General features: G+C 34.4%; 15 protein-coding genes, 3 long non-coding RNA genes and 1 pseudogene across 32 annotated transcripts; 9 read left to right on the top strand and 10 right to left on the bottom strand.

Moving 5' to 3' along the window:
* Positions 1–10,082: 10,082 nt before the first annotated feature.
* LOC105770167 (uncharacterized) lies at positions 10,083–12,805 on the bottom strand. Its single transcript, XR_001126166.2, has 3 exons — positions 12,745–12,805; positions 10,471–10,548; positions 10,083–10,297 (listed from the first exon to the last, which is right to left on the bottom strand). It is a non-coding gene; the product is annotated as an uncharacterized LOC105770167 (long non-coding RNA).
* A 4,564-nt stretch (positions 12,806–17,369) lies between these two features.
* LOC105787418 (gamma-glutamylcyclotransferase 2-1) lies at positions 17,370–19,627 on the bottom strand. Its single transcript, XM_012614189.2, has 9 exons — positions 19,459–19,627; positions 19,047–19,170; positions 18,863–18,939; positions 18,584–18,640; positions 18,401–18,457; positions 18,263–18,303; positions 18,072–18,143; positions 17,909–17,988; positions 17,370–17,826 (listed from the first exon to the last, which is right to left on the bottom strand). The coding sequence occupies exons 2-9, from the start codon at positions 19,153–19,155 to the stop codon at positions 17,633–17,635; spliced, it is 687 nt and encodes a 228-aa protein (XP_012469643.1). The 5' UTR covers positions 19,156–19,170; positions 19,459–19,627; the 3' UTR covers positions 17,370–17,632.
* Positions 19,628–21,448: 1,821 nt separating this feature from the next.
* LOC105788149 (cell division control protein 2 homolog A) lies at positions 21,449–29,797 on the bottom strand. Its single transcript, XM_012615256.2, has 9 exons — positions 29,591–29,797; positions 29,345–29,396; positions 29,075–29,259; positions 28,428–28,548; positions 26,738–26,911; positions 26,064–26,227; positions 22,489–22,576; positions 22,334–22,387; positions 21,449–21,771 (listed from the first exon to the last, which is right to left on the bottom strand). The coding sequence occupies exons 2-9, from the start codon at positions 29,351–29,353 to the stop codon at positions 21,682–21,684; spliced, it is 885 nt and encodes a 294-aa protein (XP_012470710.1). The 5' UTR covers positions 29,354–29,396; positions 29,591–29,797; the 3' UTR covers positions 21,449–21,681.
* A 2,421-nt stretch (positions 29,798–32,218) lies between these two features.
* LOC105789377 (uncharacterized) lies at positions 32,219–37,307 on the bottom strand. 2 transcript variants are annotated; one of them, XR_008197586.1, is made up of 4 exons: positions 37,190–37,307; positions 36,654–36,720; positions 34,662–34,729; positions 32,219–32,514 (listed from the first exon to the last, which is right to left on the bottom strand). It is a non-coding gene; the product is annotated as an uncharacterized LOC105789377 (long non-coding RNA). The 2 variants fall into 2 exon arrangements; XR_001132289.2 differs by lacking the exon at positions 32,219–32,514 and having other exon boundaries at positions 34,478–34,729; positions 37,190–37,306.
* A 9,419-nt stretch (positions 37,308–46,726) lies between these two features.
* LOC105803096 (uncharacterized) lies at positions 46,727–47,995 on the top strand. The gene has a single exon (XM_012635095.1). The coding sequence runs from the start codon at positions 46,727–46,729 to the stop codon at positions 47,993–47,995; it is 1,269 nt and encodes a 422-aa protein (XP_012490549.1).
* A 12,035-nt stretch (positions 47,996–60,030) lies between these two features.
* Positions 60,031–62,030, top strand: LOC105790590 (uncharacterized). Its single transcript, XM_012618638.2, has 4 exons — positions 60,031–60,628; positions 60,750–61,058; positions 61,137–61,329; positions 61,414–62,030. The coding sequence occupies exons 1-4, from the start codon at positions 60,200–60,202 to the stop codon at positions 61,800–61,802; spliced, it is 1,320 nt and encodes a 439-aa protein (XP_012474092.1). The 5' UTR covers positions 60,031–60,199; the 3' UTR covers positions 61,803–62,030.
* Positions 62,031–62,539: 509 nt separating this feature from the next.
* Positions 62,540–71,395, bottom strand: LOC105789848 (protein arginine N-methyltransferase 1.5). The gene is made up of 23 exons (XM_012617510.2): positions 71,062–71,395; positions 70,844–70,961; positions 70,444–70,553; positions 69,436–69,525; positions 69,273–69,338; positions 68,899–68,978; positions 68,729–68,804; positions 68,488–68,574; positions 68,272–68,356; positions 68,087–68,178; positions 67,966–68,001; positions 67,656–67,724; positions 67,433–67,501; positions 67,245–67,298; positions 67,080–67,154; positions 66,087–66,179; positions 65,880–65,983; positions 64,921–64,969; positions 64,745–64,831; positions 64,561–64,666; positions 63,839–63,926; positions 63,148–63,241; positions 62,540–63,002 (listed from the first exon to the last, which is right to left on the bottom strand). The coding sequence occupies exons 1-23, from the start codon at positions 71,200–71,202 to the stop codon at positions 62,919–62,921; spliced, it is 1,953 nt and encodes a 650-aa protein (XP_012472964.1). The 5' UTR covers positions 71,203–71,395; the 3' UTR covers positions 62,540–62,918.
* Positions 71,396–73,537: 2,142 nt separating this feature from the next.
* LOC128042291 (uncharacterized) lies at positions 73,538–74,303 on the top strand. The gene is made up of 2 exons (XR_008197448.1): positions 73,538–73,925; positions 74,006–74,303. It is a non-coding gene; the product is annotated as an uncharacterized LOC128042291 (long non-coding RNA).
* Positions 74,304–77,652: 3,349 nt separating this feature from the next.
* On the top strand, positions 77,653–83,691 carry LOC105791301 (serine/threonine-protein kinase STY13). Of its 2 annotated transcripts, none has more exons than XM_012619652.2 (4): positions 77,653–77,813; positions 78,219–78,394; positions 78,702–79,715; positions 83,009–83,691. In XM_012619652.2, the coding sequence occupies exons 3-4, from the start codon at positions 78,808–78,810 to the stop codon at positions 83,346–83,348; spliced, it is 1,248 nt and encodes a 415-aa protein (XP_012475106.1). In that variant the 5' UTR covers positions 77,653–77,813; positions 78,219–78,394; positions 78,702–78,807; the 3' UTR covers positions 83,349–83,691. The 2 variants fall into 2 exon arrangements, with proteins under 2 accessions (XP_012475106.1, XP_012475866.1); XM_012620412.2 differs by having other exon boundaries at positions 77,733–77,874.
* Positions 83,692–87,348: 3,657 nt separating this feature from the next.
* On the bottom strand, positions 87,349–91,360 carry LOC105792546 (aspartate--tRNA ligase 2, cytoplasmic). Its single transcript, XM_012621576.2, has 9 exons — positions 90,558–91,360; positions 90,335–90,448; positions 89,730–90,020; positions 89,540–89,650; positions 89,291–89,344; positions 88,902–88,981; positions 88,682–88,797; positions 87,899–88,013; positions 87,349–87,718 (listed from the first exon to the last, which is right to left on the bottom strand). The coding sequence occupies exons 1-9, from the start codon at positions 91,179–91,181 to the stop codon at positions 87,592–87,594; spliced, it is 1,632 nt and encodes a 543-aa protein (XP_012477030.1). The 5' UTR covers positions 91,182–91,360; the 3' UTR covers positions 87,349–87,591.
* Positions 91,361–91,457: 97 nt separating this feature from the next.
* LOC105793988 (uncharacterized) lies at positions 91,458–94,120 on the top strand. Of its 3 annotated transcripts, XM_012624716.2 has the most exons (5): positions 91,471–91,625; positions 91,800–91,858; positions 92,227–93,284; positions 93,661–93,697; positions 93,894–94,120. In XM_012624716.2, exons 3-4 carry the CDS (start codon positions 92,389–92,391, stop codon positions 93,695–93,697), a joined length of 933 nt encoding a protein of 310 aa, XP_012480170.1. In that variant the 5' UTR covers positions 91,471–91,625; positions 91,800–91,858; positions 92,227–92,388; the 3' UTR covers positions 93,894–94,120. The 3 variants fall into 3 exon arrangements, with proteins under 3 accessions (XP_012480823.1, XP_012478713.1, XP_012480170.1); XM_012623259.2 differs by lacking the exon at positions 91,800–91,858 and having other exon boundaries at positions 91,459–91,625; XM_012625369.2 differs by lacking the exons at positions 91,800–91,858; positions 93,661–93,697 and having other exon boundaries at positions 91,458–91,625.
* Positions 94,121–94,332: 212 nt separating this feature from the next.
* On the bottom strand, positions 94,333–96,563 carry LOC105793233 (cytoplasmic 60S subunit biogenesis factor REI1 homolog 1). The gene is made up of 5 exons (XM_012622350.2): positions 96,324–96,563; positions 95,372–95,899; positions 95,100–95,269; positions 94,806–95,021; positions 94,333–94,678 (listed from the first exon to the last, which is right to left on the bottom strand). The coding sequence occupies exons 1-5, from the start codon at positions 96,426–96,428 to the stop codon at positions 94,519–94,521; spliced, it is 1,179 nt and encodes a 392-aa protein (XP_012477804.1). The 5' UTR covers positions 96,429–96,563; the 3' UTR covers positions 94,333–94,518.
* A 1,094-nt stretch (positions 96,564–97,657) lies between these two features.
* LOC105796150 (protein KAKU4) lies at positions 97,658–103,880 on the top strand. 2 transcript variants are annotated; one of them, XM_012626821.2, is made up of 13 exons: positions 97,658–98,074; positions 98,685–98,749; positions 98,943–99,022; positions 99,259–99,374; positions 99,463–99,599; positions 100,312–100,494; positions 101,169–101,418; positions 101,559–101,635; positions 101,834–101,870; positions 102,513–102,576; positions 102,737–102,810; positions 103,031–103,124; positions 103,207–103,880. In XM_012626821.2, exons 1-13 carry the CDS (start codon positions 97,798–97,800, stop codon positions 103,526–103,528), a joined length of 1,776 nt encoding a protein of 591 aa, XP_012482275.1. In that variant the 5' UTR covers positions 97,658–97,797; the 3' UTR covers positions 103,529–103,880. The 2 variants fall into 2 exon arrangements, with proteins under 2 accessions (XP_012482275.1, XP_012481563.1); XM_012626109.2 differs by having other exon boundaries at positions 97,660–98,074; positions 103,028–103,124.
* A 288-nt stretch (positions 103,881–104,168) lies between these two features.
* On the top strand, positions 104,169–109,424 carry LOC105801623 (COP9 signalosome complex subunit 5a-like; annotated as a pseudogene).
* Positions 109,277–110,994, bottom strand: LOC105800866 (peroxidase 45). Its single transcript, XM_012632433.2, has 4 exons — positions 110,662–110,994; positions 110,370–110,570; positions 110,111–110,276; positions 109,277–110,036 (listed from the first exon to the last, which is right to left on the bottom strand). Exons 1-4 carry the CDS (start codon positions 110,872–110,874, stop codon positions 109,621–109,623), a joined length of 996 nt encoding a protein of 331 aa, XP_012487887.1. The 5' UTR covers positions 110,875–110,994; the 3' UTR covers positions 109,277–109,620.
* Positions 110,995–112,019: 1,025 nt separating this feature from the next.
* LOC105799654 (uncharacterized) lies at positions 112,020–115,419 on the top strand. Of its 4 annotated transcripts, none has more exons than XR_008198100.1 (3): positions 112,020–112,544; positions 113,063–114,689; positions 115,151–115,419. XR_008198100.1 is itself a non-coding variant. In XM_052634043.1 (2 exons), the coding sequence occupies exon 2, from the start codon at positions 113,082–113,084 to the stop codon at positions 114,330–114,332; it is 1,251 nt and encodes a 416-aa protein (XP_052490003.1). In that variant the 5' UTR covers positions 112,022–112,544; positions 112,941–113,081; the 3' UTR covers positions 114,333–114,793. The 4 variants fall into 4 exon arrangements, 1 of the variants encoding a protein (XP_052490003.1); XR_008198098.1 differs by having other exon boundaries at positions 112,022–112,544; positions 112,941–114,689; XR_008198099.1 differs by having other exon boundaries at positions 112,022–112,544; positions 112,880–114,689.
* On the bottom strand, positions 115,330–119,229 carry LOC105797441 (E3 ubiquitin-protein ligase MBR2). Of its 3 annotated transcripts, XM_012629561.2 has the most exons (7): positions 118,868–119,229; positions 117,381–117,653; positions 116,445–117,278; positions 116,294–116,344; positions 116,125–116,223; positions 115,840–116,007; positions 115,330–115,728 (listed from the first exon to the last, which is right to left on the bottom strand). In XM_012629561.2, the coding sequence occupies exons 2-7, from the start codon at positions 117,627–117,629 to the stop codon at positions 115,573–115,575; spliced, it is 1,557 nt and encodes a 518-aa protein (XP_012485015.1). In that variant the 5' UTR covers positions 117,630–117,653; positions 118,868–119,229; the 3' UTR covers positions 115,330–115,572. The 3 variants fall into 3 exon arrangements, with proteins under 3 accessions (XP_012485015.1, XP_012483626.1, XP_012483040.1); XM_012628172.2 differs by having other exon boundaries at positions 116,445–117,653; positions 118,876–119,227; XM_012627586.2 differs by having other exon boundaries at positions 116,445–117,653; positions 118,868–119,226.
* Positions 119,230–126,335: 7,106 nt separating this feature from the next.
* Positions 126,336–128,896, top strand: LOC105802392 (uncharacterized). 5 transcript variants are annotated; one of them, XM_052633330.1, is made up of 3 exons: positions 126,336–126,543; positions 127,000–128,280; positions 128,581–128,896. In XM_052633330.1, exons 2-3 carry the CDS (start codon positions 127,003–127,005, stop codon positions 128,752–128,754), a joined length of 1,452 nt encoding a protein of 483 aa, XP_052489290.1. In that variant the 5' UTR covers positions 126,336–126,543; positions 127,000–127,002; the 3' UTR covers positions 128,755–128,896. The 5 variants fall into 5 exon arrangements, with proteins under 5 accessions (XP_052489290.1, XP_052489289.1, XP_052489288.1 ...); XM_052633329.1 differs by having other exon boundaries at positions 127,000–128,430; XM_052633328.1 differs by having other exon boundaries at positions 127,000–128,505.
* Positions 128,897–133,424: 4,528 nt separating this feature from the next.
* Positions 133,425–134,937, bottom strand: LOC105762221 (probable WRKY transcription factor 17). The gene is made up of 3 exons (XM_012580302.2): positions 134,114–134,937; positions 133,871–133,996; positions 133,425–133,786 (listed from the first exon to the last, which is right to left on the bottom strand). The coding sequence occupies exons 1-3, from the start codon at positions 134,815–134,817 to the stop codon at positions 133,609–133,611; spliced, it is 1,008 nt and encodes a 335-aa protein (XP_012435756.1). The 5' UTR covers positions 134,818–134,937; the 3' UTR covers positions 133,425–133,608.
* Between the last annotated feature and the right edge of the window lie 6,265 nt (positions 134,938–141,202).

The following is a 141,202-nucleotide window of genomic DNA, read 5'->3' as shown; positions in this document are numbered from 1 at the left end:
ACATCTCCCTTGGCTGAATGGAGCTTTAAAGTGCCTTGAAAACTTAAATAGTGATCTTGGAAAATACATGGACAGGCCTGAAACGTCCCATGGTATGTTCTTCAATAAATTCGGTCCATTAATGTGCAAATGCATGAACTTTCAGCAGCCCCCTCTTGCATGAACGTCCCAAGTACTTGTGCTCCCTTAAATGCCTCCCATTGAACCTCATTTGTGCATGCACACTCCCATACATTGCACCAAGCTATTCATGCACTTGGACTTTAATGCTCATTCATGTATTCGTCCATCCTACAAGAAAACATGAACTAAATTAGGTTCAAATGTATGTTCGGCTGAACTAAATGGCATCAAGACAAATTAAACACTAATTATCATACTAACTAAATTGAGACAAATTAATTATAGTCCAGCCACCTAATTAAATTCGGCTAACACAACATAATTAAAATATGTAATAAGCTGACAAGTAATTAAGAGCTGTAACTAAATTAACTAATTAACTTAAATATTTAATTTATTCCAGCAATTAAAATTAATTGAGCTAAAGAGCTAATAACGAGCTCAATGAACTGAATTGAGCTCGAATGAGCTGACTTGAGCTCAAGTGAGCTGAACCAAGGACATTTCCGGGGCGTGGCCGTATCAATAAATACGTTGATTCTAGCAAAAAAGATAAAAAGAAAAAAAGTTCAAAAATCAATTAATCTTAATTCTAAATCACGGCCGGATGAGAAGTGAGAAGCAGGTAAGCTTAAAGGAAATATACATAGATGATACATTATAGGATAGGATAGCATTGCTGTCAGCCTCTGGTACTGTGAAATAATTGATAAGATATACATATATATATTAGAGCTGTATATGAAGAGTGATTGAACAGTAAAGCATAAATTAGCAAAGCGTAAGCAGAGTAAGAGAGTGATCGATCTGTAGATTCATCCATCATAAGCATATGTGTGTATGTGTGGAGAAGAGAAAGAGAGTAACCTGATAATGATGATGATGATCTTTGGAGTGGAAAGAATTAGAATAAGTGGGATCAACAATAGTAATATCGGGCAAGGGTAAGGCTTTAGCGGCGTCGGAGAAGAAGGATAAGGAGAACGTGCTCGTACTCATAGTCTTCCTCATGAACTCAAGAGCCAATTCCGAGGCGCTCCGCTTCATGGCCTCTATCTTATCAATTAAAATTACCTTTATTTAACTATATATATATATATATATATATATTTGAAAATGAAATACCCACATCACATGGCACCCTCGACTCTCCTCTCCTGCCACTGCTCTAATTAATTAGTAGTGGAAGTGGGAGTGGACCAAACTAGTAGAAAGAAATGATATGGACTGCCACCGATCTCACGATTGAAAGATCAATGCTTTAGCTTTAGCTTTACCTTTTAGATTGGGTGATGTGTAATACCTAACTTTCTATCGCCATTGAGGTTCACGAGAAAAGCACCACTTCCGCTTCCACTTTTACATTCCAGTGTATTTCATAGATGTTCGTTCAATAAAGATTAATTGTTAGATGATTCTACAATTAATTTATACATTTATTTACATATACATGAAAAGATTGGTGGTCTTAGGCATCCACGGTCACTATAACCGACTTATTGATTGAAGGAGAAAACTTGTTATCAAAAATCAATTCGAAATCAAAATCGAGCCTGAAGCTAGAGCATCATCACATCCGTTTATTTAGTTTTAATTTCATTTTAATTTATTTTATTGCAATTTCAATTTTTATTTTTTTTATTTTTTCTATTTTAATCAGATTTAATCCCATTTTTATTTTCACACAGGTCGACACGATGTGGGCACGACTAACCACACAACCTAATTAAATCAAACAAAAATTTTAGATATCCTAATCTCTGTCGAATCAACCCTACTCCCGACACTACTATTTATATATTGTTTAAACATAAAAACTTATTTTTGGTGGATTCAGCACCCATCACTTTCCATTAGGTGACATCTTTCTTAGTAAAACTACTAATAAATCGCCATTTGTTTGGAAAGGATTTATGCCTACGTTTGACTCTTTACGTGCAAGTTTTTTTGGCTTATTAGTAATGGAAGTAAGGCTCGAATTTTGGTTGGATAAATGGAGGGAGAAAAGTCTTGATGGAAAGGACCTTCCGCCTAGTGACTTCCTTTCCCATGATGTCACAGTTTCTCTTTTGTTAAGGAATGATGAATCCACTTGGAATGAGCACCTTGTTTGATCTTTGTGGGAGAGTGCTTATGTGGATCCCCTTTTAGATGTTCCTAATTGTGGGGCTGATTGTGATGATATTTTGGTTTAGGGCTACACTCCAAATGTTGTGTATTTTGGAAAGAAGTGTGGAAACTAATGCCCCTACCTAAGATTAAATTATTTGGTGTTGGAGGGTGGGTGATGATATTCTTCCCACTTCAATGAAGTGGATCCCTATTTCATAGGCTAATGACCCTTTGAGCAAGAAATGTGATGCTCTAACAAAGGATCTTATGCACACTATTCATGATTGTCTTCTTTCTAAAGAGGTTTTAATTTTAAGTGGTATTGATAATGATTTATTATGTGTTTCCTTTGTAGGGTAATTGATTGGTTAGAGCATGAAATGAGGAAGCTAGACAATGAGACTTGGACTAGCCTTTTTATGGTTTGTGGCAACTTTACGAGGCGAGGAATTTAGAGATCATTCAAGGAAGAGTTCTGAGCCCCCCCTCCCCCCAAGATGTGTTGATTCATGCTAGGACTCTCCACAATCACTTTAGGATTCATAAGCTCTTTTATGCACCCTTTCTTCCTACGAGGCTGAGAGTTGATAGATGGGAGCCTCTATGTGACAAGCAGTTGAAGATAAACTTTAATACAACTTAGAGGTCCTGTCAACAAGTGGCATCTTTCGATGCGATTGTTCAAGATTCCTAGGGGGTGGTGGGGTAGGCTATGCCCAGAAACTTATAGGCGCTTTTGATGCTACTTCTGTCGAGGCCTTATAGCCATTGTTGACATGCACAAGTTGGCTTACAAGTTGGGTTTTAGTCATCTTAAAATTGAGTCAAATTGTTTAGTTGTTATTAATAATCTCAATAGTGGTAGTATATGCTTTTCTGTTTATGGAAGTATTGTTGAGGAAACTCTTTCTTTGTGTGCTTCTTTTAACTTGATTTATTTTCTTTATGTCCAGTGTTTAGCCAATGGGGTTTCACACTGCTTGGCTTATTGATCTTTAGATGAAAACTTTGAAACTCAGTTTGACTCCAATTATCCTAACATCATTCACGGATTAGTGTTGGATGATGTTATTGGTTGTTTAAAAAAAATTGGAATCGATGAATGGCATTTCATGCTGTAAGCGCTGCACCAAGAAGGATGCACAGTAGGATTGATGTGAGCGTGTGGTGTTCCAAAGCGTTTGGACGGCCAGGGTGTTCTTTTTGTCCTTGCCCTGCATATATGTCTCTATCATCCATATTTATTTATACATCCATGTCATTCTTTATGATCAAAACAATTAGTATCTACTACCATGTTATATAGTATTGAAAATTTTACTGCAACACAAAGGATATAGATATCGTAGGTATTTTATAACAAGTGTTAATCTTGTGTATTTAGAGTTTATTGGAGAACCAACCAATGCTCATTTAAAAATATATATATATAGGAGTAACTCCACAAAACCGATGCACTTGTAGTAATATTAAACTACTCTTAAAACTCCACAAAATCTTTATTTATAGGAGTAACTCGCAATACTCAAGAATTTTGAATAAAATATAATATATTATATAATAAGTTGTTAAGAAAAATATAGTGTTGTTTGTGCTTCTTTTTGAGTTTTTTTAAAATACCAAATATAAAATCTGTTTAGCTATTAGTAGAATGGATCCATAAATAATTATTTATGTATGCTCGTGAGTTTATCCCCATCATTGACTAACATCAAAATATATATGAGAGGATTCACTTATATTAATATAAAATTAAAATAATTTTATACCTTTTAAACAATAAAATAATAAAAATATGGAGAGAAAAGATCCTCATCATTATATATATACAAAATAAAAACCTTTAGATCAATAAAATTTAAGCAACCAAGTTTTTCATCTTGAAATTATTTGAACTTCAGTTTTTATATTTGTAACTGTAAAAAGATAAGCTCTTGAAAAAAAATTCCTTTAGATGAAAAATATTTCAGAAGTAACCAAGTTTTCCCATCTTAAATGATTTGAACTTCAACTCTTTGTATCTCTAAGAAGGTAAACTCTTAATAGAAATGAACTCCTTCCTTTGGTGGTAAGGCCTTTAATCTTTAGCTGTTGATTTTGGATCAGATTAAGATGCCTAATTGAAAAAATGCCCCACAATTATACAGTTTCCAATTAAAAGCAATTAAATTGGACAGGTTTCTAGTACCATCTAAATTACATGTGATTTTATACGTTGAAGTTTTTTAATTTATTAAGTAATATGATTTTACTTTATTTAGTTTGTGTAAAAGAAAAATATTATTCAAAATAATAATTAATAATAATTTTAATTAATTAATTATTCTGATAATTCAAATATTACAATAAAATAATTATTAATCATTATTAAAGCATTTATACCAAACAAAAATTTGACATAGTGTAAATTAATGCTCTCCACTCTTTAATTTTCATTTTTTATTTTTCTTAATAATCAATAAATCAGCCATAATAATTTGTAAATAATATATAATTAACATAACTACAATATGTTATATTGAGTTTTATAAATGAACTATTTATAAAAAAATTATATGAAATATAAAGTTATTGTATAAATAATTAAAATTTGATATTTCAAATTTAAAACAATATTTTATACAATATTAGGCATGAGGATGGAGTTATATATACAATTTGAATATGAGTATCCGACTAAAATTTTAACTTTCACTTTATACAAATCAAGATAAAATAATATATTTTTTTCTATTTTATTTTTCGAGTCTATTAAAAAGAACTAAGAATTCTAATATAAAATAATAGGATATAAATTTTAACATTTCATGTGTCATCTTATAAACTATTTAATAAAGGTTGTAACATTCCTTTAAAAAGATAAAGGTTGTTTACAACTTAGAAGGCAGAGATCGGTAACCAAATGCATGCCTCTGGAATCCCTTACCAGCAACGCCTACAACTTAAGGTTCCGTGAATCGCTGCAAGTCTACCTGATCTTCATCAATAGACTTCGCAATCCGATCTGCTACACCATTCTCCTCCCACGGTATGCATCGCATCACGACCTCCCAAGGCCTCCTGATACCAACTTGAATGAACCGCACCCTGTGCAGTACCATCGGTAACAAGCTTGACCCCCTCGCTGCAGACACTCTCAATGATAATTTTGTTATACTCGTCACGCCTTTTCCATATACTTAGAGTTCACACAGTAATACCGAAGTTCGCCCAATCCGCCTGTTAAATCAAATCAGCCACCGGCCTTGTGAGTCCCGAATAATACCACCTAGTACCGCAACACTACTCTGTCCACACTCAACTTCGTATTTTTTGTGAGCTCGCAGGTTTTTTGAGTTTACACTGTGTGGAGAGCTCGCATCTTTGGGTGAGCTCGCAGATATACGAACTGTGTTCGCCATCGTATGGATAGCCACTTCTCAATTCTCCTCTTCGGCTATAATGCTGCAAACTTATATTTTGTTTATTGTGCAGCTTCTTCAAAATTTGCAGGCTCCAACACTACTAAGTCACATCTATGATAAGCTTCAACAATAGACCTAATATCTTTAACAGAAAGGTCATCGAAATCTTCATCTTTAGCTTCATCTTCAACTTTAGTCATATTCTCAACCAAATTTATCTGACTATTATGTGATTTATCCACTGAATTAGTATAGGCTCTCGAGGTCATAAAGTTTCAACCCAATATAAAAATTATATTATTTATTGAGACTTTCACAACTTCTTCTCCCAATGAATCAAAAATAGTGTAACATCTTTCTTTAAAAACAATAGTTTATTTCTTCTCAAGCAACTAACTAATACTAAAGAGATTATAATCTAACTCAAGAACTAAAAACATATCTATAATTACTTTAGTACTTTTCAAGATGCTGATTAGCACATCACCTTTTCCCTTAGCCTTAATAATCTAGCCATTTCCAATTTTGACTTTTGAAATGCAACTTCTGCCAATCCGCTTGAAAATGCTTTGATCTGAAGTCATGTGATTTGTGTAGTCACTGTCAATCAACCAACTTTCGTTGACTTTGTTGCTAGAAATAAAATAAGAGGCAGTAAACAGATACTCCTCTCGAGATTGCTTTTCATCTGCAATTTGAGCTTAAATATGGTTCTGTTGTTGTTGCTTCTGCTATTGGTTTTTGCGCACTTTCTACAGATGACCAAAATTTTTACAACTTCTACACTAAATATCTGGCCTAGACCAACAATACCTCTCTTAGTGATTGGCCTTTTTATAGTGAGAACATGGTGGATTTTTCTTGCCACCATCTCTCTAACTATCTTCTTTCTTCTCTGTCTAGCCTTATTTTCTTTATTGCTGGAGAAGCTTGAGCCTTCTTTGTTTCTGGCTTGAAAGGCTCCATCAGCGTGCCTCTCTTCTGTACTTGCCCTTCTTTATTCTTAAGTATACAAAGCGTTGATTAGTTCTAAGAGTTAGATGGTTGACAAATCCCTTAAACCTTGCAGTGAAGATATATTTGATTCATATCTCTCAAGAAGCGTGGTAATCACCTTCTCAACTACTCGACAGTCAGTGAACTGGTCTCCTAACAGTGCTATCTGGTTCACCACTGCCATGGTTCTATCTAAATATTGCTTTATAGTCTTAGCTTCCTTCATCTTGAGGTTTTTGAAATCTCGTCTAAGATTGAAAAATTGTTATTGCCTTGTCTTTTACGAACCTTGGAACTCCTCCTTGAGCTTATCCCAAGCTTGTTTAGGAGTGTCACAAGCCATAATTCTTGTAAAGATTACATTTTAAACGTTGTAGGCAAGACATTGCCTTATGTTTTTTTTGCAAATTCCTTGAAAGTTTTCAAGAGAGCATTTAATAAAACTGTTCTATCTTTTATTAACTAAACAACTGAATTTAAATAGGGAAAAGAGTCATAAGCTAATTGGGAAAATAATTCCCTTATTCTAATAAACTACTAAAAGATAAGAAAAATAATTCCCTTTATTCTATAAACTACTAAAAGATAAAATAAACTATTCCTAGAATATCTCAAATGATTTATTCTAATATTTATCTACCTAAATAAGATTTATCTACCTAAATAACTTTAAAATATATCCCAAAATATATGGGTTTCACATATTTCAACACCCTCCCTCAAGTTGGTGCATATATATCAATCATGCCCAACTTGTTTACAATAAAATCAAAGCTTGTCTTAGAGAGCCCTTTGGTGAGTGTGTCAGCAATCTGTTGTTTTGAAGGAACAAACGGCATGCACACTTGGCATTCTTCAATCTTCTCCTTGATAAAGTGTCTATCAATCTCAACATGTTTAGTTCTATCATGTTAGACTTGGTTATGAGCAATACTAATGGCAGCTTTGCTATCACAATACAACTTCATTGACGAAGTTATAGGTTTCCTCAGCTCTTTCATAATTATTTTTAACACATTATTTCACAAATTCCTTGAGCCATTGATTTAAACTCAGCCTCTGCACTACTTCTTACTACAACATTTTGTTTTTTACTTCGCCAAGTCACAATGTTTCCCAAACAAATGTATAGTATCCTGATGTAGATCTTCTATCTGTTATTGAGCCTGCCCAGTCTGCATCTGTATAAGCTTCAATTCCTCTTTGTTTAGATTTCTTGAAGAATAAACCCTTTCCAGGTGAACTCTTCAAGTATCTTAGAATCCGAAACATTGCTTTTTCATGTTCCTCCATTGGGGAGTGCATAAATTGACTCACTAAGCTCACTGCAAAAGCTATGTTTGGCCTTGTATGTGATAAGTAAATTAACTTACCGACTAATCTTTGGTACTGCCCTTTATCAACTAATCGACCTTCTTTACTTACGAATTTTACATTTGGATCAATTGGTGTGTCAGTTGGGCGGCAACCACTCATCCCAGCCTCTTTTAAAAGATCAATCATATATTTTTTCTAAGAGACTACAATACCCTTCTTTGATCGAGCAACTTCCATTCCAAGAAAGTATTTCAAAGGACCCAAGTCTTTGATCTCAAGCTCCAATGCTAGATTCTCCTTGAGATGTCTTATTTCATCCACGTCATCTCTTGTAAGAATGATATCATCGACATAAACTATAATAATTGTTATTCTAACTCTTTGTGAGTGTCGATAGAACATTGTGTGATCAACTTGCCCTTGTAAGTAACATTGTTTTTTGACAACTTGAGTGAACCGTTCAAACCAAGCTCAGGGAGACTGCTTTAGACCATACAAAGATTTCCTGAGCTTACATACTTGAGTTCCAAATTTTTTTCAAAACCTGGAGGAGGATCCATGTAAACTTTTTCTTCAAGTTTCCCATTTAGAAAAGTATTCTTCACATCTAGCTGCTGTAAGGACCAATCAAGATTAACAGCAATTGATAAAAGAACTCTAACAGAACTTAATTTGGCTATTGGAGCAAATGTTTCAAGATAATTTATCCCATATGTTTGAGTGTACCCTTTAGCCACCAGTTGGGCTCTATATCTATCTAAATATCCATCCGGTTTGAATTTGGTTGTGAACACCCATTTACAGCCCACAATTTTTTTCCTATAGGTAATTCCATTGTTTCCCATGTACCTGCTTTTTCAAAAGCATGCATCTCCTCTAAAATAACATCCTTCCACTCAGAAACTTATAAAGCATCTTTCACACTTTTGGGTATTTTCACAGTATCGAGACAAGAAACAAAGGTTGAGAATGTCAAAGACAAGGGTTTATAGGACACAAAGTTAGACATGGGATATTTGACAACATTTCTAACGCCTTTTCTTTTAGAAATTAGAATATCTAAATCAGAAAATTCATTAGCTGGATTATGAGCTTTACTTGGACTTTTGACAAGATCTTGCAGGTCAGATTCTTGGTGATGAATCTGGTGGATTCCACTTTCTTGATTTCGATTTCTTGTTAAGTAAACAATTAACTCCTTTGTTTGTTCTTTATTCTCATTATCAGACTCTACAACTTCATACTCCTTTTCATTAACAATATTAGCATCATTAATTTCTGTGTTAATCATAAATTCACCTTCCCCATTATTAGAATCCTTATGTTGTATATTCCTAGTGTTTTCTTGATCAATTATAGAACCTTCCTTATTATAATTTCCGTAACATTTGTAACCCTTTTTATTAGAAGCATAGCTAACAAAGGCGCACTTTTTTGCTCTAGGATCTAGTTTACCTTGGTTGTGAAGATGAACAAAAACATTACACCCAAAAACTTGGAGGGATAAATCTATGATCAATTTAGAATTAGGAAAGTTATCTTTAAAGAGACGAAAATGAGTTTTATAGTTTAGAGTTTTACTAGGCTCTAGTTACTTCCAAAAGATGTTAGTTTTTTCTTTCTACAACCCCATTTTCTTGTGGTGTATTTGTATAAGAGCTTTGGTGGACTATACCATGTTTGGTTAAGAAAACACCTAATTGGTCATTAAAAAATTCCTCACTATTGTCACTTCGAAGTACTTCTATTCTCACACCAAATTGTGTTTTCACCATAGCATAAAAAGACTGAAACACATTTTTAACTTCAGACTTATCTTTTAATAAAAACACCCAACAAATGTGAGTATGATCATCAATAAATGTGACAAATCAACGTTTTCCTGAAAAAGTTAAGACTCTCAAAGGTCCCCAAACATCACTATGAGTTAATGAAAAAGGTTTGGAAGCTTTATATTTTTGAGGTGAGAACAATGACCGATGATGTTTAGCTAATTCACAAAATTCACAGTGATATGAATGACTTTTATTGTAACACCCCTAACCCGTATCCATCGTCGGACTAGGGTAAAGAGGCATTACTGAACAATTCACATCATTATACAAACATTTCATATACATTGATCATGTATCATCATATCACATTCATTCATAATCACATTGTCCCTTAAATAGGTCGATCTAAAACATGATTTTAAGAAGGTTCGAGACTAAACTGGTTTCACATAAAAATTTCTGAAACTTTAAGAACTTTCTAAGTAACAGAAGTCTCACGTTCGTGTAAACAGCCATGTGGACGAATATAGACCATTTGCAAGGCCAATTTGCCAACCATAAGGGCCAACCCTACACAAGCACATTCCAATTATAAGGCCATCTACATATCAAACCTCACATTATAAACAAGCCAAATCTCATGGCTCAATACATTTCAAACATATAGGCACCAATTGCCAAAATCACTTATACACTTAACAAACCAACTAGCCTATACATGCCACATAACCAAAATTACAAACCTTTAAAGTATCGAAACCATAGTTGGATAGTGTGAAGGGATCTCCGACGATTTCCAACCCAAGTGAGCCTTCGGAACACTATAAACATAGAAAAATAACACAAAGTAAGCTATAAAGCTTAGTAAGTTGATATGTAAATAATAAGCAATCTGTTAACCTGCTTTTACCAATCCTCACAACATGTTCTCAAGATAATACAATCAAAACCGCACATAGTTCCACTATTTACTCATGTTCACATCAAGCTGTCTACTTGTGTCATAGTTACTAAATTATTTATATCTTGTACTACGGAACTCCAAATTAAGATCCGCTTGATTTTTCCAAAACTAGACTCACATATCTTCTTACCATAAAATTTTTAGAATTTTTTATTTAGCCAATAAGTACATTTAATTCTTAAAATTTGTCCCTATTATGCTGTCTGACAGTTCTGACCCTTCTTCTCTAAAAATTAATTATCTCTTAATATGGGATTCGGATGATATTTCTGTTTGTTTCTCTTGAAATAGACTCATTAAAAATTTTAATCATATAAATTACAACCCATAATTCTTTTTATACAAATTTTAATGATTTTTAAATTCGAATAGAGGATTCCAAAATCATTCGACCTTATCTTGCAAAAACTCAAATATCTCATAATACAATATTTTTTGCTTACACTGCTTCTTCTATGTGAAACTAGACTCAATAAGCTTTACTTTCATGTCTTATTCAACCTCTAATGTGATTCCCACAATTTTAGTGATTTTTCAAAATTATACAATTGTTTCATCCAAAACTATTTTATTGCAAATTATACTCTTTCATGATTTCTTTCATACATTTCATAAAATTTCGTTTCCAGTTCCATACGTCCTCATAACACATATCAGATTTCATCTATACACTTCACATAGATCATATTTCATTTCATTTTCAATCATATAATCATTTACATAGCTAACCTTAGCTTTCACAAATTTAATCAATTTAATTCTCATATAACACTCAATTCATACTTCCATATAGCCAAATGAGCACATTTTGGTATACAACATATTTAAACACATACCTTTCTCATTTCATATACATGATACGGTATGAACTCACCAATTCAGTTTCATTCGATTATCACATAGGTTCTGTACGTACATGTCTTGCTTAACTCGATCGTACTTTCATTCTCAACTTTCACTTACTTGTTGATTTCTGTCACGAATACCTTGCTTTCGTTGTACCATCACTTATAATCATGTTTCATCCACTTTTCCCTTTGAACCATTTGCAATACTAAAGGATACTCGGGGATCTCGTACACATAGTACCGTTACAATATCATATCCTAGATATGGTCTTACATGTAATCTCTTATCAATGCCAAAAGCCCAACCATAGTCTTACACAAAATCACATATCGATACCAATGTCCTAGATATGGTCTTACACGAATTCTCATATCGATGCCATTGTCCTAGAGATGGTCTTACACGAATTCTATTATCGATGTCATATCCCAGATATGGTCTTATACGTAATCTCGGTAACCCTAATGTCATGACATTTGTATCCTATCTATTCCTAAGGTTCAACCGGGACTTTTACTTTGTCGAATCTCCGTCAAACATTTCCAAATCATTGTAATCACAATTAAATTCAATATTTAAGCATTCATCATAATTATCTCAATTAAGCATTTAAACATGTATAATTTAATGCTTATTAAATATACGAACTTACCTTATTCGCTAAAACGACAAATTAGGTCGACTAATCCGATACTCTGTTTTCCCCCATTCTAGATCCAAATCTCGTTTATCTCAATCAATATAATATCAGATATACTTATTTAATCATCATTTCATTTCATTTAGCACAATTTACACATTTTGGAAAATTACATTTTTGCCCCTATTATTTCACATTTTTGCAATTTAGTTCTTATCACATAAAATCACAATTTCATGAAATTAAACACAAACCCAAGCTAGCCAAAATTTCCATATCTTACTATCAGCCCATATTTTCAATTTATTTCACATTTTAACCACTAAATTTCCATATTTCACAATTTAGTCCAAAATTGACATTTTTCTCAAAAATCACTTTATAAAAGATGAAAATCTAACATCAAATATTCATAATATATCATAACTCATCAACTTACTCCAGCATTAAATAATGGAAACATGTTAAATCTTTAACATTTTTGAATTCAGAGGCACGAGCTAGATTACAAAGCAACAATCTCAAAAACGTAAATATCATTAAAAACGGGTTAAGAATTCATACCTAATTAAAGGGATTAGGGTTGCCGAATGTTGAACATAAAAATGGCTGCTTCCTCTTTAAGTTTCGGCTGAAAATGATGAAAAGATGATGATGCTTTGTTTTTATTTTATTTAACTTATCATTAATTACTTATTTACACTTTTACCCTTTAAAAACATTAATAATAACATCAATTGTCACTCCACTATCATCCACTATCTCATAAATGGGATATTTACTACATAAAGACCTTCACTTTTAAGTTCTATAGCTATTTGATACCTTTAGGTTATAGAACACAACTTTTACGCTTTACGCGATTTAGTCCTTTTTACCAAATTAAACACTTAAACGGTAAAATTTCTTTACGAAAAGTTCATACAATAATTTTATCATACTTTAAACCATAATAAAATAATAAAATAAATATTTTGACTTCGTATTTGTGGTCCCGAAATCACTATTCTGATTTAGCTAAAACCGGGCTGTTACATTTATTTTTAAATAGATCAGGTAACAAATATCTTAAATAGTAAAAATTAGGATGTCCAAGCCTATAATGCCAAATCATAACGTTATCAAAACTAGAAGCAGGATTTAAACATAAAGTAGTTGTTGGTTGACTTAGAAGGTCGTCGTCAAGAAAGTAAATTCCACCAGATTTTTTAGCATTGCCAATCATCCTCCCCGAGACTATGTCCTGAAATTTACACATAGAGGAGTCAAATATAACATGACAATTCAAGGACTGGGATAATTTACTGACCGATTTGATATTACAAGCTAGATTTGGCACATGTAAAACATCGTGTAAAACCAAGGAAGGTGAAATTTTAACAGTGCCTTTCTCAGCTATTACCGAGAACGACCCATCTGCTACTTTGATTTTTTTGTTTCCTGCACAAGGTTTGTAAGTTGAAAAAAGAAAATGACTACTAGTCATGTGATCACTAGCTCCAGAATCAGCGATGCACATGTTTGTTTAACAAGGCTTGGCACTGAAAAAAATAGAAAAATCAATACCAGATTGGGCAAAGGAGGAAGAAGAACTATTGGATGAGTTAGGAACATAAGAATTCATCTGAAATTGTGGTGATTGAAAAAACTTGTGTAGATGCTCTAGTTGTTCCTTAGTGAATGGAGACCCTTCTAGAGAACTTTGGCCCTCATAATTTTCATTAGTTGTTTCAACGGTAAATCTTTCTTCCTCTGTTTGATTGTTGAATCTCTTATATCCTGTGAAGGTTGTTTTAACCATGATGCTACTAGAGATAACCCAGCTCAGATACCATGAAAGTTTTCAAGAGAGCATTTAATAAAACTGTTCTATCTTTTATCAACTAAACAACTGAATTTAAATAGAGAAAAGAGTCATAAGCTAATTGGGAAAATAATTCCTTTATTCTAATAAACTACTAAATTCTCTTATTCTAATAAACTACTAAAAGATAAAATAAAATATTCTTAGAATATCTCAAATGATTTATTCTAAGATTCATCTACCTAAATAACTTTAAAATATATCTCAAAATATATGGGTTTCACATATTTTAACATTTCTCACTCTATTTTAGCATTTACAACCTCCTAAAGATAAAAGATTTGAAGATAAATTTTATTTTACTACCCAAATATTGTATTTTTCATCTATAAAACAGGATGAAGGTGGTGAAAATTTTGTTCAAGAATTTTCATAGAAACAAAAGTTATTTTTTTTCAACAAAAACAAAGGTCCTTAAAGATAATTGGTTTCAATTGTTTCAATTGTTGAATATTTGATTAAAATTTGGTTTGAGACTGAAAGTAAAAACATATCAAAAATGAAGCAATGAAGTTATGATTTTCTATTCCATTGCTTCTCTTAGTTTACAAATACAACAATGCTTAAATAAGCTAAAAATAAATAATTACAACTTGACAAGTCATAGAACTTGTACAGTACAATTTGTTTCTCTATTGGTTTATTTTAGTTTATTCAACAACAAAACAATATTGTTAAAAAATTTTATTGTTTGAGAACAAGTTGGCAAGTTAGCAACTTGTAGAGAAATGTCTTGCATGTATAAGCTAGCTTAACACAGCTTGCACCTATGGTGGCTTCGTATTTTTTGTGAGCTCGCACATTTGATGAGTCAATATTTGTGAACTCGCAGATTTGTTGAGATCGCACTATGTGGAAAACTCACAAGTGAGTTGAGCTCATAACTTTGGATGAATTCGCATCTTTAAGTGAACTCATGGGTGTATGATTTGTATTCGTCATTGCATATATGACCACTACGCAACAACATCATCAATAATCCAAAAAATAAATAAACTTTGAAACATGCTAAACCAGGAAAAAAATCAAATCCTTGAACAGCATAACAAATCAAAAAGACCTGCAGATAAACCCCAATCCCATAGCAAATCAAAACCCTCCAACAAAGACCGGATAAAAACATCGTCACAAGTCATCCAGCGTGGAATCCATGAACTGCTCTCTTCTCATTAATTTTTTGTTTCTAGTATTCACTGTGAATATCCAACTACAACCCGATTTCCTTACTAATCACTTCAAAAATCCACGCACCAAATTAAGAATCTCCACATCAAACAAGTCACAAGTGGCAGGTACATTTCATTTTTTGTTTTAGTGTGACAACTTATTTACACCGTCTTGTACATGCTTTGCAGGATTGAGCATCAGTCTAAGAGAGGTTGCCCTGCTCTGCCAAAAGGTATGCTAAACCCTGCAATCCTCCAACTGATATTTTCATTTCTTACATTCAAGACAATATGTTTCGATCATATATGCTGCTTTACCTTTTTCTTTTTGAGTTGTTTATTAGGTGGAGAATCACATTGTAGTAGCCTGCCCCGTGTGGTGATATGGATCAAATAACTTGAGCATGTGGTGAAGCAAATAAATCACTTGCAATCGTTTGTGCTGCAGAATCAATGGCTGTGGTATGCAGCCTGCTGAGATGAATGGACTTTGTAGCAATTCCCTGTCGTATCCAATTTTGGGGAATTGATCCTGGAATACGGCACAAGTACTGGGTGTATTAATTCTGTATCTTTTGTTAATATGTCAAGCTGACCGCTTGCACTTGCAGTGTTTGGATTGTAGAATTATAAATTTTTACTCTAATACAAGTCGGTTTTTATGCCAAACTACTTCCTGAATCAATGCTTGGTGTGACATTTTTAGAGAAACACAGTGATCATGATGATACAGTTACCGTAATTGTTGAGAAACGAACATATGGAGTGACAGCTGCTGGCTGCTGCCAAGCATCATCTGTACGAAAATTTCAGGGTTTGGATACGTACAAATTAAAGATTGCAAGTATCTAGGTTTCATTTTCACTTTGAATTTTAATTTAAGTAAAGAATATCACTGTCTTATTAGCTGATGTTATTGAATTTTCCCTTTGTCCAAATTACCAGACATAATTTACCCTTGGTAACTTTCGCCAGTAACTTTATGTGTAGACCTTTAAGGCACTGCTGGCATCTGCACCTTCAGATGAGCAACTTACGGCACTTGGAGAGCTGTTGTATCAGGTATATACATGTACAGGCTTTGTTAACAGGGGTGTTATGCGTTTCCATGCAACGCAACTGAAGAGTTTTTTTAGTAGTGTTAAAAAAAAAAAATTTACTCCAAAAGTACTTTTAGAAAAAAAATTGTACTAAATAAGTTGTTTTTTGTTTTGAAATTTTTACTTTTTAAAAGTACTTTTAAAAGTATTTCTAAAGGAGAAATTAAAATTTTAATTTTTCCTCTCCCAAAAATATTTTTATATTTAATTATTTTTTACCCTTTAAATAATATAGTATTTCTTTTTTTTGTTGATACTTAATTATAAATATGTTAAAATCATTAATTAAAATAAAAATTATTTTTAAAATAATACAAATGTGTTAATATCTAATTATAAATATTTAATAGTTATATTTAAATATTTAAAATATAGTTTATATATTCTAATTAAATTTTATAAATAATTAATATTTATTACTTAAAATATTTAAAATTTATTTTTATATATTAAAATATTAACAAGTTATAATAATTTTTATATTCTTATTAAAATATAATAATATTAATTAATTTAAATAATTAATATTATTTAAATACATGTTTGTTACATAATAATATGTCTAAAATAAAAATAGATTTTATTTCTTAAAATCACTTTTTGACAACAATACTAAACACTCAAATTTTACACTAAAAATTTTCAAAAACACTTTTCCACATCACCTTTCACAGCTTTTAGTCACTTTTCAAAGCCTTTAGATAACGCTAGCAAGTGATAACTTTGAGAGGACTGTGTTGCAAGGAATACCCATATAGAGAAAATATTTAATTTGTTTGGACGAAGAGTTGAATTGAATGGACTAATCATAATGCCTTTAAATCTTCAATAGAAGATCAGAATTTAGGTATCAACACCATCATAACTTCTCTGTTATCTTATCACTTGCTTTCCTGCGACTCCCATTTGATGACCTCTAGGAGCGAATTTAAAATGCGTCTTGCCAAAATAGATGGTTGTTGGTGACAATATTAGTACAATCAATTAGTTTTTCACCAACAAAATGAGTAAAGCATATGGTTGCTGCAGCCTGCTTGCTGCTAATGTTCAAATGGGATCTTAAAAAAAAGCAATTGAAGAGCAATTTTCATTTCTTTCATCAGAAACCAAGATCACAATCAGGCTATAAATCAGTATTAGTAATACTGGTGAGACCCTAAAGATGCCGCTCTGGATATATACTTGGACAAAAAAATCTTCTCTACTTGAAGAACTAGATTTAGACTGAAGGAATAGGTTAGAAACAGAAACTTAATGGTTGGCCCTTCTCGTTAAGTTACTGGCCTTATCTTTTGTTAGAGACTAGAGAGTTCGTGGAAAAGCTAGGAGTCCATTGCAACAGCTTTGGGAAGCAGAAGCAATTGACTTGTAGGGATGTAGGACTGGGTTTGGGATTTTAGTGGCATCTTCAGAGGAGATCCTACTAACTGCTTCTCCTTGGAAACCCCATTCCCCAATGTTGCAAGCACCTTCCTTACTTCATTTGCAAGCTCTATAACCATGTCCTCCTCATGACCTATTTACAGAAACACAATGCAACCTTCAACGTAATGTTTTTAATTTGATGAAGAAAATAGAAAAATGTCAGAAAGACTAACCTATGTCAAACAAGGCCTTCTCCAGCAGGAAAAGATAATCTCTATTGTTTCCACAGGGTCCAACAGCAGTTGCAATTTGCCTGAAAAGCTAACATCCATGAGTAACATAAAATTTTCATCAAAAGGTTGAAAAAGGTCAAAAAGAAAGGAACAGAATATTTACATAGCCATTTCCTCCAATGGAGCAGGCCCCAAATAATACTTGTTTGAAACTTTGTCTGGAGTAGATGTGAAACTGCACGGTTTAACAATTTTATTAAGAAAATTATGCACCAAGAAACTGCTTTCTGCAGATATCTATCAAACTTGGGAATAAGATACGATGGGAACATAGAAGCATGGGTGGTGACTTACACAATAACTCCGGTTAGAAAAGGCTGCAGGGGATCTGCTTCCTGATAGAAAGCAATCACATATAAACATAAGTACTGAAACAAACAAACAAACATAGACAGATAAGCAAGACAAGAAATTGAAAACACCATCTTGTACCTTGTAAAACTCCACTAGATTCTTTTGATCATATTCACATTCTCTCCGCTCCAAGTACTACAAAATGTGGGTAAAAAGATCACTTTCCAAGCAATATGAAAACTCATCGAGACAAATAATACCTGAAATAATGAGGATGCTTAAATGAAAGAAACAAAGCAATGTAAATGTGATGCAAAATACCTCCATTGCTGCTCTTTCCCTTTCAGGACTGCCCCGAACACAATAAGCAGCACCCCACTGGAAAAAGTACTTCACAGTTAGCAAACAAAGAAAACAAGCAGTTCTAAACAAGACTACTAATAATTAGCAATAATTATCAACACACAAATCATGGTATCCAGATTTTTTTTTTTAATCAGCACAATATGGAAGTAAACCAGGAGAGAAAAATGAAGGCACAGACTTGATAACTAGTGTATGCCATTTGAAATGAAAGAGTTACTGTCAACTGCCACTTACGCATACGGCTCCTTCAATGTGTTCCAAGGTGCAAGTCCTTGCAGGATTTTCTGGTGTACCTCTATGATCAATGCATGCTGCGATATGAAATAATCAGAATGAATTAAAAAATAAAAGAAAAATTCCAGCAAAAAAAAAAAACCGACAACTAATCAATGTTGTTCTATATTGATAAAATACTTACCAAGGTCAAATCCACGCTTGTAATCCTTGATGAAGCCTATGACTTTCTCATCATACTCAAACCCCGGGTTCCAGACCAGTGAACCGTAACCAAAAACCCATAAAACCATAGTTGTAAAAAAATTCTGAGAAAAGGAAGTGGATTATGTTAATTCTTCATCATAGACAATGAGATGAAAAAAAGGACCAGCAATGACAAACAACCATTTATTATGAAATGGTTATTGTACTAGATGTGGCAAGGAAATGAGTTTGGGTAAGCTCAATTTAATAGCAAAGATGTATAAGTTTCTTTTCCACGGGCTTGGGTATCCTCAAACTGCAATTACAGTGTAAGCACCAGGTCCTCATGAAAGATGTAAACCTTATGAGAAATGATAACGAACAAGTATGCAAAAGAGGAGAGGACTTACAGTAAGAAATGAAAGAGAGAAAGCTGAGGACGGTAGAGGCAGGAAAAGTGAGTACAGAGAGACGAATCACCTCTTTCTCTCTTTCTTCTCCGATTCCGGCTCTTAGTGCATTTGGAATTTGTTTTTGGAGAATAAAAGAGGGAAACAGAGTATTTATAGCTCCCCACCCCCCAAAAAAAAATTCTCAATTACGTTGTTTTCCAACTAATGCCTGCCTGCCTTCCACTTGCCCACCAGTGTTTTACTTTTATTATAGGGATGTGCGTCGCAACGCGTGGAAAAGTATATGAAAACTAGATTCATTGAATCTGGACAGAACGGGAAAGAGGCAGGCAGTCTCGTTTTCCGCCAACAAATCTGATTAAAATTTAATTGACATGTCATTCATAACTCCAGGTTTTAAGGTTTGAAACTAAGGCAACCTACTCTGGACTTCAAATTCAATGAACCTGGACAAATATATCACATTAGCAGTTAAGATCAGGAAACGAACCGAAAAAGATAGCAGTTGGGCCATTGACCAATTCTATTTTCCATCCAAATCCAAAGGAAATAATACCCTACAAACCCAAACTTGGAAGGGTAAACTACAATTATTGTCATTTTTATTTATCTCATGTTATATTTTAGTCATTTATGTTTAAAATGTTATGTTTTAGTCACTTATATTATCGTGTTACAATATTTTAGTCACTAAACCGTTAGTTGTTGTTAACAATATAATGGTAAATTGACGTAGTACCTTAAATTATCATTTCAAATAAAAAATTGTGTTAAATTATACAATCGGTCTCTAAATTTTTTCGTTTTAAACACTTTAAATTTTCCTTTTGTTTTCTTTATTTCTCATTCTCTTCTATTTCTCTCCTTGTTTTCCTACATTCTCCATTTCTTTTAACATATAAAGAAATTGAATTGACAGTGAAAAAGAAGGAAGTCGAAAGCCATCGTTGTCTATAACCAAAATTCATAAACTCATACGTTACTTCTTTCTTCGCTGCCAATTCGACTCTGAAATGGAGAATGTAGGAAAACAGAGAGAGAAACAAAAGAAAATGGAAAAAAAGAAAAAGTTAAAAGAACATAAAAAAATTTTAAATTGCTCAAAATGAAAAAATATTACAATACAATAATGTAAGTGACTAAAACATAACATTTTAAATATAAATAACTAAAATATAATATAAGGTAAACAATTTTATAGGCGTAGTTTACCCAAATTTGGAATTAGAATTTGGATTTTCAAACTTCTAAGTTCGAACAATACATATGGGCGCATCGTCTTTCTTATGTTCATTACGATCAAATTCAAAGGCCTAAGTCGCCTATTCAATTAAATTATTCAACCCCGACAAAATTTTCAAATTCAATACTAATAAAAAAAAATTCTGTCGGTGAAAAACAATAAATTTTAAAATAATAAATATTATTTATTTATATTTTGAGAAAAAAAGCACTCACATTAAAAAGACATCCTTATAAATCATTCGCTGACTAATTATAATCAAATTTTAACATTTTTTGTAATTTCAATGCTAGGTTAGCATCATTGAGTCAAATAACATTAAACTCGCCCGCAATATCAGAGAGAAATTCAGTCACAATCTTTATAATTGTATATAAGCATACATCTCTCATGAGTTTTTCATTGTGATTTTGCTGCTACTAATATTCCAAACCTAACTTAATTTGGTAGCCATCGCCAGCCGGCCTCTGAAATTAAATGAAATGAAAGTATAGCTGGATTATGGCTGTTTGTTTCAGCGGTCAAACCAAAAGCCATGGAAAAAAAACAACCCAAAGGATTGTATTGTATTGTATAATATTTGTACTTGCAGAGTATCACCATCGCAGTAACTAGGCCAGGTTATAAATAAAAAGTGTTTTTTACCAACAACAAAACAATGGTCCAACACCAAAACAATAACCCAATTACTCATTAGGTAAAGAAACATGCGACAGGCATTGCTTTACTAGACGAGTTCCAAGGTAACTGCAAAAAAGCCAGTTCCATTTAATAAAAGTATATAAAATCTATCTGCTCCGTCCATGGGAAATTGAACACAGCGAAACAAAACAAAACAAAGAAAAATATAATAGACTAGACCACACACCATTTAATTTCTCACAATTAAAATCCCACAAATTGCTACACAATACATTTAACTAATATAGACACTTTCTCAGGAAGATAGTTGGGGGAAAGCGGTTCAAAAGGTATCCTCAGGGTACAAACCCTATATCCTTCAAGTATTCATGCTCAAGAGCACTTCTTGCTGTAATTCTTTTGCTGGGATCCATGCACAGCATTTTCTGGATGATTTATAGACAGAATGTATCATCAGTTAAAATTGCAGAGATGCCATATATGGTTCTTAATTTCTGTGTATGAAGTTATTCCAAAACCATCATCCTGAATAGTAATAATATGTTAAAGACCTCAAAAACTGTTCCATATCAGAAATATGGTAGCCTTTAGATAAGAAAAGTTCAAAAGAAATGCCACTTTTTTAAAATTTATTAAGATCAGCCACTTTGAAGATGGAATGAGATTGTACTAAAATTTATCAAGTCCAGGGGCTTGGTCTCTTTTGCTTAATGATGTACTGAGTGTTAGGTACATGAACCTTTGTAATAACTAGGCTCAAGTCTGAAGCCTACTCTTTCATTTCGGGAAAAAAAACAGAGCCGAGATAATAGTCCAAAGCTTTCAATTAAATTTTCTCAAATTAGCATAAGAAAAAATTTGGCATGTCGCTTTAGCTCACAACTCTCAAGAACTATGAAAGATATTTCATATTAAATCAATCTGACTTATACTTTGTAATTCACACTTGGGTGAAGCAAAAAATAAAGACACCAAATAAATACTTACAGAAAGAAGGTCAATGCCAGTAGATTCAAGATTTGGAACAACAGTTGCCAAATCCTGCAAGCAAAAGGTGTATTGATTAGTTCAAACAAACTTGTCTCTCTGATAGGTTCACAACAGAACATACAACCTCTAGATGCCATAAACACAAATGTTACCTTAGCCGGCCACTTTGGAAAAGAAGACTTAAAATCAGGCAATGAAGTCACTCCAGGCCATGTATCCTCATTTGGAGTACCCAAGATTCTTCATAAAAAAAGACAGATGTTATGATACTAGATCAGTCTAAAAAGAACACACAAGTTTTAGGGGGCAAATTTGCACCAATATTTTCCTACAATCTACACCTAGAAGACAATTCTTTTATATTCAATGACTTAAAACTAAAAGTGCTCCATTTTCTTTGAACATAAATGTACAAAGGTATCCATGGTTATATACACCTCTTAAATACCGGTAAAGAGCCGTAATAGGCCATTCCTGAGGAGGAAATTAAAAATAATAATACGAAATAAATCCAGTTGTCAATGTAAAAATTTCTGACGTCATTCATATCTTCTAATGCCAAATGACTCTTCTTTTAGCCTCTAGTCAGTATAGCTGCAAGTTGCAGCCTAGCAAAATTCAAAACACGTGCGGAGGGTTTTTTGGTAAGGTGAGGAGACACTACAATCTAGTAAAACGAGATGTCGTGAAGAGATGGTCGAGAGAAAGATTGGAGCAGACTCTGGAAAACAAGTGCGGTGGCAGATAGTGGTGATGAAGGCAATAAGTGGCTAAGAAAAATGAGTTACGTTGAAGGTTGTGATGAGCTTCCATGCGATACTTTCCAGGACTTCCTAAAAGTGGAACAACCCAAGAATCCTGCCAACCTTCCAAGGTTGTTCTCGACAAGGTGCCCATGCAAAGAACGATATTTCCCCGAAACAACTATTGATAGAACAATTAATAACCAAAAACAAGTATCTACAAGTATCCATGGTTATGACTTATCACAACGCATTGTCTTCTACATGTCAAGAATAAAGTATGAAATGTCAGAAGAGCAAAATTGTGAGACTCAAAAAAAGGTTACTACAAAATTTGACCCTGAATTATACCACCTTTCAAGATTTGGAAGGTAAATAATTATCCAAGATTAGGCACCCAACTTACATTCTATCAAGCATTTTGCGCCACTGACGAACAATATTAGTCAAAATGCTGATGTGGCAATATTCACAAATAAAAATGTTTGAAGTGGTATTTATTTTTAATTTTTAACAAAAAATAAAAAATGAAAAAACTAGAATAAAAAATCACTTCATTTTAAAAATCAAAAAAGAAAGTTCCAAAAGAAGAAGATAAAGGAATGTCAAGAAGGAAGAGAAGAGAGAGAGAAGTGGGTAGGAGGGGGAGGGCAATGGATGACCATCGCAAGGACAGTTCGAGCAAACTATAATTGCCATTGATTAGCCCTCGCCTTCTCCCTTGACCTCTCTGTTGGTGTAAAAGCCCTACAAATCACTCATCATTTGCTTCTACTATTACAAACATGTAATATCATGTATACATACATTATATTTTATTTAACATATATGGTGTATATTGTTATTACTTATTAGCAATAACTTATGCAAATAAGCCAATGAAACAGTAATGGCCTTGCAAAGGAATTGTAAATAAGTTATGATCATAAGATCCTTATGCATTAAAGTCGTGCTGCTACAAACGTTCCTAGTCGTTGCATTGTCCAGATTAGGCACCAGCAATGCTTAAAGACTAGCATATGCTAAACTTCCATGCATGTAATGAACGCAACCAATCTCATAAGTTGAAGTATAAAAGTACTGCGGATAACATATGGCCACTAGTTTGTTGAACAAGTACAATGAATATGGGTGTGTTTAGCATTGCTTTTGGTTGGCTAGACTCTAGATCACATGACAGTAAAAGCAACACTAAAAAGGGGCTTTTGCCATCCAAAAGACCCTTAAAAGTGCTTTTGGAACCAAACCAAGAAGCCGGCCACTATATGCTAAACTAACCCAAAAACTTGTTATGAAAGTTCCATTCAGTAATTTACACTAGTGTGACACTACTTCAATGTGGATTGTGATGCTTGACTTTATCATGAATCAATCTCAAGGGATGACCAAAGACTCATCAACCTAAGTGATATACGGGAATCCAGCTTGCTAATGGCCGGTATTAACCTAAAGTCCTTAGCCAAGGCATCACTTAAAAGATTAATATATAAGCTGCTCAAGTAATAAGGAAAAGGTTTAAGAGTAAATTCTACACCATGCTCTTACCATCTCCAAGATATTTGATAAAGGGATCAAATTACACTAAGATACTCTTCACCGAAAGACTTGTCAAACCATATTGACTTTCCTAGCATTTCGGTGGCCTTGATGCATTGCTAGAGTTCACAGTCTATAGATAATTCTAAACCAAATTGATTTAATTCATTGACATGTTGGGACACACATAAAGGTGACTTGAAGAATTAAAATGAAATAGGACTCAGATTAAAGAAATAATGACTTCTCAAGCACATAATAGAATGGTTCAATTAAGTATAAGGGTCACACTGCAACTAAACCTAGCTATAAAAGCTTTGCTTTGGTTCTCCCTTAATGTGTATGTGAAACATAGTTTGCTTTCATGCTCTCTTGCTAGGTGCACCTTTCCTTGAGAAAAAATAAAAATTTGTTTTTCTAAGTTCACGACATAGACAACTGATAAAAGGCTAACGAAAGTTTTACAAAGCCTAAGCTACTGGTATAATTCTTGGCTAGGCAAAATCCTAATACCTTTTCAAAAGGTTTCTTGAGTCACCTGTGTGGATAACTATTAAAGGCTGGACTCTTAGACAGGTTTGGCATAGGACAATGAGGTTAGGTGTGCAAGAAAAGAAGAAACCAGATGAGAGAAACGGATTTCAGCAGTTTTATGAGGTATGATATTTCAGTTTCATGCATCTATTAGAAGTAGATTGATTAAAATGAACAAGTTGATTTGATGGGAAGGATTTGGCTTCTCTATGGCAGGCTTTCTTTCCATTGCATTGTTCTACATTTCACGTTTAATCGGATAAAAACTCATCATTCAAGCATGCTCCTAATTCCAAGACTCGCTTTACCGGCTATCTTTTTTTTTTTAACTTCAAATGTTTTTTGAGGAAAACAACACACTAATGTAGCTAACCATGTCAACACATTATTAACAAAGAGTACCTAGGGCGAAATGCAGGACGAAATGGAAGTTAAAGCACCTCATCAAGATATTTTTTTCTATAGGCACCAAATGTTAAAAGTGTAACAGCTTAGGGCCAGAAACCATATTGACCCTATCAATTTAGAACATAATCAAGACGACCAATTTATAATTTAAAAAAGAGTTCTACCAAAGAAAAACTAAAAGAGTTTGTCTAGCTAAGTTAATTTTTTTTCTTGTTTACAAGGCAAGTAACATTTAAGAGACAGCTTAGCTCTTAATATCCAAATTCAACCCAAATTTAGCTGAAATGCAAATTTAAGAACAGCCATGTTCACTACAAACCCATGACTAAATAATATCCTAAATCATTTTTGAAAACATATTCCAAGATTATCAGAGCAAAGACTTTTAATGAATGCAGTAGCAAAAAAGAAAGATAAAAGAACACGAGAATCAGAAATAAGAACTTTACCACTTAAACAGTTGAAACTAAAATAAAATGGAGGCTACAATAAGGAGAGTACAACACCTGAAGATCTTGAACAGCTCATCGATCTCAGAATCCCCAGGAAATAATGGCCGTTGATTCACCATCTCAGCAAATATGCAGCCCACTGACCACACATCAACAGGAGTAGAGTAATGGCGAGATCCAAGCAGTATTTCAGGTGCTCTGTACCACAAAGTAACAACCTAGACATAACGACAACTTTAGAAGCCGGGCCAATATTGGTATGCTTATGACTGAAATATTGAGCATGCAGATAATAGCCAAGCACTTCTCTACTAGAACATTAGGACATATCCAACTAAAAACTAATTTACTGATGCTCTAAAGGGGCCTAAAGTTGCATTAGAGACCCCCAGTAACAACAATCCTAAATTGATGTAAAGGAAACTATTTGATGCTACTAACAAATTGCAGTTCGTCAGACTATCTGTTCCTATTTTAAGCCTTAGAATTTCTTGTCAGAATTAGAAACAAAATACTTTTGTCCTACAAACATGCAGCAAAGTCCGGGCATTTTGCCAGAAAATTGAAGTTTCTTTGTTCCAACTTGTAATAGTTATTATTTGTATAGAAAGAAGATGAAACATTACTTTTGAGAGATAATCGACAATAAATGTCTAGCAAAACACAGCAACATAAACCATATGACATTGCACAGCCCAAAAAACCACAAACTTGGTGATTCTTAGTACCTCATGTGTAAATGTTCTGACAGGAATACCAAATGCTCGGGCCAGACCAAAATCAGCAAGCTTTAGTGCATTGGTACGGCGATCTATCAGCAAATTTTGAGGTTTTAGATCTCGATGAAGAACCCTATGAGAATGACAATAAGCAACGCCACGGAGAATTTGATAAAGGAATGTCTGCAAGACGATCAAATAATAAAAGTACCATTATGAGTAATATTTATCATCAGCCAAATCCATTAGATAACCAAGGTCAACCAATGACAGATAATAGCTAGGTATTTATGCATTTGGAACAAGATGCTAACCTGGAATAGTTTAATTAATATATGATAAAGAGAAGGGTTCTGCAATTAGACATTTCTTGAACAGCAGTTCAAACAGCACCATATTTCTACTTAGTTTTGTCCAACACATAAAAGGTGTAAGATCAAAGATGACATACTCTATGGCTTCTAATAGACACTTCAATGAAAAGATTACCAATGAAAGAGCCACAATTCGTCACACTTCAAAAAATATTTGTAAATCATCTCTACTAAACAGCAGAAAACCAACAGTAACCACTATATTAAGTCTTCCCAAATATAATTTCTATTCTTTTTTTCCCTTCCTATTTTTTTTTATTTCCTTTTATTTTACTAGAGTAAATAACAAAAACGCTGGATTCTGCAGAACCCATTTTTATGTTATAACTAAGTCCCTTTGTTGAATACTATCTATCAAAACTCCTATAACACAGTCTTCTGACAAAATGCAGCAATGCTTTAATTTTCAGGATTTTTTATGCTCCTATCTTGTAATCCTATCTTGATTACACTCGATTCCCCTGTTCAACAAAGGGTCCTTTTATATACAATAATTGCATTGTAGCGACTATACTTTAGTCATAAAACTGTGATTCATTCTACTAATCCCCTTAAGAGTTAAGGGTCCCTTGGTTTGATTCATACTCCAAACAAAAAATCTGTTTCTTAAAAGGATTTAATCCTTTACAATTACCTCTCAACTAAAGATTTGAGGGAGTATATACAGTCTCATGATCTGGATCCAAGGGCCAATTAAATTATATATAATTATATAATTATATTATATATTAAAATTAAAATTTGGATTATGAAATTACAAAACAAACAATTTTTTTTCACATTAGATCAATACTTTCAATAGAATGAGGAAATGATCCATGTATAAAGAGGTAGAAAGGTGTATTTCTAATCATAACTAAATCTTCCCCTTTTTTTTTTGATGGGATAGAAGCAAAATAGCTATTAAACAATAACGTTGGTTTACTAGAGACATTTACATCTTGTTTTAGCTCGGTGGAAACAAAATGCTTTTCCTAAGGATTTTGTCAAATAGAAATAGAGAGCAAAGTAACTAGAAAATTGTATTATTCTAATCCCACTCTTCCAAAAGGATCATGTAGAATGCATTCAGACAAAAAAGCTAACATAGATTTTATGGGCCGAATTCTTATTTCATTTCGTTCCTGACTTATCTTATAAATATTATAATTTTCTTTTTTCTTTTTCTTTTTCTTTTTCTTTTTTTGAATTTATCCATCTTCCATAAAGGAGCCAAATGAAACCAAAATTTCATGTGATGCAGTGTGAAATTTTAAAACTGTTAAACTCCAAAGAGGTAAACCTTGAGCTTATAAACTTTCAAACAGAAGAATAATCTGACTCACTTTTATCATTCGTGGATCTTTCCCAAATTCTGGACATGAATCCATGTGCTTCTTTAAATCCAAGTCCAGATATTCAAATACCAAATATAAACGCTTCTCACTGTGCACTACATCCTGCAACCTGTCACCCAAGGTGCAATCAGAGAAGCTGAGGGAAAAACGATTACAGACATTATACAAGAGAAGGATTTTGCTCATATTCTGAAATATGACCAGAATATATCATGGTTTCAAAACTTTGATATAAAAAAAAAAGACAATTCATGGGCTTAACGAACAAGCCTATGTTGACTTACTTCTTAAAGAAAGTAGAGCAATACCATATGCTTCTTTCCGCTTCCAGAAAAGTGTGGTATTGTCTTTTTGTTTTTTGGTTGCCTTAACTTTTTAATAACTGATTCACACTTCATGTTATGTTAAAGTAGGAGGAGCAAAATTTAAATAATGAAAAAAAAAGAAACTTAAAATCCTTTGGCAGGCAAGACAAAATGAAGAACTAGCAATAGCACGAGTTCTGTAGTCTGATAAAAATGTATATGCCGACGTTAAAGAGTAGCACAAGCAGGAGAAAAATCAGTGTAAACCAATGAGTGGTGAAACAGCAATGTGATTATAGGATGAGTTGTGCAGTGAAGTGCATTGCATACCTGACGATATTACCATGTTGCATTTCCTTCAAGAGAGAGATTTCTCTAATTGCAGTGCTAGGTACACCCTCGTCTTCCTGCTCTAAGCGAATCTTCTTCAAAGCAATTGTTTCATTGGTGACACGATCACGAGCCTTATAAACAACGCCATAGGTTCCCTCACCAATCTTCTCTACTTTCTCGTACTGGAAATTTCAGAAAAAAAGCGTAAGGGAGCAAAACTAGAGGTGAATAGAAACAGAATGGAATGACAAGGGTTGAGTCACTTACCTGGTCCATGTGCAGCTCCACCAGACGAGAAGAATCAAAATGTACAAATAAGCTAAAACAAAGAGGGAAAAAAACAATTAACTCATCTCAAATATGAATCTAGGAAATATGAACTGATTGTAATCCTTGAAAAGCCCAACTATAGAAATGAAACAGGGAAGCAAGCAAATGAATAAGAATGCATCCAATTCAAACAAGAGAAAATAAAATCAATAGAAGTAAAATGCAATGTGAGAAGAGAAGTACCTCAAGTGACAGTCGGATTTGATTTCAAGCGAGAGAGTGAGTAAGTTGAGGAGAGGAGAGGAGAGTAGAGACGAGATGTATGTATCTCTTATTTCTATTTAAGTACTTAGAGTAAGAAATGATGCTCTCAAGCATCAACCCTAAAAGTAAAACCGAGAGACTCGTTGTGACCCATTTTGAGTTGACTTCTCTCTCGCTCTCCCTTCCGATATTTTCTTTTCTGCCCAAATAATATTTTTATGGTATTTTTTATCTTAGACAATAATATTAACTGGATAAAATTCAAAATTAAATTGTACCAAAAAATAAAAAATAAATATTAGTATTTATGTCATCCATTAATACATCGTTTCTCGAAACTATGATCTTTACAACAAAGTCTATAATTTTAGGCGAAATAAAAATACTGAAAATTTTGGCACCATCTTCTTTATTAATAATAGTTTTAAATTTATAGAACGCAATCATAAACGTGACCAACTTGAATTTCAATTGTTAAAATAAAATGTTATCATCATTACCAACAAGAATGAGGAAGCAAAATAAAATGAAATTTCTCGTGAGTAATTTTAAATGGTTACATCAATTTGTGTATAAAATAAGCTATCACAATAAGTGACATATGCATAGCTAAAACAGTCACAGTTAATATTGAAAGTACTACCACAACATAACCAGCCATTTCTCTCTTTTTAACAAAATATTTCATTTGCGCCATACGAATGGTGTATAATGACCGCATGGTAGTGTATGAACACTACGTAAAGAATTAGCAGGAAATATAAAGAATTAAAAGTAACTTTTACTACAAGTGTTTCAAGTCAATTATAATATTTATAAGTGTAATAATGGAACACTCAGAATAAGCTCAAAGAATTGTCAATTTGGTAAATGTGTTTATCGAGTTAATTATAAGCTAAGCAATTACTAATCTAATCAAGTTGGAAATTATTAGTGCAAACCAGATATGGAAGTACATTGAGACTAATTCTAAATTATCAATTAAACTACTTAACTAAATTTTCTTCCTATTGCCTTCGACTATGCAAATTATAAAACGATGGTTGATTAATTTGTTTATCGTTAACTAAGTTGATAAACTTATACTAATTATATTGTTTATCACTCTTAGCTAGGAATATCCTATCGGTTTCATCCTAAACTAAAAGATAACATTTAAGTGTTGGAAAAATTCGATTTAGAAAACAGATTTCTATCACAACGAAAAATTAAAAAATTTTGAAAATTAAGCTGATTTGTAATATGTATAGTAATAATTTTTTTCTCGAAAAATACTTGTGTTTTGTGTGAGATAGATCCTAGATGTTCTCGGCTTTCAACCAAACTACCTTCTTCATTTTTCTCCTACCACGAATTGCTTTGAATGTAAGCTCGAACAATCATGAACCAAAAACAAAACCAGAAATGATTTATTACTTTTAGTAGGAAAGTAAATCTCTCTTAATAAAAACTGGTAAAATTGTAATTTTCAGAAATATAATTTATTTTTAGAATATAAATTATCACTACTTCCCGACAAAATAACAACACATCAAACTTAAGTATAACTTAAGTGTAAATAATTCTACCAAATTTATCTATTTATAAAGAGAGATAGTAGAATCATGATTAAACTAGTAAAATACAAATAATATTTATTTAATAGAAAGCAATATTTCTCTCTAAGTAGAATAGAGTGGGTGTCACACCCTAATAAATAATACTAGGAATGTCTATAACACCCCTAACCCGTATTCAATGCCGGAACAGGGTTACGGAGCATTACCGGACTTATAACTCAAACAATCATACTTTTTATATTCATTTCTCATTCTAAACAAAAGTCATTCAAATTCATTCATATAGCCCCTAATACGAACCCTCGAGGCCCTAAATAGTCATTAAAAGTGGTTTGGGACTAAACTGAGTACTCAAGAAATTTTTTAGGAAAATATGAAAAATTTTCAAAGTGCAGGGGACACACGTCCGTGTGGCCAGGCCATGTGTCTCACACGGCCAAGTGATATGCTCGTGTCTCAGGCCGTGTGGGCATTCGAAATGGGGACACACGGCTATGTCCCAGCTCGTGTCCTACCCCGTGTAACTCACTGACTTGGGTCACACGGCCAGACCACAAGCGCATGTGTCAGGCCGTGTACCCTTCGAAATGGCCTCACACGTCCGTGTGTTAGTCCGTGTGAAAACTGGAGGGTATACTGACATGTGCCACACGGTCAAGCCACAAGCTCGTGTGCCAAGCCACGTGAAGCTACTAACTTGATTTCTATAATAGTATCAGGGGACAGACGGCCATGTTACCTGGCCGTATGTCACACATGGCTGAGACACACGCCCGTGTGGATAAAAATAGGTCATTTTCCAAGCCATATTTCTCACCCAAAATTGGTACCAACCTACACACATCAATATGCATATAAAAATGACATAAATAGGCATTCAAAACTAACCAATGTCAAGTTAATAACATGTAATAATATCACATACTATCATGATACATATAGGCACCTCCAATGGCCACTCATAATCATGCCAACTATGTCTCCAGATATACCTAATTGGTCAAACACTTATATGCAAACTTTGTGCCTCAAAACATAACATGTATGCTACTTATAAATCTCAACCATTTGGTACCCAATTACCAATTCACAACCAAGTAATTCACATAGCAGTCATACATCATATACTATAAGGCCATTTATACATATATACATATTAAAATACATGACCACCTTACAAGCCAATTCAAATGGCCAAAACTCAACGAGTCATAGAGGCCACATTAGCCAAAATACCTATACATGCCATTTAACCAAAATATAAAGTCCAAAGTACCAAAATAAGAGTTTGATATTATGACGCAAATCTCCGATGACTTCCAAATTGAGCGAGCTTCCGAAGCACTATAAAGCACGGAAAAATAAACAGAGTAAGCAATTAAGCTTAGTAAGTTCATAAAACATAGAATAAAACTTACCGTATAACCATAAATTTAGGTAAATAACTCAAATCATAACTCAATTCAATTTTGGCCAAAGCCTATCACATAACCATTCACCAAGTTAGCCATGTATACACATAAAGCCAAAAATTATGTATGAATTCAGCAATTATTAATTCCATGCACATGTAACATCTCTACCGTATATCCGTATATCATATATATAAAAACCACCTCTATGTAAATACATGTACTAGTTCGTATCGAACTTATATAATCTCGTAATAACATTATACCCGTTGAACTACTTAGAATCTCATTAGATACACGGGTAGTACACACGAGGTGTACTAAACTAGAGGTGATAACCCAGCCTAGCCCAAAAAAAATTTTAGCCCGTGTCCTAGGCCCAGGCCCGGCTCGGCCCAAAATATGGGCCTAAAATTTTGTCCAGACCCGGTCCGTGAAAAAAATTCTATAGCCCGAGCCCAGCCCGACCCAGTCTTTTTTTTAGTAAACACCAAAATTGTATAAAAACCTGCAAAGTATAATCAATCAACCAGAATATACATACATTAACCAATCAACAAATTTAATTTTATAACAAAATATAAATTGTAAGCTAAATTAAATTTTCAACAATTATAAAGGAAGTATCCTAAAAAGCAACCGAAGAAACATCATCCTCATCGTCCTCATCGTCTTTTTTGCAACCAATTTATTATATTCGGAAATGAATTTTAAAAATAAAAAAATAAAAAAAAGTATTTTAAAAATACTTTAAAATAAAAAATAAAAAATATATTTATTACATAAATACTAAATGTCTAATGGGAAATGGGGAAATGGGAAATGTATTTTAAAAATAAAAATATATATTTATTATATATTCGAGCCGGGCTGGGCCAAGCCCGGGCCAAAAAGGTTTTGCCCGAGGCCAGGCCCGTTTCCTAAACGGGCATCGTTTTTTGCCCAAACCCATATTTCAGGCCTATATTTTTACCAGAACCCTCCAATATTTCGGGCAGGCCATTGGGCCGGGCCGCCCAACCCATGATCACCTCTATACTAAACTGTAATCTGTCAATTCCTGTACATGTAGGCTTATACGAGCGATAAAAGGTAAGCTCCTCTGAGCTGAATATCGGTAAACTCCTACGAGCTACAAATTGGTAAGCTCATACGAGCTGTGGTGAGTCCGCAACACATGCAGAACCTCAACCAAAACGGTAACACTAATGACATGTCATTCGTATCCTACGAATTTTTAAGGTTTAAACGGGGCTTGACATTCTTTGTACTATATCGGTTATGAGTTCAATAATTATACACCGTAATTACTCAATCCAAATACATATATTTCAATTAAAGTATATAAATACACAATGTAAATACACGAACTTATTTTGAATTAGTACGGAGTAAGTCAACCGATCAATCCACTACTTTTTTTTTCCCTCGATTTAATTCCGAACGTGGCTTTTCTTGATCTATATAATTAAATTTAACAAATTTAATCTTTATTCTTATTCAATTTAATCCAAAATTCATTATATGGAAAAATTACTATTTTGCCCCTATACTTTTGACTTCTTTACAATTTAGTCCATAGGCTCGTAAAATGAAATTTATGCAATTTCATCCTTAACCAAGCCCAATAGATTTCTATACATGCTCATACCAACCCAAAAATTTCATAATTTCACATATTTACCACAAAAATTTTACATTTCTTAATTTAGCCCCTAATTGACCTATAACACCCCTTACCCGTATCCAATGCCGGAACAGGGTACGAGGTGTTACCGGACTTAAAATTTCTTAAACATATAAAACTGGGTCATAAAATTTCATCAACATGTATCACACTATAATTGGACATCCGAATATCCAATTTTACATTCACATTCCCATACACATCGTCATTCATGAAATCATTTGTAAACCACCTCCACAACATTCAATTATGCAATTACCACATACATGAATAATCATATCATAGGCGTATAACAACCGTCAATATTGGCCATAAGAAATATGACATATATGACAAAACGACCAAACCTACTATACATGCCATAACCCAAAAATTTATGTATCTAGATATACCAAGTGTTCTAATTGATAGTGTGAGCGAATCTCCGACGTCCACCGATCCCCGAGCTAACTTGGCGATACTATAAGGTAAAGGAAAAGAGAGAGGAAGTAAGCATAAATGCTTAATAAGTTCATATGAAAATAATGAGAAATTATTAAACTTGTGTGGACAAATCCTCGCAATAATTTCTTATGATGATATAGTCATTATATCACATGCTTACAATTTATTACTAATATTCACATTAATCTGTCTACTTGAGTCACTGTCACTAAATTATTTATTTCTCGAGCTACAAAAATCCAAATGAAAAACCGTAAATTTTCCCTGAAACTAGACTCACATAATTTCTTACCATAGAAATTTTAGAATTTTTGGTCTAGCCAATTAATACAGTTTATTCATTAAATATTCCCCTATTTCACTGTTCGACAACTCTGACTCCTCTTCACTAAAAATTAATTATCTCATTGCACAAAATTCAAATGATGTCCCCGCTTGCTTCTCCTGAAAGTAGACTCATTTATAAATTTAATCATGTAAATTACAAACTATAATTATTTTTGTACAATTTTTAGTAATTTTCCAAAGTTGGAACACGGGATTTCGAATTCATTCTATCCCTGTCTCGCTAGAATTCAAATATCTCAAAATATATATCCCTTTTGCTTACTCTATTTCCTTTATATGAAAATAGGCTAATTCAGCTTTAATTTCATATCTCATACAACCTCTAATTCAATTTCCACCATTTTTGGTGATTTTTCAAAGTCACACAATTGTTTCTGTCCTAAACTGTTTTGTTGTTAAATTTACTCATTCTTAATTTCAATGCCTCATTTCATCATGCCAAAGGGTTGATTAAAGATCGAACACATTGTTCGTAACATATGTTTTCACTTAATTAGTTTCCCAATAAACACTTTGAAATAATCTCGGTTACACGGTGGATCAGACACAAGACCACCCTTATAATCAATAGTACTCAGTGAAATCAAGACATAGCAACTACCTTTATACTCAATGGTACAGGGTGAATTCAGCACATAGCAATCACTTATATAACCATTGGTATCCAGTGAAATCAGCACATAGCAATCACCTTTATTTTCATTAATATCCGGTGCAATCAGCAAATAGCATTCACCTATATTTCCAATGATATCCGATCCATTCCGAAGGTTTAACCACAAATTCTCATATATATATATATATATATATATATATATATTTAAACCTTTTTCCAACTCTTCCATATTCAACCGTAATTCATTATTCACCTCAAGTAATTATTCCATATTCAATCATATCTCATAAAAAATGTTAAAACGTAAGTAAAAACAAGGAATTAATCACATACAAACTTACTCGTTTGCATCCTTATTAATAATGCATCATAATCTGAGCACATTATTTATGAGTCTCATATACATACCTGTGCCTAGTCATAATACTCACATATCCTACTCTTACTTATCTTGAGCATACTCCTTAAATTTCCCGTTGAACTACTTGTAATATTAGGGATGTTCGGGATATTTCGTACACCTAGTAGGACGCCAATGCCATATCCCAGATATGGTCTTACATGGGATCACATATCGATGCCGATGCCATGTCCCAGACATGGTCTTACTCTGGCCCTCATCTCGAGCCGATGCCATGTCCCAGACATGGTCTTACACTGGCTCTCCTATGTCCGTGCCGATGCCATGTTCCAGACATGGTCTTACACTAGCACTCCTCGGTCTGTGCCGATGCCATGTCCCAGACATGGTCTTACACTGGCACACTCACTGCCATGGTCCAACCATGGTCTTTTCCATCAATTCATCATGAGTTGTAGTACGAATGTACTTGACCCTGCATTTCTCACGATTGATCCTTCAATCTAATCTTGTACTTGCATAAAGTCATGATTAAATAACAAATATATATAAAATAAAACATCATCTCAATTCAAATTTAATAATTGATCACTTAGACTAACCATATGAACTTACCTCAACGCGAATCGATCATTTTGATTTATATTTCCCCGTACTTAGTCCAAATCTCGATTTCTTCGATCTAAAATGTCACATTTCACTTAATTATCACTCACATTACTCATTTTAATACAAAAATCATACTACGGAAAATTTACAATTTTGCCCCTAAACTTTCTCATAATTACAATTTTGCCCCTAGGCTCGTAATATGATTTTTATTCAATTTCCATAACATTCAAGGTCAGCCAAACCTTTTTCTCTTCTAAAGCAACCTCAAATTCTTATTATTTACAACTTTTAGGAGCATTTACAACTTTTACTAATTAACCCGTTTTAACCATTTTCAACGAAAATCACTTAGCAAAAATCATTCTCCTAACCTCGTGCACCCTTATTCTATCATTAAACATCAAAATGCACAAATATCTAGCATGGGTCAATTTTTAAACTTCATTTTTCGTGCAAATAAATAGTAAAAATAGAAAGGATAAGCTTCTAGGATCTCAAAAATACGAATAACATTAAAAACGGGGCTCAAATGCACTTACAATTGAACTTTGAAAAAGCTTGAAACCCTAGCCATGGCTTTCTGAAAGTTTCGGCAGTATGGAGAAGAGAATGAGCAGATTTTTGGGTTTCAATTTTGTCTTTTATGCCTTAAAACACCCAAATGACAAAAATGCCCTTTTTACTATACCTTCAATTTTTACCCTTCCATGACTAGTTTTGTCCATAACAAAATATGATGGTCTATTTGTCATTTAAAGACCTCTAATTTAAACCCCCATTTAAAACAAGTACTTATGTTCTAGAACTCATATTTTGCAATTAATACAATTGAATCCCAATAATAAAATTGGCCACTTTGTCGATAAAATTTCTTAACAAAATTTGCACACCATCACTCAAACATATCATAGACTCTAAAATAATTATAAATTAAATATTTCTACTTCGAGTTTTTTTTTTGGTCTTGAAACTACTGTTCCGACTAGGCCCTATTTTGGGCTGTTACATGACCATTTCATTAAAAAACTCTTTACAAAAGTTGTTTAACTAACAGCAAAAATTCATTTTCTTCCATTACAATTAAAAAACAACTAACATTCTCACGTGGAAAAACCCTAAAATTTTAACCATATTGCAATTTAATCCTCTCTTTAGCTAGATTAAGCTACAACGATCCTGAAAACATAAAAATCAACAAAAACAGGACAAATGATCACTTACATGCAAGGGAATTAAGTGGCTTAGATTTTAAGCTTCAAAACGCCTATTTTCCTTGTGTATTTCAGTGGAGAAGATGAAACAAATGGGTTGATATTTTTTTATTTAATTTATCCATTTATTTCTTATTTACCATTTTAACCTTACCTAACTTTCAAAATAACAAAAATTGCCAAGCCATGCTCATCCACTATCACTTTTAATGGTCTAATTACCATATAAGGACCTCCACTTTAAATTTCTATAGCTATTTAACATATTTATCTAATAGAACACAACTTTCACACTTTATGCGATTTAGTCCTTTTTCACAAATTAAGCATACAAACGGTAAAATTTCTTAACGAATTTTTTATACTATCATATTATCATGCTGTAGATACTAAAATAATATTAAAATGAATTTTAGTACATTAGATTTTTGGTCTCAAAACCAGTGTTCCGGTTTCACTAAAAACGGGCCGTTACAACTTTCCCCCTTAGGACTTTTTGTCCTCGAAAATCTTACCAAAAAATAGGTTAGGGTATTACTTTTTCATGGTCTCCTCGGGTTCTCAAATAGCCTACTCAATCCCGTGTCGTTTCCAAATAACTTTCACTAAGGTTATTCTTTTGTTTCTCGTGCCATAATTCTGATCGGCTCTTCGTTATACGACATATCAGGCTGAATCTCAACTTCTGATGGAGAAATTATATGCAAAGGGTCTGACTGGTACCGTCGTAACATGGATACATGAAACACATTATGAATCTTTTCCAACTCTGAAGGTAATTCAAGTTGGTATGCTACTAGTCCAATTCTCTTGACAATCTCGTATGGTCCGATAAATCGCAGACTTAACTTTCCTTTGCGACCAAATCGAAGAATTCTTTTCCAAGGCGATGCTTTCAAAAATACTTGATCGCCGATCTGAAATTCAATATCTTTACACTTCAAATCCGAGAACGATTTCTGTCGATCTGAAGCGGTTTTTAGACTGTCACGAATCACTTTCACCTTTTTTCGGTTTCTCAGATCAAATCAACCCTGTGTATCTTTTTCTCACTAAGTTTGGTCCAGTACAACGAAGTTCAGCATTTATGACTATATAAAGCTTCGTACGGTGCCTTCTTAATGCTTAACTAAAAACTATTGTTATACGTGAATTCAATCAATGGTAAATATTTTTCCCAATTGACTTCAAACTCTAATACACAACAACGAAGCATATCTTCGAGAATTTAAATCACTCTCTCAGACTGACCATCGGTTTGAGGATGAAATACGGTGCTAAAATGCAACTGCGTACCCAAAGCTTCTTGTAATTTATTCCAAAATCGGGATGTAAACCGCAGATCTCTATCCGAAATAATAGAGACTGGCATTCCGTGCAATCTAACAATCTAAGAAATATACAACTCAGCTAGTCTATCAAGAGAGAAGTCTGTACACACCGAAATAAAATATGCAGACTTCGTCAAACGATCAACAACAACCCTGATAACATCTTTCTTTTGCATAGATTGGGATAATCCTGATACGAAATCCATCATAACTCTATCTCATTTCCACTCCAGTATCATCATTAGCTGTAACAGTCCTGAAGGCACTTAATGTTCGGTCTTGACTTGTTGACCAATCAAGCATCTCGACACAAAATCAGAAATGTCACGTTTCATACTCGGCCACCAATACATTTGTCTCAAATCAATGTACATCTTAGTACTCCCCAGATGAACAGGCAAGCTACCACTGTGTGCTTCGTGCAAAATTTTCTGTATAAGCTCAGGATTCTTCAACACACAAACTCTACCTTGGAACAATAGGCAACCATCGGGTCCGTCTTGAAATTTAAAATCAGAAGTTGACTCACACTGTACTCGTTTAGTTTGTAAATCATTATCACATTTTTGTGATTCGCAAATTTGCTGAAGGAACACCGGTTTAGCTTTTAAATCAGCTAAAATCGAACCATCATCAAAAAAAGTTAATCGCGTATTTAACACTCTCAGAGCAAACAAAGATTTTCTACTCAAAGCATCCGCGACTACATTTGCTTTTCCCGGGTGATAACCAATCACTAACTCATAATATTTCAATAGTTCAAGCCATCTTCGCTGTCTCAAATTCAAATCTTTCTATGACATCAAATACTTTAAGCTCTTGTGATCGGTAAATTTGTGGCACTTTTCACTGAACAAATGATGTTGCCAAATTTTTAATGCAAACACGATCGCAACTAACTCCAAGTCATGTGTCGGATAATTCTTCTCATGCGTCTTTAATCATCTGGAAGCATACACTATCATTTTGCCTTATTCCATTAAAACACAACCCAAACCGTTGAGTGATGCATCACTAAAAATCACAAATTCTTTACCCGACTCAGGTAGAACTAAAACTGGTGCTTTGGTTAACAGTGCTTTCAACTGATTAAAACTCTGTTGGCATTTCTCAGACCACTCAAACTTTGTATCTTTTTGCAATAACCGAGTCACCGGTGTAGCTATCGTTGAGAACCCTTTTACAAATCTACGATAATAGCCTTCTAATCCCAGAAAGCTTCTAACCTCAGATATGTTTCTCGGTGGTTTCCAATCAACAACTGCTGAAATCTTATTCGGATCAACTCTGATGCCTTCCGTCGAAACAATGTGTCCCCAAAATCAAACTTCTCGGAGCCAAAACTCGCACTTGCTAAATTTAGCAAATAATTGTTTATCTCGCAAAGTCTGTAACACAGTTCTCAAATGCTCGGCATGTAACACCCCTAACCCAAATCCGGCACCAGAATAAGGTTTCAGAGCATTACCAATCAAACAGACATAATTTCAAATATTTCATATTATATAATATTCAAGTTTAATTTGTAAACATGCCAAATTCAAACTATTTTGCCTATTTAATGTTCATTTAATTATTAACTTGACATGCCATAATATGACCTTAACATAAACACACATTTATATATATACATATATAAAAAACCAATATTAACTTATAATCTTATTTAGAATCATTCCATAAAATGATTAATAGTTAGACATCCTAGGTACATGCCAACACATTTCAAAAGGATAAACATCAACACATTTGAGACCGAGATCGTTGTTGGATGCTGTTTCGGCGATCAAAATTAAGTACCTAACCCGCGTACGGAATACAAACCGTACGCTGAGTAAAACTCAGTGGTATTTCTATAATCCAAATATTTAAAGACAAGATAATATAATATGTACATTTTAATTATAAGCACAATTGAATATTAAAAACCACATTTATTCATATAATGACATTAGTCATTCAATATTCAATTCATAAATACATTATTCATACCAGACTAAATTCTCATCATTTGCTATATAATAACTTTTCACGATATAATACACATATCATTTAAACAACAATATTTTTCATTCCATATCCAATTCATGAATACACAATTCATATGTCTTAATTTACTGTCCCATTTTCATTTCGCATACAATATCATCTAATATCAATCATAGTGCCATTTCAATTAATTACCCCTATTAACACGACTCGGACGGATACACGGATCTAACCAAACACACCCGTTTGGCACCCAGTGCCTCATCGGATAATTCGAAGTAATAATTTGACACCTAGTGTCTCATCGACTAAATCGAAGTAAATTGGCACCCAATGCCTCATCGAATTAATCCGAAGTAATAATTTGACTCCTAGTGTCTCATCGACTAAACCGAAGTAAATTGGCACCCAATGCCTCATCGAATTAATCTGAAGTAATAATTTGACACCCAGTGTCTCATCAACTCGAAGTCGAAGAAATACTTGAACTCTTCCAATGTTATGGCATGTCATCTATATCCAACTTAGCCCGATACAGTTAATAGGGTTTAAATTTCATATTTCAAAAATAACCAATAATCAATATCAATTTTTCATATAATCACATAAATTCAATTGAAACCAAATAATCAATACAATCATAATATATATACCAATTCAATCAATTTCCATCAACTTTAGTTCAATTCAATATCAAAATACCAAATACTCACCTCAACCACTTACCATAAGCATTAAATCAAAATACAATAATTAATAACTAGATTTGGATTATATAAATACAAACCAAGAATTCCGAGCTATTCTACGTCGACTTTATCTTTCCCCTTTTTAATCGAAGATTCCGGTACAACGTTAGCTACAGAATTAAAACAACTAAAATTCATCAATATGACACAATTCAATTTCATATTGCATATTTCAATTTGTGCTCAATATTTGCCTAATTTTCTATTTAGTCACTAAATCGAGACTAACTTTATTTCTTTACATTTAACCTTATATTTTCATTCAATTTCCACTTTAAACTACATTTAACTCCTTAATTTCACTTAAATCCTTACATTTTAAATTTTCACAATTTAGTCCCTATTACTCAAAATTTACAATTTATTCTACAATTAAATCCTTTTCATTTCTAACTTAAAATCTATCAATTTAATCCCTAGTACTAAAATTATTCAACATAAACATTACTTAATAACTTAATAACTTCTAAAATTTTGACATGGGTCGAGTAGTATTTAATACTGGGATTCCAAAAACATAAAAATTACAAGAAAATGGACTAAATTGACTAACCAATTTGAGCTTTGAACCCTTAAAACCCTAATTCTCTTTCTTTCTGCTTTTCTTTCCTTTTTCTCTTTTGTTTCGTTTCTATGCTCTTTCTTTTTCTATTCTTTTTCTTTTATTTAATTATTATAATATAATAATATATATACTTAACTTTTAAGTTTTAATATTATAATATATATATATATTTTAACTTTAAATATTTATAATATATATATACACTTATGTCGCCCCAATTATGACCTTTGGCATAATTGCTCCTTTGGTCTTTTTAATTTTTCTTTAATCTATAATTCAACTTTCACTCTTTATACAATTTAGTCCTTTTACCTAATTGCTCTTAATTTATGCAATTTCACCGAACCAAAACCTAATTAACTACACAACTAACTTCGTAAATATTTTTAATAAATATTTACGAGTCTGATTACGATAACAGAGTTCAAAAATGCATTTTTCGACACCCATGACTGTCTGGTCTTTACACAGCATGTTCAGACTCGTCTCGGCAACAGATCAAGATATCATCAATGAACACAACGACAAATCTGTCCAAATACAGCCAAAAGTTTGATTTATCAAGTCCATGAATATTGTCGGGGCATTAGTTAACCCAAATGGCATAACAAGAAATTCGTAGTGTCTGTACCTGGTCCTGAATGCAGTTTTCGGCACATCTAAATCTTTAACCCGCAACTGATAATAGCCGGATCGTAAATCAATCTTTGAAAATATCGTGGCACCTTTTAGCTGATTAAACAAATTATTTATTCGCGGCAATGGATACTTGTTCTCAATTGTAACCTTGTTGAGTTGTCGATAATCAATACACAATCTCATTGAACCATCTTTCTTCTTTACAAACAAAACTGCTGCACCCCAGGGTGAGAAACTCGGTCGTGCAAAATCTTTATCTGTTAACTATTGCAACAGAGCTTTCAACTCTTTCAACTCTGTCGGAGCCATTCTGTACGTAGCTATCGATATCGGTGATATTCCTAGTACTAACTCAATAGCAAACTCAACCTCTCTGATTGGTGGCAATCCAGGTAACTTTTCTGGAAATACATCTGAATATTCGGAAACCACTGGCACTGATTCAATCTTCAGTTCAAACTACATTGTATCCAGTACATTCGCAAGGTAGGCATCGCAACATTTTATCACATATTTCTGTGCTAGCATAGCCGATATCACAATAGGCAAACCACTCAAATCATCGGATTCAATACGAAGAGTCTTACCGTTTTGACATTTTAATACAATAAGCTTTCCTCCACTGATTAAATGCTAAAATTACAATTTTATGTAATTAAATTGGTTAATTTATGAGAGTGCACCAATAATTTTTCCATTTTTATATTGAATTTTCTGCAGCGGGCCAATTTGGGGTCAAATAGAAGAAAAAGGAAACAATTGGGCTAGATGAAGAAAGGAGCAAAGAAGGCAGGCCAAAGCAGAATTTTTTCAAGATGTAATTAGCTGAAATTTTATGTTGACTTAGTAGGAGATTATGTAGGGATTTTTTATATCATGAAATATTTTATTTCCTTGATTTTCTATGATTAGTGGCTCTTAATTTAGTAAGGCCACTAGTATAAATAGGGGGCTACATTGTTCATTTATTCATCTGGTCATTCATTAAGTGTTTTTTTTTCATCAAGTCTTTCATCAAGTGCTTTTCATCAAGTTACTAATCAAGTTTTTAATTACCAAGTTTTTTTTATTAAGTTTTGCATCAAGTTTTTTTTAAGCTTTTCATAAAGTTTTCCATCAAGTTTTTAATCATTAAGTTTTTCAATTCAGCTTTTATCTCTTGCAATTCAATCTTGTCTTTCCTTTTTGCAAATTTAGTTGCTGACATTAATTCCTTATATTTTTCCATCTATTAGTTTCCAACCTTGCGTCACCTTCACCCACTTACTTTCATCTCTTTTTCATTTATTCAACCTTCTCCAATTCTGCCCAATACCAACATGTCCCAAACCTTAGTCAACAAATCCATTTTTAGCTTTAGGTCGGAGTTAGCCTCGTCAAGATCCATGAGTTACGAACCCGAGCAATTTAACTCATAAAATCCAGTACTTATTATTTCTCTGGATTAAGAGTATGATTTTGTCAACTCGCAAAGTCAAATCAACACTAAGTCAAAAAGACGTCGTTTGATTTAGTGTGGTTAGACGTACAGTTGGAATTCCGAAAGGATCGATTGTCTAATCAGTTTTTTGTGAACACATTGGCGTGGCAAGTGGAGATTGTTGTTTGATTCCGTCAAGTGAAGTAGTAACCGTATTTAAATGTCTCACGCGGTTGAGGACATTGGTTCGAGCTAGGCTATTCTAGAACGCAAATTTACCAGAGTTCTAAATCACGAACCTTTCGTTGGTTTTTCGGTCGGTAATGGTTAGTTATAGAACGTTCCATAACTAATTTACACAAGGAAGAGTTGGTGTCCGAGGCGTCCTTGGTAGCTATAACTAGCTTATTGGAAAAGAGGAGTTTATCTAATTTCGAGGATCAGTTTAAAGACGGGAAAAACCCGTGCCTACAGCTTAGCTTAGTTTAATTAAATTTTCTTCAGATTTATTTAACTGTTTTTATTATTTTATTTCCAGCTTTTACTTTTCACGCATTTTTTCCCGGTTTATTTCAGGTTTCAGGTTTTCAAATTTTATCCCCTCGAACTTCTTGGGCACAACAACTGCCCCGACATAAATCTGATCAAGAGAGTAACAATTTGCAATAAATCCAGTCTCTAAGGGATCGACCCTACTCCCTATACTGCTTAAATTGCAAATTAGGCGTGGGTTTATATTGGTGGACTCGACACCCATCAATTTTAGCGCCGTTGCTGGGGATTGACAATACTTACATTTGTTTAAATCGTCTTCAAGACTAGATCTACATCTGAAGATCTCGAATACGACCCAGACATCGAGAAATCGGCATGAGCAAGATGAAAAAAGACGGAAGCTCTTAAACGTGCAAGTAAAGCAAAAGTTGAGCTAGGACAAAGGATCCTAGAATCCGAAATAAAAAAGTTGAACCAAGCAATTTGTGCAAAGGCAATTCGACGTGGGAAACAAGTCGAAGTGGTTGAACCTGAGACCAAACCTCTTTCTGAAACGAAAGAAGCAAAAGGCAATATTTGTGAACCAGAAAGGATGGCAAATCGAACCATTCGTCAACTGGCCACTGCGTCCAACGAGCAAACACCGTTATGCATTAACTATCATACCGAAGAAACCCCGTACGAGTTGAAGTCGGGCCTGATTCACCTTTTAACCACTTTTTGAGGCTTGAAGAACGAAAATCCACACACTCACTTGAGGGAATTCCACATGGCCTGCTCAAGCATGAAACCCCAGGGAGTAACCGAAGATGAAATTAAACTTCGAGTCTTTCCTTTTTCTTTATTCGATACAGTAAGAGAATGGTTATTTTACTTACCCCCCGATTCTATTATAACGTGGAATGACTTATCTCGTAAATTTCTTGATAGATTTTTCCCAGCATCGCGAGCAGCTGAACTTATGAGAGATATAGTGGGAATTCACCAAATGGAGAGTGAATCGCTCTACGACTATTGGGAGCGGTACAAAAAACTGTGTGCAAGTTGTCCTCAACACGGTTTGACTGAGCAATCATATCTTTAGTATTTCTACGAGGGTTTCCTCCCTATGGAAATGAAAATGATTGACGCTGCTAGTGAAGGGGCGCTTGTCAATATGACTCCTCAAAGGGCAAGAGAACTGATATCCACCATGGCGGTAAATTCTCTGTAGTGTCGGCCAAATTCAGAATCTATAAGACGAGTTAATGAGGTAAATGTTTCATATTAAGAAGATAAATTGGATAAGCTTACTAATATTGATCAATCTATGCTTACAGAAAAGAAGAATCTGACCCAACTGTTTAGAATTTGTACTACATCTGAACATCCGACGAATTTGTGCCCAATCCTTAATGATAATTCAACGGCACATGTTGATGCTATTGAAAGTTTTCTGGGACCTTCGTAAAGACGCTATGATCCTTTCTTCAACACCCATAATCCCGGGTAGAAGGATCATCCCAACTTGAATTATGGAGCTAATCTTCGATATAATCTATCATACCAACAGAGACCTTTGCAACCACCACAACAACAGAAGCTGTTGTGGAAAGACTTGCCATCGATGCTACAAAATATCCACAGAGGACAGACGCATCAATACAAGAGTTAACTAATCAAGTTAGTAAACTTTCGATGGCAGTTAATCATTTGGAATCTCAAGGTAAATTACCTTCCCAGACAGAGTCGAATCCTAGGCAGAATATAAGAGCAATAACTCTTCGTAGTGCAAATGTTCTGGAAACAGTTCCAGACAAAAGTCATGGGCAAGACAAGGAACGGGAAAAACAAATCTCTGATTTAAAAGTAAGACCGGAATCAGAAATTCAGAAACCAGTTGTAATGCCACCACCTTTTTTAGGAAGGCTCGCAGAGGATATAAAAGAGAATGAGGAAAAAGAAATTCTCGAAATATTCAGGAAGGTGGAGGTAAATATCCATTTGCTCAACGCTATCAAAAAAATCCCTCGTTATGCAAAATTCCTCAAGGAATTGTGCACTAGCAAGAGGAGGTTAATAGGTAACGAAAGAGTAAATTTAGGAGAAAATGTCTCCGCAGTACTGCAAAAGAAAGTTCCGCTCAAATACAATGACCAATGTATGTTTGCTATTTCCTGTGAGATAGGTAATATAGGCATTAAGAAAGCCATGTGTGATTTAAGGGCTTCCATCAATGTTATGCCTTATTCTATTTATAAATTGATTAACGCGGGTCCTTTAAAAGAGACAAGAGTAATAATCCAGCTGGCGGACAGGTTAGTCGTCTATCCCGAGGGGTTGCTTGAAGACGTCCTTGTTAAAGTTAACGAATTAGTTTTCCCTGCAGATTTTTACATTATTAATATAGAGGATGATAACTCAACTAATTCGTCTGACATTTTGCTTGGAAGGCCATTCCTAAGTACCGCAAGTGCAAAAATTGATGTTCAGAGCGAAACACTGACAATGGAGTTTGATGGTGAAATCAACGTCTACGAAGCTATGAGTCATCCTAACTCACTGTCAAATATTTCCTGTATCGATATTATAGACTGTTTCACTCAATCTTATTCTGAATATCATGACTTTGATGAGTTGGAAACTGCCCTTTACAGAAGCATTAACATGGATGTTTTAAATTATCTCGAGGAATTATCAATTATAGAAGATCCATTGCGAGAAATAGTCAAACACTTGGAGACGCCACCATTGTTGACGAATCGAGGTAACCAATTTGAACTATTACCTTCCCAAACTCAAATGTTGCCTTCGATTGTGCAGCCACCAATCTTGGAGTTTAAAGCATTGCCGGACCACCTTAAATACGTCTTTTTGGGAGAGACAGACACTTTATCGGTGAAAGTGTCAAGCAAACTAACCAAACACGAGGGGGGAATGTCTAGTTCGAGTTCTGAGAGATTATAAAGAAGCTATTGGTTGGATGATGGCTAACATAAAAGGGCTAAGTCCATCCACTTGTATACACAAAATCTCCATCGAAGATAACACAAAACCAAAGAGAGATGCTCAAAGACGCCTTAATCCACCCATGATGGAGGTAGTAAAGAAGGAGATCCAGAAACTGTTAGATGCTGGAATAACATACCCGATTTCTGACAGTGATTGAGTTTGCCCGGTTCATGTAAAACCTAAGAAAACTAGCGTGACAGTGGTGAAAAACTCGTCAGGAGAGCTGGTCCCTTCCCGAGGCCAGAATGGATGGAGGGTTTCGATTACAGGAAGTTGAACGTAGCTACTCGAAAAGACCATTTTTCACTTCCTTTCATCGATCAAATGCTCGAGCGATTAGCTGGTAAGACCCATTATTATTGTCTCGATGGGTACTCAAGATTTTTCCAAATTCCGGTGGCACATGAGAATCAAGACAAAACAACTTTCACGTGCCCCTTCGGAACATTTGCGTATAGACGAATACCGTTTGGACTCTGTAATGCTTCGGCCACTTTCCAGATATGCATGTTGAGCATATTCTCGATTATGCCGAGAAAATCTTTGAAATCTTCATAGATGACTTCACGGTGCACGAATTTTACAGGATATTCGTAAAAGACTTCTTGAATATCGTGCAACCGCTTTGCAGTCTATTACAAAAGGATAAGAATTTGAATAATAAGTCGTCGAGCTAACGACGTTAAACAAAGTGCTGTTGGGAGGCAACCCAAAATTTTCCCTTTATGCAAATAATTTTTTTGTAAAACGAAAAATGAAAATGCATGTCGAGGATCAGTTCTGTCTAAGGAAAGACTTGGTACTTAAGAATGTCCATTATAATTCACCTCTCTTTCCTGGGAACTTACCTCGTGCAGTTATCACGACTATTTTACTAAATCTTGTAATCTTGGTTTTTAATAATTTATTTCTCGAGTTTATAGCTTAGTTAATAAATTCGAGAAATAAAAATTACACATTTTATTTTATTTTTATTCCTTCTATTTTATTTTGCAGGTAGACCTTCTAAGATGAAGTTGAAGCCCCCCACGTCTGTCGAAACTCGATTAACCCAAATCAAGGAAGGCCTCGACTCTTTACGCACCTTAGTGACAGACGTTTTCACACACCTACGAGACCACCCTCCATGACGTTAAAACACATAGGCAGTTAATTTTTCCTTTCCTTACTTAGTTTTACTTTTTATCCTTTAAATAATTCAAATTACATTGAGACCATGTAAAATAAGTAGGGGTGGGAAATATAAATTGGTTCTAATTTGCTTATCTGTTTTTGCATGTTTTTCGTGAAAGGTAAATTTTTTCTTTTGATAAATTCGGATGGTACACTTATGGTTTGACCTATTTAGCTATTGAGTTCTTTACACATAAAACTTTTCATTAACCTAGACTTAGTGGGTAAGAAATTTTTTTTAGGAATTATGAGTTTGCTTGACTGCCTACCTTATACCATATGTTAATTTTCTGCCTTCTCTTCAAAAAAAAAGAGAGAGAAAAAGAAGAAATGAATAAATAATAATACTCCTCTGATACGAAAGTTAAAAGTGAAAAATTAGGGTTGTACATCACGCTGAGTAACCGGAACGTAGTGCTTCGGTTGTCATCACATCTCGCGTAAAAAGGTTCGTGTGGCTGTCTAATTTTTTTGCACTCACTCCGCTAACAAGCTATCACGGGTAGGGCAAAATATCCTGCTTAGAGACATCCAAATCGAGTAACCAAAACATGGTGCTTAGGTTGTCATCATGTCTCGCGTAAAAAAAATTTGAAAATGTCTTAAGTACAAAAATAATAAAATGAAGGGTAAGTCTATCAAGCTCTAATAAATTCTGAAATATATTTACTTACTTCTTAGGCTAGGTTATTTGAGATGTTAATGTACTAGGATTAAATTGTTGAATTGTGCAAACCATGGGGGTCAAGTCCTATTTTGGAGAAAATTTTTCCTTTTACAGATACATACAAAATGCTCGAGGACTAGCATAAGCTAAGTAGGGGGATTTGATTAAATGCTAAAGTTACATATTCTATGTAATTAAATTGGTTAATTTATGAGAGTGCACCACTGATTTTTCCATTTTTATATTGAATATTGTGCAGGGGTACAATTTGGGGTCAAATAGAAGAAAAATGAAATAATTGGGCTAGATTGAAGAAAGGAGCAAAGAGGGTAGGCCAAAGCAGAATTTTTCCAAGATGTAATTAGCTGAAATTTTATGTTGACTTAGTGGGAGATTATGTATGGATTTTTATATCATGGAATATTTTATTTCCTTGACTTTCTATGATTAGTGGCTCTTAATTTAGCAAGGCCACTAGTATAAATAGGGGGCTACATTGTTCATTTATTCATCAAGTCATTCATTAAGTGTTTTTTTCATCAAGCCTTTCACCAAGTTTTTTTCATCAAGTTATTAATCAAGTTTTTAATTACCAAGTTTTCTTTTATTAAGTTTTGCATCAAGTTCTTTTTAAGCTTTTCATCAAGTTTTTAATCAAGTTTTTAATCATTAAGTTTTTCAATTCAGCTTTTATCTCTTGCAATTCAATCTTTTCTTTCCTTTTTGCAAATTTAGTTGCTGACATGAATTCCTTATATTTTTCCATCTATTAGTTTCCAACCTTGCGTCACCTTCACCCACTTACTTTTACCTCTTTTTCATTTATTCAACCTTCTCCAATTCTGCCCAATACCAACATGTCCCAAAACTTAGTCAACTAAATCCATTTTCAACTTTAGGTCGGAGTTAGCCTCATCAAGATTCGTGAGTTACGAACCCGAGCAATTTAACTCCTAAAATCCAGTACTTCTTATTTCTCTGGATTAAGAGTATGATTTTGTCAATTCACAAAGTCAAATCAACACTAAGTCAAAAAAGACGTCATTTGATTTAGTGTGGTTAGATGTACAGTTAGAAATCTGAAAGGATCGATTATCTAATCGATTTTCTGTGAACACGTTGGCGTGTTAAGTGGAGATTGCTGTTTGGTTCCATCAAGGGAAGTAGTAACCGGATTTAAATGTCCCACGCAGTTGAGGACATTGGTTCGAGCTAGTCTCTTCTAGAACGCAAAGTTTCCGGAGTTCTAAATCACGAACGTTTCGTTGGTTATTCGATCGGTAAGGGTTAGTTATAGGACGTTCCATAACTAATTTACACAAGGAAGAGTTGGTGTCCGAGGCGTCCTTGGTAGCTATAATAAACTTATTGGAAAAGAGGAGTTCATTTAATTTCGAGGATCAGTTCAAAGACGAGAAAAACCCGTGCCTAAAGCTGAGCTTAGTTTAATTAAATTTTCCTCAGATTTATTTAACTGTTTTTATTATTTTATTTCTAGCTTTTACTTTTCACGCATTTTTTCCTTATTTAATTCAGGTTCCAGGTTTTCAAATTTTATCCCCCCAAACTTCTTGGGCACGACAACTGTCCCGACATAAATCTGGTCAAGAGAGCAACAATTTGCAGTAAACCCAGTCTCTAAGGGATTGACCCGACTCCCTATACTACTTAAATTGCAAATTAGGCGTCGGTTTATATTGGTGGACTCGACACTCATCATCTACAATTTTCAACCGCATCATGTAGAGTGAGCCAATCTATCCCTAAAATCACATCAAATTCATCAAATAGTAAGAGCATCAAATCGGCCAAAAAACTGTAACCCCGAGTTATTAAAGGACAATTCTTGCAGACTTTATTAATTAAGACATACCGACCTAAAGGGTTACCACTTGTACAACGAATTCAGTGGATTCAACCGGTAAACTCTTACTATACACTAAACTCGTACATATATAAGAATGGGTTGATCTAGGATCAATCAAAGTAGTTACATCAGTGTTAAAAAGAGGAAAAGTACCGGTGATAATATTTGGTGTCGACTCATTTTCGCGAGAGTGAATAACATAAGCTCTGGCTGGTGCTCGTGCCTCAAATCTCACTGCAGAATCTCTCGTCGCACCTCTACTACCACTAATATTTCTAGTATTTTGAGGTGGTTTCCCTCTAACAGCTATATTACTCGGCCTCGCGGTTTGAGCTTTTTTCTTTCTCAGACTTCTCAGGGCAATCTCTAAGGTAGTGGTCGAATGGACCACACATGAAATATATTCGACTTTTAACTCGACACTCGTCATAATGTGGCTTGTTGCAGTGTTTCCACTCGGGTCTAGCAATTTTAACACTACCCTTACTAGCTATAGATGTAGCCTGAGGTTTAGGACTAGAGTGTCTCGCATCTCTCTCTCGACTAGAATGCCCCATAGAAATAGTAGGATGGTAGTGATATTATTTAGATTTCTTCGATGTTGATTGATGAAACTTTCCTATAAATCTCTTCCTCGAATCTTTAGCTTTAAATTTAACTTTTCTTTTCTTTTTTGTTAAGCTCCTCAGCTTTGTGAGCTCTATCAACTAAAACCTTAAATTCCTTCAGTTCAAGCATACCGACTAAAAGCTTAATACCTTCATTCAACCCGTCTTCAAAACGTTTGCACATAACCACATTGGTTGGAATGCATTCACGGGCATACTTACTCAGTCTTGCAAGCTCTCTTTCATATTCAGATATAGTCATACGACCCTATTTCAGATCTAAAAATTTTTGCGCTTTTGATCCAGAAATCGTTGACTTGTATACTTTTTTCTGAATTCTGTCTGAAAGAATTCCCATGTAATCTACTCCCTTGGTACTACAGAAATTAAAGTGCTCCACCACTGGCATGCAACATCTTTCAGAAGAGACACGGCACATTTAACACATTTCGCTGGTGTACAAGACAATTCATTGGAAACCCGAATCGTATTCTCAAGCTTTGGCTCTCTCAGGGTCGTCATCAACTGTAGCTCTAAACTCTTCGGCCCTATATTTTTTAATTTTATCAATGGGCAGTTTGTTTAAATGTACGGGTTCTAACTTGAGGAGCTACGGGGACCAGTTAAGAAAAAGGTGGGGGTAGAGGTTACTGAGCAGCCAGATTAGTTTAGACAACCTTAGTGAACCACTCGTTCATCATATGGAAGAAGGCTTCCTTAGCCTCTCCTTCACGACCCTCAAACACGAGTCTAGATCCAGACGACTTTGCCCCACGAACGGTGACCGGTGCGTTATTCACAATATCATCGGAGTCTGCTCGATTGGAATTCATTACTATATGAAAAATATGATTTTAATTTGTCAGGAGATGTCACACTATCACAGGTTATAAAATGGCATATATAGCTAGACTCACATACGCTACGTTAGTTGGAGAATCGACTAAATCGTAGCTTTGATACCAATAAATGTAACATCCCTAACCCGTATCCGACGTCGGAACAGAGTACGAAGCATTACCAGACTTATAACTGAAACAATCATACTTTTTATATTCATTTCTCATTCTAAACAAAAGCCACTCAAAATCATTCATATAGTCCCTAATACGAGCCCTTAAGGCCCTAAATAGTCATTAATAGTCTCAGGCCGTATGGGCATTCAAAATGGGGACACACGGTCGTGTCCCAACCCGTGTAACTCACTGACTTGGATCACACGGCTAGGCCACACGCCCGTGTGCCAGGCCATGTACCCTTCGAAATGGCCTCACACGTCCATATGTCAGGCCGTGTGAAAGCTGGAAGGTATACTGACTTGTGCCATACGACCAAGCCACACGCTCGTGTGCTAGGCCTTGTGAAGCTACTAACTTAATTTCTATAGTAGTATCAAAGGATACACGACTGTGTGTCACACATGGCTGAGACACACGCCCGTGTCTCTACCCGTGTGGACAAAAATAAGTCATTTTCCTAGCCATATTTCCCACCCCAAATTGGTACCAACCTACACACATCAATATGCATATAACCATTGCATAAATAGGCATTCAAAACCAACCAATCTCAAGTTAATAACATGTAATAATATCACATGCTATCATGAAACACGAAAAAATAAACGGAGTAAGCAATTAAGCTTAGTAAGTTTGTAAAACCTAGAATAAAACTTACCGTATAACCACAAATTTAGGTAAATAACTCAAAGAACAACTCAATTCAATTTTGGCCCAAGCCTATCACATAACCATTCACCAAGTTAGCCATGTATACACATAAAAACCGAGAATCATGTATGAATTCAGCAATTATTAAATTTTCATGTACGTGAAACATCTCTACCGTATATCCGTATATCATATATATAAAAAATCTCCATGTAAATACATGTACTAGTTCGTATCGAACTTATATAATCTCATAATAACACTATGCCCGTTAAACCACTTAGAATCTCATTAGATTCGTAGGTAGCACTCACGAGGTGTATTGAACTGTAATTTGTCAATTCTTATATATGTAGGCTCATACGAGCAAGAAACGGTAAGCTCCTCCGACCTGAATATCGGTAAGCTCCAACGAGCTACAAATCAGTAAGCTCATACGAGCTGTGGTGAGTCCGCAACACATGCAGGACCTCAAACAAAATGGTAACCCTAATGACATGTCATTTGTATCCTACGAATTTCTAAGGTTCAAACGGGGCTCGATTTTTTCGTATTATATCGGTAATGCGTTCAATAATTATACATCGTAATTAATCAATCCAAATACATATATTTCAATTAAAGTATATAAATACACAATGTAATTACACGAACTTACCTCGAATTAGTATGGAGTCAGTCGACCGATCAATCCACTACTTTTTTCCTTCGATTTAATTCCGAACGTGGTTTTTCTTGATCTATACAATCAAATTTAACAAATTTAATCTTTATTCTTATTCAATTTAATGCAAAATTTATGTTATGGAAAAATTACTATTTTGCCCCTATACTTTTAACTTCTTTACAATTTAGTCCTTGGACTCGTAAAACGAAATTTATGCAATTTCATCTATACTCAAGCCTAGCTAATTTTTATATATGCTCATAGCAACACAAACGTTTCACAATTTCATATATTTACCACACAAATTTTACATTTCTTAATTTAGCCCCTAATTGGCCATTTCATTAAAAATCTCTTTATAAGTTGTTTAACTAACAACAAAAATTCATTTTCTTCCATTAAAACTATAAAAAAACTAACATTTTCACATTGAAAAAACCTAAAATTTTAACCATATTGCAACTTAATCCTCTCTTTAGCTAGATTAAGCTACAACGGCCCCAAAAACATAAAAATCAACAAAAACAGGACAAAGGATCATTTACATGCAAGGGAATTAAGTGGCTGGAATTTTAAGCTTCAAAACCCCTATTTTCCTTGTGTTTTTTGGTGGATAAGATGAAACAAATAGGTTGATATTTTTTTATTTACTTTATCCATTTATTTCCTATTTACCATTTTAACTTTACCTAACTTTAAAAATAACAAAACTGCCAAGCCATGCTCATCCACTATCACTTTTAATGGTCTAATTACCATATAAAGACCTCCACTTTAAAGTTCTATAGCTTTTTAACACATTTATCTAATAGAACACAACTTTTTCACTTTATGCGATTTAGTCCTTTTTCACAAATTGAGCATACAAACGGTAAAATTTCTTAACAAATTTTTTTATACTATCATATTATCATGCTGTAGATACTAAAATAATATTAAAATAAATTTTATGATATCAGATTTGAGGTCCCGAAACCACTATTTCGGTTTCACTAAAAACGGATCGTTACAATGTTGCCCTTCTCTCTTACGATAAGGGTATTTGGGTTTCTCCTATATTTGGCCCAATTATATCTGCTTTTTAGACTTTTAACCCAACATTTTTTAATTTTCTCAGACTCAATAAATGTTTTCTATTCCCTAAAAAAATTTTATTTATTTATTCAATTAAATATTTTTTTCAACCAAATTCTAATTCCTTTAAAGTCATGATAATTTTGAAGGGATCAATGTTGGATTTATCGGACCCTTAGCAATTCATACTAGGATCGGTCATTGGGGGTCTCTAGAAAGTCCATTTTACAAAATCTTTGAGAGATCAAAAAAAAGCACAGATGTTTTATTTTTTCCCAAGTTGAGATGAATATTATATAGTAGCGGTAGGAAATTCTTTGACCTTGAATCAGGGTATTCAGGAAGAACAGATTGTTCTGGCTCGATACCGCCAAGAATTCCTGACTATTGCATGAGAACAAGTTCATCTTCGAAGTATTTTTCATTTTCAATATTTTTCTATTAGAGCTTCTCTCATTCCTTTTATCGAGCATAATGATTCGAATCAGGCTTTAATGAGTTCTAATATGCAACGCCAAGCAATTTTGCTTTCTTGTTCTGAGAAATGCATTGTTGGAACTAGGTTGGAACGCCAAGTGGCTCTAGATTCAGGAGTTTTCGCTATAGCCGATCACGAGGGAAAGATCATTTCTACCGGTACTGACAAGATTATTTTATCGGGCATCTAGCATTCCATTAGTTATGTATCAACGTTCCAACAAAAATACTTGTATGCATCAAATTGCCCAGGTTTTGCGGGGTAAATGCATTAAAAAGGGACAAATTTTAGCGGATGGTGTTTCTACGATTGGTGGCGAACTCGCTTTGGAAAAAAACGTTCTAGTAGCTTATATGCCATGGGAAGGTTACAATAACTAAATGATGGTGTGCAATATTAGACAGCCATAAATGTTTTAATTCTATTTGTTGTGATGTTCATGAATTGTTCAGAATATTATAAAGATTTTAATCTATGGACCATTGGGAATGGCCTTACTTCGTTGGCTATATATTTAATAAACTCACAATGGCTAATTAATTTAATTAATTTTAATTATTTTATTAATTAAATAATAGTTTTAAAAACTTAAATTAATCCTTAAGTCATTTCTTTACTTTGTAGGAAAACACATTGATTTGTGAATATGACTTGTTTTTCGGACTTTATCATTTTCATCTATTTTTGTTCATCTGGTTCTACATGCAATTCATTTTTTTTTTGTTTCAATGAGCTAAGGAGGGACCAATTAGACATATGTAATTAGGGTTTAAATAATTTATAATTATGTTTTAGTTTTTCTCATATTAATTATAAACTTATTTAGTCACAAAATCATTCCATTGTAATATCATGATTGAGCTTTCCCTAATGGCATACCATTACGAAAGCTATTCAATAAATGCTCGCTCAATGACCTTGTCATAAGTGTGTTACCCTCATAGGATATTTTTAATATCTTTGGGATACATCTGCTCTCCCAATATGATCCTATTTTATTTCATTATAATCATTACATCTTCTTTTATTAAAAATCAATTACTATAAAATAATAATTAAGTCATTTATCATAAAGACAAACGGCCTGTGACCCGTTTACTTTTCATCTATTATGTAATGCCGATTAGAATATATCATTTACCCATTAATTGGGTTATGAATTCCAGTATTGTAAAATGACGCAACATACTACAAAATTCATATACTCAATGCAACATTCAGTTCCTTATCTTTTTGAACTCAGGCTTTTACTTACATCTAAGTATACGAGTCACATATACATAGTCCATCATCTACTCGAGATTAAAGTATTCCACACCATAAATGTCACAAGTGAATAAATCCATAAATGGATCTAAGATCTATTCTACTTGGGTCCTTTCAGATGTATCTTCAATCCAGTTAATCACATCTACGTTTTTATCTTCTAAGAGTCATCCATATTGTAAAATGACGCAACATACTACAAAATTCGTATACTCAATGCAACATTCAGTTCCTTATCTTTTTGAACTCAGGCTTTTACTTACATCTAAGTATACGAGTCACATATACATAGTCCATCATCTACTCGAGATTAAAGTATTCCACGCCATAAATGTCACAAGTGAATAAATCCATAAATGGATCTAAGATCTATTCTACTTGGGTCCTTTCAGATGTATCTTCAATCCAGTTAATCACATCTACGTTTTTATCTTCTAAGAGTCATCCATTTTAATGCTCAAGACAAAGTATCTTCTCAATTAGTTTTGATAGACGGCATAATAATCATTCAATTGGTTTGCTAATTTCCAATTAGACTAAGGACATATTTAGGATTATCTATTAATATAAGTTATCTTTTCGTATTAAGATTTAACCACACAATATTGGTTAGTATTAGTTAAACATTATATAACAAGTAAGTCAATATTTGCTTCTATTTTGCTTAGCTTGCGAAAACCTTGAGGACAATATACAAAAGGGTAATAATATAATTAATGAATATTATTAAACCAGTTTGATCGAAAAATATAAATATACAAAATGAATATAATACATTTAGAACACCAGATCCAACATTAAGCTCTCATTTCAATTTCACTTAGGCATATAGATCTCCTCTCGGTGTCACTATTCGGCACAAATGTATCAATGTCTAATACAATTCAATACAATTGAACAAACAAATAATCAAGATAATTATCAACTTAGAAAAACAATTAGTTTTTCAACAACCGTCAACCAATTTAGCACATAATCAAACTCTAATCTTATACAAGCATTCTAATCTTATACAAGCATTTTATCGAACACATGATAAGTAACATGTAAAAAGGAAAAATGGTTGAGAAGATGCTCATTTATAAATATGAATTTGATAAAGTGCTAGAGCATGATCATTCTTTATTAACAAAGCTCCAACAATAGAGAAGAAAATCTAACAACAAAATTTATTCTAAAGAAAAACAAAAAATAGAGAAAATCTACTCTAAAATGAGAGGAAAAAAGAATAGAATAGAAAAAGTTGTCTAATGTCTAACCTAGTTTTTTACTTCACCTAGCCACACTCAAATAGTTTATATAAGGTGTTATTTATAGGTAATAAGTATTTAACCTAATAATGACAATTATGTGCTCACTTAAAATTTGATTTGAAGCTTGTTTGTTTATAATTTACTGTTCAACTATTTTGCCTCGTCAAGGGTCAGTGTTGCGGCATCCACGACAGTCTACACATTTGGCTCATTGGGTCCTTCAATGTCGCGATAATGACATTCGCTGCCATGACATTATCCTCAAGTAGCTCAACTTCTTCATTCCTAGGGATTATGGCCGGTGTTGTGACATTGCCAAGTTGTTGTTGTGACCATGGAGATTGGTTTCGTGACATCAACCCATTGGTGTCGCAACACTAGATGTAGATCACTTGAGTGTGCAATTTTGTTGAAGTCCAACTCCTTAGTTGATGGAAAAGGCATTGGTGTTCCGACCTTAACTCCAAATTAGGCTTCTCTTCTCATTTTCGCATCAACCAAGTGCCTAAAACAAGCTTAACTCAATAATTTAGTTACTAATTGTATAAACTTGCCATTTTATTCAAAAAATCAATAAAATGTGATTAAAACTAAAATTAAGTATGAAATCTATAAAATATAGAAATATAACAAAAAAAAAACACTATAAAATACTTGAGAATAAACTCTTTTAAATGTTTAAAGAGCTTAATTTGACATATATAAATACAACAAATCACATGTATGCACGCATCTTATCCAAAGGCTGTGCACTCTCCATTAGGCTTACTGCATCATCCAGTCTTTATGTTTCAAGGAGTTCACTTTATACTAGGAGGGTGGAGATTGTTTTGGCCCATTCAAGGCATGGCAATATGGGCAGTAGTAAGTTATGGGAAATCTTTCTTCCTGGCAACTCCCGAACAACACCCAAAAAAACATAATATCTTCTGCAACAATACTCTGTTCATACTGTAATTGCAATTGTGTCGAATAGTGGATTGAGCGATATTCTTCATTTCATACTATAATTGCAAAGTAAATTCCACTAACCATTGTGCATATGGCAGTTGCCACCAATGAGTGCATAAGACTATATTGGATCTCCATCCACAGTTGGATCCATTTCATAAATCGTTGATTTCAACCACCTTAATTTGGGTCGATTTTTAGTTAGATAGGATAACTAAGAAGTTAGGACTGTGGAAGGGGCCTGATAAGAAAGGATGAGGCCCAAAGGTTTAGCCTTAGCCCTAAGAGGTTTTAAACGGAAAGGCCGAAGGGAGGGAGACGGAAGGCTCATCATTCGATTCTTCTCCACTGCTGGTTGTTTCTTGCTATTACTGCTTTTAGTTTTATCCATTGTCTCTAATCCCTAATCCATGGCCTGGCCTTGACTGGGGACTGGACTGAACTCATTCACTCACTTCGTTGGATATCCGGTAGATAAATAATCAATGGCGGCCACTGCAAATGCAAATGCAAAGCACATGATGCTGATGATGTTGTCTGCTTCCATTTCTCTTCCTGTATCCTCACGCTGTGCATCGTTATCAGCAAAGCGTCTCCTTTGCAATCAATATCCCACAAGATCGCAGACCCTCGTAAGATCCGCTTGTACGGGTATCACCACCGATACAAGCAAGAAGAAGAAGAAAGAAAAGGGGCTAGCCAAAGAAAAGAGAAGAACCCGTTCGCTCAGGGATGGGGATATTCACATTTTAAAGGAGGAGGACGATGATTCTTCTTCTTCTTCTACAGTAATGATGCAGCAGTCCCATATCCCCGTTATGTTGGGTGAAGTCCTTGATGTCTTCTCTTCAAATTTAAAGCCTCTGTCTTCTTTTGTCGATTGTACTCTTGGAGCTGCTGGTCATGCTTCTGCGGTCTCTTTCTTTCTTTTAGTAGTAGCTGTACTGTGTGTTTATGATTATGATATTCTATACAACGGTGGAAGTGTCTTGTATTACTGAAAACGGTTGTGCTTGTGGTTGTTGTTGTTCCCAGATAATCCAGTCCCACCCTGAACTCAAGCTTTTCATTGGAATGGATGTGGATCCACTTGCACTCCGTATGGCTCGTTCTCGCATCAATGCTGCTATTTCCCATTCTCACCCTCATCCTAACTTCCAAGCTCTCACTTTTGTCAAAAATTTCAGACACATCAGATCCCTTCTCACCCAGGTTGACCACATCTCTTCCGGAGTCGATGGCATCTTAATGGACTTAGGAATGTCATCCATGCAGGTCAACAATCCTGCCCGAGGCTTCAGTGTGCTTGCTAATGGACCCCTTGATATGCGCATGGATCCTCAGGTATTTCCCATTTTTTTTGCTTTCTTTCCCCATGGAGTGGATGATTATTCTTTTCTAACCATAACAGGCCGATGACAGGCTAGTCTGAAAGCGGAAGATATATTAAATTCTTGGCCAGATAGTGAAGTGGGTAGAATCCTCCGGGATTATGGAGAAGAAAGGAATTGGCGATTGCTACAAAACAAGATTGTTCAAGCCCGTCTTCAGGGTGGATTGCATTCCACTGGTGAATTGGTTGATGTTATTCGGAGTGCCACTCTTGGGACAAAAGGTAGGTTCCCTCTCCATTCAATCCCATCATCCCATGTAGTCTTGTGCTAGTGGATTACTAACGAGTTAAGGACTTTGCCCGTAGGAGGTAGGCAAGGTTGGATAAAGACCGCAACAAGAGTGTTTCAGGCTCTTAGAATCGCTGTCAATGATGAACTCAAGACGCTGGAGGATTCCCTGCACGCTTGTTTTGATTGTCTTGCTCCTGGGGGTAGGCTTGCTGTCATTTCTTTCCATAGTTTAGAGGACAGAATTGTGAAACAAGCATTCCTTAAGATCATCGGTGAAGAAGTGAGGAATTCCATAAGGAACGTCGAAGGCGGGGAGGATGAAAAGGAATTATGGATTAGACAGACGATACAAGGTTCTAATGGAACAATACTTACCAAGAGGCCAATAACACCATCTGAAAAGGAAGAAGGTTTCAACCGTCGCAGCAGAAGTGCTAAGCTAAGGGTAATTCAGAAGTTGTAGCTATTTAGGTAACAGCTTAGGGAAGTTATTCATAAATACACAACAAATGCATTAACATCTCATGTAGCTATTTAGGTCCTTTCGACATGTAAGCCTCTAAGTTATACTGAACATTTTTATGTCATTGGAAAAACCAATTAATCCTGGGGTGATTTGCCTGTGAGCATACGAGTGAAGAATGCCTACAAATTTGAACAGATTTACCTATGAGAAGAGATCTTTCCTCCATCATACTGATTTCTGCTTGCTCACGCAGTACAAATGCCAACCTTTTGCTATTATTAAACTTTGTTGGTTGTGATTATAATGAGAACTCCAAAACTCAAATTTCTCTTAATCCCGATCTAACAATATGCAAATTAAAGTATAATCTTTGGTAAGTTTAACAAAGAAAAAAGATATATTTTGGTTGTATTCTGTTAGATGACTTGTGAAAATTGTAGTTGTATTTTTTGTTACTAACATTATATCAATATGCAGTTAAATTTCAAGGGTCCGAAGGTTTTCGAAGGTTAAAAAATAATCATTTTGCCTTTGTATACCTTGGAGATGACATTGATAAGGTTTTGTTAGTGTGTAGATAAACCAAAATCAGCGTACAAAGCTCCCCCACTGTTTCAACAAAACCAAACATTTCAAACTTGGCAATTGCCACACTTACAATTTCAAAAACAACGGTTGAATTACTGAAGCACGAATCAGTAAAAGAACAATAATAAGAAATTCACTGCTTGAACTGGCTTGAACTAATTGATGTTGATTGAAAGAATAAAATCCAGAGATTCACGTAAGTTGATCATTTCCATGTAGTATATACTCAAACTCGACCAAGTGTAAAAAGGTTCCTGATTCGTAGATTGAACATTGAATTGCCATAAAAATCCATCCATCAAGTTCAGAAACGACACTAAAGTGCTGAGAATATCACAGCACAAGCACATTACACTAAGAACTTAAAACTGAAACCCCATCTAAATCCACCCAAAAAGGTAGTACAACTCTCAATTTACTTTAGTTCCAAGGCCACACCTGAAACCATATACTGTCACTTGTTGCCTGCTTTGACCTGTAATGAGGAAGCAAATACATCTTCCCTCTCCTCACAACCGAATGGTTCTAAAGTCCCACCCAGTATGATCGGCCATTGCTGTTGTGAATAGGTGATGGCCTAGGAGATGTCACGCACCATTCATACCAAACCTGCATCAGATTTGTGCCCCACCCAACCAAACAGCCTTAACTTTTTCAATTTTACAACGAACAAGTAATTTGGTTTTAAAATAATAAAATTTAACACAAAAAAGGGAAGTCCTATGTTATAAACAATAAAAGGGAAAGGACTCACCTTGGTAGAACCACAACAACGCCAAAAATGTACTTCTAAAGGGGATCCAGGTTGAACGCATATAGGTTGCCTTAGTGGGAAAAATATTGCAAACCTGCCCATCCACACCAGTCAAAGATTTTCAATTTTATGGAAGAGCGGTTATAAAGGAAAGAAATTAGAGTAATTTTTGACAAAATTGGATATAGATGGTAAGATGTGTCCCACATTCTAGCAACACTCGGTTATAAGCAATGTTCACTAGTTCAACTTCTAAATAAACCGAGTCTGTGTCTAATTCTGGCAAGCCAGTACGAATCTTCATTAAAATAGCTTTCACGACCGGAAATAAGTAAAATAAACAAACCACCACTCTCGTGGTCTCTGAGCAAAACCAGAAATCCAATTGCTCCCCAAACAGTAAACAGAACCAAACATATATAATAACTATGCATATGCTGAGACTATTACTGAACACCGAAATCATATTTTCGGTTCGTTGTGGGACTTTTCCAACAAGTCCACGCTATAGAAAATCAGATACAATTAAAAGCCAAAAAATGGTTGCATGGCCATTTGTCAATCAATTTTCTGATCTTGCAGACACTCTAACTAATAGATGAGAATATCCAACTCCAAATTTGTTCTCAGCTAAACAAGCTTCAAACTTGAGTCCTGGACAAAAGAATCCAAGAAGAAGAAGTTTGCATACCAGCTGAACATGTTTGGTGTAGACATTGACGGCTCAATACCTAGATGTACATCTTTGTAGAGCGTTGCATCAAAGTAACCAGCAAATCCTTCAATGAAGTTTTCAAACAGTCAGGCCTAAAAATGTCTTATGATTATCATTCAAGTAAACTATTTTTTAAAATAAACATGAATGCAAATTGAAATGATGAGCAAGAGAAACATTTCTCTAAGTAATTAGTTTCCTATCTACTAAAGAAATTTCAAGGTAGTTTAGCTTTCTACACTACACCCAATAGACCCGTAATGCTCTTATAGATAATGGAAAAAAATTGAGCCATGTAAAATGCTCCTCCATTTGAGAAAAGGAAATTAGTACCCATCAACACCATACCCCAATTTGAAGTAAACAATCTCCAATACTTCTAAAAAAACACTACTTGAAATTTGACATATCTAAAATTTCATCAACATTAAGCCCTTCATAAGTTCAAAACAATTGCCGTGAACCTAACATTGTAAAATTGAATAAAATGTTAAATCTGTGGCAAATTGAATAGTAGCAAGAGACAAGATTCTCATTCTGTAATACCATTTTCTACACTTATTTTCAAGATTATTCATGGAATAGGTGTAAACCAGACCCCATGGACACTCAAAAGATTTGTCTGTGCACAACATGATTTTTCTAGAACATTTAATTGAAGGAAAATTAAGTGGACTTGATTGCTACATAGTACATACCATGTACAATAGCTGATCCAGTGTCACATGGTATAACAAAATGAAGCTTCTTGTACCGTTGGTTGCTTTTCTTAGTTGAGTAATCTGGGTGATTAAATGTAAAAACCTGTACAAATTATAATAAAAGGGCAGGTTAGAACTAACAAATTTGGTGCTTCATAAGCATGGAAGAGTGTAGACCCACAGCTTGTGAAGGAGCAAGCTTGGCAACACTGTGAAGTTTTACAACATAAGCAGTTTCAAAATGGATAAGATCTTTATGTGACTTGACCTGTGAAAACCAGAAAAGGGAAAAAAAATTAGAAGAAAAACTTCAAAGAATATACCAGGAAATAATAAAGTATAGGTACAAGGGAATACATCATTATATAGCTTTGAAGCAGTTATTGGTTGGATGAAACTTGTGTACCTGAGAGGCATAACAAAAAGAATGCATTTGAACTTTTTAGTTACCATGACTTTATGATATCAGACTGACCACTTAACAATAGGTCTTAATACTATTAACAATCAGTTGCTTAGAAATTGAGAATTACTGCCTAATTTTTCTTTTCCTTCTTTTGCCTTTTGATGGTGGAATATAGCCTGATACAAAGTGTTATAAACCAAGCATACTGGAAGAAGAAACATTGAAAACATTTTGGCAAAGGAAGACCAATAATAGCAATAAATAAAACAAATAAAAGGCATTAGTAAGAAAAAAGGACATAAATGCATTACCTCTTTGGTTAGGAAATCTACAACTTACATTAGAATTTTCCCATTCAGTAATTCACAACAGGGCAGTAACCCAATCGGAAAACTCTTTCTCAACAAATGATTGAGATTTTAATGTTTTAATTAAGACCATTATTTTCTTTGGTATTACCTAATATAACAGATCTGAAGAGTAAAACTCAATAACAAATCTTTGATAAATATCCATCATCAAGTAATGCTTATAAGATTGCTAGTCCGTTTATCATGAGAAGTCCAATAACCATTTAAGGAAAACTAATGAAAAAATTATCAAAACATAAAGCCAAAGCTGAAGAACCATAACCAAAATATCCTAAGCTTGCCCATTTAGGATCCCACAAGGGGTGTCCATACATAACCCAGAAAATTTCAGGTCATTTACATTGATGCTTACTGATATTGCCAAAATAGTTGTAAATTGGATCATCGAATTTAGATTCTATCTATTGGGACATCCACACAGATTAGGGTTCAGAATCATCAGTAGAGAATTCGGCTGAATCCTCTAGTGAAACATAATTGAAATGATCCACCGCCTCATTAAAAAGATAAAAAGGGAAAAAAAAAAAGCATTTACATACGATGAGGGTATTGAAATTCCATCTTGCTTCAAAAACCGTTGGGCTCCATCAAGGCACTCAGGAGAGAGCTCATTATCGCCAAAAGATCCCAGCAATTCACTGACCTAGATACAAACATAGCTAAGTCAAAGAATATGAACGTGCAAAAGAAAAGAATACGAGATAAAAAAATGAAAACCGAAACACATTTAGTAAATACTCACATACCAGGATGTCAGCTTTTTCAGGAGCATTCCAAAGACGCATATCACAAGAAACTATGGTAACAACATTTTCCCACCCTTCCAGCTTAATCAGACTCTGTTTAAACAAATATGACATTATGTTAAAATAAAAAACTGATTGAATGTTCAACAAACTTGGGCAAGAAATGACAGTCCTCATTTCTAAATTGGGACTTCCAAAGAAAACCATCCATGATCAGAAGACAGGTTGGATGTTACCAAACTACCAATAACAGACTTTAATTTAAAAGCTTTTACTAGCAGAATACTCTGCCAGCTAAAGGGTGAAATTTATACAATATCTAATGCACATGAAGTTGATTTACTTCCCTAATCCTTTAACTTTTTCACAGATGAAAAAATTTGCTATAGATGAATGATATTTTTACATGAGGTAAATTTAACAAACCAAGGCGGGGTGGTGAGACTCAATGATGACTGAAGCATTTTAAGGCTTTAACTTATACACCTATTTCATCCCTACAAATCATAAATTCTACAATCAAATGAAGATACTGATCTATATTTGACTAATACTTGCAAAAAGTACTTCTAAAGAATGAAGACACATTTAAGTTTCTAGATCATAGGAGAATTAACTGAATCCCATTAATTGTAAAACATTGATGCACAAATTAATATTAGCAATTTCTCCAATTTACCTCTCAGTTAAACAAAGCCACTATAAAGGCCTTTTTTTACATATAAACTTCCTAGTCCTGAATTTAATAAACAAGAATCAAAAGAAGACAGAAAATTTGTTAAGGGTGGAGTGTAACTCTAACTAAAATCAGCATGGGCTGAAAATCCAAAAAAGAAAAGCAAATAAGGAGCGTCATCCAAAGAACTCTATGCATTAACATGCAAATACTTTATACAGTGCTAGCAGATTATTTTAGCGGAATTAACAGTGCATTATCTTAGCAACTGAAAAATATCACAATTTGAAACATAATAACTAGAATCTGCAACTCACATGAAGTGTGACCACAGCATTTGGGTTTTTTTCTACAGCATAAACTTTAAGCTTGCGTCCAGTTTCCTCAGCTGCCTATCAGATCAACAAACAGATTACAAAGACATCAGAACAGAAGTTGCAGGAATAAGTGCATCCATTTGGAAAAATACATAAGAAAAAAACCTGCAATGCTGCTCTCACTAGAGGTCCTCGTCCTGCTCCAACAACCATTAATACCTTCCCACAACAAGAAAACACATCAATACCAAGAATGAAAAATCTTGTATGTGTGAAACACCAATGAAAAACAAGATCATCAGATGTTAACTAAAACAGACAAACTAGAAAAACATGATAAACAGGTAGCTTACAGTTGTTATTGCTGATTCCTTCCCATCGGGTACCCTATCCAGTAAAGCTTTACAGATTGCCCTTTGATACTAGTAAAACATAAGCATACATTCATTCAGATTGAAAAATATAAAATAAAATAACACAAATAATGACAACTACTGTCACCAATCAATAATATAAGAGGTGAAAGGACAAAAAATGACACTAAAGAAATTATATATAGGCACAAAACTGCACTACCTGAATATATTTCACCGAGTCTTTCTCAAAAGTTTCATACGTTTGAGCCTCCAGATTATCCATCAGAGGCTGCATCATAATAGCAGAATAAACCAACCTTTAACTTAAACAACAACAACAATAACAAAAATAATAATAACAGTGGCAAGGAAGTAGCAGAAATGTGATGCTATATCATCAGACTGTCCGATACTTCAGCATTTATATTTTGTGTCAACAGCCAAACACATTTAGCTCTCAGCAGACCCTAAACCCTAAACAAAATGGAAAGTTCATGAATCAGAAAAGAATACAGACGAAGAAAACTCACTTGCAATGGAGCCTGTAAAAAATCCCTATAGCCAAGCTGGCATATGAGAATGAATGAGTTAGAACAAGAATAACACTTGGGGGAAGAAATCTATCTTGGTCAAAAAGACAAAAAAAGAGACCTCAATCCGTTCTTGCTCCGAGAGCGGTTCCATCCTTTGATAAAGATAACCAACATAATCCAAATATGACCTGAGAGGATGTCTTTCCACATCTGTATCCAGAAAGGTGCAATGTGAGCTTTTTCAACAATAGACTCACCTACTACTCAGCAAGAAATGCAAATTGAAAGAACCTAGGCACTTACTGTTCACATTTTTATCAATATGATTAGCAGCTGAACCTGTGCTTTCTGCAGGAATATTATGTAAAGGTTTTCCAGAAAGAACCATCTGTCAAGACAATGATAGGTGAAATTTTAAAAAAACCATAAATATTGAAGCTGAAAACACATTGAATGGCATGAGAAAAATAATAAAAATCATCAAATGACAAAAAGAAACATTTGCAAATGTTTCAATACCTGTACAGAATGGTTAAAAAACCCAGTAATTAGCTTCTGATGGCTCTTTGACAGGCATGGGTAACCTCGTGCATTTGTCAGGAAAGACTGGCAAAAAGTAGTACATTAGAAATCCAGGTAAACAAGGAGTGATCTGCATTAAAACTAAATAAAAACTCAAGACAAGTTTTACCCTTACAGGATGCCGGACCTGGCTTTTTTAACAAAAATAATAGTAAATAAACCCTCAGAACATACTTACATCAGTATGTACTATGGCTACTCTGACAGGCTCTCCAAACCACCGTCCAATTGAGTTCACAGAAGGTAGCGTACTCCTAGAGAATACGCATTTTTTGTTAGAACTGCATTTCATTTTATTTCATAAGTGTGGTCAAATAATTAAAAAAAAAACTAATGACAGAAACTCACAGAATATCAAGGGCAAGTGACAGTTGACTATGATGTTCACAGATTAGCCGAAATGAATTCCAGAGTTCCCAAGAGTCTCTCTGTACAAAAAAGGGGGGGGGGAGAGGAAGGAAGGTAACAAGTTGAAGCACAAATATTATACTCACTTCTTCATAACCATACTTAGTTGAAAAGAACTCCAAGAAATCCAGACCTCGAAGATATGCATAAAGTAGACAACAGAACAGAACTGACAATTTCGTTCTCATATATATTTATATATTATATATGTTTTAACGCCTAAGTTAGAATATAGGAAAAGGAGAATAGTAGCATAGTTGGATACAGATCATTAAGGGTAAGATACCCACACCAAGAGTGGAGACTTCACTCACCAGATCATCAGAATCTACATCCACTGAATCCTCATCAGTTTTTAATAGTGGAATCCTTAGCCACAGCTTAAGTGAGGAAACATTAAAAGAGGAAACAGTGGTTAGAACATGTTACAAAAATTTGCATTGATTCTGACAATGAATCTAGATTAAAAAAAGGCACCTGCATATTGCTTAGGCCCTGCAGAATCTGATTCACACATCTAGCATAATTAGCGCATGAAGCTCGCTTAGGTGAAGGAAGAAGGCATGCCTACAGTAGACAATAAAATGGAAAATTATATGCTACCAATCAAAGAAGCAAAAATTCTTTCAAAAGCTACAGTAACTTTGACATTTCATCATGCATATGGCAACCATCAACAAACATCTTACAATTTATTTAACTTCTGCTTTTTGTTATAGAACATTAAGATCAAACTTGTATTTAAAAACAACTTAACGTTAGACTTACTAACAATTTATACAACACCAAAATAAATTACTAATAAAGAAGAAAGGTAAGTGCCAAAAAGATAGCAACAGAAAAAGAGCCAATTATCCTACTATTAAAGCCCACAGAGCCAGCAGTATATATAAATCAAAATTTTTAAAAAGATCCAAGTAAAGTATTCAATTTTTGCCAACAATAGCACCAGGAACAGAGCCATTTACTTATTATTAATGGCCACCAGAGTAATCAGTAAATAAAGTAAAATTTCTAAGCTCCATGTATATCATTCAATTCTAACCACTTTCAGGCTAGTTATGTTTCATTTCCAATAAAACTTACAATAAGTGGTGATTTTGGTGTAATGTGGATAATCCATGCCTTCGAGTTTTATAAAAATAAAAACAAAAATCTTTCAAGTTGGCACATAGTTGGTGAAATTTTGGTGAGTTTCTCAAGGTTTATTGAAATTTATACCAGCTGCAGCTTAACTTTTAAGTAAAAAAAACAACTGTAGGATTATGATTTAGAATTGAAAGCTAATGCAGGATAGTTCCTTCTTCAGATATAATAAGGTCAACCCAATTCATCAGAATTTGAAATTTGATTTCACAATAAAACATCAAATTACTCTTTGACTAATCTTGAACGTCAAGGGGGGGAAAAGGCCAAGCTGTCTGCAATTCTATACAAGAAAAACCTTACAACCCTGTAAAAACAGCTTATTAAAAGTATATACACCTGCAGAGATAGATGAGAGGCCCATGCTATTTCTTGCTTCAAAGTAGTCTCAGAATCCATCCGAAAGATCTCATCCTCTGAATCTAAGTCAATCCACGTGCTGATTTTTCCTGGAAAATTTCAGGAAGCTGTTGAGGGCATTTAAATCAATTCTAGACATTAACAAACTCAGATTGACGTAAACATCCAATCAGTAGCAACTGTAAGAAGTGAAGCTAAAACATTTTAAAGGAAAAACTTTCACTCGAGTAACAGTGATCGCTGGGCTGAAGGATAAATATCTTTAAGATACATAATCTCTTTACAATAACAGAAAAAGAAAAGACAATAAAATTAAGTGACATGATGCTGAAAATGAGATGATTAAAAATTTGTAATGGATGCCAGTAAAAGTTCATACCAACAACATGACTACTCCACTGGGAAGGACTCAAAACTAAGTCTGACCCAGCAAATGGCAGAACGTGAGAGCTACCATTCTCTGCTTCCAACAAGCTTGGTCTGTAAGTAGGATCCATCTAACCATTACACAGACGCAAAAGGGGAAAGTCATAAGAGAGTCGTTGGGTAAATGCCTACTCCTAAGAAAAAAACAAAGGCATTAACCAATTAACTAACCAAAGGAGCGACAACAAAATCAAAGCCGGAAGAGGAGAGATTGTAAGACAAAAGGCGAGGCATGTCATCCTCAAATTCAGTCTCCACTCCGCAGTACCTGGACTCGCTTTTATCCCATCCTCCTCTTTCTCCTAGACCCATTTTCGCTCTCGCTTTTACTCCTCTTCCACTTGGAAATGGCAATATAACAAATGGAGAGAAAAGACAAACACTTAGACTACAAAGAAAATTGAAAATAGAAGCAGAGCACACACTCCTCCGGAGGGTTTTGCTAGGGTTTCCTTGCTATGTGTGAACTAAGCACAACGCCTTTTTTTAGGTTCAAAAAAATATGAATTCGAATACATTAACACTTGTTCTAACTTGTTAGTGGATGGGCCTTGCAGCCCATGAGAACCAGCATCCTATACATGGTACAATATGCATTTCGGTGAATTAATTGGAATCTACGGGGCCGAAAGCCTGAGATAAAATATAGATTAAAATAAATCTACATGTATATAAATAGCATCTCCTTTTGTCACGAACTTAGAGTCTTCCCACGCGATCCGTGCGGCTAGTTTATTTGCTTAAAAACGTCTAAGTCAGCCTAACTCGCAATGATAAAGGATTCAACAACAAAAACGCCTAAGTTGGCCTAACTTGCAATGATAAAGGATTCAATAGAATTCCCTCAAGGCACCCACGAAAAACAGCAGAAGAACGAAGTAAGAACGAACGTTGAAAGATGAACGAAAGCCACAGAAAAGCAAGAACACTTGAGAGAAAAGTTTGAATTACAATGAGCAAAGAAGTCTCTATTTATAGTTAAGCCTCAAGGTACATCAAAGGCTACAATTAAAAGCTGTATACAATTAGAACTCTAAGACACAATTAGAAGTTCTATACAATTAGAACTCTAAGATTACATAATCATATCTTCTTGGGTCACTTCCCATATTTATCAGGCTCTTGGGATGGGCTTTTAATCTCTCCAGGCAACGGGCTAATTTGGTTGGGCCAAATGACATCCTTCAAATACAATGGATCGCACAAGTTTCTCATGGTTGCGTGCTTACAATGCATGCAATGTAAGAAGCGGAGCAGGATCACAACCAGAGGAAGAGTAGTGCTTACAATGCATGCAATGTTGATGAAAAGCAAGAAACTAGTGCTTTGAAAGAGGACAGAAATGGGAACACGTTCTGCTTTGTATCAGAAATGCAACTAATAGGTAGCCCAGAGGCCAGAACCACTGATGGATACTTGCAAATACCCACATCTTTTCCATCTGCAGCTTGTTTTTACATATATATCAACATCAATAACATAAGTGTGTAAAAGATTGATGGTCACAAAATATATCATTTTGATTTTCATTTGATGATGCTCAGCATCTGCAATAGGGTTTAATGCATTCACTTGATAGGCAGTCCCAACTTGCTTCAAAGGTCGGACTGGAAATACTCAAGAGAGGTCGGGAATACATGTGCACTCTTCTCAAATCTAGAACCTTTATTTAAAGTCTGTTATAATATATGCAAGATTCGATTCAGTTTCAGGCTCGAACTCTCCCTCCCCTAATAAATATAAATATGCTTCTTCTCCCCGGGAATCTCTCCTTATTCTTTTATCATTCAATACTGCTCCTGCAACATTCCAACTCCAACATTTTATATTCCCCAAGTTAATTATGTCCCTTAAAATTAAACAAGAGTTGAGTTCTTTTGGAGATGGTTATTGAGTTATGTTATGATAATTAAGTTACACAAGGTGTTTGGGTAGATTTTGGTGATGGTTCTCACCATACATACTGCAAAGAGCGATTAAGGATGGAAGTTTAGGGTGGTGTTTAAGAGTGATGACCAATGGTTGATCTTGTGTTATCTGTGTCTCATTTTTCTGTGTCTTTATTCTCGTCCCTTTGATCTTGGAAAAGGGGGTATTTAAAGAGAGTAAAGCCTTCACTTTAACCTCATGATATGACTTAGATGTATTCTGCTATGGGGTTGGTCACTATGGTAAAGATAAGATTGAATCTGATGTGACAGCTTTCTTTAATAGTGTTATGGCAATACTCTTTATGTGACGCGTCATAAATAAATAAAAAATTATAAAGTGAGCTTCTTTGAAACTGAAATTTTAGAGCAATGAGGCTTGTATTTTTTAGGCGAAGGTGTAATCTCCACGACATGTTTAAAGAGAGTAAAGACAAACACCGTGGAAGGAACTTGGTCGGAAATTGAGCGTGGTTCCCAACTTGGAAGATGGCAATACTATGGGTTAGTATGATCATTACAAACAGGGTCTTGTTTTGCCCTCACCAGTCTGCTAAAGTTAAATCTTATTTGGGTGCATTGCCTAAAGAAAATGAGCCCAAATGGTGTGGCTCTATTTGTCATTGATAACTTTAGGGATAAGTTGGACATATATAGGTGCGATTTATACAGTCTAAGGGTGGGCCACTGAGAACCACAAATGAAATTGGTAAAATAAGCACGCTGAAGAGGCTTGAAGGATTTTTTTGAGTTCTCCCAATTTGTGGTTGCATCAAGAGGAAGGCTTCCAATAAATGAAATGAACTTATAACCTTATCTACGCAAGTTCCAAAAAGCATAAGGTTGCTGATCTTACCTCCCCAAGTTTCTAAAAAGCAAAAGGTGGCTCGCCCAATGCACAACCTAACACCGGTATTGGCATTCCCCAAAATAAGGAGGTTCGCCAAGCATTAAGTGGTGTTTCTATTAATGTTCTCTTCAATGAGGAAGATGATGACTTAGACCGGGAAATTGACAATTATACGAGCCCCAAATCAATGCCTTGTATGATTGTGGAGAGTGTAGATCCTTTGGTTGTCAAATAATCTTTTAAGATTGAGGATTCTGGTGTGTAGTGACACTATAATCAGTATGATCTTGATTGAGCTTTGTTTTCTATGTACTTACAACTTTGTGAATTTTTGCAGATACGGCAGCTAGCAGGTTTGACTGGTATAACTTTCTCCAAGAGTTGGATAGAGAGGACGCCCTATCCCTAATAAGGCAAAATGCTGGTGGTGGGGTTGACACTGCTGCCATGTCAACCAAGACAACGCCAACTCCTACTCTAACAACCACTCTAATGGTTGTTGTTACGTTAACTGTTGCATCCCCTTATGCCTTTACTATGCTTATTTCAACTATGCTTATTTCTCGATCACTGTTCCTTATGCCCTTACTACACTAGCTATTGACACTCCTCCTTCAACTATGCTTATTTCTCTATCATTGTCCCTTGTGACTGTCTTTGCGTCGAACCAACTTGGAGGCGCTACTAATGATACTGCTTCCACATAGGCCTTTTTTTTAGTTTAAGGGTCATAATGTCAAAAAGAAGATAAGGAGGTTCAGAAAAAGTCATTTTGTGATGTCTCCATCAGGAGTATTCCCATGACGTAGTCATTTGTTTATTGATAAGTTTACACGAATTTTCCATATTTAGTTATTTAGGGAAACCATTAAACAAAAGTGTTAAAATGTGAAAATGATTAAAAAGAAGCTTGAGTAAAAAAATGCTAACAAGTTAATTTTATTCTTGACTACTTGATGTGAAGAATTTATTGTTGCATTTACTAAATTTGTTGATTTAAATTGTCATGAATTGCTTTGTACGCCGATTGTATGCTTATAATTTAGTTATTGTATATAGTATTTTTAAAGAATAGTTGATCATCACTGAGCTTTGAGCGTTCCAAATCACAAGTGAAGCTTTCAAGGAGTTTGTTGGTTGAGTATCATCAATCTTAAAAGTCTTCATGAATTCCATTTTTTGTAGAGACTTTTTCTTGGTTTTAGCTTTGGATGTACTTAGGACCTTTTGGTTTAAGTTTTAGCACTTGTGGTTTATGACCCTGTGGTGTGCCTTATTTCTGAACTTATGGTATATTTTTTGTATTTTGCTTCTAAATCTGATAAAGGATTTGAATTGATAAGGTTCCATGGTTTTGAGTTTTAATTTAGTCGAGGTATGATGCCTACCTAGCATGATTTTATTTGAGTGTGATTTTGGATGCTAAATGTCTTGGTTAAGGTTTGGGTTTTTTATTTGGTACATTTTGTTTTATTTTGAGAAATGTTTAGCTGTATTGTTTTGGCCTAATTTTTTTCTTTTCAAGCTTGAGTATAGGTACCTCTTAAGTTGAGTATAGGTATTCAGACCCATGGTTTTGGTACCTTTGCAAACAGTAGCTAAAATTGTGAAGCAAGAGAGAGGCAAGTATCAATACATGGCCACGAATATTGATACTCTAGACCAATTATTGATACAACCCCTTAATGTATCAGTATATTGAAACTTCAAACCTAATTTGTTTAAAAATTGGACCAAGTATTGATACCCACAACCTTAGTATCGATACTTGGGTCGTTGATTGCCTAGATAGGCCTCCAAACAACATTTTTAAACTCGTTTTGAACCCGATTTTCGTTTATAATGCTTTATGAATGCCTTAATTGTTGTTTGAATGATCAAAACTTTGGTTTGGAAGTGAATTGTTTAAAAGATAAAACGATCAATGTTGATTCAATGATCAATGTGATGCTCATTGTTCGACCAAACATCGAGGTTGGGTAAAGGGTGTTACAATTATTGTGTCATGGAGTATTATTTTGCATGGTGGGGTTCTTGGCCCCTTAATGCTGTGATGATTGGTTGCCTCTAATAATATCAAGTTGATTCAGATAGATTTGATAATACATGGGTGATTGTTTTGCCTGAAGTTGTTGGTGGTATTCTTCTTTTTGGTTGTAAGCAACATAACCTGATATTACACCTTTAGTTGTGGCTGATAATATTGCTATACTCGTAATACTCTTCCTGGCCATGTTGGTTATCTCCTACTCATTCTGGTTTTAATATTGGTTTCGATATTATTGATCACCTTGCTAATAGTTGGTTTTGTTTTCTTGTACTTCTAGGATGTTTTGGGTTAATTGAGTCATAGCTTTTCATCTAGTTTCTCATAATCAGTATCAGTTATTATAACAATTAAGTTATACAAGGTGTTGTGGTACACTATGATGGTGGTTCATGATACATAGTGTAGAGAGCTACTAGGATGGAGGCATAAGATGGTGTTTTATAGTGATGGCCAATGGTTGATTTCGTGTTGTATGTGTCTCTTGTTTATATGTTTTTATTCTTGCCACTTTGATATTGGAAGAAGGGTAGTTAAGGAAAATAATGGTTTGGAGTGAGGCCTCTATAATATGATTGTCTTTTTAGGAAAGTCTAATTTAGACCAATATAGGGTATGACTTGAATGTATTTCAATGTGGGGTTTGTAAACTAGTTTTGTGTCTTTATTCTTGTCATTTTGATATTGGAAAAAGGGTATTTACAAGAAAAGAACAGTTTAGAGTGAGGTATTGGTAACATGATTGGTTCTTTAGTATAGTCTAATTTAAACCAAGTTAAAGTATAACTCGAATGTATTTCAATGTGGTTTGTAAATTCAAAAAATAGAGACTACTAATTTAATAACAACCGTCTTTAATAACATTACAATGATACTTTCGTTAAGGTGCAAGTGTCTTCTAGTGAGAATATAGCAAGTTCCATTTTTATTCTTTGTGAGAACTGTTGGTGGCATGAAATGTAATTGCTACAGTCAACTGAATCCAAAGTCAATCTGTACGTATAAGGAAATTATATATGGGAAGCTAGCTGTTCCCATATGTAACAGTTATGGGAAGCGACCACACGTACATACTCAATTGCATTGCATGATTATATAGCAAATATTCTCTAGATTTGGTAGTATCAACATTATATCCTAGTTTAATTTCACCAATGTTATCGAGAGCAGCTATAATGAACTAGTTTTTTTAAATCATTACGAAAGGGAACGAGTGACATATATACCAATGAACAACACTGCCACTCGATTTGTGGCCTCATTCCTCATATAATGGGACAAATCTCAAAATTATATACTAACTTTAATTTAATATGTATTTTAGTACATAAATTTTAATTTTTATGTAATTATATATATAAAAATTTGATTGCAGTTTAAATGTATGAATAAAAGTTTAATTTTGTTTTAATCAAATAAATACATCAATTTATTTTTATATTAGATAAATATAATTATCTATTTATACAATATATAAACATAAAATGATGTTATATTATTAATTGTGTTAATAATTTGTGAGAACTAGATCAAATCAAAATTTTATATATAAAATTACAGATTAAACTAAAACTCATACATAAATTTGAGATTTTTCCCATGGAATTATCCTCCTAAATCATTTTTATTATTAGTTAAAATTCAAAATTATGAATTTGAAGAAGTCTACAAAACTAAAGGGCTTAGAAATAAAATAGAAAAGATGTGTGTCCAAATCCAACACTACCGAGGAATTAATTAATCGAGGAGAAATAAATAAAAACGAGACAAAAAATTTATTAAAAAAAAAAGGGAAAAAAAAAGAAAAGAAAAGCAGAGCAAAGGGAAAGAAAGACACGCGCGCTATCACAGGATGGAGGAGGAAGACCTCGAAAAAGCAAAACAAAGAAAAGAATTACCGACACGTGTACAGTAGATAGAGCGATTGGAAAAGTAGAGAGAGAAGTGGCGAGTAGTACTGGGTCAGGTCACAATTAAAACGAGGCTTCGAAAGTAAATGAGAAGCGTAGACTGACTGGGAGAGCTCCTTTCCTCCTCTTCATCTTCTTTGTTGTTATTTTCATCCCTATCTGTGTTCAGCTCTTCTATCAAGGCAAAGGTATGTATCGCTTATATCTCTCCCATCTGAATCGGCTGTCTTGATCCCCTGTCTTCCCAAGGTTTTACCTTTTCTTTTCTTCTATTTCCAAGCTTCCTTTAATTTGATCTGTGTTAGATTTACGAAGGAACATGTTATTCTTTTAATAATTACTTTTTGACCAAAATGGAATATTTTGATTCAATTTGATGTTTAACTTGAAAAGGAAATAAAGGAAAGAAATTTTGAATTTCAATTTGTGTTTGGTTTGTGGAAAATCTGTAGCTGAATCGTTTTCGTTCTGCTTCCTTCTGTACGGTTGATCTAAGGACAGAACTGTAGGAAACCTTTTTTGCATTTGGAAGTTGAATGATTTAATCCCTAGAAATTTATTATTTTTTAAGCCTAAAATTCACTTCTTTGCAGCTTCTGCATTTCAATCTCAGTTATCGGTGGTGCTTTGGAGGTTTGACTGTTTCGCGAACGGATATTTTGGTGTAGGTGCTCCGATTCAGCGTACACAATCTTAGATCCGGGTAATTGCATTTCTAGGGCGTGCTTGCAACTCCAAGGCTTTTTTCATTATCCTTTGCCAAATTAAGGTTTGTCTTATTTCTTCATTCTATTCTTTTAAAATTAAAGGTATGGACAAACATTTCGAAACGGGAAACTAAATCTAGTTTGTATCTCCATTCTCAAATCGGTTAAATTAAAACCAAACCAATAAAGAAAAATGTAAGCTCCGCTTACCTCCCGAAACAACTTCATCTTAATCCCTTCAATTCCTTTACTTGACAAATTTGGTACAACTTCTATCTTAAAATTTTAAGCAATGCTTGTTGTATGCCCCTAATATCTATCACTTAGTGTCAGGTGGGAACTCACGAGCTTTCATCTTGTTGGTTTTAGGTGATATCCTAAGCAATTGAACCATCAAATGAGTGTCAAGAGTTTGGGCTAAAGAGAATTGGTTATCCTGATTTTATCTTTTGGGGTTTCATTCATAATTGGGAAAATGGTCGAGGGGCCTAAATTTACAGGACTTATGGGAGGAACCAACAATAATGACAACAATTACTATGATTTTACTCAAGGGTTCTATCAAAAACTTGGTGAAGGCACAAACATGTCTATTGACAGTTTACAGACTAGTAATGCTGGTGGATCTGTGTCCATGTCAGTTGAAAACAGTAGTGTGGGTTCTAATGATTCTCTGACCCACATTTTAAGCCACCCTGGTTTAAAACCTGTGAAACGTAGCAATTACTCTGTCTCTGTGGGGCAGAGTGTGTTTCGTCCTGGTAAGGTTGGCCATGCACTTAATGATGATGCATTAGCACAAGCATTGATGGATGGCAGGTATCAGACTGAGGTATTACAGAATTATGATGAGTGGGCTATTGATTTAAGAAAGCTTAATATGGGTACAGCTTTTGCTCAAGGTGCTTTTGGGAAGTTATACAGAGGTACATATAATGGTGAGGATGTTGCGATTAAGATATTGGAAAGGCCAGAAAATAGCCCTGAGAAGGCACAAGTTATGGAACAGCAGTTTCAGCAGGAACTTATGATGCTTGCAACACTAAAGCATCCTAATATTGTGCGATTTATTGGGGCTTGTCGTAAGCCAATGGTTTGGTGTATTGTCACGGAGTATGCTAAGGGAGGCTCAGTTCGACAGTTTCTAACAAGGAGGCAGAACCGTGCTGTGCCATTGAAGTTGGCCGTCAAGCAGGCATTGGATGTTGCTAGAGGGATGGCCTATGTGCATGGACTTGGGTTTATTCACCGGGATTTGAAGTCAGATAACCTTCTGATTGCTGCTGATAAATCAATAAAGATTGCAGATTTTGGTGTCGCACGTATTGAGGTGCAGACTGAAGGCATGACACCAGAGACAGGGACGTATCGTTGGATGGCGCCGTAAGTCTTTAGACAATATATTACAGTTTCTTCCCTGTTATATGTGACATTTACACTTTTCTTTTTCCCTACTTGATGGTTCTTTTCATCTTCTTTAGACTACTCTTGCTAGTTGGCAAGTATTCTTCAGAAACTTTAAAGAAAACTCCTATTGTTGTTCATTCGTTCTGCATAGATTTCTTACCCTTTTGATTAATTAACTTTATCTTTTTGTCAATTATCTATTATATTCTCCCGTCGTGGATTATGTTAGGGAGTAAAATCCTGCTGTCTAAGGTTCTGCTATTTTCTGTTTTTGCATCTTCTTAGCTTTTGATTCTATATTCTTTTGAGGTTTCTTTTAAGGTTCTCGTCTTAATATAGAACTTTCTTTACGTTTTGTCTGAATTCTGAATTTGATTATGCAGTTCCTTCTAAAATACCTGATGCTTTTGTTTGATAATTTGAAGGAAGCTGATGACTTAATAAATGTGATTTGATTTAGAACTTTTTAGATCCCCATTTTCAACTGGAATATGTAATGGAATTATTTAACAAATTGACATGATTGCTATATATCCAGAAGAAAGTTGATTAGATTATTGTGGAACACAAGTATCATCTTAGGAGATTAGATGTTTGAGGCCTCTCCCTAATGTAATTGTGAATGTTTGTATTTGGATGTCTTGCTGCTTAAATTGAATTAGGCTTCTTTAGGCTTCTTCTTGAAGCAAAATAAAGATGTAACACAACTATTAAGTGGGTACTTGATAAATAAAGTGCTTGTCAAGCATACATTTATGTCCTAGATTAGTTTGGAAGGGTGAGTGTTCTTGTGCAAATTTGAACAATTGAGATTTTAATGATATGATCCTAATATGCGGAGTTGATGTTGTGCTTTCAAGCAAGACAAGTTGTGCATAGCTTGTCTTAATCTACTTCCACTATTTGAGGCCAGGAAAACATGTCTTCTACCTTTATATGTTGTTGCTATTTCATGTTTGGGTGCATTTTCAAAGTCAAATATAAAAATTTTTCATAAGAAACTAGTATTATTTTTTCCAATTATACTTACTTTATGCTTGGTGTATCCAAAGTTATTTGTTTTTGTTACTCTCAAATGCCTTTTGATTTCATGATTTTTTTGGGATTCATATACATCAAGTGATCCTTTTGTTTTGGTTTATGCCTTACTCTCCTCATTGCTGTATGCTGTCATGCTACACATCCATTAATTTGTTTATAATTCATAAGACTATATATAACTATTAGGAATAGGGACTGAGACTTCCATGTGGCTCTGTGACTAGCTTTGTCTGCTGCATCTAAACTATATTGATTGTGCCATAGCACGATAGGAATTGCAAAAACTTCCTTGAGACTATTTGGAACTTATACATTATTATTTGCATATCTTCTTACATCGCATTGAGGTTTGACTTACAGACAGTACTCACCTAAAGTTAAGCGTTATTGTTCTAAAGAGGCTAATTCTCAACATTTAAATCTACCTGTTACATCTACTGGAACAAAACCAGTTCATGATGGCCAAAGGATCAGTTGCTCCTTTCTTGAAGCTTGAGGCTTCATTTTTCCCACTTAACAACTTTTTGCCTCATTTGGTTATTTAGTGTATTAACACAAGGAAAAGCTTAATTATTACATAAGTATTAAAATAGTTTATCATAATATAAAGAATAATAATACAAATTTAAACTTGAAATTAGGAAGGATGAGTAAAACTCTAGTAAAAGATAAAAGATCTCTTCTAAATAAGTAAAAACTTCTCCTTCCCTTTGCTGAAAACAAGTTCTGTGAGTGACTAAAAATTACCAAGTGAAATTAGTTTATTGCTAACTCATTTTCTAAAAACGTGTTGAAAAAAATTATACTCCTACCAAACGAAGCATTAATGTTATTTGCAGCCTTTATATAAATATGACTTTCCATGGAATAGTAGTGATGTAAACAAACGGATGGGTTAAGAGTTTTAATTAGTTGTCGGGAGGTTACTGTGTCTTTTGTGTCATGTGAATCAAGGTAGGAAGACAATTGAATCAACGTACTTAGTAATGGCCTAAGTTGTGTTGAAGCAAGGAGTTAAAAGGAGGAAGCTGAGCAAGTCATTTATTGCACTCAGTAATGCTTACTCTGTAGTCTGCGCAAATAAGGAGGTCGGATGCAAGTCTGTTTTACCAAGAATTTCCTAGCTTTAAAATGACAATAGCTAGGAAATTCGGAAAGCAACAATTATGAATTTGCGATTTGGCCAACTATTCTAAAAATTGGGAACATTCTCCATGGGTTATACATATTAAACAGATTGCTAAAGTGATTGTTGTATTTCCTTGTTAAGATGATACTTCAAATTATCATTTTTGAAGTATTTGCTTTGGTCTTGTTGATAGTTTGGGGTGGGAAAATTGCCAATGCCTTTATAGAGGGCAAAGTTCTGACTGGCTTGAAGGATACATTTTTATGCGACAAGTTCCAGCTTCACAATTCAACTTTGATGTAATGTCAAAACTGTATCAATGAGTTGATATAACCATATCTGATAAGGCAGAAGGCCATATCAAGTTATTCCTACCATACCATATATATGCTTGTATTTATTACCCATCAATGGTTTTGAGCCTAACTTTCGTTGACTGGAGGTGCAGACTTAAATGCATAATGTACTCCGTATGTATTATACCCAAATAAATAGAATAATTTGAGGCATCGAGAATTGTGCATTTTTAATTCCTCTTTCTTGTGTGCTTGGTGTAATATGCACTAATAAGGTGATTCCCCATTGCAAGGGAAAGAAGCTGAGAAAATTGCATCACTTCATCTTGGAACTTTCTACTTGCCACGTTACATGCATGTTTCAAGTGGAAATACTTTCCTGTTTCAAATGGTTTAGTAGGAACTGATTAGGAATCATATATCAATCATAACTACATAGCTTTCGCTAACCGGTTGATTTGGTGTCTGAGTTGCCTATACGTTACGTGTTTCAGTTGAAATTTGTTCTTCATTCATGATAGTAATATTGTTGGTTGACTTGAATAAGGACACTCTCACCCACACCCACGTCCATCTGGAAATGAATTATAATTGAAGTGATTCCGTGCCTGTCTTTTACATGAAACTGCATTAATTAGCTAACCGGTTGATTTGGTGTCCGAGTTGTCTATGCGTTACGTGTTTTAGTTGAAACTTGTTCTTTATTCATGTTGACTTGAACAAGGACGCTGTCACCCACACCCACGTCCATCTGGAAATGAAACGTAACTGAAATGATTCCGTGCCTGTCTTTTCACTTGCAGAGAGATGATACAACATAGGCCCTACACACAAAAAGTAGACGTGTATAGTTTTGGAATTGTCCTTTGGGAGCTCATAACTGGCATGCTTCCTTTCCAGAACATGACTGCAGTGCAGGCGGCATTTGCTGTGGTGAACAAGGGTGTAAGACCGGTCATTCCAAATGATTGTCTCCCTGTGCTGAGTGAGATCATGATCCGTTGCTGGGACACTAACCCAGAAGTTCGTCCTCCCTTCACTGAGATTGTAAAGATGCTTGAGAATGCGGAAACTGAGATACTGACAACTGTTCGGAAGGCTCGGTTTAGGTGTTGCATGACTCAACCAATGACAATCGACTGATCCTGAATAAAATAGCGAAGAACAGAAAGGAAAGAGGATATAAATGAAAATGAAAAGAGCAAGCAGCAGTAAGAATTTAAATATAAGTTGATGTATGTATCAGTATTTCTCTTTTGGATTTGCTTTTCCCCTTTTTTATTTTCTGAGATAGGAGAAGGTAACAGTTAAGACTGCTGGTGTTTGGATTTGGTGTGAACTGTACTTGGACTAGTGGTGGTCGTAGCTTTAGTGGTAGGAAGGGGAATCATTAGATGTGGTTTCTCTGTGTAGTTATATATGTGTGCAGTGCCTGCCATATCCGTTACTCTTTGATTGTTTAAATGCAGGTTCTCAGTTGGATCCATGTCTTATTTTGGTTTTCTTTCGGCATCTCTTCTTTCTTTTGCCTTGTGTTTTCTGTGTTAATATCTATTTCTGCCTGCTGGTTAGTTTTTTTTCTGTGAGGGTCTGCCCGTTGGCTTGCTGCCCTTAGGTGAAAAGGCAAGAAGGGTAAAATAGAAATTTCCAGGAAGTAGTCTCTTTTTCTGGATATGGAAATGATTTTATCCAAATAAGCTTGTTTAACTGTTCCTTGTACAGTGCATGAAAAGCCCTTTTGCTCTGCTCTCACGGTTAAATACAGCTAAACTTATTACTAGAATGATGCACGAGTTTTAAGCCCCAAAATGGCGTGGGTTAAGGTTTACAAGATCTGCAATTATCATTCTGACAGTCTCCTTAATCCATGCAACTCCGTATCTTGCTTCTGATAACTACGCAGTCGTTGCTGCAAATGCAATAGCTGTCGGCATATTACCAAGATATGGCATTGATGAGAGTAATAATTTAATTTCCCTTTTTAGCTTCTTCACTGCGTTGGCATATTACAAGGATATGGCATTGCTGAGAGTAATAACTTCCCTTTTAAGCTTCTTCACTGCCAATAGTTGACAAATGCAAACGACAGTTTCGGGTTGCGGGAAACAGGGCTCATCTCTTGGACTCCCAACCTCAAGATTGGAATCCGTTGGGCATAGCTATTCAGGAAGTAGCTCCGTTGTTTGAAATATGAAGCCCAAAACAATTAGACTGAGCACCTGCCAAATAGCAGTAACCGACTGTCGAGCCCCTTAGAAAGGCCAGAATCAGACAAGCTCTCTTGCATGTCCAATATGTTTTGAATAACAACCAAAGTCCCCTAAGGAAAGGAAAAGAAACACCTTGACAAGCAATTGCATGTAATCCATCTTGCTAGTGACAAACAATTCTCTTCAACAGATGCTTTACTATTTGTGTCGAAACCGTTTTTTGAAAACAAAAATTTAGTTGTCGACTTTAAAAACAAAAATTGGAGTCGCCACCGATCCTTTATTAAGGTGTGACCGGCCCACCTTAAAAATTATTTTGGTCTGCGAATTTTGAAAACATAAGTCCGGGAGTCAGTTACGCATCAGGAAGGATTAGCACCCTCATAACGCCCAAAATTGGTACCAAATTGATTATTTGATGTCTTAATGTCGAAAGTTAAAAAGATTTTAAAATAAGCTTGAATGATGAAATTTGCAAAAGGATATCCAACTGTTCAAGTCATGTACAGAAATCGAGTCCCAATACGTTAGGGTACAATTCCTCATAATTCCCCAAACTTGAATATCACTTTTATTTTATACGAAAATCTTCATTTCGAGAAAATAACATGCCACACCCAATACGTTAGGGCACAACAAATTAAGTTCCCAAAAATGATTTTTATGCATCCTGAATAAGAAATATTCTTGGTCATTTAGGATTGACTAAGAAAACCGGAACCCAATACGTTAGGGCTCAATTTCCCTCGAAAATCCCAAACTTCCAAAAATGCTTTTATCCAAAAAAACCTTTAAATCAAGAAAATAACTTTGATGAATGGTTAAAACCAAATTATATTTTCAAAAGGGTATGTTAAAAAGTTAATATACAATATGATACAAATCCTTTAATTTACAGCATATACGAATAAATATTTACAAATATAAATATACAAATACAATATAACCGTAAAATTACAAATATATATACACATACAGCTAACACATATACAAGTATATGTACAAATAGAAGGAATAAAATATATCCAATGCAACAAGCACCAAAACATATATTCAAAATAAAATAAAAGGAAAAAATGTATATATTTACAAAAGTAAAGTAAAACCAATGTTTTCAAAAATAAAATATAAAAGATATATATGTTTTGTAAAAAAATACATGTATTTATAAAAATAAAAAGAATATGTTAAAAATATGAAAAGGTATACGTATGTATGTAGAAGTAAAGAAGTAGAAAAAATAAAAAAAGTGTATTAAATGTGAAATGGCTTAAAACCGTATATATTAAAAATTGCATATATATCATATATAAAAGTAGGCGTATGCACCATATATAAAAACATTTATAAATATACTATGTAAAAACTGTGCGTGTATGAATATATAGAGGTAATGATAATAACTATGACAATAAATAATATAACAATATGAAATAATGATAAATATTTAAAAAGAATAAAAAAACTAAAAAGCAAAATGGACTAAATTGAACTTAAAAACAACAAAAATGGGGTAGATTTGAAAATAAATAAGAGAGGGCAAACTTGAACACGCGAACAATTATGGGGGACTAAAAGGGAAATTAATCCCTCCCTCCAAAACGCTGCGCAGTGAAGGACTGAATCGAAACGCCGATCAAATACGCGGCCTATTTTTTAAAAAAACAAACAGGTTTAATTGCAACGCGCCACGAATAGGAGGGACTCAATGCGCAAATGGACCCTATGATGTCAGAGCGCGCGGATCCTCCCCTTCGGGTCGGGTCATCGCGCGGGTCAAGGCCTGGATGAAACGACGCCGTTTTGCATGTTATTTAAAACAATTTTCTCTTTTAAAAATCATTTGAAATCAAATAAAAGAAAAAAAACTGAAAAAACCCCTCTGCTAGGGTTTTGAACCCAAGCCGCCGCAACCCACCTTCGCCTCAAGCCTTGGCCCTCCGCCGACCTCCGATTCGAAAGGCCGGCTTTATCATGTAAGCTTCAGAGGTAAACCCTCACCCTTCTTTTGGTATTTTAAAAAAAAAATGAAATAAAAAGAATAAAAGCCTATATAAAAAAAATGGTTCACCTTAAAAACGTAGGTGTTTCTTTTAATTTCCTTGTGTATTTTCCCCACTCTTTTACAAAAACAAAGGCTTTATATAGCCTCCAAAATCGAAAATAAATGAAGAAAAATCTGCTAATTACTTTGCTATTTTATTTCAATTGGACTCTGTTGAGTCTGTTTTTTGCAGGTGACGTGCGCGTGAACGGCGTGCGTGGAGAAGTCGGCCCCGAGACGTGCGGTGCTTGGGACATCTGCTGGGGCTTACGGCGCTAACCCTGCTAGGGTTTCTGATGCCTTAAACCAATTGGGCTTCGTAGTTGGATTTGGATAAGCCCAATTTTCTATTTTGGGTTATTGTACGGGCTAAGGTTAAATGTTGAGTCTATTAAGCTATTTGGGTATTGGGTTTGTAAAGAATTGGGCCTTTATTTTTTTGCAGGGTAAATTGGGTTTGTACAATTTGTATATAGCTTTTGTTTAATAAAAAACTTTTACCTTTTTAATTTATTTAATACACGTGTCGTTTATATATTTACACACAGTATAGAGTATAATTTCTTGATATATAAAAACACATTTAAGCATATTCATATTACGTCCAATAAGGGTAGCATAGTCGATGCTGTCAAGGGCACTTAGAATATTAAAACCATCATATTGCTTGTGTTGAGAAACGCCTTGCATCCCTCAACAACCAAATCAGCAGATATACCTCAGATTCAGGAACTGCTTATGCAGAGCAGAAACCAAGACCCAGTGGCATAAATAGGAAGATTAGTACTTTGAGCAACAGTTTAACAAATCATTACTACTTTAGGCATGCCACCATCGGGAATGTTTAAGTTGACTAATATTGCTTGACATTCAAAAATCCATCACTCCATTTGCAAAGTTCCTTTCTTTCAAATTCAAGAAACTGTTTAAGGCTCGGCTTATTCTAAACACGTTTCAAAAGTCAAAACATAACAATTAGTAAACAAAGGAAGAGTGTGCTGGGAAAAAAAAACTAGCCAATTTTTAAAGATAAAAGCAGAAATAAGATTCCTTTGATTCTCTATCCAAATAGCACATCGAACTTCGAAGAAAATCCAAGAGTTGCATTGGCAGAAATTCTGCTCTATCATGATCATGGAGCAATTCTTTGAGGGTCACGAGGGTAAAGTGAAGTTTTACGAATGTTACCCAGAGCACAGAAGAGCATCACCACACGCTCCAATCCCACTCCAAACCCACCGTGTGGTGGTACACCATATCTGTAAAAGCGTAAAGAAATATTCCTGATAAGCACTTCTCTAACTAACTTTATCTGTACCCTAGACTTTAAGTTAAGCTCTAGGATCAACCGCTTCATTTGGTCAGTAAAGATTCAGAATTGAGATTTACTACAAGAAGGAAAGTAAGGTTTATTGAGAAATTGTGTGATTTTTAACTACCTGAAAGAATCAACATAGGTTGAGATTGTATTGACATCAATTCCACATGCCTGTGCACGTTCTGCCAAAAATTCTGGTACATGGACACGCTGAGCTCCAGAAATTATCTCCTCACCTAAAGGATAGGAAACAGTTTAACAAGTTCAAATCAATTGAATCACTCAAGTGAAAAAGGGGCAACCAGAAGAGATTTTGATTTAATTGATAACATAACCATTAATAAGTTCGAAGAAAATAACAAAAAAAAAAGGTGGAAATTCCTAAAGCTTAAGACCACCCAAGGGGGAAAACATGGAGAATTAACAAAAAATGCAAGCTGATAAGGAAAAAGAACGGAGCTTGAATGCCATTATTTCATAACACAGGATACAAGCAAAAAAAGCTTTGGAAGGTGATTATTTCAATCCACTAAACCTCTTGTTCCTTAATTATCACTTCATATTTGTGCTATCTTCTATTTACAACTTCATCTAGGCAACACAACCACCACCGCATCAAAAGAGCTCCAGATTTTCTTGGAGTTCATTTCTAGTTTCATTTAACATTGTCATTTATTAACAACAGAGGAACTGACAATTTCAATCCGTTCTTGTCACTACCAGTACCAGTGAACCCAAAATTCTGACATGAAACTTTAGCAGGAGAATATCAAACATACAAAGAGAAAAAAGAAAAAGCACAATGCCTAACCAAAACACGCATGTGCAGAACAAATGTAGCCACACATAGATATCAAAAATAGATCAAGTATGCCCCTGAAAAAGGATCGATCTAGCTGATTACCTCGTATGAAGACATCAAATGAATTACTGTAAAGGGCATTATCATAGCAAGGCATGGTGTAGAATGGCCTCACAGCCAAAGGATAGCGATGCAGAATATAAAATTCAGTGTCATACCTACAATAAACAGTTTTAAGTTCATAATTAAAAGGTCACAATCAGTGAAAGAAAAGAATGGCAGGACAAAATTGTACAATAAATAGGTATAAGTTATAAATTACTTCTCCAAAACAAGCTGGCCCAATTTTCTCTCTGCTTCTGTATTAAGGTCCCCAAGAGGGTCAACTTCCACACCAGCATCCTGAACAAACACAAGAAATTTGGGAGAAGGTGAACTACAATAAAAATCATCTAAAATGACAAAATCATTTCACAGGACAAAATAGGTCTGAGAAATCCTTAGCATCAGATCCAAGTATAACAACTTAAGCAAGCTACTTCCTTCACCTCTTTATACCCTTTCCTACTACCATTCTAATTATTTTTATTGCCCATGCATTTCGTCACCTCATTTTTTTCACCTATTTCCTCTTTAACATGAAAAAAAAGAAAGGAGCAAATACCACAACATGTGACTTAAATTTAAATAACCAAAAAGCTTTAAGATTACCTTAAGCATCTGAACTCCTTCTTCAAATGTAAGTCGCAGGGTCTTCGGCTTGTACTGCATATTGCAAAATGTTAATAATAGAATATAGATTAAAAAAAGAAACAAAAATAATTCCACATTTGCATGTTTCATTCTATTCCAGCAATATTTCACTAGCTAATACAAGAATATTTAATGGTACAATCTCCAAAATAACACAGAAGCTTAAAAGATATACAAGTATTGCAGAACTGAAGAATGGGTAAAAACCTTCAGAGGTTCAAAGGGATACTGCTTCCCTACAGCTTCAAGTTCCATCCGACACTTCTCATTCAAACTATCAAACATGGTCACAAATAATCGGTCCACAATGTCCATCACCTGTATGCAGAGGGTCAAATAGCCATTAAACCATAAAGAAAATTCAGGAGTCATGACTCAAGGCAACAACCAATCATACCTCAGAGTAATGCTTCTTGATCTCCATTTCAACATCAAGACCTGTAAATTCACACAAATGCCTATGAGTGTAGGAATCCTCAGCTCTAAAAACTGGGCCAACCTCGAAAACCCGTCCAAAGTCCCCACATATCGCCATCTGCTTGTGAAGTTGAGGGGACTGTGCCAGACACGCAGGTTGCCCTTTGTAGTCTAGCTTAAAAACAGCAGAACCACCTTCACTAGAGCCAGCTATCAGCTTAGGGGTGTGGATTTCAACAAAACCCTCAGACAGCAAGAATTGCCTAAATATCTGCACAAATTTTTGGACTTGTTTGAGAAACCATTTAGCAATTTAGATATAAGATGGAAATGAGAAAGTAAACAAACAGTTACAATCCTCAGTGATTGGAGACAACATAAAACAATGGATAATGAAAACCAAATTTGTCATCTGATGTGAGAAATGGAATGCCAAGACATATCCATATTTATTAAGTTATAAATTTTGATAGACAAGCAAAAGGTAAAGGGCAACACAATTGCATGTAGTAACAATCATAGCGATGGATATAAAGAAAGAGAAGATGATGGCATGTGGCAACAGCAAAGCCTTTTGAGACTTACAGTTCCAACTTGGCACTGGATGCGGAAAATTCCTTGATTAGCTGGGGTCCTAATATCAAGAACCCTAAAGTTCAAGCGTGTATCTTGATTGACACGAGGAAGCTTATCTCCAGCCTGTAGTAAGATTAAATGATAGATATATGATATGAGTGATAACAAACACGTATATATACAGACATATATGTATAAATTGCATCAAGATAAAGAAGTGTGTATTACATACTTGCAAAGCAGCTTCAATTTCAGCATCACTTCGAGCAGCATCCTCAACGTTAATGGGTAAGGTAGGCATAGCTTTATTCACACAATACAATTTTCTAACATGAATCTCGACCTGCTGGGTGGTTCCCTTGATGGGATTCCCAGGGACAGATACCATACCGATTGCATCAATGATGGATTCTCGATTGAGTGCAGCTACAAACTTCACCATCTGACGACTCACTCCCGCTTCATGCGTAGCAACCAAGCACTGCACAGTAAATCCCCTCTCCCTCACCACCACGAACGCCATATTCTTCGACACTGGTCGCGTTGTGTGGACTCGTCCCCTTATAAGCACCTCCTTCTCCTTCAGCTCCTCGGTAAGGGCTCCGACGCGAGTCCAGTCCATGGAAGAAATTGCTATGCTCCAATTGCCAGCATCTGGTTTGGAGCAAGATTTGAGCTCCGGGAGGGTGACGTCACCGTAGTTGGAGGAATAGGAGTCCTCCTCCTCGACGGAGAGAGAAGAAGCCGCTGAGGCCAAGGCAGCGGCTTCCTGGCGGCGGCGCATCTTCTCCAGCTTGGCAGCTTCTTTTTTGGCGGCTTTCTTGCTCAGCTGCTGCTCTTCCGATTCGGATGACATGTTGCCGGTGATAATAATATTATACTTTCAAGTATCAAGCTTATAATAACACTTCACCAAAAAGAAGAAGAAATTTTATGAAGCAATCAGTCTTCCAAGAGAAACCCTAATATTTAGAGGTTGGGGGCGCTGGGGCAATGGGAAAGGGCAATAAAGTCAAGTTGTTGAAAGTGAAACCGAAAAATGAAAACACTATATACGATAATACAAGTAATTTGCCATTTTTATCCCTCCGAGAGTTCAAGTCCTCTCTACTTCCACTAATCCCTTTGCTTTCTATCTCATATGGAAAGTCAATTTCTTTTTTATATATAATAGCAGAAAGAGGGCTACCCATTACCAATTCTAGCACTCAAACAAACTGCCTTTCTCAATTCAGAGAGAAGAGCAAGTGCAAACGAAGTCTCTCTCTTTCTTTTGCGCTTTAAACAAAACCCATCTAAGGTAAAGCCCCCAATTTTCTCACTTCTCTTTATTATTTTTTCTTTAAATATGGTTCACTAGGCAGCTTTTAATTTTGGTTGAATTTCTAAGCTTTTCTTCGTTTCACCCGGTACACATGGTTGCCTTCCTTTAATACTCTACGAATTTGGGTGTGGTCTTTTTTTTTTTGACAAGATTTATTGCTCTCTGGACACTTTTTCCCCTTTTTGCTGAGTACCCAATTGATCATTTTGGTTAGTGACGAATCTGTTTTTTTACTGCGCTATTTTTCTTTTCTTTTATAATTTTCGTTGTTGCCTATTCATTTTTTATTGTATTCATTTTCTATCGTTTTGGTATTTCGTTACTAACAATTATGGCATCAAAGTTCAATCAATCTGTGCTTCTGTTTATCTTTTTATTGTTTATTTCCGAAGTATGAAAATAGTATCCCTCTGGAAATCAGTTCGTATCTGATTGTAGTATTGTACTAGTTGACTACTGATTCAAAATTACTTGATCGCTGAGTCTCTTTCCATCCTATTTGACTGTTGAATTTGGATATTAGACTGCGATTAAGCTGTTGCCGGATGCAACTTAAAACTTTCTCTGCTATATGCAGCGCTTTAGTTGACAACATATAGTAGTTCAACGGTTGGTTCTACTTGTTTGACACCTTGAAGCTTGGTGGGTTTCTTGCGAAAAGTACTTTTCAGTTTTAATCTAAGTTTCTTGTGTGAGGGAGGTGCATGCCATGTGCTTGTAAATTATTATTGCAATCTCTATGGAACAATTTCATGAAAGAGGGCACCAACGCAAAACATCGTCTTATATGGAGGATGTTCAGTTGAATACAAATTGGGACGATGTGATTTGTCCTATATGTTTGGATTTCCCCCACAATGGGGTACTCCTTCAATGCTCTTCTTATGACAAAGGCTGCCGCCCTTTTGTTTGTGACACGGATCACATGCATTCAAATTGTTTGGACCGATTCAAAAATGCACATGGAATGTCGTCCCTTTTGACGTCTGATACATCTTCTATAGCTAACATTCAGCTAGAAGTATCTGAAGACAACTGTAGGCCAACTTGTCCCCTATGTAGAGGGCAAGTCACTGGATGGGTTATTGTCGATAAGGCTCGTTTACTTCTAGATGAGAAGAAGCGTTGTTGTGAGGAGGAACAGTGCACATTTGCAGGAACCTACTTGGAATTACATAAGCATGCTCAGATAGAGCATCCTCATGCACGCCCTTCAAGAATTGATCCTGCTCGGCAGCTTGATTGGGAAAATTTTCAGCAGTCCTCTGAGATGGTAGATGTTTTGAGCACTATACATTCAGAAGTCCCACGTGGGGTGGTTCTTGGAGACTATGTAATTGAATATGGTGAAGATGATTCTGGAGATGAATTGGAGGACTTCCCTGGTGATGAGGGCAACTGGTGGACCTCTTGCATTTTATATCAGATGTTTGATAATTTCAGGAACTCTAGAAATAGAAGGAGATCAAGAGGCAGTGATACTCGAAGGAGAATTCGCCGCTCTAGTTATGCTTCATCAACTTCTGATGAGGGTTCAGTGCATTCTGTAGAATTTGCAGAATATAGAGTAGATGAGACTGATGATGAGTTTGTGAGCACAAGTGGCTCCTCAAGAGGTAGCACCAGCTATCAAAGGTCAGCAACGTTCCTTTCTGCTTCCCTTTCTCTTTCTTAGATGTTTTCTTGTTCTGTTCTTATCTAGTTTTTTACTTATTTGTTTTAGAATTAAGATATCGTAAGGAACATCACAGAAAAAAGAGTTGCTTTACGTTGGGCTTAGATGGTTGAAAATCATCTAATAATTTATTGTTGGATTAATTGGCTTGGATTTTGAGTCCCCTGAAGATATCATAAAGACAATTTTTTTAGATAATCATGAGATGTTTGGCCTCCATTAGTTAGAACAGCTTGTGTTGTTGGGCATTATTAGAATTACATGACAGAGTTACTAGTTTCATGACCTCAATTTTCCTTCAAAGTTTATCCATTTTTTTGTTCATGATTTTCACAGTTCTCAAAGACGCCGATCCCGCTTTTATGATAATTAGGTATGTACTGTATGGATCACTGTGTCCCCTTGTATTCAGGCTTTACTTTACACAGCAAACCGTTGATGATGAGCCCAGCCTACCTTCAATTTTCACTGATATTTGACAACCCTAAAACCCATGGCTTTGCTCAAGGGGTTCTGGGGCTATAAACCAGCCATATTCATTAACTAATTTGCTCAATTTTTGCAAGCAGCCGCATACCCAGGAAGTGAAGCTGAGGATTGATCCTGTCCATGTGGTGAGCAATATGGTAATTGCTGCTGCAGACAGTTTTAGATTCTTAAACATGTAAAAATACCCTTGGAGCCTGTTATGCTTGTTTTGTTTCAGACTTGAATTTCATGTGGTTCTATTTTGTTCATTTTCGATAATATCTATTACGCAAATAGACATCCAATGGGAAACGATTATGAGTTTTTACAGGTTTTCTTTTTAATATTTTCATCATAAAATGATTACCAAAGAAAAAAAAAATGAACACCATCGCAAAAGATTTAGAAGTTCGAGTAGAATTTACATGCAGTAATGGTCTTGGATGTAGTTTAAAAAAATGGTGGACCAATTTGCTCACACATCTTCAGAAGTTAAGTACCTAAGTGTAAAGAACACTCAAGAGCCAAAAACTCTCGAGAGAAAGGCAAAACAAAGGCATATATATTGTTATAGTGATGTAATTCATACAATATATTGGCTGTAAATAAAGATATGTAATTCATACAAGGGAAATTTTAGATGCATACAGGAATATAAAGCACCTGATTTTTCAAGAAAACAAATACTACTCCAGTAGTTATGATATGGAGCTTGAGAGTTAGCAACTAATATGGGACATTCTTAGGCAAGTTTTGAATGACATTATTCTTCATGCCAACTTTTGTCCGCATTGTCTCCACTCCTGATCTATTCATTGCTTTCATCACCTTCATCCTCACAATTTGTTCCTTTGACTGCACAGTTGCTAAGCCCATACTCCTGTACCTGAATGGCAAAGCAATGATTTTAGTTGTGTTCCTTGTTATTCCAAAGGAAGAATTTCAAATCCTTGTACTTTGTTATGGTAACCAGTGGTCCAAAATACCAAAGTAAAGTAAGAGTGAAAGTAGACCTTGAGGCTAAGGCAGCAGTAATTGCCATGTTATTTGCAGGAGATGGGCGAGGACTCTGGCGATAGTAGCGCGAATATTCTCTAGAACCAAGTGTTTTTGACATAATTCCCTCATCAGATTTTCTGGTTATAATAAGCTCCGAGCCACCACCAAGTTCTACAGTGCTGTCCTTATCACCAACTGCAACCAACTGCTTCCCCCAATCATCCACATAGCTGTTTTCACACAAACAATAAGCAACAGTAAGTACTTATAAAAAGATAAACCTGATTATGGATGAAGAAGACGCATACCTGCTGCTATAGTCGTAGAATTCCTCCAACTCAGCTTCCTCATCTTCATCACCATCACCGTAATGCACTTTACAGTGACCTTTGGCTGCCATATGTTTCCGAACAGCTTCCAAACTAGTAAAAGGGTGGCACCGTTCATTACAATACAGACAAATGAAATCCCTCTTAACCTGAGGTAAATAAACCATACCATGAGCATTAACAAACGAAAACTTATTAATGTACATAATGTATAACATATTTATCCGAAAATATCATATAAAATATGTTACCTTAAGGCCAAGGTAGATGAGCAAGCCTTCAGGATTCTTCAAATACTCAACATCAGGGATGAAGAAACCATGAAACTTATGCATGTGAACCACGCAGCTTTCAATGGTGTCATGCTTCAGATCGCACATAAAACAACAACATGGATCTAATTCCTCTTGTCCTGTTTCTTCACCATTGTCAATATCCATTTCATCACCAGATGCCAAGTCCTCATCTGGATCAACCTCCACCCAATCATCGTCACTTTCCTCATCATTTGTATCCCTTGGTTGTGGAGGCTTATTTACAGCACGACGTATAAATGGCTTGATAATGGCTGCCTTCTCCTCTTCAGGGTGTTGAGAAGCCTGCGCAATATGAGCACGTGACTTAAGATGCTGAGAGTAAGCCTTGGAACTTCGATAGCCCTTGTCACAAAGACCACAACTGTAAAGCATGGGGGTTTCATTCTGCTTATCTTTCTCTTCAGCAAGTGCTGCTTGCCTTGCCAGGAACAAAGCTTCCGTCACCCCTGGAACCCCAGCTACCTGATTTAATTTTACCATAATAAAAGAATCCCCATAATTAATCAAGAGCAATCATTGATTGCACAATCATTCAACAGAGACATCAAACTCTAGCATCTCAAAAATTTCAATTTGTTCTATTTTCAAAAATGATGAAATTGATAACATTGAATTGCATACAATATATGATTAAAATACTAAATCATACGAATATTGTTCATTTATGCGCAAAATAAATATTTCAAAAAGTTACCTTTAAAATTACCAAAAATCAGCTGCTGATGCAACTTTGATTTTGCAAACTAAATTAGATCCCAATTAGCAATATTTCTAATTTGCATCTCAAGATAAAAGATATTTCAGAAATTTCATCTGAAATAAAAAATATAATAATACTGGTAAGAGATATAATAGTAATAAAGGAAAAGAATAAGAAAAACAAGACCTTGCGCTTGAGATTGTAGCGGTGCCAATCGGACTTGTAATGGAGCTTCCGCTCGGCCTCGTCAAGGAATTCTCTGTTGCAGGCGTTGCAGGTTAGCCCAGGCATTTCCTTTTTTTTTCGTAGTCGTTGCCGGTGTGACGTGTCGGCCGATATATATTGAAGTTGAACGATGCCAAATCCCAATCAATTTGGGATTTCGTTTCCCACCTCATGGCCTGTGGCTGTATGATTGTTCTTGCATTGGATCAAAAGGAGCACCTGGGCTTCGGCCTATTTTAACTCATTAATTTCATTTACTTTTTAAAAAGCTTGCCATAAGTACTTAGACTTTTCTGAAAATTTATAATTTAGTCCTATTTTTTTTTTCAAAAATTTGGCCTTTTTATTTTTATTTTATTTCAAAATTCAAGTTCAATTATTAAAATTATTCTTTTTATTAAATTCAAGTTCATTACAACATGATTTTTTTAATTATATAGCTATCAAGTGAGTTTTTATTTCAAAATGTCACACCAACAAAATTAATAACAAAATTTTAACAATGTTAATAGTTAAGCTTCTTAAACATAAAAGTAAAAAATTAATTTCTAGATTTCCAAAAAGAAATATAAAATTTATATAGCATATTTTAACCATTTTAAAATGACTAATAACATTAGCTCAATTATAAAATTTTTAATTTGTTTTAAACAAACAACAACAATCACATTTATGTTTTGCAGTAATATATATATATAGAAAATTTAAAAATAATTAAAAATATAATAATATAGTTTGCAACTTTTAAAATGTATCAACCATTACTCATGGGATGTTACATATTTAATTAAGATAAGATTATAAATATACATTATTTAATATTTTCACTCAACCATGAGATCACATAATCTAGCATCAATAAATTTAATTATTAGTTTAAATAGTAAATGTTCATTTGAATCTATCATAAATAGTAATTAAAATATGTAGAGTCAAGCTGTAGTAATTTGGGTTTGAAATAATTAAAATTAAAAAATGTTGTTAAATCTAAATTGTCAACATAATAATTTAATTTATCTTATAATTTAAATAACATGTTACATCTGATATTACACATCCAAATTAATGATTAAATTAAGAGAATAATGTTATGGTTAGATATTTTGATAAATCATTTTAAAATATTTTTAAATTCAGGAATTAATTTAAAAACCTAATTACGTATGAAATTTCATTTTTATTTTTCAAATCATTAAAATATATTTCCAAAACATCAAATTTTACTAGTATCCACTGCCAAAATAACCGCTAAAAGAAAAACCATATCATCCATTTATAAATCCGCAGCCTCTACTGCTTTCTCTCTCTTCTCGTTTCCATTTGTTTATGGTTGAAAAAGACGTAATATTGACAAACCCTTAAACTTGTTTTCAACCTCTGCGCAATTGTAACTAGCAACTAACGACCCCCCCCCCCTTTCTTTATCTCCTTCCATATGGCCTCGATTTCTGGAGCAGCCGAACGCCGAGACTCCAGATCCGGCGGCAAGATTGTGCGGCCGCGGCGAACCTTGTTGCGTAAGACGCCTTACGACCGCCCAAGATTGCTCAATTCAACTCAGCAAAACCCTAATTGGATCTCCAGGCACATCTTTTCCCCCACTCGGGCCATCGTCTCCGGTGCCACCAGGGTGCTCTCCTCTGTTTTTGGCTTTGAATCTTCATCCTCCTCTTCTTCGTCTTCGTCGTCTTCAGACCGTGATTCAACTTCAGGTTCCACATACCACTCTTTTTTTTTTTAATCTCACTTAAAAGCATAAAATTTTCGAAATCCGACTTTCCCCTTTCCCTTCCTCTCTCCTTTTGGTTTAATTATATTTGTTTTGGTAGTAATAGCTTAAATTCTAGGTTTTCGATTGATGGGCTTCTACAATCGAAGTATGCATATATATATTTTGGTTAACTTTGAATTCCATAAAATATATATATTAGAGTCTAGAATGTTGATTGCAGCCACAGCATGCCGACAGTGTGTTAGTGCTAGTAATGATGTTGCGTGCTCTCGTTTTGCTTAGTACTTTTCCTTGCGGTTAAACTTTTTAAGCTACTTGTTTTCAGTGAGGTTACGTACTGTTATCTTGATTCTTGAGGCTTACATAATCTCTCATACCCTTTTACTGGGCACTAACCTTTTAATGTATGATAAGTATATTTCTTTTCGGTACAAGTAGATATGATAAATCAGATTAATATGGGAGGGGATAAACATTCCGTGTTGTTACACTGTTATTCTTCCATAAGATTTCTACTTGCTCAGGTGGTGATCCGCAGTCATGCTGCATTCATTTTTACTCGATAGATTTTTTTTTTCTTTTCGGTGCAGATGACACTGCTGGTACAAATGATGGTCAGGATGTCTCGACTGAAGGGTTTAATAACATAGGACATGTAAGTATGACATCCTTTATGCTTTGCGCCATTATGCAAAAGGGAAAAAAACCATTTGTTTTCTGGTAATACTGGTAAATTTGGTTCTGATAATATTCTTCTTCACTGTTTTGTTTATGTACTGTGTCTTTATAATTGTGATGATCATAATGATCTTAGAGGGTTACTTAGTTGTTCCTTTGCGGGTTACCAGAGTGAGCCCCAACCTTTTGCAGGAAAGATTGAAACCAAGCGTCTAATAGAGCAGCTTCTCATGCAGGAGTCATTCTCAAGGTAAGTAAAGAACTTTTTTCTTATGTGCTTATTTGGATGTTTTGCCTGTTGTAATCCTTTACTTCCTTCCTCCATAAGTTCTGATAAAAATATTTGGTCAAGACCAAAAAGCGCATGTATTTTTTTTGGTGAACCTTGCATCACATTTTGAGTTGGTCATGCATTCAACTGTTATCCCATTTATATCTCCCGTTAAGCATAAAGTTCAAGTTGTATATGGATGCTATTTTGACCAGGGAAGAGTGTAATAAACTAACAAATATTATCAAGTCAAGAGTTGTGGATTTTCCAATGATCAAAGGCATGGGGCTTGAAAGGTTAAATGAAACGCCTAACAGAACCGGTGGAACTGGTATGGCTTTGACAACCTTGAGAGAACAGATTTCAAGAATGAACTTCTCAGTACCTATAGTTGACTGATTGTGTTTCTCATTTTTCAGATGTTGGTATTGATGATCTTTGTGACACAGCTGTTATAGAGGCCAAAAAGTGGTTAGAGGAGAAGAAGTCAGGATCAAATTCTAAGTCAGAGTTTCCCCATGGGACCTCTGCCCCAAATTTTGTTACGTTGGCACATGTTTGTAACTCTTTTCCCTGTGATGCTTGTGTGTTGCACCTTTTTTGTGAATTCTTTTCTTGGGAGGAACAAATGCATGTGAATATTGATGAGATAGGAACTTTTTCTTGGGAAAGGGGTAGATAACAAGGGCTTTGGTTAGATTATCACTATGATACTTGCTGTTTCATCAATGGTGCTAGTTTCGAGTACAACTGTGTGCTTTTATCCTTTGCCTCATGATTTATGCTGAATGTTCTGGTTCTTCGACTTCTGCTTTTGGTTCTGGGCCATCTCCTTTCTGTTTTCCTGAGTTTCCGGATTTCTGTCTTCATTCAATTTTCAAGCTGATATTTTGTTCATGTATTTCCTCCTTGTCTTCTATAGCTTATGTTTATACATGTGTGTATACATATAGATCACGCTTCTTGTACTTATATGTTTGTTTTACCTACATGGAAGGCATTATACAGAAATTAAAAAAATAATAATCTTAGGGGCAAGTTGAATATGAGCCCATAAATGGATATAAGTTACCTATACACTGCCCCACTTTAGAATAAGTTCTTATAGAATTCAATTTGCTTATAATGGGTGTAGCTGTGTCAGTAATGGAGTACTGTTGTAAACACCACTATTGTTGAAAAAAAAAGCTTACAATGAATGTTGATATTTAAGTACTATGTTAGTGTGAAAAATATGTCAATATCTTAGTAGGCTTTTATTGCTGCAGAGTGTTGAAGGTGAAGCAGGATCACCTGTGGACATGGCCAAAACATACATGCGAACTCGTCCTCCATGGACATCACCTTCTACAAACAATATTGAATTTAGATCTCCATCACCACTTGGAGTGCCCCTTTTCAAGGAAGAAACACCATATTCAATTGGGGGCAAGTATTTGTCCTCATCCAAGGTGCTCTTATATGCTTATTTCTCTGCAGATTGGATGTAATGATGCATATTTGTATTTTATGGGTTTTAAGATTTCTGGTCTTCTTTAAATTATCTATGATATTATTGTCCGGTTGCTTTTTTTTGGTTGAGCCCATGGTTTAGCTTTTTTTAGTTTCTATTGCAATTCAGGTTGTCAATATGCATAATTTCTTTATCATCAATGTCTGTTAATGAATACCATCAAATATTGAGAAGTATGGAGTTTGATACTATCCCTTTCTTACTAGTAAAGATATAAGTAATGAAAAAAGTGAAAAATAAAAGAAATTAAAGAGAACTTCAATCAGTTGAACACTTTTTATGCCTATTACCTTACAAGGAAACGCACTTAGGTGCACCAGCTGTACACCTGAACAAACGGGCCTTGTCCAAAAGGGTCTGAGGCACTTTTGTTGCCTAGTGCTGAGGTGCTGGGTGCACGCCTTGTCATGACTGTTGCAATTATACCCTAAAAGAAATAATTTACAAGTTTCTTTGACCTCAAGCTTAAAGAAAATTTGTTTACAAGGTCAAAAGAATGCTTGCACTTATGCTTGCATATGGGTAATGTGCAGGGGAGTATAGGTATAATTGTCTGAGTGCTTTCTTTGGTTATGATTTAATTTGCTGCTTATACATTTGGCATGAATGCAGCGGAAAAGGGATTCTCCTGCCACTGGTTCATGGAACATCCAAGAGGAAATACGAAAAGTAAGATCTAAGGCAACACAAGAAATGCTGAGAACTCTATCATCCCAAAAAGTTGACTGGTCTTCACTTGCCTTAGAACATAAAAGTGTTCCTGATACTTTATCTGCCAAAAACTTAGGCCCTGCCGAGGAAATTAACCTGCAGAGCCCTAAAAAACCAGTAGATGCATCTGAAGACTTGGCTACAAGACCAGGTGCAGTTTAACTTGTTGGAAGGAAGCTCCAATCATCTTGGACAATTCTCTTCAGATAGTACTTTGTACTTTTCAAATTTTGATTACTTTTTTAGTTTCTGGGCAGTTTTTTAAGACATTACATCTTTTTCTCATTTCAGTTTCACTGACTCCAGAAGTTGCATTAAATAGTGATGCTTTACCAGTCCCCGCAACTCTTGGTTGTGAAGAAAACCAGGTATCTTAGTAGTTGAATGGGAAGCTTACATGGTGCTTGCTGAAAAGTTGTTAATTATATAGTTATGCATATTCTTTTTCCATTAGTTTGTTACCGGAATCTTTGATTGTTCTTGTAGGGTAGGTTTATGATATGTTGATATTTCTATTAATTTGTTAAGCATTGTGATATTTGACATTTTTCTTCTTCCTTGCAAAGGATATGGAAGCTGTTCAAAGCAGTGAGGGAAAAAGAGGTATTATTGCAGCCTTTTTAATTTTTATCTTCTATTGTCAATTTTGCTTCAAACAAATATAGTGGCTTTAGATATGCATTATGAATATAATTCTATTAACTTGAGGAGTGACAGTTATATCTATAATTCTTATACTTGATACGTGTTTGCCTAATTTATTTTTTTCGTGAAAAAAGTTATGGATGGTGATTTGATTACGTGGTGTTTGTAAGTGTCCTGACTAGGTTATTTTTCGTTTAACTGAAGTTTTGCATTCGTGCTTTTGGCATTGTTCATAAAGAAAGGTAGGAAAAGCTAGGCAGTCCTCAGCTGGAGGTCTGTAAGTCATGAATTTATGGTTATTAATTCGTGGACAAAACTAAAAAGGTCATGCGGTGTCCTACCGGTAGAAGAATAATGTGCTGGTTCCTGCAAGATTTCCCTGTGATTTCAATCTCAAAAGGAAGTGTTTTTATTTTCTAGACTTGCTCTTTGTCTAATGAATTTATGATCGTGGCATTGTATGTTTCATCTTCCATTGTGGATAATTGCAGCCATGCTTGATTCCATTCTTTTCTGTTTTGTGTAGTCCTTATCATCTGATAAATCTTTTCCCTGTAGGCTTTATCAAATAATTTCTAAGTGAGTTTCTGGATTGTGCAGGTAAGACACTAGATGAGGGACAGAGACTTCAATCAGCAATAAACTTCAAAACACCGTCAAATAGGTTGGTCTCAATCTATTAAAGAATCCCCTTCCAACAAAAAAAGGAATTTTTAGTTTTGATATCAAAGAGGTTTTACTGTTGTGGCGTTCCTCACTTGTCTCTTTATGAAGCGGCCAATGCTTTTTCTTTTTCTTGTAACTTTTAACCTTTTATGCCACAGTGATGTCGATCATTTCAAGGACGCCAATGGGTCTACCCTGCAGTTTGATTCCACTAGGGACGGAACTGTACAGGGTAAGAAATTACTTATTTGCTGTTTTTCTGCTTGACCTTCTTACTAAGGTCTGTCACTATCCTTCTTAACCCCTCAAAATATTGGCTCACGAACACAGCTTTAAAGATTATATTATGTGGGTGTTGATGTGCACATTTAGAGGACAATGGTTGCATAAAGTCTTTTGTTGATTTCATAATAACTGATGAGAGTTTTTCATCTGTAAACATACATCAGTAGGCTCACAAATAGAAGACAAAAATTGTTCTACAATAAAAGAAGTTGCTGAAACTGGCGGTGCTGCAGCCAATGGGTTACCTTCTTCAGGATACAGGTGAAACAGCTGCTAGCCTGAATAGTTTTGTTTTGCGGCGTTTGAATATATATAATTCAGTTGGTTTTCTCCCTCATTTCAGTATGCCAGCTGAAGTGGAAAAAGAAGAAAACCATGGAGCAATAAATGAGGAAGAGAATAATACAGTTGGTTCAGGTGATGAGAATGCAACAAGAGTGGGTGAGGCTTCCATAGAAGTGGCAGAAGTAAATGAAAATGATGTCGCCATATCCGATTCCCAGCACAGTTCAAGCATGAAATTTGAAGGTGAAGGTGAAGGTGAAGATTTGGCACAGAAGCCGAATACACGACACTCAAAAAGGAAAAGCAACAGTGTTATGGAGAAGCAGGAGGTAAAGAAAGTGAGCAGAAACAACAGGAGAGGGAAGGGACGGGTGAGATGAAGTATGTTGTACTAATAATGTGCTCATAGTTTAGTGTAAAATGACCTGTAAACTATGATGAGGATAATAATATGGCATGCCCGTATTATTTGTAGACTGTAGTATGTATTGTAATTCGGTGTTAACCCTTTTATGGCTTGTCTTGTCTGTCAAGATGGAGGGGGATTTATTTAGGTCAGTGAGGTTTCGTCAGTTCAGGAATTGATTTTTGTATGTCCATCATCACCCTTGTAAACCAATCGTGACTCTAGTGGGTACTAGTTGTAAGCACTTTTTTCTTGTCTCGGTACAATATCCACTTGAATACGTTAATCTATATGGATTACAAGAACAATAGTTACTATTACGTAAATTTTTGTAGTAATATATGTAATACATTACTACTTAATGAACATTGATGATAATATAATAATGGTTAATTACAAGTTGATAGAAGGATTTGATTGATAATATAATAATGTTTTGCTAATTAGTTAGTTTTGTTGCAAATTGAATATATTATAGAAGTGTAATAATAATTATAATGCGGAGGGTTTACAGCAAGTGAAATAAGAGATCAAGCCGACACAGGTTAGTTGAAAGGGGTAAAAGATCTTAGAATTGGTAATTGGGTGTTTCATTAGGCGTAAGAAATACAAGTATGGATTCCACATTAGCCTAGAAAACATGGGAACTGGAGAACAATATCCTCACAGTGAAACACCACACCTTTCATCAGGCACTATCTACGACGAGACCGCTCTAGCCAAGTTCCAACAAGGCAAGCCTTCGGCCAATGATCACCACTACTTCAAACGCGTTAAGATCTTTGCCCTTGCTCTCCTTAAGATGGTTGTCTATGCCCAATCTGGTGGCACCATTGAGGTCATGGGGCTGATGCAAGGCAAGACTGACTCCGACTCCATCATTGTAATGGACGCCTTTACTTTGCATGTTGTAGGCACCAAAATTAGGGTTAACGCTCAGGCTGGGGCCTATGAGTATATGGTCGATTATTCCCAGACCAACAAGTAGGTTAGAAAAACCATCTCTTTTGCATTGTTTTTACCCTCAAACAATGGAAATTTTCTTCATTTTGTGAAATTGATTTTGCTGTAAAGTTCATGTATGCTTGTCTACAGCTATTAATTATGTAAGACTAGCTCAGACAGGCAGAGGAGTTGATAATTATGGATGGAAACCATAACAGTGTTGTGTATGAAGATCATTTCTCTTGAGGTTTATGTTGTTTGTTTCATAGGTTTGACGATTGGAGAATGTTGTTGGATGGTACCATTCTCGTCTTGGCTACGGATGCTGGCTGTCTGGTATTGATGTTTCTACCCAAATGCTCAACCAACAGTTTCAGGAGCCATTCGTGGCAGTTGTTATCAATCTGATAAGGATTGTTTCTACCGGAAAAGTGGAGATTGAAGACTTTGTTGGTTTAGCAGAGAACTATCAGAAGCATAGAAAAAAAAAAAGAATGAATGGGATGATTTAATTCATTAACCAAGCAACTCTTATGTACATGTCTCAAGTACCAATCTCAAACAAAATTTAATTTCTTACTCCTAACAAGCTAGCAACTCCTAGCTTCCTACTCCTACTAACAAACTAATAAATCTCCCTAGGACTTATTCTTATTAATAAAAAAAACCTTTGCAACCCTTGAGACACTAACATTTCTCTTGACTCAAGTGTTGCAGACACCAAGTTTATTCCTAACAAACTCAAATCGACTAACATGAAGAAAATTTAGTAAAAATATTTGTCATCCAATCCTCTGATCTGCAATAAACCAGTTTCTTTAATATTTGCCTTCTATGAATTCCTTCTAGACTAGTGCAACTTCAAGAGTTGCCTCCAATTGCTCCTTGACCTGCAATTCCACCTTTAGATCATCTAAATCAAAATTCCACCATTCAAAATCATCATCAGTTGCTCTAGAAAAATCATGAGAGTAACTAGGGTGTCACCCCTTCCTCCAAGGTCTTGTTTGCAATTAAAACCATTTATGGTTTGATCAACAGATCTTCTCATAGTCAATAATTCCTTTCTCAATTTTGCATTTTGCACCGAAAGCCTGATAACCTCACCAACTAAATTCTTAAACTCAACAACATTTACAGATGTCAATTCTTTCACATATGAAGCTTCTTCAGTCGATTTTTTATTTTGGAAACATAACCCACTATTCTCTTCTAAAAGTTGCACATGTTCCAGTTTTAGTTTTTCACTCTCGATCTCATGAGATTGAATCTTTTTTCATAGTTCATTAGCATGTTTTTCAGATATTTCATGTGCAAAAGATGATAATTTATAGAGAGAGAGAGAGAGATGTCAATTGCTGCTCCAAGAGAGTTACTGCTCCAAGAGAGTTACCTTTGCATGCAATTTTTTATTCTCAGAACACTTGTTTTGCTGTTGTTCTTGCAGGATACGATTATCTGTATTTTTATCTCAAGCTCAAAACTCTTTTCATTACATTGCGTCATCAATTTCATAATTGTCTTAACTTGCTCAGCAAGAAAGTCTATTTGATCTGGTGTCATTACTCCCTGACACTTGGATGTCACTTGCTCCTTCTTAAGTGGATTCAATAAGAAACTCTTCTTTTGCATCTTGATCCTAAACGATTCATTACCGCTAGAGTCATGGATCAAACACATTTCCTCTTCAAACATCACCTTGAATCCCTTCTCTATCAATTGCCCCACACTTAGCAAGTTTTGATCAATCTCAAGTACAAATAAAACATTTGAGATCAATTTAGTTCCATCACAACTCTCTATTGCCATTGTGCCTTTTCCCTTCACTTCTAGGTATTCACCATTTCCTATCCTTACTCTTGACTTCAATTACCTGTCAATGTCTTTAAACAGTTTCTCATCACAAGTCATGTGATTGGTGCAACTATTATCAACTAACCAATTGTCACATAAAGTGCCTGATGAGAAGCAAGAGACAACAAACATGTGGTCATTTTCTTCTTTAACTGCAACATGTGCTCCACCTTGTTGCCAATTTCTTGGTTCCTTACAAAACCTCTCAATGTGCCCCATCAAGATGCCCCTTCTAGACTTCACATTTGGCCTTCTCCAACACCTAAAATGGGGATGATTCTATTTTCCAAAATACTTACATGAAGAATACTTATTATAATTTCCAGTACTTTTATCTTTTACAGTAATTTCTAAACCACTACTACCATCACTCTTCTTCCCATGCCACTTCTGATCCTCTCCTACTTCTCCCTACTGCATCTTAACCTTCAATGCTCTTTTTATGTTTCCTTCCTGCCTTATTAGCCTCCTCTGCTCTTGTGCTTGTAAAGCGCTAATCAACTCCACTAATCTCAATTGAGTCAAGTCCTTGATGCTCTACAAAAAGACAATTTGTTGCTTCATACTTCTCAGGCACAAAGACTAGTATTTTCTAGGGGTGAGCGTTCGATCAAATCAAATGAAAAAAATTTGAGCTAATCGAGTTGATGAATCATATTTTACCATCCTAACTCAATTTGAAATTTTCTCGAATTAAGTCGAGTGAGATGGAATTCGAATCGAATCGAATCAAATCGAATATATTTGAAATTTGTTATTAACTTTCATCCCTTATAATTTATTTATTAATCTTTTATGGAATTATCAATATTTCAATTTTAGCAAAAATTTATAAAGATTCAATATGATAAAACAATTTAATAATATAAATAGTACAAAATGTGAAATTTAATTTAATAATATAGATAGTAGATATAAATAAAATCATTATTTAGGTTTAGGATTTTTATTTGGATGATTTTAATTTTTTAGGTGGATAAAGGGGGAAAATAGTGAGGGAGTAAAATTTGGGGGGGAGGGGGGAATAAATGGGAGAAGTAAAATTTTAGAAGGGAAATATTCAAAAAAAAATGGGGAGGGGAGAAATGGGTTTGGGGTAGAAGGGGGGTGGGATGGAAGGGAGCAAAAGTTATGAGGGGAAAGTGGGAGGGAGTAAAAAATTTAGGAGGAAAATGAAGAGGTTTAGGAGTTTGGGGTAATAATGTAAATTATTATAGTTTGATATTTGGTTTATTCGAATTATTCGAGTTATTCAAATTCGAAAACTAAACTCAATTCGAACTTGAAATTCAAAAAAATTTCGAGTTGACTCGAATAACTTGATTTATTTAACTCAAAATTCTAGATTTTTTTCAATTTTTTCAAGTCGAATCAAGTTTTACTCACCCCTAGTATTTTCTACACTAGTCTAGAATAAAAGAGATTAATACCAAGAACTCTAATCTTGTTGGCAATATCTATCAGCTTGTCTGAGTATTCTTTCATTGACTCAGACTTCTTTATTTGTAGCCTCTTGAATTCTCTAATTAAGTTCAACACCTTCATGCTCTTGATCCTGTCACCTCCTTGTTAATAAGTCTTGAGGTAGTCTCATATCTTCTGTACTAATCCAAAACCCACAATTCTATTGAATATAGATAGTGAAACCGAAGCATAAAGACAAGTCTTTGCCTTAGTCTTCTTGGTGGTTCTCCCCTTGTGTAGTTTGATTTGGTTCATAGTTAGATTCAGGGATTTAAATAGCGGTCCGTTACCGAAATAGCGGCCGTTATATAGCGGTAGCGGCACCGTCCGAAACCACTACTGCCGAAACCGCTATTATATTTTACAATAAGTTGTGTGAATTTTTTTTAAAATTCACGACCGCGATACCCGCAATGACCGCAATAGCATCCGTTATGTCCGCAACCGCGATAAACGCAATGCGGCAGAAAACGCGACCGCGACCGCAATTTAAATCCCAGGTTAGATTGTTCGGAAGTGTATTCACCTCATAACCTTCCTCAACAGCTTCCCAATAATCACAGGTGAGGTTAAGATAGACAGGTTACTTGATCTAGATTTCATTTTTCTCAATATCTCACAAGTGTATCTCAATAAAAAAAAGAAGCAACCCTTATATACATGTATCAAGTAACAACCTCAACTCTTACCTTCTAACAAATCTCCCTAATAATTTATCAAATCTCCCTAGAACTTAGTCTTATTAATAAAAAAAATCTTTGTTGCGCTTGAGACACTAATAGACTTTGGTGTGCATTGTAAACAGGTTATTATGTAATCCCATCGACTTCTGTTTTTTTTATCTTTGATGCCTGTTGTTTCTCTGTTTATTAACACTTGTATGTTTTGTTGCAGTATTATGCATTGGATATCACTTATTTTATGTCCTCTCTTGATTGCCACCTCTTGAATTTGTTATGGAATAAGTACTGGGTAAATACGCTTTCTTCTTTGCCTCTTCTGGGTATTATGTTGCTGGGTAAATTTCAGATTTAGGTAATTGTTCTTTTGTTGTATGCATAGTACAGTTTTTCTTGTTTGCACATGAAATCCAGTCCAAGTTTTTTTTCTTCATTTTGGATCCCACTGTTTCATTTTTCAGCTGAATAGCTGGAGCAAGCAGAGAATCAGTTGGCTCACTCTCACATTGCCCCACTAGGACCCCCTCGGAAGAAGGTCAATATAGTTTCTGTTATTTGTATAGTTGGCTCGAGCTATTTGGAGGGTAGCTTTTATCTTCTTTTTAACTAAATGCGATGTGGATACCTACTTATGAGTTGCAGGAAGAGCCACAGCTTGCTAAGATTACCAGAGATAGTGCAAAAATAACTATGGAGCAAGTTCATGGTTTAATGTCACAGGTGACTAGCTATTTTGATTGGATTCTTAGGATTTCTCTATTTTGAAAACTTGGTTGCCATTTTTAAGTCTACCCTCTTCTCTTACTTCAGATTTAACCATTACTTTTGAACTTTTAGGTTATCAAAGACATCCTTTTCAACTCTGCACGACAGTCGAGCAGGTCTCGGAAGGAGCAATCTCTTCCTAAGCCTATGGTTGAAGCCTGACCCTAACATCTTGCATTTTTGCAATGCAGCAACAGTTGAAATGATTACGTTGCTGATATTTCCTTTAGCTAGAGATAGCAGCTTTTACAAGAAAAAAAGGAAAATGAGTCCCGACTTCATAGTTTTGTAACTTTTTGTTCCCTTGCAAGTTACAACGTTTGTTTCTTAACACCAATGAAAGATGATGCCAAATCAATTATGAAATCTTGTTTAGAACAAAGCAATCATTCCTGATTTCACCTTGTTTTCCTGTCTTGACCCCTATTCTCCCAAGCTTGGTTATGGCAGCTACAAAAGCCTCTTCAAATGCAGTATTGTTGGATGCAAATAGGTTAACAATATTTCTAGACCTTGCATTAGTGAACAAAGACTGATCAGAGGTGAAAAGTCCCTTCCCTTGTTGAAGGTTAATGTAGTACATGTTATCGAATATTCGGGGCGTGCTTGGGTCCATCTCAATGGCCATTCTCGGGTCAACATTTTCCGGGCACATCTGCTGAAGCTGTCTTGCATATGGCAGATTAAGTGTAGGATCAATTCTGCTCTTGCTTTTAAACTCGTAAATTCGTTTGGAGAACCGGCTGCAGTGTGAGAACCCAATTGTATGTGCTCCTACACACAACACAAGTTTATATTTATTTATATAGCTAATTGATATGATGAAAAAGGTTGAACAATTTTAGTACCTGATAGTGCAACCAGATCTGTAAGAGTGAGACCATGAGAGGCAAACATGGCCTTGAGCTTGCCTAACTTGAAATCTGGATGAGGGAGATGATGACGCACGCTGGCTCTTGTTGAGATCCTACCATCAAGTCGTCCCAATTCTACTGCATAAGATGGCCCTCCAGTCTTCAAAACAGAAAAGAATTGATTATTTATAGCAGGCAGAGAGTATTTAAGTGGACAACGATGGATCAAATACCAGGTTTTATTGAAAAATACCAAAGCTATGACATCCCTAGTAGCCAGGGCTAAGATGTCAGCACATGAAACCTTGTTACGGCACTGAGGTACACTATCAACAGCAGCCTTGGCTTTCATCACTGTGTCGAATCCATCCCCAGCTAATGAAAGATTATCCGGATTATCCTTCTCTGCACTTTTGTTCCATGAAGAAGCTAGCATCACCGAAGCATCACACCCCTTTCAACATGCAAAATAAATATGTAAGTTCCCTCTTAATCTGATTCTGATTAAACATAGAAAACAACGGTGGCAAAGGCAAAGGACAAACCCGGACGAAACAGTCATGAAAGAATAGTCTAAGAGTTGCTGGAGCTGTAACAAATGTCTGCTCCAACTTCTGTTTAACTGCAGATTTGACGATTGATTCAACGTCAGGACACGAGTTGTGATAGTAACCGACCCCGAGTTGTGCATGGCTCGGACTCAAAGTAAGGAGGAGAAACAGGAGTAGGCAAAAGAGACTCGGGGTCTGAGAACTCATTGTTTGAGACAAGACAAGATGTTATCAATCCATTTGATGTTGTTATGTTAATATATTGCAAAGATGGATCCTTGAAAGAATCTTACACATAAGTCTAGGACAAGGGTTTCTGACAAGGACACTCTTTAGCACAAAGCTGGCATTTTTATGGGTATGGGAGGGAAGGAGATGTTTAATAAATAATCAATAATTAATTAGCAATGGATTGGATTAGCTTTTGTTCTGTAGTAGAGGAAGGTATGGTTTAGTGGGGGGGGGGGGGGGGGGCTCACTTCCTTTATGAATGGTGAAGCGCATTATATTTCATTCTGTTATTTTGTGCAGTGTGGACATGTGATGTGAGTGAGAGTCTGTGTGTTTTCCCAACATGAAAGCTTAGAGAGTTTAGTTTTAGTGCTTGTACCACTCTATTGGACAGCCAAGTATATTATAGTTTGAAAAAGTTAAAGAATATAAAAGAAAATCATGGTCATGCAGCTGAAACTTGTGTAAGATATTATATTTTTTTCTCCTTTATTCAATAAATAGGTATATTTTTCTTGTACTTTTATTAAAAATTTTATCCATTTTTGCTATTAAAGATTTATTCATGTATGTCAATATGAAGTACATGTAATACGTTGTGTCATTGTTTAATTATTTCATCCATCACACTATTTTTTTTTATAACCACAAGTATCTTCATCCGTTTTAAGGTCTAAACTTAGTCTTATTCGGGTCAAAGGTAATATTCAGATAAAGTCTTTTCAACAATGTTAGCTCTCAGATTCGAATTTGATCCAAATATCAGGATAGCCACACCAATTTTTAATAGTATAAATATATAATTTAAAAAAAAATATTTCCTATTTAATCTAACCTATAAAAATTAATTTTTTAATATTTTTAATAGATGTACAAAATGCCATTTCCTAATACTTTTATGGAATGAAAGGAGAGGTAGGTCCTTCATGTCAACCTCATAAATATCAGGCACCTTTCTCCATCAACTTCAGTCTCCCACTAGTATACACTACAACAACATAAACAATTGCTTTCAAACACTTAAATAACGCTTAGCCATAACCCATACCTAGCTACTTGCTAATACCTCCCTCCCTCATTCATTCCTTTAGGGATAAAAAAGAATAAGAAAAAGGCAATTTCTTGTCAAAGTAGCAGACACCAACGAAGAAACCTCCTCATCCAACAATACATTCATCAACATTCATCAAAAAGAAAAAAAAATATTTTTTTCTATTTTATGTTCATAAGATTGTCATAGATGAGATACCATAGTAAATTATTAGATGCATAAATATAAACCAGAGAAAGAAGAAGTTTGAGCATCACTGGGACTGTGTTTGGCTTTAAAAGTCAGAGTCAACGTCAAAGTCAAAGTGGCATCACTAACTACAATATTACATGCACAACCTAGTTTTGAAGTTGAAGATATAGCAACACAACACAAACATAAACTCTAATCATTAATATAAAAATATTTCTTTAGAAAGAAAAAATAAACAAGAAGAAGAGAACAGAGCTGAATCAAGACCCAGAAATTGAGATTTATTCATTCAAAAAGAAAATTCTCGAGAGGGAGGAGATCCAAAAAAATCCAACAACGAGCTGACTGAGTGGCTGTGGCACTCGATTTTTCTCTGCAAATTGGTCAACCGAGTTTGTCTAAGGTTAGCTCTCTCTCTCTTTCTCTCAATCTTTTAACCCTTTCTCTGTTTTCCTTCTCTTTCGCTCTTATTCCCTCCAGTTCCCCTGCTTCTGTTTATCCCATTGATATCTTTTTTCAACTTCAATTTCTCAATTCTCAATTCTATTTATTTTATTATTTTCTGAAACAACAACAACAACTCTTTGCTGGTTTTAATTGCTGCTGTTCGTTTTTATTTACTGCCTTGCTTTTGTTAAGTTCAGTATTAGGGTTTTGATTTATTCATTGACCGGTTAGGGTTTAGGGTTTTGGTTTTGGCGAATGTGTGATTTGGGTTATGCATTGTTTGGTTTATAGGTGGTTCAATTTGTATTTTCTCTTTTCATTCTGGAAACTGAAATACAGCTATGTGTCTTAGGAATAATACTGGGATGAATTGCTATTTTATTCTCGATACCCATGCAAATTGGTGAATTTTAACTTGTTGGGTGCTGGAGAAATTTGTAATTTTGGGTGGAAACGGCTTTCTGAATGGTGTAGGAGTCTGTTTTATTGAGCAATGCAACCCCAGCAAGGGTTCAGAATTGATTTAGCTGAATTGAAAGCTCAGATAGTGAAGAAGATTGGGGTTGAGAGGTCAAAAAGGTATTTTTATGATTTGACTAGGTTTTTAAGTCAGAAGCTCAGTAAAAATGAGTTTGATAAGTCATGTTACCGCTTACTTGGGAGGGAGAATCTGCCACTGCATAATCAGTTGATACGTTCGATGTTAAAAAATGCATGTCAGGCTAAGACTCCACCACCAGTTTTTGAAGCAGCTCCCGTGAAATCTTTGATACAAACTGCGAAAACTTCTCCTGCTAGAGAAGATGATGGACATCAACATGTGGGGTCACATCCAAATACAGATAAATGGTCAAATGGTGTTTTGCCAGTGTCATCCCCACGAAAGGTTAGGTCTGGAATTCGGGATAGAAAACTCAGGGATAGGCCCAGCCCGCTGGGGCCAAATGGAAAGATTGTTGTTTCATATCAGTCAGTTGGGAAGGGAGACAATAGCATTAAATTGGGTATGGACAATGGGGATTTGACTCCATATGACTATCAGAGACCAGTGCAGCATCTTCTAGCAGTTGCCGAGCAGCCTGAAATTCAAAGAGAAGGTTTGGTGCATTCCACAGGAAGACCAAAGGTGCCTAGTAAAGATCAGAGTGAAGGAGCCTTTGTTGAAGATGGGGAGGAGGTGGAACAAATTAATCCCATTAATCTCCTCTCTACAAGTTCTTTGCTTGCACCACTTGGGATCTCATTTTGCTCAGCTAGTGTAGGTGGGGCCCGCAAAGCTCCTGCGGTGGCTAGCAGTGGCGGCTTCATTAGCTACTATGACAGTGGCGGTTTGTATGATACTGAGACATTGAAGAAACGTATGGATCAGATTGCAGCAGTGCAGGGCCTTGGAGACGTTTCCGCAGAATGTGCTAGCTTGTTGAGTAGCATGTTGGATGTCTACTTGAAGAAACTGATTAGGTCATGTGTTGATTTGGTTGGATCAAGGTCAACAAGTGAACCGAGAAAGCACTGTGCCCACAAGCAGCAGCCTCAAGGCAAGCTTGTTAATGGTATGTGGCCAAGCAATCACTGGCATATGCAGAGTACCACTGGGCCCACAAAAGTTTTGCATGAGCAGGGGCAGCAGCGCTCAATATCTCTGCTTCATTTCAAAGTGGCAATGGAGCTAAATCCTCAGCAGCTGGGTGAAGATTGGCCATGGCTGCTTGAAAAAATTTGTATGCATTCCTTTGAAGAATGAGTTCCCTGCAAAAATTTGTTTATCATGAAGCTGTGATTGGTTCAACGTGTTTACAAGATGTTGATAACTGAAGCTCCTAGTTTTGGATTACTGACATGTACCGGATGGATCAGTCAGATAAAGCTCTGCCCTTTGCAAGATGAAATTATGGGTTTGAGTGTCAGGATGCCTGTACACCTGCTGCTGAGCCGGGATTGATCATATAATTATCTTTGAGCAACTGAAGTATGCTGCTTGAAAAGAAAGTGCTTACAACTGGTTGCTCTGTCGTAAGATTAGCAATTTTTGTTGGCTGTTTGCTGCCATTTCAACAGATCTCAAGTTTTTCTTGTAATTTACAGCCAATGAGGAGGAAAGGTAAAATTACTTATCTAAGAGATGCACCATTGTTCTGTATGTAATTTTAAAATCTGAGAATTGATTTGAGTTACTAATAAAAAATCGACATCTATTAAATTGTCCATTGTGGTTTATATTTAGATTTTCCCACCACATGCCCCAGAAAAATCTATTTGTTAAGCTCTGATTTTATGTTCTTGTGTAGCTTATGTATATATTTTATGTTCTTGTGTAGCTTATGTATATATGCATATAGAATTAACATAGCAAGACTACACATTAGTTATGAGATGCTCATGCTGAGCTTAAGAATGTCAAGCAGTGACTGTTCTTTTTGTAAAGAGGCAGTTCTTATTTACTAAAAGAGGCAACAGTTTCTCAGTATTTGGACCTGTTCTTTTGGAGCAGATACACTTACTTGTGTTGTCCTTTATTGTTGAGCTGATTTTCAGTACAATTGTTTTCTTTTTTTTTTGTAGGTACAATTGAGAGGCATGATTATGAAGGGCCTATGTTCGACATGAGGATACATCTGAGGTTTTGTGCTTATCAATGTAAGCCCTTGAACTTTGAAGCAAGGGAGGATGAATGTAATTATATAAGTACTGTTTATATATAGTAAACCTTAGGCAATTGTAGCAATTATGAGAGAAAACACTGATCAATTCAAACAGCGCCACCAGCAGTAAGCGTACTTTGATTCACATTTATTTTTATTACCAGTGAATTGAGTGTTCCTTCCAGTGCAGAGTCAGTCCAAGCGCATCTGCTTTATTTGTTTGGATTTGATATTTACATGTGATCCATAAAATTAAAATTTAAAAATGCTGAAGAGAAAAGCCATCAATTTTGTACAAATGAAACTCAGTCTGTTGCTTTCTTCTTCTATTCAAATTCCAACTCAGTTCTGAGATGAACAAGAAGACTGCATGGCTTCTGCTGATGCTTTGCAAATAGGGCACCAATTCTTCACCTGCAACCACTGCCGTATGCACCCAACATGGTACCTATGTTCACACTGCAGCCTCCCTACTTCATCTCCAACAACATACTCTTCCTGCAAAACCGAAACCGTTAACCAATAATGTTGGAACTGAAACCATTGCACTCACTAAATACCATAAGCCGACATCTCATTGATTGAGCTTAAAGTCATATAGGAGAGAACCTGGCATATACTGCATTTCACATCATCCTTTTCAACCTCACAGCTGACCTTTGCAACATCCTCCATAGATATTGCTTCGTAGATGCTTTTTTTAAGGCATTTCGACATTGCTTCTTCGGATAGTGCAGTGCTCACATTACCCATCCTCTCTTCTAGAGCTAGTAATTCCTATCATGATACCAACACGAGCTTAACTTGATACTTTACCTTTAACAACGAGAGCATATAGAGTGGAGAAACTTAAAATGCAAACATCACACCACCGAAGTGGAAGTTAAAACAAACCTCGTATGACATATTGTCTATATCCAATCTCATGTCTCTATGTTGGTCGTAAAAATTCAGGCCATTAAGGAACAAGCTGGTCTCTAGAACAAGTAATTGCTGCAAGACAGAAACAGAATCAACAAACAGCGAACAATCAGGTCAAGTGGAACACTTCAAAACTAGTTACCTCATACGTCAACTCTTCATCTTGTTCGATCCTCTCAAGAGCTAATAACACCTGTGTAAACATAAAATAATTGTAACAGATGAACCTTTAATAACAAGCAAGTTATACATCCATGCCTAAGACAACGCATTGAACTATACTGTTAATATACCTCTGCAATGCCATCCATATTGTAGCGCCGGAAACTATCCCCGGTCATTGAAGAGCGGTTGATGCCAGCTTCAGAAGGAATAGACGGTATGATACTGTGTAAACTATCACTTATTCTACCTGCTCGACCGTAAGAACTAGCACAAGTTGAGCCAGTTTCTGTGGAAACAGGTGCACTCAAATCGATGGTTACAGCAGCTTGAGGCACTTGCGGCATGACCACAGGGGGCTCATTCAAAGTTAAAATACTCCCATTGTCCTGGTTAGGGAGTCTCCCTCTACCATAACAACTGCTTGATCTTCGAGTCCTAACTGAAGAAGCAACACTACTATCACTATTCGGGGACCAATTTCTAGCTCGCCTTGAATCAGAAATGGAGACACCGTGACTAGAAACATTGCTCCGTCCCTCCAAAGATGACCCACTCAACTTCTTTCCCTTAGTTGAAGAGCTACCTTCTCCATCCGCATTTCTCTTTTTTACTGTGTCTTTCCTTCTGCTGAGGCTTGAATCCGAAGATGAACAACCAGAAGGAACAACATCAGAAATAGAGTTACACTTTATATTTCTCAAACTGTACCTGCTTGCGTTGGCACGAGTTGCCAGGGAAGCACTACAAGAGGCCAAAGTAACCGATGGACTGGCAAGAGCATCCTGGTTGCCCAACCCCGCACGCTGACTAAAGCTTCTCCTCGGTTTTGTGTTTGTTGCTGCACAAGAGCTTCCAACTTCCATTACTCTAACTTCCCTAGAATCAGCATCATCGGCTCTGGGCTGCAACCCTCTTTGAATCTTTCCCGGTGGGGATATGAGCTCTGACCCTTCTGGCTCATCCTGAACACTACTAGTTTCAGATGAATCTGTTTCCAGCTGAGATGATAACTTTTTCTGAGGATTCGTAGAGGATTTTCTAGAGTTGATAGGTGCAGAGTATACCCTAGAGGAGCTTCCAATTATTTCCTTGCCACTCGATGAAGTGCGGTAAGGCGGCCTCGAAGATTTGGATTTTTCTGAGCAGCCACTCAGAGTACCTTTCATTGAGTTCAGCCTGCCACTGCACCCAATTCGGTTGCAAAATTGAGCATTCCGTTCTCTGTTATTAACATGATCCTTCAAGATAATGCCGGAACCCTTGCCAGGTACAACAAGCCCATCAGCAGCTCTTTTACTAGTATATCCATCCATCTAGTTAACAAGTATCCTTTATATCTGGAAAAAAATATCAAAATCAACATATCATATGGTAATGAAAAAACCGCTAAAACCATGAAATCCATAGGAGAGCACAAACGGTCATACACAATCCGACCTAAACATACCACTCGGTCTTTTCCACTAGAGCCGAAGTTCATACCTTAAAATTATTTACTTTGGATATTTATAACTTATAAACAAGACAAGATTTTACTTCGTTTGCCATTAACATGATCATGACCGATCAATCAGCAAGGCAATTGTCGATTAGATTCAAGAAATTCCCAAAAGGACAGTGACAAGTAACAATAGTTAAAAGGCTATTCAAATTTGGGACCATAAAGGTAAAGCTTTGCAATCTATTTTCAACATAATATAATCCCTATCGCTGTAACATATGCCAACCCCTCCTACAGGGAGAAAGAATGCAATCCATTAACAAAGAGAATTTTGCAGAACCAAGTCCTAAACTTAAATTAGAAACTCAATTCTATTTCAATATCTGCTTGACTTATTCACCAAGAAAGGAATTTTTATTTTTATTTACCTTGTATGAGAAACAAAGTATGCTAGAATTGCATGATAGGATTATGAAATCCCAAAGAAGAAAATTCACAGAAAGAGTTGACAAAAAGAACACCTGAAAACTGAATGGAACCGATAAAGATAAGATAGATAAGCAAAAAAGGGGGAAGTCACCTTTGTTATCCAAAGATCAAATACGTTCAAATAGAGAAGCTTTGAGATTTTTTTTTCTCAAAAAAAAAAGTAAATAAATAAATCAGAAAAAAAAAAAAGAGCAAAACAAAAGGAGAGATAGTCACATGCTCCCAGTACTGTATTTGATCCCAACAAAAGTGGGTTTTTTTCTCTCTTTGGTTTTCGAAGGCCAATGTTTTGTTTGAATTGTTCTCCACACAATCATTTCAATTTTTTTTCCTAAAAAAAAGAAGAAACTTGGTCCGTGATCTAAGGGTGAAAAAAAGCTGATCACCACATTTCTTCGTTACTTGTCCATCCCTTTCCCCTTACAGACCACCATATACCCCAACTTCTTCAAAAGACCAGAATCATCATCGACCCATCCAAATATATAAATAAAAAATTTTTTAAAAAAAAGCTTTCATATATATACAGCATATATAATATGTATGATCATGAAACAAAGGAAGACCCTTTTTTTTTTTCGGGGGCATATAACAAAGACCCTTACATGGCAAAGATAATACCTTTTTACCTATTTGATTGCTTCACCGTCTTCTGTTATTGATTCTTTGAAAATACAAAGAGAAAGGGTTGTGAAGTCCTAAAAAGAAGATGAGGTTGAAGATGAAGATGGAAGCTTGGTGTTTCAACTTTATACAGAGGCAGCCAACAGGAAAGGGCAAAAACAAGAAGCAAAAACGTGTTTGAAAGAAGAAAGAAAGACCCAAATAAATTGGCTGAGATTGTGAACCAAAACACCTAATCCTATTGTTATTCCTTTATAATCATTAATAAATGAAATAAGCAAATAATATTATTATTATTATTAAATAGTCTTTTTGAAAGGGAAACAAGCCATATATAAAGAAACAAAATAATGAAGAGAAGGGAAGAGAAGAGAAAGAGAAAAGAGAGGCCTTTGTGTTTGTGCGGCCGACTGCTGCCTGCCGTCCCCTCCTAACACCAAATTGGGACCCCTTGTTTCTTTCCAACAAAACTTTCATTTTATTTATTATCAATAATATAAAAATGAGTTTCAAAGAATAATAAAATTTATTTTTGTGGACGGAAAAGGAACAGAGTACCCAACCCCCCATCACCAGCTCAGCCCCGTTCAATTTCCTCTTTCTACTCTCTATAACTTTATTTCAGTTCAAATTACTGCAGGTAAATGTGTAGTCTTGTACTATGCTTCATGTACTCGTTGTTGGATTATTTGATTGCTTCACCGTCTTCTGTTATTGATTCATTTTAGTATTTGTATTTTTTAATTCTTGAAATTTTAGCCCGATTAAATGGTAGAAGTTAAATTCTTCTATTAGTTTTATATTATGTGTAAAATTGTAGATTTAGTACATGTTCTTAAGTTGAATCATTGTTAATCGTTATATTTTTAAATTTTGAAATTTCTGTTTTAATGTTAGCAATAGATATTAAACCTAATTTTTATAAGTAATATGTAAAATGTGTTGCATAAACTTTAATAAATTTCATATCAAGACACAAATCTTATTCCCTGTTTCTTGATATTGAAATTCCCGTTAATTGGTCATTAGCTTACTAGTTAATACCCAAGCATTTGTTTGTATTGTTTAAATTTGATATTCACTCTTAAACTGCAAACTAGATATTTGGAATTTAGTTCCAAAGGCTTGCTTCATTGGTTTGGAAAGATTTGATTTTAAATTCTAGCATTTTTGACTTTCCAACCAGATCTGATATAAGGAGCAAAGTATTTTATTTTTATTAAGGTGTAGCATATGGTAAGCTGCATTTAAAATGTAGATCATATTCATGGCCGCCTCCTACCTCCTTTTCTTTTCTTTACTTTACTTTACTTATCATGTATTTTATTTATTTTGAATTTAAATTCGATTTAATCTTTTATAATTGAGTCGTGATTTCATATCAAACCAATAAATCTAACATTTTTTCATTCCTTTTTTTACCACTAGAATAGAGATGGTAACACAATAGGACAAGATAGTTTTTTCCCGCCCCGCTAAACTCCCCACATAAATTAAATACTAATTTATTCCTATGAACCTAATTCAAAAAATTAAAATTATATTCAAATATGACATAATTTTTATTTTAATAATTTTATCAAAATAAAATAGTGCTAACTTTTTTTTTAAGTAGAATTATGGTATGAGTTTGTAAACCCCATTCAAGTACTTGAAAAGTTAGACCCGACCCATCACGTCCCGAATGGATTTTGTATTAGGAGCGACAATTTTGATTGGTATCAAATTAAAAACACAAAAATTGTTCCAACAACTTAAAAGGTTAATGATTAACCTTATGTATTGACACAGGGTTATATCCTCTTTTTTTCAATTTAGAAACTTATAATACCAAAAACAAAACTATCAATTCATCCACCGCATCTACAATAATGATCAAGTTTTGGACTTGTTTTATTTGCAAATTTTGATTTAGATAGAAGAAATGCGACTAATCAACAAACAAATGATGAAATCATTCCATTGCAGTAAATGGTTCAAAATGTTGACCGGGGGTGTGAAAGTATTTGAATTGAATGAAGAAAAGTTAGTCAATTTGCACTAACACATCTAATTCTCCACCAACTTTATTGTAAAGAAGAAAAATTACTACTCACTTAACCCTTTAATGCAAGAAAGAAACCCCTTTCCCACCTCACTCATCGATTTTATGCCACTTTCCTTACCAAAAATAAAATTATCAATAGCTCTAATCATAGTTTTTGTTATATGTATCTCGTCTTATAGGCTTCCCCTCGTAATTTTAATACATAAAATGTGTACAACTCCTTTGACCTATATCGCTAAAAATAAGTGTTGAGTCATTCTTTGCATGATTTACACGTGGACTTTGTTTAACTCGTTTTTGTCTCATATCCACTTACCTAAAAGTTATTGTATCTCTTAAGTGTTGACCATGATAGGACCTGCATCATACTCATGTTAGAATCCAAGTTAAAAGAGGATTACCTTCACCTATAAATACTTCACTCTAACCTTGGGTGAGACCTACATCATTAAAAACATGTCCTGAGTTTTTCTTTGCATGGCTCACACGTGGACCTCACCTAGCTCTTCTCTATCCTTATCGGCCTACCTAGAAGCTACTATATCTCGTAAGTGGCCAACCATGATGGGGTCTACATCATACAAGTGTCAAGACTTAGGTTAAGAGAGGACCACCTTCACCTATAAATACCTCACTCTACCTTTGAGGTGCGACCTTTATCTTCTTTACTTTAAGATCCTTTAACCTCCCTATCATGTGAACCGTCACTTAAAACCATTAATGTTTATTATTTTGTTTCTTGTTAATTACCAAATTATTGAATTATTAATTTCCAAATCAAAAATTGTAATTAATTGTAATGATGGAATTTATTTAGGAAATTTTAATTCCGTAGTGGGATATGAAAAGAATTGTGCAATATATCAATTTAATTTCTAAAAATATAAAATGAAGAATGCGGCATGAATGATTAAAATGGGGAAGGCCAGCTAAGGCTCAAGCGTGGCAATTGTTAAACAACACATATAATCAAAAAGTTATTATTATTATTATATTTGAAGTTAAAATTATATTAATTAACTAATGTTGTTAGACAAAATGAATTTCTTTTCTTCAAAATATGTTCATTTCTCATTGATATCATAATCAAATTTGTATTAGACAAAGACCTTAGTGGACTTTTCTTAACCTTTCTCTAAACTCGGTGCTTATATTAATTAAGAAAATGATTTCTTGAAGAGGAAAATGAGACAAGAATAAATGACTTCGAAAAAGAAATAACAATTTTATTTTTAAATATAATATACCAAAATTTTAATCTTAAAATATTTTTATTGAGCTTGTCTCATAAATTAATTATAATTAAATATTAACTCAATTAAGTAATACTTGAATTTTTTAATAATAAATATTATTATAATAAAATTTTATGTACTTAAAATAATTAAATTCAAGTATCAACCCAATATCAAATAAAATTCATATAAAAGACTTTTATCACTTTATTTATAGTTTATTTAATCAATAATTTCATTTTGTTGAGGGAGGCCGACCCTCCTATCAAAGAAGTCTTCGTTAGGTCAAGTTGTGCATGATGCACGACTACCTATCATGGGGACATGAGCATCCACACATGGTGAGGTTCGAACCATTGCCCCTTAAATGGAAACTATGGGCACATGAGGGTCTATTAGCTTTCGACAAGTGACACTTGGAAGATTTCTTTTGAAGGAGAGTCATCATTCCCTCAAAAAAAATGCCTTTTTGTTTGTGGGAGATTGACTCCTTTCATAGTGCCATTCGTTCAAAATCGATTAACCCCTCAATAAGTTCATGTTGTCTCCAAGTTAAGTTGGGGTTTTGCCTCTCGAGTTTATGAGTGTCCGAGTGCTTAAGGTAAGGTTGACAAACTGAGAGTATCTTTTTGGATTGGACAACATATGAAGCACAACCACCTACCAAGGAGACGCGTGGTATGATTTGAACCCTTGCTCGTTAAATGGTAACTATATGCACATATAGTACCACTTGATCAAATGAGCCACACACAAGACGTAACCCAAACTCAAACACTCACAATTTTCTCCTTCCAACACTTGTATAAATATAAAATATTTTATTTCCAGCCATACAATGAATGTGACGTAATGATATATAATATAATGCAAGAAAGTAAAACTAGAAAAGAAGGAAAGAAGATGCGTGGGCGGCAATTGTAAAAGAATGAGAGGTGCAAGTCCCCATCCAATTGAAATAGTGATGATCGATGTAGCTAATAATTATATGTTTAGGTAAAGCTCTTAACTATATATTATTATAAGATAAAGTTTGGGCTATAAAAATAGATGCATTTAAATAAATATATTCACTTCTTTTATCATTAAGACAACAATTTGACATTTATTAATTAATTAGTAATACAGGTTGGTTTTAGCCAAGTGTATTGCTGTTGATGTAGAAATAAGGTGTGGCATCTCCTCAAACAATTAGCGTGCTAATTTTAAGCATGGAAAACCTACACAAAGTTAATTACAAATTAAGAAAAGCTAATAGCACCTTCTTCGAACTTACATAACAATTCATCTCATTTCATTAAATATATATAAAACCAGCTCCCCTTAGAGATATTTTAGAAAGTATAAAAATCATTAATAAAGGAAATTTAGGTATTTTGTAATAAAAGTTAATTAGTGTTACCAGTAAATAGATCTATAATAATCTTTCTCTTTTTTTATAATTTTTTACTTTTTATTATTATACTTTAAGCCATTTAAAATTATCTATTTAGTTTATTTCCTTTAACTCTATTTAAATTTTTAGACAAAAAGTTATAATAATCATTTCAATTTACTTTTTTTTCTTAGTTTAAATTTAAACAAAATAACTTTTTATTTTATTTTTCTTAATGTTCATTATAAAAGCAAATTAATACAATTGAATATCTATTTCTAACAATTTCGATACCAACATTTTCCTTCATATTTCAACTTTGATTTAAAAGAAACTAAATAATATAGTTTTGAGAAAAAGTAGAATCTAAATATATATCTAACTCCCAATTAAAATAAATTGGATCAATCCAAACCTTTTAAATATATTCTCAAATTCTTATTATGAGCTTTAAGTTGCCCTTAATGAAATGTTTGGAACATCTACCAATGGTAACCGTTACATTGAAAAAAAATATGCCACGAAATCAAACATTTATACTCGAATTAACAACCATTTTTATGTCTTTTAACTTTTATAATACTACACAACTTTTCATTATCTCTTGCATGTAACCTTTCATGAAGTTTAATCTCTATATAAACCTATCATTTTCTTCACCAAAATCTTATATATCATCACAAGAAGCCAGCATTTTCAATTGCACCATCATAATAATGATGCTGTTCACCCATGCAGGACCACTTGAAATCTCGATGGACAGTTAGTAATTTTTTTAATTTCATTATTATTTCATGTACAAATAATTTTAATTATATATGATATATTATTAGGATATGTTGTTTTAATATTTTCACTACAGAAGAGGTGGTTATCGGGTGATTTTTTCTTTTATAAATATGAAAATATAAACATGTTTTCAATTTTCATCTTTCTCTACAATTTAAAGAAAGTTGTTTTAATACTTAATAGATTTACAAATTTGTAGTTTTGTATATCATGTAGTCAATTGGTTTGACAAAATAACACAATTATAAGTAACATTATATTTGGACAATTACTTGCTACAAAAACTTTATCTCTATATTATATAAATTAAATTAAGTGCTAAATTAACACAATAATAATTATAAAAGTAATTGATTAAATATTGATTATAAAAAGAAAAATAAATTATATGTATTATTACGAGAATCAAAGAAAACTAAATATTTGAAAATAATTTGTTTGTATTATAATAATTAGTTAAATAGGTTTGCTTTTGCCATTGAGAATTATTATTCACAATTATAAATAAAATTTAAAAGCATATTTTGGACACATAAAATTATTATTATTATTATTATTATTATTATTATTAGATACTCAAACTATTTTAAATCATTATTCTAATTCAATAATTAAAATTTGAATATAGCTTTTTGAAGTTACGATTGTTTATCAAATATATAATTTACATGAATATTTTAATTCAAACATATATATTCAAATTCAATAATTAAAATTAAAATCTGAATGTAGCTTTTGAAGTCCTATTAGTTATTAGATATTTATGTTACATGAATATTTCAATTCGAATTAATAACTTTAGACTAAAAATTTTTAGAGATAATAATAATTGCAAAATGAAATAATATTTTAAAATTTCATGTTTGATAAGGTGTTGAAAAATTCAATTAATTGAAAATTAATATTTTGAGCTTAAATTTTTAAGCACGATTAGTTATTATAGCGGCAAGATAAACTCCTTCAAATCATCATATAAAACTTTAAAAACTTATTTGAATAAATATGATATTTATCTCTAAAATAACTCTTTAATCATCAAAATATAATAAGACTTTCATGCTAATCAAATCACTTTGAAAGTCAATTGAGAAATTAAGTGATTTCGTCAAATGGACTGAAAACTTATACAAAGCAGTAAAACAAATTTATTACAATACAACATGGAATTATTATGGGTTTAGTTTAATCATTTTGAACGAGAGAGATTAGTTTTTTCTCATTTTCGTTTACCAATTTTCTATTAACGAAAATTTTGAGAATTTTATATTTTAATTTTTTAATGTTAATTGACTAACTTTAATATTTTAACTTTTATCAATCATTTATCTTCAATGGATAAAATAAACCTACTATTACCTTAATTCGCGCATATATACTAATGCTAATAAAATAAAAACTTGATCCATCCTAGATTATGAATACGTAAAATTATGGACTTATGATATAAGATGTCTCATGTATTAATTTGGTCCACATGGTGTACGTTGCTTGATGAGGAGCACTTGCTTGGGTCCCTCTTCCCAGCAGCTCCATATTAATATATAGTAAATATTGAAGGAAGTAACAAGTGGGTGGGTATTTTGGATTTTGAGGAATGTCATTTTCAGGTGGAATTTTAAAGAAACGGGTGATTAATTGGGTCCAAGCCAATGGATTGCAAATTTGCAAGCAAGTCCTTGGTTTACAATTTGGATAAGGACGAGGACGACTTCACATTGACAAGAACTCATTTGGTTTATTAAAGAATTAATATTGTTCTAGTAAATATATAATTTTTTATGTATACTCTCTATCATATGCATATCAATCTAAGATCAGCAAAGCTATTATCACTCATTCACGTAATGCCAAGAAATTAGAAACAAACTATTTTTAGCTATGTTTGTTTTTGGTTGAAATAGTCAACATTCACCTCCCCATATGTCTCGGCTACTTTTTTGATGCTTTTTACTTTTTTTAATTTAATTAATTAATTTCAATGATCGTCTTCTCTTCTTCCATATATATGAAACCCCTACGTACAGGCAGCCACTTCTTCCTTTAAGTTGTGTTGAAATTCAAGCTCCTAATTTTCCTTTTTCATTTTAATAATGAAAAAACCACCTTTTCTTCTCCTCCTTCTTCCTCCTGTTATGTGCTGTAAATCGTAATCCATATTTATATCCTCCCTTTGTCCTCCATCTATTCCCACATTCTCACACTACATGAATTTGCTGTCATAATCAAGGTGAATATGTTGTCTTTAAATTTAATCTATCATTTGCTTGTCTTAAGGGTGGTGCAACTTTATAGGAACTTTGCACGTTATTCTTTTCTTGTTTTCTACTTTCAATGGATAAAAAGGTCCCATGTCGAATCCAATTGTTTCTTCATTCAATGTTATGTAAGTGTATTTTCTATAGGGAGGTAGGCTAAAAGCCCAAAACAACAATGCCCATGTCCATGGCCTTCTTTCAATGCAGATCAAGTTTGAAGCAACATGGTAAAAGTTTTTTTTGGAAGTATCTGGATTAAGAATTACATTGCATTTTATCTTTTTTAGACCATATTATTTGCATATTTTGTATAAGAGACCAAATGCAATCCAATTTCTATTACAAGTTACTCCACCATATTTTTACTGAAGCAACACTCATTTAGTTGAGCCAGATTGGTTAGATGGTTAATGATTTTTATATAATAGTGAATGCAGGTTCATTGTGAGAGAAAGTTGGTAATGGAACAGGGCAAGGGTAGAGACACCTTGCGATCGATGGCAACCAAGAAAAAAGAAAGTAGCAGTTTGGGGAAAGAGAAAAGGGTCACTTGCCCTTCAAAACCAGATGCTTCCATTACTACCCACGGGGCAGCAAGCCAAGGGCTAAGAAGACCCACTATAGCAAGCCTTCAAGGGCAAGCGCAAAGAAGAGTCTCTCTACCTGCCACCTTACCCACCCATATCAACAAGTCTACAATAAGCACATGCACTGATGGTTCTACCAAGACTGCTAAAAAAATTGGGGTTGTAAACAGCTCCACCAAATCCCAACCCCAAAGACCTGCATCGGCAGCTCCAGTCCAAAAGCCACTTGTTTCTTCGGCTCCACGCAAACCAACAACAGCCAGAGCTGCTGCTTCTTTGAGTTCAAAAGTCACTGCTACTGCACACAGGCCAACCTCGGAAAGGCTTGCCAAAAACCCAATTGCAGGGAAACTATCCACGTTATCATCTTCTTCGTCTAAGACCAGGACTAGGACTATGACTATGACTATGACTAAGAGCTTGAAGAAGGCCCCTACTGCTACCACTAAGAGGGGAACTACTACTTTTTTGGCTTCAAAGAAACCTCCATTAACTAAAAAGGATGTCCAAAAAGAAAATTTGGATCATCAAATTGAGGAGGTCGTGAAAGATGAGGTGGGTGAAGTACATGATGTTGAAATACCAAAAGCTGAAGAATCCCGACAACATGATGACCAAGTTGAAGTTTTGGATTCTACCCATCATGTCCAACGTGTTGAAGAAGAAAAGGAAAAAGATACCCTTGATGATGTTCCCACAGTTCTGGAACAACATGAAGTTCCTCAGCTTGAAGAAATGGAAGAACATGATGGAGATAAGGAAAATGACAGCAAAGAGGAGGTCAACGATAGTGATGGTGACGAAGAAGAGGTTCAACAGGAGGAAACTACAGTAGAAGCCGAAAATGGAGGAGTAGAAGAAGGTTACAGAACTGAGGAGGTGACTGAAAATGGAGAAGAAAAGGGTGATCATGAAGGGAAAGAACAGGAGCTTGAATTAGTTAAAGAAGAAACAATAGTAGAGGAAGCAAATGTGGTACTTGCCACAAGCCAAGTACAAGAAGAAGCGCTGCATGGGGAAAAGGAAACCATTGAAGAGGAAGCAAATGTGGTAATTGCCACAAACCAAGAACAAGAAGAAGCGCTGCATGGGGAAAAGGAAACCATTGAAGAGGAAGCAAATGTGGTAATTGCCACAAACCAAGAACAAGAAGAAGCGCTGCATGGGGAAAAGGAAACCATTGAAAAGGAAGCAAATGTGGTAATTGCAACAAACCAAGAACAAGAAGAAGCGCTGCACGGGGAAAAGAAAACCATTGAAGAGGAAGCAAATGTGGTAATTGCCACAAACCAAGAACAAGAAGAAGCGCTGCATGGGGAAAAGGAAACCATTGAAGAGGAAGCAAATGTGGTAATTGCCACAAACCAAGTACAAGAAGAAGCGCTGCATGGGGAAAAGGAAACCATTGAAGAGGAAGCAAAGGTGGTAATTGCCACAAACCAAGTACAAGAAGAAACGCTGCATGGGGAAAAGGAAATCGCAACACCCATCATAAGTGATATGGTGATGGAGGAGAAAGCTAGTGATAAAAAGGTAGTTGACGGGAGGAAGAACAGTGTTAGAGCACTGATTGGGGCATTTGAGACTCATAAATGAAAACAAAAAACTTACAAATGCGTGAAGCCATGGTTGAGTTTTTTTTATTCATTTCAATTGTTGTAATCTTTCCCCCACTTTCCTTTGTTCCTGTGAGAAATTAAATGTAGCAAGAATTTGTAATATTCAAAGATTAATTTAATATGTGTATATATTCATTACCAAAGGGAGTGGTCTGGTTCAAACTTTTAAAGCAAATTTAAGCATATATTATATATATACATATATATATTATCCGTAAATTAAACAAAAGAATCTCCTTGTTCGAATTAAGAAGTAAGAACATCAATCCTCTTTATATTTATAACATCGCCAGTACTTGCAAGTAGTAATTTGAACGGTAGAATTCAATTTCATTTCAAGGGCAAGGAGAATGGATTTGCATCTAGTACTTGCAGAAATATATAAATTAAAGAATCAACAAACATTTTATACCCAATAGTGTTTGCCAAATTCTTGACAATAAACATGTATAAATTCCCAACAACAGGTACATCTATCCACAAACATAAATAAAGAGTTTTTTTTTTCTTTTTAAAAAACTGATGACTAAATAATTTATAATCATGTGAAAATTTGTGCATGAAATCTAGCAAATTATAAGTTTTAATGCAACCTAGCTAGTAATTGAATCAATGAGTGAATATGAATGTTGCAAATGATTTTTTTTGGTTAAGTGAGGAAATGTTATAAATCAGTAAAATGAAATGTTGTGAAGTGATGGCAGAGAAGAACATCGGAGTAGACGGAAAATAAGTGCGGTGGCAAGCACTAGCGAGAAAAAAAAATTTGGAGGGAGGGGTGAAATTAAATTATATATTTTTACCATTTTAATATTCTATATCTTTATAATTTTTAAATGATTAAATCAAAATTTTATCATTTTTGAGGGGACAAAGTACAATTTTACCATTACTAATTTAAAATTTTATAACTTACAAAGGGTTAAAAAAATTCTATTTTAAGGGGGGCAAGGGCCCCCTGGCTCCGCCACTGGTAGCAAGAGGTGATGATGGAAGCAATAATGATAGAGAAAGGTGAGAACTAAAATGGTTGTTGTGATTGTAGAAAGAAAGTTGCATAGAGAATTTTAGAATGCCCAAATTTGTCAAAAGTTAAAAAATCTCCAAATGGAGTATTTCCATCGCTATTTATAAGCCTTAGAAAGGAAGTTATTAAAGAACAATTATAAAAATAAAGTAGGAAATGGAAATGGAAGAGGTTACTTGAATGTGGATAATGAGAGGTAAGTTTTATAGATCGTGGGTATAATGATGGTTACATTAAAGTTACACGCACATAAAATATTTTGGCGAGAATGGCCTTAAGGAAAAACACACCATTTGCTCAATGAGGGAATAAGAAGTAAGCACTTGTATTTTAAAAAATTATTAAAAAGGGAACTTCTTACTTCACCAAAAAAAAAATGGAACTTTTTAACAGTATCTATATTTGAGCCTTCAAGCTATGCTCTTCAAGACATTCCAAAAGTAGAGCTATCCAAAAATCTTGCCAACCCTTCTAAGTCTAGCATTTCCAATATAGGGTGGGTTTGGATGGACGATGCATTTACTTGCGGTTAGTGTAAAAATAATGGTGACGGTGAGATTAGATATTATATTATGTGACAAAGGCACTGCACTGCAACCAATTGGTCATCCAAACCCACCCATAGTGTTGTTCCCAAAGATAATTTTTCCCTAGGAGTGCTCTTGTAGTTGTAGAGAATGATAAACCCTGGAACTACTATTAATAGAAATGTTCATAATAAAAAACAACTATTTACATTTTGCCTCCTACATGAGAATTACATTTGTTGAAAGGGATTCTCATGAATTGGACAAAATAAAAATAATCAGACAATAATGATATAATACGATGCAAAGCCCAATCGTGAAACAATTTGTTGCCCCTGCCAAGGCATTTTATGGTAATTGCTTAAGCTACTTAGGTAGGAGCAATATGTACACAATTGGGATGAAAACAAGCTTCATCCAAGCAACCGGTATGTGCGCAAGTGGGATGCAAGCAAGCTTCACTTAGGCGGATGACAATGTAAGCAAGTGGGATGCAAGCGAGCTTCATCCAAGCAAGTAACATGTGCGCAAGCAGGATACAAGTGAACTTCTTCCAATTGAGCGGCAATGCAAGCAAGCGTGCTTCATCTAGACGAGTAGCATGTCGGCAAGCAGGATGCAAGCGAACTTCGTCCATGTGAGCAACATGTGTGAAAATGGGATGCAAGCGAACTTTATCCAGGCAAGCAGCATGTGTTCAAACGGGTGGTACAAAGTTTTAATTTATAATCGCTAAAGCTTTTTTAAGCAATTCATTTATTATTATTCGATAGTAATATTATTGGTAATTTTATCAGCCTTACTTGAATTTTATAATTATATAATTAATATATAGGTAAATTACACTAGCAATTGTCTAACTATTAGCATGTTCCTGTTTTCACGTTATGACATTTGGTATTTTGATGCATATTATCTTATCTGTTCCTTAGCTATAATTTAGTATTTTGATTATTGGTGTGAATTCTAGATATAGCATTGATAGTTAAAATTACTATATTATGTACTAAGTTGAGCTTTGTACTAAGGGGAGTATTGTTGATTGTGGTAGCTAGCTTCCTATATTATTTGATTTTATTCATCAAATTGCCAAATGGGAGATTGTTGAGGCAAATTAAACTGAGAGTTGCTAAGTGGCACTCGACAGTGCCAATTGTAGACGATGGTTTAATACTTGTCTTATTTGGATTGGTAATTTAATGAAGAAAATCTTTGAACCTGTTAATATGTTGTATTATTAAAGATACTTGCCCATCTATGGAAAATAAATCCTTGATATTTGAAGATTGGATTGGATTCTTGTGAATCAATTAAATTCTTGGAATTTAGAGATTTCATCAAGATAGTGTTGCTGATTTTGGAGAGCATATCTTCGAGTGATTTTGTTTTGATTGTTATTGATGATAGTTATTTTCAAATATTTACTTTTTATTCACTTAGATTATATGTTAGCAACCCAAAATTGAATATATGTTTTGAGGCTTGTATTGGTTTTGTAAGAGAGCTTATTTAATGCATTCTAATATGTTCAACATGGAACTATTTTGTGAGAGAGTGTAAACTGAATTGTAAAGATTATTAAGTGTTTACTGTCCAAGTTCTTAGGGGTAGGATTTGGAGGTGAGTGTTTTACTCTTTAGGTGCAAAAGTGAGATCGCTATACTTGGTAAGTGATAGAGTGTGAATAACTTGTTGCATTGAAGATTAAAAATAGTGGAATTACTCACTAAGTTAGGCTCCGCAAAATATAGGAAATTGAATTGCGTAAACAAACCTCTATGTTATTTCTGTTTTGTTTATACAATTTTTCGCATATCAAACCATAGTAACCATTGTAATCTGGCACTTCTATTACATTGTTCATTTTCGGTACAAAAAACAACTCAAAATAGCAACAAAATGAAAAATTATTTTGGTAGAAAAAACAAATAATATACTGGATTTTGATCATTAAAGTATGTTGCTTAGATTTTTTATGTTGGATTTTACTTTTCTTTTCACTCCATGACAATGATAAAATTTAAAAATGTAAAATAAGTAAGTTGATGGTTTTAGTGAATTAATTAATTAAGTTCATGGTTTTCTAATATTTTAGTGAATTGCTAATGTGACATAAGTGGATTGTTACTTGGATGGCATTACTAAAGTTAATTCTATTAATTTTTCATCTATTTTGGAGTAATATGATAAACAATACAAGTTTAAAAGCTAAAAGAATCGGAAAATTAAATAGAGGATTAAAATAAATTTTGTTTTAAAGTAGATGGCCAAATAATTTATGCTTTTTTAAATGATTGTTGAGCAGTGGCATCATCTGTGTCTTCTTCACCTAAGCCTCAATCCAAGAAAAGCAAAACCCAACAAGAACGGTTTTTGGGAAAGCTAAGCCATGATCCTTAGTCTTTCTCGGGATTCCTTGCTAAATTCCATCTTCAATTCTTCTTCTTTTCTTTTTCGCCTTCTTTATACCATAAATAGTCTTTGCAATAACATTGCTCTTCTTTTATTAAGATGCAAGTTGAAAGTTTTAGCAATTTGTTTAGAACAAATTATAAATGTACTAAAAAATTATGATTTTTATAAAATTTGTATGGATTAAATTGATAGAATGTTTAAAGTTGAGGGTTAAATTTATTAAACTTTTTAGAATTAGGACCAAACTGATAAAATTTATAAATATCATAGGATTAAATTTAGTATCGGTGAAGTCTACATTCCACTAATGATTTAACAAGAAAGTGACTGTTGAAAATAATTTTTTAAAAATTGGATGATGAAAAATAAAAGTATGTGAATAATTAGTTGGTGCGAATATATTTTAGCGTTAATATAAAATATTTGTCCAGCTCTTATTTCAACATCATAATATAAACCAATTGAGGTTGAAAAAGTGATAAGACATGTAATGAAGAGTAACAAAGTACTAATTAGATTATATTATGAAAACAGCTGGAGCTGAACCATACAAAAGATTGAATTGAAGTTAAGTCAAAATGTACTTATTTCTTTAAATTTATACAAAAAAAACACCTTCCCAAGTAAATTAAAATAGAAAATGATACCCCTCCTGAAAAAAGAAATTCAGTTGAAAAGTTTGTAGAATTATTAAGATATTATTATTGCTATTTTCATCGTCATCACCAATCAACAATTAATTTAATTAAGCTTTACTTTTTTCATTAGGAAAATTTATAAATATATCTAAAGAAAAAACAAATTTACATTCAGCCCCCTCAACCACTCTAAAATATTACAAAACTCTACGTTTATTTGTTTATCAAGTTGACTTGAATACTACCAGCCCCACACCTGGAGCCATGTTCTCCTGCGCCGCGCCTTCACTGTGCCGGTGCTCCCCTTCGTATGTTACAATCAACATCGACGGATCATCGGTCGCTCGCTCCACGTGTTTCCTAGCGGGACACCCTCTGACCGTACTACACTTGTAATATCCCCTGAAAATAAGTCAACGCAAACTCAGATCACGACTAATCCTAGAAATGCTCTGATTTCATGATTCTCAGGACTAGGGTAGATACCGTGGGTATGGTGAGCCCTTGATCGGTTTTTGACCGTACTTCCTCCATGAATACTCGTCTGCCGGAATGTCGGCGATCTTAGAACTGATGGCTGGAACTCTGATTACTTTTTTCACCCTGTTTTTCCTGAAATATCAAACCAAATGCAAATCAGTTTTGATCTTGACTCTGTACTTTTTCACGACTCACAAAGTGAAGCTATTTTTGAAATTTTTGAAAATCCAGAAAAAGCCTAGTATTTACCTTCGCTTTGAGCAGTGACACTTGCCGTTGCCGGACACGTTCTCAGAGTGCTCATGTTCGCGGCACCTCTTCTTGAATGGAGCAGAGGATAGTGGTGGTTTTCCCGAGGAAACGGCCGCCGCCGGTGTCAAAAATAGAGATGATCCTTGCTTCCCGTTCGAAACGCTGCCGTCTCCGGTGATCGCAGAAGACATAAACGAAGAGTTCGACGACACGCTGAAGCTTTCTTTTGTGAACTCCAACTCAGTGCTTTTAGTGTTAGAACTAAACAAACAAGGTTTCGTAAAATCGAGTGTTAAACTCTGGGGTTGCAAAGGAACGAAACTAGCAGGATCCGTACTTGGAGCTTCAACCGGCGCCGGATTTACGGTCAGCGGCGGTGTTTCAACCGGGGCAGGAGTTCGAGTTAGAGCCTTGTGGGAATCAGTAACAGTTAGAGAAGCAGCGGATGATGACGGTGAGGAAAAGGAAGAGGACTGAATCGGTGCACGTCTGAACCGAGCGTGACCGGTTCTGTTAATTAGTGAGATGACCTTTTTGAACTTAGAGACGGTGAGATCGGCAACCTCAGCGCAGTCGAGTCGGTTAGACTGGTGAGAAAGGAGGCTAATCAGGTGCTCCATGCTCTTCATACCTTGCGTTGCAGCCTCCTGAATGGCCATCTGATCATCCATCTTAGGAAAACTCATCAGATCCACCGCCATTTTCACGAAAAACAACGACGACAACCAAAGGAAACTAAGCAAGTTGAGAGGTCAACAAAACATTGAAGCCTGGCGAAAAGTAGAAGAGTTGAACGGTGAAGGGGAGGTGGAAGGTGAAGGAGAAGGGGGAGATATAAGGGCTAGGGCCGGCTAAAGGATGACCAGATGACCGGGTAAAAAGGGGATTTCAATCCGAGGGCCTAGATTGATTTGAAAATTTCCATGAGAGAGAGTTGAATAAAGATTAAAGAAATCGGTGGGTGGTGGGCGCCAGCGCAGAGGGAATATGAGGTAAGATTTGGTTTTTGTTTTGGTCCAAAGGAAGAGGGTAGATTTGAAATTTCCGTTGAATAAACAACGTTGACGAGACCATAACAAAACAAACAATGCGCTGTTCTTGATCAAAGTCAAAGTAACAATAGTAGCGGTTCATTTTCTATTCAAAATAATAAAAATAAGGGTAAATTACATTCCATGTCACTAAACTATTAATAAATTTATACTTATTTATTTAACTTTAAAAAATTATTAAATAATTATTAAATTATTTAAAAGTTTTTATTTAAGTCACTAGACTGTTAAGTTTCTTTTTTAAAAGTCTAGCTAGTGAGCTCCAAGCGACAATTTGACCATAACACACCTTAGGTCCAATTAGAATAAAAAAAATTAAACTATAAAAAAATTAGGTCCAAGTCTATCTGGTGATTAGTGTTGCAGATAGGAGAAGAAAATTGTTAAGATTTGGTCCGTAGATTTGTGACGTATAAAAAATTAAACTATAGAAGAGAAAATGAATGAGAATTTTCGATTATTGCAGGCAATGTAAATAGAAAATATCATAAAACAATAATTTTAACATTTCAATGACTTAAATGAAATCTTTCAAATAGTTCAAAACTATTTTATAACTTTTAAATTTAAATAATCAAAATATAAACTTACTAATAATTTAATAATTGCAATCTACCTAATAACTGTTCAAAGTTATGTGTGGATTTATTTATTTTATATTTTGGTCAATCTTTTCATTTTGCAAATTTAACGCTTAATGGTTTGACCGTTTGATTGAAATTTGACAAAGTGATGATAGTACAGTAACTGTTTTGATTAGAAAGTCAATTTTATTTTTAAATTAAATTGAGATTTAGTCAAATTAAACACATGGGTTCGGTGCTATTCAACTTTAACTTTTGAAAGAAACCAAGTAACTTCAACTTTAAACCATTTTCTAAAACAATTATTAATAAAATCTTATTTTTAATTATTGTTTTCAAGTTTTGTTCAGCAAATTTATTAGGCTCAATTCCACGTAATGTTCGCGAACTATGAGTCGTATTTTAATTTAATTTTAAATTTATCACTGTAACATATTTAAAACACGAAAATTAAAATTTAAACATGTATATCCTTCAATGTATGAACAATTTGACTTTTACATTTTAAAAAGACAATATTATACTTGACAGTTTTTTCTAATAGGTTAGATTTAAGTTTTAAAATGTATCTATATTAAATCTTGACTAATATTTAACATCTAAATTGATAAAAAACTTAATTGGTATAATATTAAAAAATTGAAGGATTTAATTAAAATATTTAAAATTTAAAAATCGGTTTAGAATATAAATCATAATTTAAAGATGTTGGCGCAAATAACAGAAGATTTTGGTGTCGGCAGTCAATGTTAAAAAAAAAAAAGAGTTGTGAATTTATTTATAAATATTAATTAATATAGTTAAAAATTATGAAATTTTTGGGGGAACGGCATGCACAGTAAAAGATGGAATGAAAGCTGACTAAAGTGGGGATCACGTGGAATCATTTCCTTTTTTTAACCCAAAGCTGTTGACCAACTTTTTTATTTTTCTGGGTCAATTTTTCTTTTCAATGTAACCGGGTGGTACCGGTAATTCGCTCCTAAACCGCTCGATTATCTTTGAATTATCCAACGGTTGTGAGCTCACGAATGGGTTTTTAATATATTAGTACGACTTTAATTAATTTTTCTAGAACCTCGAAGTGCGACGACTTTTGGATCCCAAAACGTGGCATATTTTTAGTGACTTGTCAAAATTTATGAAGAAAGCGAGTCTATCATTTTTTTTAGGTCAACTTTCTTTTTAAAACAAATTAATCACATTGTTTATTTTGAAAAATAAATTACATCAAATAATTGGTAAAATAAGGTGTGGAAGTCAATTTTGCGCCTTTGCTCCATTTATAAGATTGTGGGAACTTGGAGGCAAGAGTTAGCTTGAGTGATATTGAAATTTAAATGAAAGTCCTTACTTATTGCTATACTCAAGTTTGCTTAAAGTGCATATTTGTATGTCATGCGAAGACGGAGGAACAAGGGTCATTTTGGTGCATCACTCTTGAATGAAGTTATTGTCTTGGTGCAGATTAAAGAAATTGTCCGGGCTCGCTTAAGAGGAAGACTAATAAGTAGAACTAATCATGTTAATACTTCACTTTGTGCTTCTTGAGGTATCATTGGTTAATTTATTTGTAAAGCTTAAAGTTAATGTATAGTACTTTTTATTCTTTTATAGCAGTTTAACTGTATTAGTGGATTAATGAATTTCATCATTCATCCAAAAAAAAATAGTATAGAGTAGAGGTGTTAATGGGTCGAATTTGATCTAAGCATGATATTAACACTTTATGTTTGTCTAAGCTCGATCCAGCCCAAATATAAGTTTACTGAAACACCCCTAACCCACATCCATCGTCGAAATAGGGTTTCGGAGCATTACCGATCAAACAGACATAATTTCAAAACACAATCAAACGCATCCAAAACATGTCATAACAATCATTTTAGGTGCCTAACCAATGCACCCTCATAGGTACCAGAATTATATCAATAAAACATATAAATAAAACATCATTTAAATCCAACTTGTAAACATGCCAAATTTAATCTATTTTACCTATTTCATGTTCATTTAAACATTAACTTAAACATGCCATAATATGACCTCAAACATACACACACACATATATAGAACCAACAAACATTAACTTATAATCTTTTTTACAATCAATCCACAAAATGACTAATAATTAGACATCTTAGGTACATGCCGACACAAAAATGATAAATGTCACCACATTTTAGTTCAGGATCGTTATTGGATGCTGAATCGGCGATCAAAATTAAGTACCTAACTTGCGCACAGAAAACAAAACCATACGATGAGTAAAACTCAGTGGTATTTCTATAATCCGAATATAAAAAAAAATATGAACCACAAATATACAATCTAAATATTTCAATAACCATTCATTTGTTTCACAATATCTCAATTCTCATTTTTGGTATACAAATAGTTTTTCACAATATAATACACATATCATTTAAACAATAATTGTGTTCATTCCATATCCAATTCGTGAATACACAATTGACGTATCTCAATCCATATTTCAATTCATTGTCCCATTTTCATTTCACATACAATATCATCTAACAGCAATCATAATGCAAGTTCGATTAATTACCTCTATTAACACGACTCGAACTCGGACGGATATACGGATCCAACCAAAACACACCAGTTTGGCACCCAGTGTCTCATCGGATAATTCGAAGTAATAATTTGACACCTAGTGTTTCATCGGCAAAACCGAAGTAAATTGGCACCCAGTGCCTTATCGACTCGAAGTCGAAGAAATCCCTGAACTCTTCCAATCTTATGACATGTCATCTATATCTGACTAAGCCCGATACAGTTAATAGAGTTCCAATTCACTTTTCAAATACAACCAATATTCATTTCAATTCAAATAATCAATATATTCAATATATATACCAATTCAATCAATATAAATTCCATAAATTCATCACTTACTAAATCTATCTATTTCAATTACAAAACACAATAATTCTCACCTCAACACTTGCCATATATATTAATTTGAATTATAACAATTAACAACTAAATCTGAATTATAGAAATACAAACCAGAAATTTCGAGTTATTCCTCGTTGACTTTATCTTTCCCCTTTTTAGTTGAGAGTTCCAGTACGACGTTAGCTACGGAATTAAAACAATTAAAATTTATCAATACAATACAATTTCATATTGAATATTGAATATTTCAACTTTTTACTCAACATTTGTCTAAATTCCAATTTAGTCCCTAAACCGAGACTAACTTTTATTCTTCACATTTAATTCTTTGTTTTCATGCAAATTCCACTTTAGACTAAATTCAACTCCCTATTTTCACATAAATTCCTAAATTTCAAATTTTTCACAATTTAGTCCCTACTACTCAAAATTTACAATTTATTCTACAATTCAATCCTTTTCATTTCTAACTTAAAATCTATCAATTTAATCCCTAATACTCAAATTATTCAACATAGTCAACATTTAAAAACTCAATAATTTCTAAAATTTCAACATAGATCGGATAGTATTTAATATCGAATTCTAAAAACATAAAAATTACAAGAAAATAAACTAACTTAACTAACTAATTAAACTTGAAACCTTAAAACCCTAGTTTCTCCTTTCTTTCTTTATTTTCTTTCTTTTCTCCTGCTTCGTTTTCTGCTTTGTTCTTTCTATTCTTTATTTATTTCATTTACTTATTTATTTTATTATATTTACTTTATTATTATATTATATATTTTATTAATAAATATGTGTATATAAATTTTACATATGTACTTACCAACACCATCCACTTGTTGAAATAAGGATTAATTGCTTCTTTAGTCCCTTTATTTTTAATCTATAATTCAACTTTCACCATTTATGCAATTTAGTCCTTATACCTAATTACTCTTAATTCATGCAAATTCACCTAACCAAAACCTAACTAGTTTCGTAAATATTTTTTAAAAATATTTACGAGTACGTTTTACGAAAACGGAGACCCGAAAATACACTTTCTAATACTCTTGACTATCAGGTTGTTACATTTACAATTTTGCTCGAGTCCACTCATATTTTTAAATGACTAACCCAAGCTCATTTTAGGTCCCTTCATATTATTTTTTTAAAATTTGTTAAAATATATATATTTATGTTAATTTTATTTAACATTTAATAAATTTTTATATTTTTATTCTTTAAAATTTTTTATATAGTCATTTTAACTTTTTTAATGTTTACATTATACTAGTATTATAGGTTTAGTATATATTTATTTTTTATGTTATAAATTATATAATATAAAGTATTATAAACTTTAATAATGGGTTGGCTCGAACTCCCTTGAATCATATTTTAAACAGGTTTAACTTTTTTCTCAAGCCCATTTTTTACATCTAATATTTTTGCTCAAACCCTCTCAAAATTCAAGCAAGCCTTCGGTCCTAGGCGATAGCTCGACCTATGAACAGGTCTAGTATAGGGACTCTGTATTAAGAATCAGATTACATTTTACCTTATTTATTAAACAAATTAATTTCTATACGTCAGATTAAAGAATGAACTAGTTATTTATATTAAAAATCTCGTCCATTTTACTCATTAATACAAAGATATTTTTAGCTCGTATTATTTAATAGAATTAATGGGTTGCGATTAAAAATACATATAAATGATTAAATTATAGTAGAGGGTTAATAACTATAGGATTTGACGTTAAAAAAAGAAATAATGGTGAGTGCTGGGATTAAAATTGCTCTCTTGAAAAACAAATTTTATATCATTGACAAATTGTTTTTTCAAAAATCAAGTCGGTCAATAAAAATAAAGTAAAATTTTCAAACATTTTAAATAGAAAAGCTCTTCCACCCACTAAAGTCAAACAAATTGTTTTTATTTATTGGATTAAAAACAATTAAATGGATCCGTGTGGGGATTTGATTGTGGTTAAATATGTTAGGGTCAACCAAAAATAAAGAGATTCCCAAATATGGGTTTGGGGTATTATTGCTAATAAACAAATCCAAACAACATTTGTCAACTTCTTCCATTGCCATGTCTTAATAAAAGAATCATGATAGAGATGGCAATCGCAATGCTATTTTAATACTGTGTATATAAAATAAGGGTAAACTATTAATATTCTCTTTTTCATCACTCAATTATCGATGTTTTTATTTGTTAATAAAAAAATTATATTAAGGTTCTGTTTGTTTCACTAAAAATGGCTTTGAAAATGAATTCTAGAAAATAATTTATTTTTTGGAAAAACTAATATTTTCCGGTGTTTAGATGAATCATGTAAAATTTTTTTGTTTGTTTGGCGAGTTCTTTAAAATATTTCATAAAAGTCGTTTTCAATTAAACAAACATACATTTGAGATTTTTTTATTTTCATTATTTAATTGAGTTTATTTTATATCTATAATTTTATATTTTACATTGTTTTTACATATATTAAAAATATTTTGTTAAATTTAAGTTCATTGCAACGATTA

The sequence above is a fragment of the Gossypium raimondii genome, chromosome 7, assembly GCF_025698545.1.
Source record: "Gossypium raimondii isolate GPD5lz chromosome 7, ASM2569854v1, whole genome shotgun sequence".
Lineage (NCBI taxonomy): Eukaryota > Viridiplantae > Streptophyta > Magnoliopsida > Malvales > Malvaceae > Gossypium > Gossypium raimondii.
The sequence above is the reverse complement of the archived record's forward strand: the minus strand, read 5'-3'. Positions and strand labels throughout refer to the sequence as shown.

Coding starts and splice junctions, on each gene's coding strand:
- LOC105796150 (XM_012626109.2), top strand. CDS start 97,798: ATGGCCTCGATTTCTGGAGCAGCCGAACGCCGAGACTCCAGATCCGGC. Junction 98,075..98,684: donor AGACCGTGATTCAACTTCAG/GTTCCACATACC, acceptor TTTTCGGTGCAG/ATGACACTGCTGGTACAAAT. Junction 100,495..101,168: donor AGTATTTGTCCTCATCCAAG/GTGCTCTTATAT, acceptor GCATGAATGCAG/CGGAAAAGGGATTCTCCTGC.
- LOC105803096 (XM_012635095.1), top strand. CDS start 46,727: ATGGCAGTTAATCATTTGGAATCTCAAGGTAAATTACCTTCCCAGACA.
- LOC105802392 (XM_012634391.2), top strand. CDS start 127,003: ATGCAGGTTCATTGTGAGAGAAAGTTGGTAATGGAACAGGGCAAGGGT.
- LOC105787418 (XM_012614189.2), bottom strand. CDS start 19,155: ATGGTTTTATGGGTTTTTGGTTACGGTTCACTGGTCTGGAACCCGGGG. Junction 18,458..18,583: donor GGGAAAGAGCAGCAATGGAG/GTATTTTGCATC, acceptor CACATTTTGTAG/TACTTGGAGCGGAGAGAATG. Junction 18,304..18,400: donor ATCTAGTGGAGTTTTACAAG/GTACAAGATGGT, acceptor GCTTTCTATCAG/GAAGCAGATCCCCTGCAGCC.
- LOC105788149 (XM_012615256.2), bottom strand. Junction 22,388..22,488: donor TTCCAAAGTGGCCGGCTAAG/GTAACATTTGTG, acceptor TTTTGCTTGCAG/GATTTGGCAACTGTTGTTCC. Junction 21,772..22,333: donor CTGGCATTGACCTTCTTTCT/GTAAGTATTTAT, acceptor TAAATCATCCAG/AAAATGCTGTGCATGGATCC.
- LOC105800866 (XM_012632433.2), bottom strand. CDS start 110,874: ATGAGTTCTCAGACCCCGAGTCTCTTTTGCCTACTCCTGTTTCTCCTC. Junction 110,571..110,661: donor TTCATGACTGTTTCGTCCGG/GTTTGTCCTTTG, acceptor GCATGTTGAAAG/GGGTGTGATGCTTCGGTGAT. Junction 110,037..110,110: donor AGATCTGGTTGCACTATCAG/GTACTAAAATTG, acceptor TGTTGTGTGTAG/GAGCACATACAATTGGGTTC.
- LOC105789848 (XM_012617510.2), bottom strand. CDS start 71,202: ATGGGTCTAGGAGAAAGAGGAGGATGGGATAAAAGCGAGTCCAGGTAC. Junction 68,357..68,487: donor TTTTTAACCATTCTGTACAG/GTATTGAAACAT, acceptor TTGTCTTGACAG/ATGGTTCTTTCTGGAAAACC. Junction 67,725..67,965: donor TTTTACAGGCTCCATTGCAA/GTGAGTTTTCTT, acceptor ATTATGATGCAG/CCTCTGATGGATAATCTGGA.
- LOC105793988 (XM_012623259.2), top strand. CDS start 92,389: ATGGAACAATTTCATGAAAGAGGGCACCAACGCAAAACATCGTCTTAT. Junction 93,285..93,660: donor GGTAGCACCAGCTATCAAAG/GTCAGCAACGTT, acceptor TGATTTTCACAG/TTCTCAAAGACGCCGATCCC.
- LOC105792546 (XM_012621576.2), bottom strand. CDS start 91,181: ATGTCATCCGAATCGGAAGAGCAGCAGCTGAGCAAGAAAGCCGCCAAA. Junction 90,021..90,334: donor TCCAGTGCCAAGTTGGAACT/GTAAGTCTCAAA, acceptor AAATTTGTGCAG/ATATTTAGGCAATTCTTGCT. Junction 89,345..89,539: donor ATCCCTTTGAACCTCTGAAG/GTTTTTACCCAT, acceptor TGCAATATGCAG/TACAAGCCGAAGACCCTGCG.
- LOC105790590 (XM_012618638.2), top strand. CDS start 60,200: ATGGCGGCCACTGCAAATGCAAATGCAAAGCACATGATGCTGATGATG. Junction 61,059..61,136: donor ATATGCGCATGGATCCTCAG/GTATTTCCCATT, acceptor GGCCGATGACAG/GCTAGTCTGAAAGCGGAAGA. Junction 61,330..61,413: donor TGCCACTCTTGGGACAAAAG/GTAGGTTCCCTC, acceptor CTTTGCCCGTAG/GAGGTAGGCAAGGTTGGATA.
- LOC105799654 (XM_052634043.1), top strand. CDS start 113,082: ATGCAACCCCAGCAAGGGTTCAGAATTGATTTAGCTGAATTGAAAGCT.
- LOC105791301 (XM_012619652.2), top strand. CDS start 78,808: ATGGTCGAGGGGCCTAAATTTACAGGACTTATGGGAGGAACCAACAAT. Junction 79,716..83,008: donor ACGTATCGTTGGATGGCGCC/GTAAGTCTTTAG, acceptor TTTCACTTGCAG/AGAGATGATACAACATAGGC.
- LOC105762221 (XM_012580302.2), bottom strand. CDS start 134,817: ATGGCGGTGGATCTGATGAGTTTTCCTAAGATGGATGATCAGATGGCC. Junction 133,997..134,113: donor TGTCACTGCTCAAAGCGAAG/GTAAATACTAGG, acceptor TTGATATTTCAG/GAAAAACAGGGTGAAAAAAG. Junction 133,787..133,870: donor AAGGGCTCACCATACCCACG/GTATCTACCCTA, acceptor ACTTATTTTCAG/GGGATATTACAAGTGTAGTA.
- LOC105797441 (XM_012628172.2), bottom strand. CDS start 117,629: ATGGATGGATATACTAGTAAAAGAGCTGCTGATGGGCTTGTTGTACCT. Junction 116,008..116,124: donor TAGACAATATGTCATACGAG/GTTTGTTTTAAC, acceptor GTATCATGATAG/GAATTACTAGCTCTAGAAGA. Junction 115,729..115,839: donor TGAAATGCAGTATATGCCAG/GTTCTCTCCTAT, acceptor TCGGTTTTGCAG/GAAGAGTATGTTGTTGGAGA.
- LOC105793233 (XM_012622350.2), bottom strand. CDS start 96,428: ATGCCTGGGCTAACCTGCAACGCCTGCAACAGAGAATTCCTTGACGAG. Junction 95,900..96,323: donor GCTACAATCTCAAGCGCAAG/GTCTTGTTTTTC, acceptor AAATTAAATCAG/GTAGCTGGGGTTCCAGGGGT. Junction 95,022..95,099: donor TTCTACGACTATAGCAGCAG/GTATGCGTCTTC, acceptor GTGTGAAAACAG/CTATGTGGATGATTGGGGGA.